Source organism: Urocitellus parryii, chromosome 2 (genome assembly GCF_045843805.1).
Source record: "Urocitellus parryii isolate mUroPar1 chromosome 2, mUroPar1.hap1, whole genome shotgun sequence".
Taxonomy (NCBI): domain Eukaryota; kingdom Metazoa; phylum Chordata; class Mammalia; order Rodentia; family Sciuridae; genus Urocitellus; species Urocitellus parryii.
In genome coordinates, this window is record NC_135532.1 from 72,187,168 (window position 1) to 72,331,346 (window position 144,179).

A 144,179-nucleotide genomic window follows, 5' to 3' on the forward strand; every position below is an offset into this window, starting at 1 on the left:
GCCATTTATTGTAGGACAAAGCGGTATTTATATATTCCACACAGCTTATCTAATTAACATAAACTAGATACAGCATTCAACCAATAAGGAATCTCCACACTTAATGGCTCGATGGCATTACTTCATAAACCACTCCCTCTGGCATTTTGCCAGGCGCCATCCAGACTTGTTTACAGACTCTAACATTTCTCTGGCAAAATATCAGGCGCCATCCTGACTTGTTTACAGACTCTAACAATACACATTCTTGATTTATGTTCTTTTCACCAATAACTTACTCTGTTGTCTTTTGCTCTAAAACTTTCTTATTGAAAAATTCTTATGGGGCTGGGGATGTGGCTCAAGCAGTAGCTCGCTCACCTGGCATGTGCAGGGTGCTGGGTTTGATTCTCAGCACCACATAAAAATAAAATAAAGATGTTGTGAGACCAAAAACTGAAAAATAAATATTAAAAAATTCTCTGTCTCTCTTTCTCTTAAAAAATTTTTTACAATTTATTTTCTTCTTAAAAATCACTTAATCTTTTCCTACAAGTGACCAATTTCCCCTTTGTTTGTTTTAAGATAAAGTGATTTTATTAGAATATATTTGAATCCTCAAAATCAATTTTTTGATATTCAACATAGCAGTGCTTTCCAATTGTCAGGTCCATGAACATGGTATATCACTCCATTTATCTACACCTTCCTGATTTCTTTCATAATTGTTTTATCGATTTTAGCATGTAGAACTTGAACATGATTTGTTAGATTTTTATCTAAATATTTCATAACATCTGGTGCTCTTATAAATGGTATTATTTTTAAAATTGAATTTCCAAATGTTCACTGGTAGTAGATTATAACACAATTAATTATAGTATAATGACCTTTAACATTGCATTCTTTCTGAAAACATACCATTATGGTGTACAATTATAATGCATCAATTTTAAAATGTGGAAAAATAAGAAAATAAACATTTATTACTTCTCTGGGCTTTTCATTGTGTTTTTAAAATGTAAACAATCATGTATGCAAAGAGAAGCTTCTTTATTCTGTCTTTTTAATATGGATGATTTTAGTTTTGCTTTTTTGCATCATTACATTAGCTAGAATCTTCAGTACAATGTAAAATGGGTGTTGTTTTAGCAAATATCTTTCTTGGTTCCATTATTGGGGAAAGATATTAGGTCTTTCACTTATTAATAATGTTGTTAACTCTTTTTTAAAAAAAATTTGATAGATTACCTTTATCAGGTTAAGAAAGTGTTCTTTTATTATTATTTTTCTGAGTCTCTTTCTCTCCCAGAGGTACTTAATCATTGAGCTTACATCCCCAGCCATTTTTTTTTTATTTTTTATTTTGATACAAGGTCTTGCTAAGTTGCTTAGGGCCTTGGTAAGTTCCTGAGGCCAGCCTTGAATTTGTGATCCCCTTGCTTCAGCCTCCCTAATAGCTGGGCTTATAGGTGTGTGCTACCACACCCAGTCTCCCACTTTGTTTTAACTGAGACATACTATTTGTATATCTTCATGGTGTACAGAATGTAATTTGACACATGTATTCAATGTGTAATGATTATATCAAGGTAATGGACAATCCCATTTCCTAAAATATTAGTTTATTCTATGTGCTGAAACTCTCATACTTTTCTAGTTATTTTGAAATGCATCATTGTTGCAAACAATAGTTAACTTTCTGTGCTGCAGAAAACCAGAACTAATTCTATCTAAAAGTGTTTTTGTAACCCTTACCTAATTTCTTTCTGTTACTCCTTCCCTTGCCTTTCTCTTTACTTACCATTATCCCAGTCTGTTCTTCCATGAAGTCAAAATTCTAGTTTTTACAAATAAGTGAGAATATGTTGTAGCTGTCTATGTCTGGCTTATTTCACTAAGCATAAATGGCCTCCAGTTATATCCATGTTTTTTCAAATAACAGGATTTCAATTTTTTTGACTGAGTAATATTCCATAATGTACATAGACCACATTTTCCTTATCTGTTCATCTGTTGATGGACACTTTGATTCCATGTATTGACTGTTGTGAATTGTGCAGCAGTAAATATGGGCATGAAGGTATCTCTTTGATATAATGACACAATTATTATACTTCCTTTGGCTATGTACCCAGGAGTGGGGTTGCTGTATTATTTGGTAACCCTCTCTTTTCCATAGCTGCACCTGTGATGTCTTTTATGTGGGGTAGTATTTATTTGTCCAAGAGTCCTAGAGTCCAAGTAGCATTTGGCTCCTTTGGTATCCCCAAGGACAGATTGGATGGTTCTCAGTCCCAAGGCAGTGATCAGGGAGGAGATGAGTGCTGGAATGACAACAACAACAAAGGATAACTTAAGAATAAAATTAAACCACGTAAACATAACCATGGACTTGAACTTAGGCTGCAGAGACAAAAGACTTCTTTGGTTCATTGAGAACTTTTCCCTGGTGTCTTTGGAGAGACTATGTATTTCATAGTGATATGATTCTGGTTGGGGATGGGAAGAGGCAGGATTCAGGTGTCTATGAAGAAAACAGCAGTAACCATTGGTTACCATTAAGCTTTCTGTAAAGAATACTACCTTTTTATCTTGTGTTATGTCTATATTATAATAGTTTGATTATTAGTTTTGCACTTTTCACAACATTGATAACCACAAGGGAATATCATCAGCTCCATTTTATATAGAGGAAAATTAAGATATGGAGGACATGCTCAAGACCACACAGCTAAAAAGTGGTTAGCTGGGATTTGAACCTGGATATTCTTGCTCCACACTTCTCACTCGAAATTACTGTCTTGTCCTGTTGCCCACCATGCATTTGTGAGTACTCAATAAAGAAACATTAGAGTTGAACCACAGTATACAGAAAATGAACCTAACAGTTACTGAATTTTTCACCCAACAGCCACAGAGTACACATTCTTCTCATCAGCCTATGGAATATTCTCCAGGATAGATCATGCATTAGGCCACAAATCAAGTCTGAATAATTTTTTAAAAGTTGAAATAATATCATGCATATTCTCAAACCACAATGGAATAAAAGTGGAAATCAACAAAAGAATGGAAAATTTACAATTACATGGAAATTAAACAACATATTCCTAAATGACCAATGAATAAAAAAAAAATTAAGGAGAAATAAAAAGAAAAACTTTTTGCCCAGAGCTGCAGAATGCAGATGGAACTGTCTCTAGGTCCCATGGGGGAAGCCTAGGTAGCAGTGAGTCTTGTGGTACTGGTATCCATGGATCTGGGGCCTCAGGACACAGAGATGGGGCCTGGCCCAGGTCCAGAGGGACAAGTATGGTCGGCACCATGGCTTGTGTTCTAGTAGTTACAGATCTTGAAACTGTGGCATTCTGAAGGGCCTGGCCTTCCTCCTGTGAGCCACATAAAATCCAGGCCTTCTAGCAGTATTCAAAGGTCTGCTTCTGGCCTCCACGCAGGCTGGAGCCTAGAAGTGGCTGTTATAGCAACTTGGGTTCTGATTGTTGGGGAGGACTAATTGAGTGTCTTTTGAAACAAAGCTATCACTCAAACCCCACCCCGTTCCCTAAAATGAATAAAAGCTGTGATGACTGTAGAGTTCTCTTATAGTTAAGACTGCCAGTCTGCTGCTCTGATGGTGTTGCTGTTACTTACCCAGTTTCTTTATCCCAGCAATGTGGAGTTCAGCCTGGCAGGGGAGCAGGGGTTGAAGTTCTAGTGTGGTTTATGCCTCTCTCCATACTGCCTTCTTCCCATCACTTCCTCGCTGATTTCCAGAGTTCTCTCTGTCACTATCCTTGAAATAACAATCTTTCCTTTGTTAACCTTGTTTTTTCTCTGTGGCAGAGGGGGCAGCATATCTATATTCAGCCATTTTGGATCCACTTTTCTCTGAGAGTATTTAGTCATAGATGGAATTTGAATTTTTCCAAATCCCTTTTCTGTATTTATTGAGATAATCACATATTTTCTTTTTTAGTTTGTTGAAATGGTGAATGACATTGATTGATTCCCCCCCCCCCCTTATGAACTCAGGGTCTAATGCATACTAGGCAAGTACTCTACAACTGAGCTACATCCTCAGATGAAAAATTAATTTATTTTAAAAATATTGAGCCATGCTTGCACATTTCAGAATAAACCCAACTTGGTCATGATGCAATATCATTTTTATATATTGCTAAGTTTAATTTGCTGATATTTTCTTGAGGATTTTCATATATATGACTTTGAGAGATATTGATTATAGTTCAATTTAATATTTAATATTTTTCTGGTTTGGTATCAGGGTAATTCTGACTTAGTAAATATTTGGAAAGTGCTTATATGGAACTAATATTATTTCTTAAATATTTGGTAAATTTTGACAGTGAAGCATCTGGCCTGGAGTTCTTTGGAGTTGTTGATAGGTCTTAACTATGAATTAAATTTATTTGATATATATAGAGTTATTGAGGTTTTCAGTTTCTTCTTGAAGGAATTATGGTAGCTTTTATCTCTCAAAAACCTTTTCCATTTTGTTATTGTATTTATAATTATACATAATATGTCTTTATAAAATGTAGTCACAATATATTCTTATAAGACTCATTATCTGTAGAATGTATAGTAAATGAGGATGTCCCTGTCTTATTCTTTTTTTTGGAGGGGTATTGGGGTTTGAATTCAGGAGCACAGGACCACTGAGACACACCCCCAGCCCTGTTTTGTATTTTATTTAGAGACAGGGTTTCACTGAGTTGCTTAGAGCCTCACTTTTGCTGATGCTGGATTTGAACTTGTGATCCTCCCATCTCAGCCTTCCAAGCCACTGGGATTATAAGCATGTGTGTCTGGCCCCTCTTTTATTCTTGACATTGGTATTTCTGTTGTCTATTTTTCTTGGTGTGTCTCACATGAAGTTCATTGGTTTTACTGATACTTTCAAAGTGTTTAGTTTCCCCCCTCACTCTCATCTCTATCTCTATCTCTTATCTCTGTCTCTTGTTTTTAAATTAATAAATTTCCACTTTTTTCAGAACTGGGGATTGAACACAGGGCCTTATGTATGCTAGGCTAATGTTTTACCAATGAGCTGTATTCCAATCCCTACTTTTGTATTCATTATTTCCTCATTTTCTTTACTTGAGTGTATTTTTTTTTCTACTGACTTTGGGAAAAATATTAGGTACTTGATTTAAGACTTTTCTTTTTTTCTACTATTAATATTTTTGCTATAAAATTTCCTCTAAGAAATTCTTTAGCTGCATTCCATAAAATTTGACTAGTTTTATTTTTAAGTCAATTCTATATATTTTTCTAATTTCCTTGGGAACTTCTCTGACACATTAATTATTTAAAAGTATTTTTGTTAAATCCCAATATTTGGAAATTTTCTTGCTTTTGACTTGTAGATTGTTTCAACTGTTTTCAACGAATATATTATGTTATGATCTTAATCCTTTAGAATTAGTTGCATTTTCTACATTTTTCCCCTGATTATGGTCTATTCAGGTGAATATTTTATATATACTAAAAACATGTATTTTGCTGTGATAGCTCACTTACTATTTTTTCAATCAATTACTGCAAAAGAAATGTTGAAGACTCCTACTATATGATGCCTTCTATCTGCTTCATGCAATTTAAAGTTCTCATATTAGATATGTATACCCTTGTCATTGTTATATCTTATTGATGAATTACATATTTCATCATTACAGCTTTGAGTTTTGTCATCTAATTTCTCTTGATTTTTATGTGGAAATTGAAATACACTATTGCTACATTTCCAGAATTCTTAGGAAAGGTTTCACGTGAATAAAACGGTAAAGGATACTGAACTCCCATGAACTGCCTTCACATGAACTAGAGAGAAAAAATATTCCTTTCACTGGGCATGCTTCTATGAATATGTATGTAGGTAAGCAGATAATTCATTTGTGGGAATTAGAAAAGGGTGCCTCTTTCTACAGGTGGAGAAACCCTTTGTCATGCACACAACTTGGTGTGATGGAACAGGCTAGATTTTTGCCTCTGCTCATTCTTAATTTATGTGCTATTTAACATAAGGAAACTGTACAATTCTACCTAAATACATCTGTCCATCCTGGAAATTACTCCCAGTCAAGGTATTTCATGTGTTAGAGTCGCCTTCCTTTCCCATGAGTAGAAATGATATGTATCTTTAAGGAGTCTGCATTACTCACTATAATCCTGTTCTCCTACCATAATGACTGTGAAGAAAATGTTGAAGCAAGCCTGTACCACACTGTGGTTAAGAGAAGGAAGATTGATTTAGTTTTTGATGCATTTTAAACTAAGTTATATTGGTGTTTTTAGCCACCTAATGGTAAAATCCAGTCTCAAAGGGATACATTGAAATAAAGCCATCAGAAATAGAAGATATGGTTAAGGAGTTGGTAGTGAATACTAGATCTATTAAAGAACAGAATCAAGATGAACTACTGTTGAATTTGTGTCCTAAAAAGAGAAAATTAAATTTTTGAAATATTCAAAATATAAAAACAAGAATATAACTGACCTGTCACAATGAAATAGTGAGAGTAGTGAAATAATTATATATAAATGGTAAACTCCATAATATTCAAGCTGATATCTCTTAAACTAATGAATATCCATGTAAAATTTGGAAATTTCTTTGTTTTTAATTCATTTTCTCTTTCTTCTGTTAATTTTAAATAAAGTAAAATTTAAAAATTAAATTTCACCATAATATCATATATATTATATTTCAGGTTTTAAAAAACCATATTCAACCATTCCTCCATCCATCTACCCATTCATATTTCTGTTCTGTCAATCCACCATTCTATGTGTCTGTTCTGTCCTCACATGGTACTGTGGAGATGTCTGGAATGCTACTCAGAGAGGGAATTCTAGCAGCTTACAGTGGTAGGATTTGTAGTGATATTTTCTCATATGTTTTGTACTTTTCTGGGTGAAATATTTTTATCATTTTCTTCAAGTATCCACTTTTAGACCAAAAAAAAAAGAGATGATTTTGTTGACTTCAAGCCTTTTATATAGGTAGAATTAAATCAGAGGCTCTGTCAGGGCTGGGATACAGATCAATGGTATAGTGCTTGACTAGGTTCAAGACTCTGGGTTCAATCGCCAGGACTGGAAAAAGAATGAAAGTTCTAATCATTTTGATTTCCCATCAATTTTTTTCTCATAATTTTAACACAATTGAAAAGATATTTTGATTAGAATTAATAATCCATTGAATAGGGTTCCGATCCAGTGTTTAAACGACATGATAAAATACATGAAAATAATCTGAGAAGAGTTGTGGGGGGGACAATAAAAGTACATGTTTGTTTGAAGCTGCATAGTAACTCAGCTCTTGAGAGTAACTATTCTCTAAGGCTTCAAGTGTTCCTCACTTCACACCTAATTTCTCAATGAACACATCCATATTTTGAATCATTGGATTTGGGAAATCAAATTATTACTAGTCTGCTGATTAAATTGCTCTCTCCATCTGCTAGTATGTTGTCATCATTATTTGAGCCCTAGCTCTTTGATAACAGAGATCTTAAATCACTTTCATTTAATTCAGGCAGTGATTGTATAAAATATTTTAGAAAAAAGGAATACTTGGACGAAACTTTTTCTATCTTAAAAGCAAGATAAAATATGGACTGCAATATAATCAAGTTGAAATTGAAAGTATATTTTTAGACATGTTGGTAACCAATAAGGTCTATAAGTAGCTGCACTTTTAGGGGATGATATTTTGTTAGAAATTGAATCCAGACAGATATTTTGCCAAACTGGTGAGTTTGTGATCTTTGTTTAATTAGCATGATTCGGTCTACTCCCAGAATAATTCCCCTGCTTTTAGTATACTTGTCAAGCTTATTTATTCACTGGGCTCTTTGTTACTTTAGAGTAGACTTTTATACCAAAAGTCACAGAACAACATTTGTGGTTATCATATAAAAATCAAAGTTTGATCTCCTCATCAGTTTTAGGATATACTAAGAACATGAATAGGACTAAAATGAAGAAGATGTGGTGAAGGTCTATTAGAACATTATTCTCATTGGCTTGCTGCATTATTGTAAAATGAAAAATAGCCTCATTATACAACCAGCTTTTCCACTTTATTATAACTATGAACTGAATTGATTATTTGAGTATCTTAAAAATTATGTATCCATTTAGGAATGTTCTTTGAATGTCTCCTATTTATGTGAAGTACCATGTAGATGCTGAAAATATGTGGTCTTTTGCCTCAAAGCATTTGCCATTAGCAGTGCTTAACACAAGCATGCATCCTATAAGCTTTCAGACTATTTTTTTTTGTAGGTAATGTCATTAGATTTATTTATTTATTTTTATTTATATATGACAGTGGAATGCATTACAATTCTTATTACACATATAGAGCACAATTTTTCACATCTCTGGTTGTATACAGATATACAAATATAGTCATACCAATTCGTGTCTTCATACCTGTACTTTGGATAATAATGATCATCACATTCCACCGTCATTTACAACCCCATGGACCCTCCCTTTCCCTCCAACCCCTCTGCCCTATCTAGAGTTCATCTATTCCTCCCATGTTCTCTCTCTCCTTATCTTTCAGACTATTCTGTATCTTCTTCCACAGACCTTATCCACTCTTCATCATGTACTTATTTTTAAAAATATATTGGGAAATTATACTGTTGGGCTCTAAACTCCCCCATGAGTGGGAAATATTTATTTTGTTAATGGCTATGTCCCCAGTGTCTAATGATTAACACATCACTAATACTCCATTCATTCTTGGCTGACTCATGTAGATAGTAGGAATCGTGGCTGGAGAGGTACTATGTAAAAGAAAGCTATTAAAGAGGTACCAATTATTGTGTGGTGTCTGTGCTAGTACGGAAAGGTGGTTCAGATTTAGATGTATTGAAATCAGCAGAAAGGGAGAAGGAGCAGGACAAAAAGGAATAACATGTTCTACATTTTCAGACCTTTGAGGAATGAATATTTATGAAGAGATCATTTACTCACTTCTATTCCAATCCAAGTTAGATGTCAGAAAGTTGGATGTGTGTGTGTGTGTGTGTGTGTCTGTGTGTGTGTCTGTGTGTGTGTAGGTAGGTAACCAGACACTGGAAAATCTGATTAAAATCTGATGGACAGGCAGAACCAAGGAATCTTAATATTTTAAATGAAATGTTGAGAAAGTTCAGGTAGAATTTTATAATTTTAGTTAAATGGCTTATATAAACTACATTTAGTTGTTTGTTTATCTTTTCAATATTAAAAACACCTTTATAAGGGCATACAACCATTTTAAGGGCAGAAACTGTATATTTTAGTCTTCTCAATCACTGTTACTAGCATAGTCCCTAGTTCATTGTAGGTATTAGGTATATATTTTTGAGTAGATGATTATTTGGATTTGTTAAATGAAACCATAGTCTGAAAGTTATGATGTGAGTCTTTGCTTTGGAACATAGGTAGATAAGATGCAGATAAATAAGCAAATAGACAAAAAGAGAAATGGAATACAGTAAGACAGATAAACAAAACAAATTTACACCCGTAATACACACACACACACACACACACACACACACACACCTATCCCTTTGTATATCTTGCATATATACAGGCATAGGTTCAGACATACCCACTCAAGTACACACTTTTACATACAAATGCATATACATATTCACAAACACTGACATAGACAGCCACACAAGCCCATATGTGCATGAGAGACAATAGACAAAATGCAAGCATCATATTATAGAAAACATAAGCAAAACGGACAGAATTATCAAGGAAGATAGTATCAGAAAGGCAGACAAATAACAGATGGAGGAGGATTTGAAAGGACAAATTAAAGAATAAAGAGTTTAGTCTCCATGAAGAGGAAGGGGTCCACCCTAAGTAGATTATCACATTGTAGGCAGATTTCCCAAACTCATATTGTGCATTGCCAAATACTTACTTACACATCACATGTTATCTACACCAGAATCTGAGTCTAAAGATGACTGTCTTATAAAATTTGCAAAATTTAAAAATGCTTACTTTTTTTTCTTTACAGAATTCAAATTCTTGTTTTAAAAGACAATGGGAAAATAGAGTAAAATAAAAAGAAAAAAAGAAATTCCATTACCACAACCCAAAATTCAATAATATTAACATTTTTAGTTTTTTATTTTAATTTGTTAATCTATAGAGCAGGTGTTTTATCCCTACTTGTTGGGGCAGCACTATCCTGAGATGGACAGATTAACTGGTTTTGCACACTGCTATTTCAGAATTTATCATTAGCCATAGTTCAAGGGATTCATCTGATTTGGCTAGCCATCTGTAACAATATTAGGAAGAATACTGAGAGTGAGTAAAGAAAATTTACCAGGAGTGACAAAACCAACATTCAAAATACATTATTGTTAGTTTCAACATTAATGTATGTAACTAATTTCATATGATTGTGTACATTATTTAAAGTTAATGTGCTTTCTCACTAGAAATAGTGAAAAAATTTTATCCCTGTTTGGGTTTTGTCTTTTTGTGTTGTGGTAGAAGGTAAACAGTGAAATGCTAGAGCAAATGCCTGGTCAGCTTTTCAGCTTCTGATATGCAGGGTAGGTCTGGTTGCAATAATATCTCTTGTTTTTCTTTTTCTGAGAATATCTCCTTTCAGTCCTAATATATATATATATATATATATATATATATATATATATATATATAATTTCCATTATATTTAATATATATTTCTAATTATAATTCTGAATTATAGTTAGTTTCTTTAATTTTTTTAGAAAATGTGTCCATCCTTCTCATCTCTGTCATTTCTGGTAGGAAATCTCATGTAATGTAAATTACTTTTGCACTGAAAGAAATTTGATAGCACAAATATTAGACTGCCAGCAAGTCTCTCACACTTTGTTCTTTTCATTTATTTTTTAAGTCGATTTTCTCTATATTGTTCCTATTTGCTCATTTCTGTTTTCTGTCTTCAAGGTCAGTGATTCTTTCAACTTCCATCTCCATTTTATTGTTGAGCCTGATTTAGAAGTTCTTTGTTTTTCCTCGGTCATCATATTTTTCTAAAGTTTCCATCTGTTCTCCTTTATAGTTTTATTACACTGCTAAAACTTTCAGTTTCTTTGCTGAATCTTTATATTTTTAAAGTGTTTATACATGCTCACAACTGCTTATTGGTGCATTTTATCATGGTGTTTATCTTCTCAGTGTTCTATTGATTCACTTTTTATTCAGTTTAAGAACATCCTAATTCTTTTTTTTAATTTGGAACCAGGGATTGAACCCAGGGTGCTCAACCACTGAGCCATATCCCCAACCCTTTTTTATGTTTTTATTTTGAGACAGGGTCTCACTAAGTTGTTTAGGGCCTTGCTAAATTATTGAAGCTGGCTTTGAACTTGCAATCCTCCTGCCTCAGCTTCCTGAGCCACTGGAATTATAGGTGTGTGCCACCAAGCCCTGCAGAACTTCCTAATTCTTAAATACATGGGCAGAGAGTTTTTTATTATGCTGGACAGGGTGGGAGTTCTGCCTCCCCATGAGTTCTCCACTCTTACCTTCATGACTGCGGAAGGTAGCAGTGCCTCACTACTTCTAGGAGGTGGTGAGTCCTGACTCTTCTGTTAAGCCTCTTCAGACACCACTCAGCCAATGGAGGGGATATCTCTGCCTTTGCTGGGGAGGATGGGGATGAGGCCACCATTTTACTTGTGATGTTTGGTTTGAGTAGAACAATTATTTTCTAAAAGTATTTTGCTAGGCTTATCATACTGATACTTTTTTTTTTTTTTTGAAGGATAGACTTTTTTCCTGGGGCTTTAAAAAAAAAATCTGCATCTGTTGGGTTGCCAGTTTCTTCAGCTCCAAGTATGGAAAATACATGGTGAAAAAGAAGATCCAGGAACTTGCCATCATGCCATTCTTTTGGATTCTGATATCCATCTGTTCTTCCTTTTCTCTTTGTTTCTCCGAGACTGCCTGTGTTTGTTTTAATATAACATTGCTTGTGTTTTGAGTTGTAAGTAGTGGAGCAACTACAAAATCTGCATTTTCCTAGATTTTGATATATTTTGAGCACATAGATTTTAAGAAAATCATTTGAGATGATTCATTGAAAATCAAACATTGAAAAGTAACTTAGGAATAGCCTCCCAGTCAATTCAAACTCTATGCACACTTTGGTAATCATTCAAACTTATTTTATTCAAAATTGTCCAAAACCAAAGCAAAATACAAAACAAAACCATTCTCAGCACTTAGTTAAGACCACAATAGTAATTGTCTGACCAGTTTCCTTAGCAGGAATTTTTAAACAGTCTCTCTTGAACTGAATCTGGCAAATAGAACAGATTTTCATTGGATTTTTCTGAAAGGTAGTGATATGACTTGAAGGAGTCTTTCTGGATACCTTTCAGTTCTTTATTTATATAGATAATACTGTAATTCTTAATGTGTCATAGTGTTAAGTAGGTAATCAGCCATTTTACCGAAGGCATTCTATGTAGAAAACATTTCCTTTCAAAGTAATAGTTTTTAAAAGCAGCTTGAATTTATTTTATTTCTTTATATATCTTTCAAAAAGTAAATAGTTTCAGTGCTGGAATGGAAATGCATAATCTCCTGAGACTTCTGGGATGAGTAGCCAAAGGGAGAATTGTTTGGCTGGATGGATTACAACATATTTTTTTAGCAAAATCATAAATATCCAAATGTAGATTCTGGCAATTTGGGATGTCATGTCAATATGAGGAATTCCCAGGAGGATTCTGGAACTCACATGGAATTATCAGGTTATAGCAGTAAACATAGTAGGCATAGTTTTTCAATAGTCATAACAAAGTATGATCTGTGTGACATATTTTGTATAATAAGTAATACAAGTCTAATATAAAACAGGTGACTAATATTGCTTAACTATTTAAGTATACCATATGTGATAAAACATAGCCAAATTTTAATTATTTCCATGAAAATATGGATTCCAACATTTAAAGACTATACGACCTCTGTTGTGAACTCTGACGCTACATGTGATATATATTGTGATGATGATTCTAGTTTATTTTATGTAATCAATTATGAAAAAGTAAATGAATATTCAAATAGTTTGGGAAGGAATAATTGTCTTTTTTTATGTGGAGAAACTGGTCATCCAAGAGAATATTTCCAAGAAATATGTTCTGCTATGTTAAGCTAAGCATTTACATTATTTAACCCATTTGTTTCTCAAGGCTCTGAGGTTCATGAGCCCAGTTTCCATCCCTTTGGTACACCTTAATCTGCTGCTGAATTCTATAGTTAAATTTTATACCCTTATCTGAAACTGTCCCTTGTAAAATGCAGCAACTTGTGAAGATCAGATGAGAAATATACCTTGAACAACTAGAAAGTTTAAAGCATTTGTCATGGTAGTTTGAACATTTTACTTTAGTATTGAAAAAAATTAAATTATTAAATGGATGAACTGAGACATGTGTAAATACATGAGTAAATACATAGTAGAATTAATACTCTGGTTCTCATCTGCTATAGTAATCTGATCTCTGGACATATCTCACTTGTGTGAGATACTTTAGCTTAAATCAGTATCCAATATAATGAGACCATTATTTATCATTGTCACAATCCTGTGTCTTATTCTCTAAATTCCAGGAGTAGGATTAAGATATGGCTATATTTCACATATTATGTAATGTTTAGAGTTATAAATTTGCTTTATGAAAATGTAAAAAAAGAGAGATATGGCTGTATTTAAAAAATAAAAACAATTGTCAACTGTTGTGAATTAAAGAGAATTTTCATTTCCCCATTGTTTATAGAGGTTGATCTTGAAGAAGACAATTAATCATCCTGTCCAACCTGAGGGGAGATTTCGGAGCATTATCAGAATCTGGATATTCTAGAAGCTTCGAAATACAAAGTCACTTGAAGGCTAAATTCATATAATTTCTAGTTTAAATTCAAAAAATTAATAAGTTTTTTGTCTCTGGGAAGTAATTAACAATAGTTTTATTTTGTTTTATTTCTGTTTATTTTTACCCTTTTCTTTAATCTTTGGATTCTCCTCAAACATGTAAAGATTTTTGCCTATGTAGGTGTCAAAAATATGAAATAAGTTAATGTGGATGTTCAGGTGGGAAGGATTTGTTAACTTGTGGGATTCTCTTCAGGGTGATTTGGTGGCAAGATACTTTTTCCACTGGAATGGCCCTCAAGTGTGTGTATTACTGTTTTCCTTTCAGTCAGATAAGAATCATTCAACTTTATGCTTAGAAGATCCAATATTTTCTTGTGAGGATTCTGATAACAGAGTGGGGAAGGAAATCATAGAGTCTAATATTAAATATGCAAACTTTTAATGCATTTTACTGCTTTGAGACCTGGCCCACATATCCTTCTCTACTTCATCGGTTGTCTTAGACTCCAGAGTAAAAGTCCCTATCATCTGTCACACGTAGAAAAGATATGCTGTGGAAAGAGGTTAAAAGCTCTGACTTTTCTGTAAGCTTATTTTCAACCAAGCTATTTTATTTTCTATCTTAGCACTGTGTTCTTGTAGACCTTGCATCTCAGTTTAACTGTAATCCAATCTAAAATTGCTTACTGCTCTCTAACAAGGGAAAAATTTCAAAGTAATTCCAAAATGACTTTGCCTCCATTTTAGTGAAGATTCAGAGGTACAAAGAATTAAGCATAGATAGCCCTACAAGCATGTTTAACTAAAAGTATAGGAAGCTTTCTGGTCCTCATTATCTGTGTAACCCTTTCCTGGTTTCTGTCTTTTTCCCCTCTGGACGCAACCACTCCTATTAAGTAAAGTTAAACATCATCTGTCAATACACTGCAGAATAACACGAAGAATCATTATTCAACTTTAAATTGAATAATGACTGTTTTGGCAATGAATGAATTGAACTGAATGTTATCATGAGACAGCACTTGGTATAATTATTTAATTAATGGAAATGAAGTATTGCAATATTAAAGAACTTGAGTACACATTGAAGGATACTGCGACTATGTGTGGCTCAAAGCCAGCTCAGGGCAATTCACATTTTAAAATAATGAAATGATGAATTTTTATCACTTTTTTTTTTCCTTTTTCATTTACTAAGCTTTGCATCTTGATTGAAGCAAAGACATCTGTCTTTTCCCGGATAGCAAGAACTTTGGTTGCTGTGGCAACATATTGACTAGGGAACTTAAAATAAAGATGGCTCATTTCCAAATCTTTTTTTTTTCTCCTTTTTCTTCACAAAAAAAGCACACATTGGCAAGAAAGCTCTACTGGAAGCTTTATAATCAATAAACCTGTTGTTTGTTGAAGGATTACATCTCTAAACTTGCATGTTAAGCAGGTAAGAAAATGTACATTTGACTTCATACACTTTTAAGCCATGAAACACTGCACTATCTCCTTTTTAACCAGATTCCTTCTTCCTTTCTTCCTACTTTCCTTACTTCCTTCCCTCCTTCCTATTTTTAAAAATTGTGATGGCAGGAACCTGGGTGGGTGTAGAAAGGGGGGGGGGAGGCGGTGAAAGAAACTCTTCAAAAGCCTTAGTTAAGAACACAGCCTGGTTGCTAGGGCTTGAAAAGATTGTTATTTGTAGCTAGCACAAAGTTATTCCAAAACGCACTCAGCCTTAGAAGCAAACAAGTTCTACATTTTTAAGAGAGGCAAGGAATGAATCTTCCAACGTATAAAAATAATCTTTTGACACTTTGCGATGCACAGAGGTCTGTGCATTCAATCTCATGAAATATCAAGGGGAGGAAAGGGTAGTTAATTTCATTAAATTGAGGCCATAAATCACAAATAACTCATATATTTACAAATGACTGAATTTTTACAGCATTTCTTTCTAAAGAACTTTTTTTTTTTTTTTTTTGGTGAGTTTTGTAGTTGGGTGGGGTTTATCAACAACAAACTGGCATGACAGAAAAACAAATGTGTGATTCTACTTTAGTTTTATTTACTGATCTTCTTCCAAATCTAGAGTCTTATAATATGTTTCTTTTCAATTTGCTGCATAAACTTATGTAAAGTAAATGGTATTTGAATAATAAGTTAGATATTTGAACTTTTAATATAATTTATTTAAATTAATTATAGAAATACACCAAATTTTGCTGTGGGATGGGCAGGGGTAATTTACATGGAATATCACAATAAATTCAGAAAGTAAAGGAAATAAAAATGATAGTACCTTTATTAACTTTTGGTTGAATTATTTGAGATAGATTTTAAAATTTAAATCTATTTAGAAAAATAAATAAGTTTTTTAGAGAACTTCTAACTTTAAGAACTAACCTTCTGTAGTAATGATCAAATATTATCACAGAGCAAACATAATTTTAATCTTTCTTCTTTTTGCCTCCTTGGTAAAGATAAAGACTACTATAATGCAATAAAGAACATATGATGCTTTCTTAGGTAGGTATTTTTAGCATAAGAAGAATAAAGATATATCCTCCCTTTATGCATAAAAGTTATAGAACACTGAACTGACAAATTTGATCTCAAAATGTTATAAATCTTTCTTCCAAAGAAGCCCCTTAGAGGTACCAATAATAACAAAAGAGATTTCCATGTGATGAAGCTAAGTGGATATATTTAGAAGATGATTGCATAAAATGCTTATCACAAGAATCTCCTGGTATTGATATTAATGAGACTATTTGTAATGATTTTTCAGAAGGTATAAGAAAACATTGGTTGCACCAGTAAAAAAAATGTGGGGATGAGGACAAGAAAATTTGACTGGTAATTTCTGCTTTTCCTTTCTTGTCTATAGTTGCCTATGATGGACTCCCTTCCTACTTATGTTCAATAACATAGTTCTACTAACTTGGTTCCCCTCTTGTGACCGTTAATCTTGGTTGTCAATTTGAATGCATTTACAGGCACTTAGAAGACTGGTTAAGCATACATCTGGGTGTGTTTGTGAGTATGTTTACAGAGATGATTGGCATGTGGTCAGTGAACTGTTGACAGAAAGAAAAAGTTGGGGGGCCCTGATGGAACAAAGAATAGAAAAATAGGTAAATGTTTATCTGCAAGCTCCATTCTTCTTTAAAGGGTATTTTTTTTTTTTTTTTTTTTTGGCTGCTGCCATCACCCTTGTACTCCGAGCTCTGGACTCTTTGGGTTTTCTATGTGGAGTTACACCAGTGACTCTCCAGGAAGCTCTCAGGCCTTCAACCTCAGATGGGGACTTTGTCATTGGCCTTTTTTTTTTTTTTTGAGGCTTCCAGCTTCTTAAACCGAGCAAGTATTTGTTTCCCCAGTTCTCTACTCTACAGGTGTCTGTAGTGTGACTATCCAGTCTCTTATCCTGTAAGCCAATCTAAAAAAAATACCCTCTTATAATTACAAACACATTCTCTATAACCCTGACTAATCCACTTCTCTAGGTCTGTGACACTTGGGATTTGGCTTTATTTCTTCACTCTGTGAACTTCTTAATTTTATAATTTTGATTTTTTTAATTCTTTATGTTGTTATATCAGTGATCAGGCTGCCAAAATAAATTTCCCAAAGGATACTAGGGAGATAAGTTTAAAGACTCATTCATTGAAATGTTTAAGAGCATATGTATCTACATTTACTAAGGACCAGAAGGTTATAGGTAATTAAGAAGTGCTAAACTAATTCTGTTAGGAAAAATTTGAATACTAGGTTTTGTGCAAAAAAAAATATGTCATTCATTAGATAAAAGATCAGTTGGTATTTTAACAATAGGCATGTTACCAGGGTAGTATACTAATCAAGAAGTAAAATAGTGCAAAGGAGCCACATGATTTATCCCACAGTTGATAGGACTTTCAGAAGCATGTTCATTGAAATATATTTTGATGACATAATGTCTTCTCCGTTCATAGAATTATCTAGGGGATTCAGGTAGCCAGATCAATATGTTGTAGATTGAGTGCTAAAGGGCAAAATCAAGGAAACATCCAATGAGATTTTCTTGTTTATTTTTCTTCGAACGTGCTAAGTACTTATAAGGCACTGAACCAGTGCTATGAAGGATTGAAAAATGAACAGAATAGTCTTGAAGGACATTAACAATAATATCTTTGGCATTCGCCATTTTACCAGCCAGTCTCAGAGCATGGTTGAAACATTCACTGGAAGGATACCACAATGCTCTGAGAACTCTCAATAATGTCCATTCCAAATACTTCTAACTTTAAATTTTTCTTAATTTTTTTTAATGATCTAAGAAGTTATGTGTAGAAACTGTTTCACACCCTTTTTAAGTGGAATACATACACATGGAATGGGCAAAAGGAAGAGATCCACCTGACAAGAAAACTGACAAAACCAGTTAATCTATAAGTACATTACATTACAGTAAAATCGCTGTTAAATCAAGTCACATCCTCAATTTTATTGCCTTATTGTATTTAGCCTTAATGGCATATCTTCTTAAAATGACACTAACTCCAAAAGAGTCATTTTAAAAATATTGCTATCAAACAGATATTTGCCCAATACATTGCAAATTTCTATGAGCAATGACTCTATTCTTTTCTCCCTCTGTCTCTTTCTCTTTCTCTTGGCTTTATATATTTCCAGAACTTAGCATGGTATCTAATATAAGGAGCTTGGCTGTTATTGAATGAAGGAATTGACAGCATAGGAAAAGAAATTAAAAATACCCTTACTTGGAGGGATTATTGTTTGTTCTTGACTGTAATAAATATGTGCATTTGAACCCCAATGTAAATAAGTACATGCACATCATACATAGGGAAATCACATAGAAATCAGAAAAAAACGCCATTCGTGAAGAACTGGGTTAATTCCTTTAACAAAATGAAAATACAATAAGAATAGAAATATCATGAGAGGGATGACTAAGAGGCTAAGTATCTATGGTAGTTTATGTGCAAAATTTTCTATATGCAATTTTGGTTCAAAAATCAATAAATATATACAAAAATATAAAAATGAAAAAGTGGAAGACTCATATATTAGCACCAGCACAAGCAGGAAGCACTTTTTATTAGGTTCTTGTGTTTTTTCAAAAATGTAGGTAAATTCAATCAAGTATAAAGAAAATTTATGCCCATCTCATCACATCATACTAAACTGACATTGCTTTTTGCTTATTCTATCTTAGAAATCTCTCCCAAATTAGTACATCTTTTTTTTTTTTAATGTAACACTGAATGTTCCTGTTTGTGAATATATTTTATTTACAAGTCCTGAATTGAATTTTGTTTATTTTCAGATATTGCTTTTATAACACTTTTTGCAACTATAAAGTTTCTTACATATACTATTTTGAAAGTTTATATTTGTACCTGTAGCCATATAAACTCCCCCCAAAAAGATTGATGCATGAAAAGTTAATCATCTTTGCTTTTAATGAATATTACCAAATTTACACAACAATTTATGAAAGATACAAGCAAGTCTTGGAAGACAGTCTCTGATACAGAAGGCCAGTGAAGAATGATTAGAAATTTAGGTGTGGAGTCAGGTGTGGAAAAGAGACATGCTCTCAAAACTCTGCAGGTAGAGATAGGAAGGATTTCAGTTGTTGTCTCAGTCTATTTCTATAGAAAATAGTTCAGCAAGAGTGTATGTGATGAATGCAGAGAATCACAACTTCAAAACAGCAAGTGTAATGCCATTCCAAGAGAACCTGATAAATTCCTTAAGGGATCACACAGTCTGAAATGGTCTCAGACTCTGAGGAGAGACAAATCTTCCCTATAGGCTGATTTTTAAATTTATTCTGACTCGGACCCCAGCTTCAAAGAAGATGAAACTTTTTTCTTTGCAGAAAACTTAAGACAATTAACCACCAGCCTCAGGTGCAACTTCAGTTTTCACAAAAATGCTTTTCTCTGCCCATGTTCACATCCTGGGGAACAAGCTTCCCTTTAGAGGATGATAGGGAGGCTGCTCATGAAGCCAGAGGTTTTTTTCACAGTTGTGCTGCTTGCAAGCAGAGCAGTTCACCAGTGCAGAGATGCCTGTCAGTAAAGAAGGAGAAGGCAGTAAGAAAACTAGAGAAAGCCCATAAGAATTTTCTTCTGTTTGATTACTGTACCTGCAAAAAGTAAGCTTTCAATGATTACCTAATATTATCAGATTTTCCAGAGTAATGCATTTCAGGAACAAATTAAATCAATCAGATTTGGTAAAAACTCAGCAGACTTTCTTAGTTTTTTTTTTTTTAAAGTTTATGTAAAGAAAAAAAGTACAAAATGTCATGGTAAGATTACTACAAGACAATAGTAATTAGCATAATAAATATGAATGTTATAAAGACAGTTCTATAAGTTCAACTGTTTTTGAAGTTATACCTAATTGAATCATACAAGAGAATGAAGTACTATAATTACTAGAAATAAATGTTTAATTTTATGTATTGTTACATACTTTGAAAAAATCTTTAATAAAGTCATTTAAAAATCTGTAGCTTTATATGTAAAGCTTATAAGAGATTCCTATTCACAGCAGGATGTTTAATAAATACATTCAAATCAGAAACTTTCTTGTAGGGTATTAAAAAGGTTTCCAATGAGAAAGAAATATAAAATGTAAACCATCATAGTAAGAGCTAATTCATGAAGTAAGATCCTATTCATGACCAGGGCACAGGAGCAAAAGTAACTAATTACTCTCAAATAGTAATTTATTTTCCAACAGTCCTGCTAAAACAAGAATTTTTGTTTTTAGCATGAATGTACCTAGAGGATATTGTGTTAGGTGAATTAAGACAGGCATAGAGAGACAAGTAACAAATGTTTTCATTTGTATGTGGAAGTTAAATAAGTTTTGGTGTTTGGTAGTTTAGCTATATTAAATGCATTTTCAACTTAGTTTATTTTCAATTTACAATGGGCTTATTGGAACATAACCCCTTGGAAGTTGAAGAACTTCTATATTTTATATTCATTTTGTTAGTGTTATTTAAGCTGCATTTACATAACTTTGGAGTAAAAATGAAACTCATGTTGGCCCAATGCAAATCAAACTATAAATTTAGCAAATTATATTATTCACTCTTCACCATAGTGGTATCTGTCAGGAAAAGAAAATGATACATGAATATCTTTTTTTAAACCCAACTTCTCCATACATTGTTATGGGGTGGATGCTCCCATTCTTGGAAGAGCCATCCTCTTCCAGCACAAGAGAAACTCAGGGCCAAGTCTGGAGAGAAGAAATTCAAGCCTCAAGCTGCAGCACTTACAGGCCGATTTGGCATCATTAATGCACTTGGGAATATCTGATCCCGAAAGTAATTCTGACATTCTTTCTCTACTAAGAATCTATTTAAGAAATTGTTTTGGAAAGCCCCTATTTCAAACTTCAAGGATGTATATAATTGAAGGACAATAGTTATACTTTGAAAACTTATTACAATGAAAGAATAATTATGTTTTCTTGGAAAAATAGCTATATTTGGCATCACATTCATTTCCATCAACTGATAATTTGTTTCCTGCCTCTTTATATATGGCATAGCTCTATGATTGGAATTCAAATCTTGATTTTGTGAATGTTATTTTTCATGAAATAAATAGATTATATTAAATAGTTTTTTTTGCTTAAATGTCATTCTAAAAATGTAATTACATAATTAAAGACCCATGATATTTTAAAGTTACTTTTATAGTTGAATATATTGTTTCTTTATTCTCTATCTGTATTTCTTTATTCTGTATCTCTAATCTATTAACTTTAAAGCCACTTAAATAGTTCTATGCATTTTTTTTTATCTCTTCCTTTATTATAGTATCTGGAAAATGATACCAACCAAATCAAAACCCTTTGCAATTTCAAGTATAAATTAAATGAGTGTATAATTATGAAATGAACTTATTCTTCAGTTTCAGACATTTTAATCTGAATGGAGGCTTCTAAACTTTTAAATGTGTCTATTGTTTTAGGAATCTTAATCTGATAAATTTTCCAAAATTAACTGTTTTCTTATTTAATATTTTGGTGTCTTAAGTTTCTGAATTAACACGCTAGTTTAAGTTTATTAATCCCATAGCATAAAGAACTGAATTTTAAAATTAATTTGCCATTGGGTTTATGCCAGTAGTTTTTTCATCCAGGTATTTGGTAACATCTGGAAACACTGTTTTTTGTCATTAAAATTCTGGGCAGTCAAGGACCTGAACAGACACTTCTCAGAAGAGGATATACAATCAATCTATAAATATAAGAAAAAATGCTCATCATCTCTAGCAATCAGAGAAATGCAAATAAAAACTACTCTAAGATATCATCTCACTCCAGTAAGAATGCCAGCCATGATGAAGACAAACAACAAGTGCTGGTGAGGATGAGGGGAAAAAGATACACTCATACATTGTGGGTAGGACTGAAAATTGGTGCAGCCAATTTGGAAAGCAGTATGGAGATTCCTTGGAAATCTGGGAATGGAACCACCATTTGACCCAGCTATTTCTCTTCTCGGACTATACCCAAAGGACCTAAAAAGAGCATACTATTGAGACACAGCCACATCAATGTTTATAGCAGCACAATTCACAATAGCTAGACTGTGCAGCCAACCTAGACTCCCTTCAATGGATGAATGGATAAAAAAAATGTGATATATATATATATATATATATATATATATATATATATTACTCAGCACTAAAAACAAATAAGATCATGGCATTTGCAGGGAAGTAGATGGCATTAGAGCAAATTATGCTAAGTGAAGTTAGCCAATCCCCCCCAAAAAACAAATCCCGAATGTCTTCTCTAATATAAGGGGGTGACTCAAAATGGGGAAGAGAGGAAGAGCATGGGAAGAATTTTACCTCTACATAGGGAAGAGGGGTGGGAGGGAAAGGAAAGGGAGGGAGAAAGAGAATTACATGGATGGTGGAAGGAGACCCTCATTGTTATACAAAATACATGTATGAAAATGTGAGAGAAAAAAAAAGAATAGCGTTACCCTAGATTAGGTAGAGAGAAGTGATGGGAGGGGAGGGGAGGGCTTGGGGAGATAGGAAGGATAGTAGAATGAAATAGACATTATTATTACTGTGTGTATATATGTGACTGCATGACCAATGTGATTCTGCAGCCTGTACACTCAGAAAAATGAGATATTATATCCATCTGATTCAAATGTTTGATATGTCAAGATCATTGTACTGTCTTGTGTAACTAATTAAAACAAAACAAAACAAAAAATATATTCCTGAAAAAAAATTCTGGGCAGTGACAGAGATGGCACTGATACGACAAAGAATTGGGGCACTGCTGACCTTCTACAATGCATGAAATGGAGCTCTACACCTGTGAATGATCTGATTCAAACGGTCAGTGCCACTGTTGAGAAACTTGCTTGATGTCACAGCTTCATAAGCAGCATGGTTTCTGGTATCTAGGTTTAATAACAAGATGAGGCAAATGTAATCTTTCTTATCATGAGTGACATGATGAGGAATGACATGAAGATCAAAAATCAAGATGGGGACAGAAGATCAGTAGGTTATCATAGCAAATGTGAAGAAGTTTGATTCCAATAAGTTGGAAGAAAACTTTTAGATGCTTTTTTTAGAACAAAATCTTGGCTGTCTCAGCACAACTGAAAGCTAAGCTCACTTAATCCCAATAGTTTGATTCATGTGGTATGTGAAATAGAAGAGAATGAGCAGTGTCTTCTAATACTAAGGAAAGTAAGGTTTTGATTTAGGCAAGGAGGGAATGTGAACATGTCAAAAAGGTCACGCATATAAATTAAAGCTGTTTAAAATCAATGTAAGTTTGGCGAAAGTTGTTGAAAGAGAGGCCCTCCAAAGAGAGAGAAAGAAGCAGGAGGAGGAGACAGAGTTTATTTGGGGATGGTCTTTTTGTGTGCTCAGAATTATGTGCCAAATAATAATTTCATATTCAATATGGCATTAAGATAGAGGAAATAAATTTACTTGGCTTATTTGCGTCATATGTGACAACTTCTAAAAATTAGCTAAATGTTCTAATGGATAAATTGAAATGTGAGTGGAGATTAGCAATAAGTGAGGGGCATTTTGGCCAGAAGTGGCCTAGCATAAAAGCAGTAATGAACATATCTTCTTGGTTAATTTTCTTGAAAAACATGGAAGATTCAATGCAAAAGCATCTTGTTTTTAAAGACGTTTCTTATACCACTTGTCTACATAAATTTCATACCACTGAGAGATACAGAACAGCTTGAGGTTGCTGGGAAGACTAAACTTTTTGGATATTTTTTAAAACTGATGACACCTTTATGGGCTGGAGGAAAATATCTATTGAGCAGAATTCTCTATAAATTATTGAAGAAAGTTTTAGACACTTATGTTTTGCTGGAGTCACTTGATCCTTTAATAATTGGGAAGAGGGGGGTGATGTGGTCCACTTTTAAGAACTGAATCAGAGATAAGGAAGAAAAAGTGGCAAGGATTATTTCACCAAGGGAAACAGATTTGAAGAAAAAGAGGGCTTAAATTCAAGAAGAACAGGATTTCTATATCACACAGTTGATGTACAAAACTGTACATTGAACAAATTAGATTCTGTATATTGAACAAATTATTCTGAATTAGTTTAGCAAATGTGGGGGAACAGCTCTGAAGTACGTCCTCATTCTGGCAGAATGTTGGAGTGGAATGGATCATCAAATGGTGTGGACTCAACTTTGAGGAAAGAGAAACAGAGTAGAATGATAGGGAGGTACCAACTGTGTGCTGAACATCATTCCACGTGTTGCCTCATGTATCCCACTAGTGAGACACATCGTATTTGGGGACATTTTGCTGATGACAGAACTGGGAACTAGTAAATGTCATTTTCCACACATCTAGCTCATGGAAAAACTGGGAGAGAATCTTAGCTTCTGGAGAAATGAAGCAAAGACTGATGATGTCTACAGCATTTGAAGATTTACTATTCAGCTTTAAAATGATTCATTTTTTTTTCCTGCATTTTAATCAGGACTTTTTCTATTCACAGGGACTACTTCTTGGACTATTTATTAACTGGAAAGCTCATTCCTCTTTTTCCCTCTGTGATTATGCCTTGGTACGTCTCCAGAGCTCGCCTGGCTTATGTTCTTCAGGTTTTCTCAGAGGCATCACACAAATGTGTCCAAGTTGTCAGGTGATGTATGGTTTCCATTATCACCTTTACAAACTATATCTCAGATAACATTCTCCAAAATTCCAGATGTTCTCAGGGATAAAATCGTGGCTGTTTCAACACAATTGAAAGTGAAACACACTTAATTTTCTGTTTAAATATTTATTCCAAAGTGACTTAATCACATAATAAGTTTTTCTGCAGTCATTGAATAGTCATTTGGCAAACAAACAGAAAAAGAATAAAAAAATCAGAAAATATGCATATCACAGAGTAAGACATGTTGGTCATAAAGTATTAAAAAGTGTGGTATAAGATTTATATAATCTTCAAAATGAACACAATATTTGTGTATAGGTAACTACTACTTAAGGCAACACAAGCTAAGGGTGAGTGGATGATCTTATTCCATTTAATTATATTCATTTCATAAGACTAAATGTTTGAAAAATATTAAACATAATAGTTGTTGCAGTAGTATACTTTCATAATTTTAATAGTTGTTGCAGCGGTATAAATGTGTAATTTTTACTGATTGGTTTATTCTTGGGCAAAGTTGATGTACAAAACTGTACATTGAACAAATTAGGTTCTGTATATTGAACAAATTTTAGTTTGTTCAGTTTATTATAATGAAAACAACATAGACTGGGTAGTTTATAAACATCAGAAATTTGTTTCTCATAGTTCTGGAGGCTGGCAGTTTGAAATCAAAGATGGGCAGAGTCAGTGTTTGGGGAGGGCCTACCTCATAAACAGAGGTCTTTTTTTATACCTCATGCCGGGGAAGAGGACTCAGAAGTGACTAGAGAGACAGGGCCTGTGGGCTCTGCCATCATTAACTAATCACTTTCAAAGTCTCTACCTATTAATACCAGCACTTTAAGGGTTGGCCTTAGAACTTGTGGATTTGTGGGGAGACAGACACAAATATTCAGCCAATTGCACTTTAGAATATTGTTTTTACCCTATAAAGGACCAGCCAGATAATGTAATGTGGGAGGAAGGCTGGGCTTCAGAGCCTGCAGGGAGAGACCGGGAATAGGATGGGAGCGCAGGTTCTGGTTAAAGGTGTTACCATGGACTCATTCCCTGTTGCCTGTGAACAGGGAATAAGTGTGACCAATTTCTCACTTTTTTTGAGCGAGATCATAGCTCAATTTTTTAATGAACAAATTTCTTACTTTTTAAGTTGTTCTGAAAATTTGTCTAGATTTCCATTCCCTTTGTGAAAAAAAATAAGCATTTCTGAGACATAAAATTGCTTATCATCCTTCTTCTTGACAAATGTTATACATTGTTTTAAGCTCACAATCTTTGCTTTTCCTGTTTAAATTTACTTTTTCCTGAAACCGGAACCAGTGTATGTTGGTAAGTGAAAATGTACTTATTTCATTCCTAGGTCAAAAATTACATTGGATAAATAGTGAATATAATAAACCATTCATGATAGAGACTTGGAATTCATTTAAAATATTGAAAATAATTATATATATGAGAATTTCACTGATTTATAAAAATGTTTTGGTTTATTGAATCAACTGTATTACAGTTAGTTAAAAGTATGCTAAAAGAAATTTTGAAAATGCAAAAAATATCGCCCACTTTAAAAATCAGTCTTGCAAAAAGAACAAGAAACACAACCATAAATGATACTTTTCTGTTGTAACTCATCAAAATCTATAAAGCCCTCCCACAATTTATGAAAATGGAAATCAGATGAGGATACAGCAAATGACTAAACAAAGAAAGTATGGTGCTAATTGCTTACAAAAAGGCTCAAACCAGTGGGCAACTAATTTCAAAGTATAGAAAATAAAGTGGTGAACAAATGGGACTCAGAAGCTAAGTTTGGGAGTGAGCTGAAATAGTTGCATTATTTGAAGTTTTTTTTTTTTTATTAGAAGTTAGACCTCCAGGGTCACACCTTTACCACTTATGCTCAGATTATTACCCCTCTTTCCATCCTGAGGAGACATGACATATGTTTTCTAGAAAAATTTTATTGAGAATACTACAAACTCAGTTTTATATTTTTTAAATGTCTTTTTGGTTGATGCTAGGCTCAATCTCTATAGTACAGGGTGATTACTTAAGATTTTATTTTGAAAAGTTTTTTTTTTCTTTCTGTTTACAGTTGTTTTTGTTTGCTTTTAAGGAAGGGTAAGTGGAATGCCCTGCGATGAAGCTAGCAAGTCCCCTTGCTTAAGAATTTGGAAAATGTAGCTGGGCGCCATGTTGTATGTCTATAATCCAGTGGCTTGGGAGGCTGAGGCAGGAGGATTTCAAGTTCAAAGCCCTAAGCAACTTAGTGAGACCCTGTCCCTTAAAAATCAAAAACAAAAACAAAAATTTCTTTCTCTCTCTCTCTATATATATTTATATATAAAAGGCTGGGGATATGACTCAGTTTTTAAGTGCCCCTGGTTTCAATTCATGGTACTCCCAACCACCCTCCCCCCTAACTGGAAGATGTAAAGAAATACAGTGTGTTTTAAAAAGGGCATTTCTTTGCTTGCATAACATGAAATAAAGTTAATTCTATTTTATTGAGTTGAGTAAACACACACATATATGTAAATATATATTACTGTGTGACATACTCTAAATGATTTTAAAATATTTACTCATGCAGTCATCTTAATAACCGTATAAGATGGTTATTCTATATGAAAAAAAAAAAAAAAACTGGCACAGGACTCATCACACAGGCACACTCCTAGAGACATAAGCAGATTTCTTGTCAGGCCCCTAACAGGCTGCTCTGCTCAGAGAGAGAAAGAGAAGCAGCAAGCGAGGGAGAGCAGCAGCAAGTCCCCCTTGAGCATTACCTTCTATAGGCCAGAATCATGGCCGTCCATTCGGGGCGGGTTTAGCCCTTGCAACTGGCATAGCAAACATCACCTGATTTGGGGGAAAGCAAGTTACTCTTTCTTAAGAACAGAGAAGAGCAACTTTTTATCTCTCAAGGAGAAAACAGAGACTGGCAGGTTTGTATCTCTTGGGAAAGGAAGATGGCAGTAGTTATGCCAATACTATGTATTTATATACATTTTACAGAAAAAGTATGAAAGCACAGAGAGATTCAATCACTTCCCCTAAGAAGTGGCCAAGGCAATACAAATTGGTGGTGGCAAAACGCTGCTGCCTTCCCCGAATTTCTTACATAATATATTGTGCATTATGGATCCATGACAGTGTTTCACTCCAAAGATTATGAGCAGTTTCTCCTTTAATCAAAGCTTTGTGTAGACAAGTCTCCTTTACTTCTTGGTTTGAACACAACTCAATTTAGGAAGGACATGACATTGTTAAAGACAAAAATATTCCATGATACTTGTTAAATCATGATAAGCAAGATGCATTCAGGGCCATTGTGGTAGGTTACAGGGGCCACTATAGCAAGGTGTGGCAGAGATGGGGAGAGATTGGTTCACTTTCAATAAAGTGTGAGCAAGTACGAATTTATTGCCATGGGGCAGAGTCAGGGTGTGGGGGTTGGTAGGCAGATAATTGCTAAAGGCATTACAAGAGGTAAGAGAGATTCTGTCTAAATCAACCTAATAGGATGCTTGCTGATACAGATCAGAGTAATCTTACATCTCCTGATCACTTAAGGTGGAGGGTGAAGGACTTTATCAGATATTGAGGATGGAGGAACACATATGATAGATGGTGTGACTTGCATATGGTTTGAGTGTGTCCTTTTAGGGTTCATGTGTTAGAAGCTTAATCCTCAGTGTGGCAATATTAACAGTTGGTAGACAAACAATTAAGTGGTGAAACCTACTGGGAAATAATTAGTCATGGAGGATACTCTCCTCTTGGAAGAAATTGATGTCGTTCTCATGGAACCTTGGTTAGTTTTTAGGAGAGGGTTGTTAAAAAACATTGAACTTGGTGTCTCAATCACTATTTGGCTTTCTGTCCTGAAGTGTGAGCTCTCCCTCTTAACACACATACCACTACTGTGATGCCATCCACCATGAAGTATGCCTCTGACACTAGTGCCCTGTCCTTTGATGTTTAGAACTATGAGCTAAATTAGCCCCTTTTCTTTCAAAGTACCCAACGTAGGAGACTTAGCAGCGTTCTTCACTAAAACTAGATTTTACAAAATTTTGTGCCTAGGATGGGCCCATGAGAAGTTTCAGAAGCCTAACTATAGTTTAGCCAAGCAAAGAACTTTATTAATATTTAATTAAAATGCTAGCCTGTATTTTTAAAATGATATCACAATTGCTCTGTATATTCTTTTCACATATTTTAAGTCCTATTCAGGCCAGTGACCTTTCCTGGACTTGTGCCAGGGTTGGACTCTTTGCTGAGGACCATGTGACCTCTGTTCTCCTATCTCTACCCCACAGAGCATGGCCGATAATGCCATCGGGGACCAGTACATTCTCTGTCCTCTTTCATCTCAGGGATCCCTGGCCAGACTCTCAGGAGCTCTCCTTTTCTGGGGCTTTGAGAATTTCCTATTTCTTTGTCTGGGAGTCCCTCTCTGAGAATCCCGTCCCCGCCTCTTCCTGCTTCTTGTCTTTGCTGTGTTTCCTTTTCATCTCTTTCCTCAGTCTCCTTCACACAGGGACTCAAAGTTTGCCCACTAGTTGGTCCTTTGCCAAATCCACTGTTCTCAGCAATACTCTTTAGTTCTCTGGGCTGCTTCGTTCAACTGCTTTTATAAATATATATTTTACCTCACTCCCTTGGGAGAGCCATTAATGGTGAGAATAGTCAAGTTTATTTTCGTAAAGGATTGATGTTTCACAACCTTCCTGGCTATTCAAGATTTATGGGAAAAGTTTTAACTCATACAAAGTAGATATTTTCTTGGCAGGAAGAAAATGAGTAAAATAACGAAAAGGTACCCTATCCCCCACAATCAACACAACATAAAGGATTACCTAACTAATCACAATGAAATTATACAGAAAGATAGAGAAAGAATTAAACTTCAAACCAATTCTGCACTTAAATTATAGAATAACCTTAAGGCAAATTAACTTTTATTCTCAAATGCCTATAGTCTAATAAGGAAAAGTTTTGTCACCTTTTAAAATTTTCTGTGTAGTTTCGCCTTTTATATTGTTTTAAAACCAAAATCCCTCTGGGTAAAAATTCGTGTACATTCTATTTATAGTAAGAATTTTTCCCCTTAATCAATTCTTGTAATACGCAAGGATCGGCAAGTCAGGTATAATTTTCTCTTGGTTATGGCATTCATATATACTCATGCAAAAATAGTAAAATGTTTTATTTTTCTTTCTTCACTTTACTGAAATTGGTGACTTACATCATACAGAGAGGCCCACATGAATATTTGTTTTTAAATTAGGACCATATTCTCAATTCGCTACACAATAAAGGGATTATACATTTAAAAGAACTGTAAGCAATCAGGAAGAAATTTTAATTAATCACAAATAGAACTGGCCCAATGGAAGTAATTTGACCCGACAGTTTGAGGTTTGATCAGCACAACACAGAGATTAAGAAGACTTTTGACCTGAACAGAGCCGGAGTTGGTTCAGTCTGGAACTTTAGAAAGGGAAAGCTAATGGGTTCAAATCACACAATATCTTTGTTTCCCATAATGCTACCATCCCATTAGCAACCAGGGAGAAACTTGCTTAGTTTCTGTAGAAACCATCCAGTAGCATATATAGCTCTGGTCCACAATGAGGCAACAGAGATTAGGCCACAACAAACTATAATCTTTCTCTCATGTTCTCTATGTGTAAAACACTGAGCCAGCTCCTTTGAAGCACTAATTGACTGTCGGTCTCAATTAGTGGCCTGATCGCTTTCTAGCTTACATTTATGTTTCCACAGTAACCGAGTCGGCATTTAGGGTAGAATGAGAGTACTTACGGGGAAGTACTTAAATATGTACACTATAAAAGAATAACTGAGATTTTGGGAAAACTATCTGGAAGGACAGGGCCCAGCAATTCATATTTCTGTTTCTCAAGAGTGACTTTGTGCTGAAAGCACTAAAATGGAATCTTTTATGTAGTTAACAGGAATATGTAAACATATACATTATACAGCAAGATTGTTATCAGTGATTTAAAAAAAAAACGTAATAGACTTAACAAATAGACAAGAAGACTCCTATGATGAGTCTAAGAATCCTGTTTTAATAAGAAGAATGCATACCAAAAATTCCACCATGAAATACAGTAAAATGCAGAGTAGATTGTGGGGAGAACTTAGCTTTGATGCCAGAGAAAACCCAGTGTGCTTGTTTGCCTAGCTGGTATGACTTTGGGGAAGCAGTATAAACTCAGTAAAACTTGGTTTTCTGATGTTACATGCGGATACTGGTATCATCTTTGTGATTCTACTGGGGAATTATAAAAGCTAAATCATGCAAAAGGTGATGAATCATTTCTGACCATAGTAGGTGCTCAGTTATTGTCAGTTTTATAATCATCATCATCATCATTGCAAGACCTGGAAAAGAGAAAACTGAAGTGTGGTATTAATGACCCACTCCTGACCTTGGCAACAAACAGAAGTAAACATTGCTTTGAGAAAATTAGGAATTTACTCTATGGGTCTCCAAAGGTAAGAACTAAATCCAATGCATTGAAGTTATAATGGGAAAACTTAATTCCACAAAAGCAAATACTTTTCAAATAATTTGTGGATTAGCTCTATCAGATTGTCAGAGATAGGAGAAAGCCTACATTGAAATAAAATGAACCAAAATGAACCTGAAGTATCCATTAGTTAAAAATATTTTATAACTACTGTATTTCCTACTAAAATGAAAAAAAAATCTATAGTAGCCAGGCTTTTGAAAAAGGTTTTAGTATAAACACTGAAAATTAAAAATGCAGCAGCTATAAAACCAATGATAGAAAATGTCACACATAGAAACCTATGAGAAATGAAATTAATATAGAATTACAATAGAGACTAAAACATTTTAAATAGACACTAGTATAATTATCATTCTAAAATCATATAGTATATACATCAAAGAATAGCATCAATTAAAAGTCATTTCAGCAATCAAAAAGATAAACAAATAGCAATTCAACCCAGATATTAAATAGTTGCCTGATTATCAAAATGAAAGAATTTTTACTGACAGCAAACCGTGATTCTTGTACCTTAGCCACTAATAATTTTCATAGCTTTATGTCATTAGAATTTTGGAAAATATAATTCTTTGGAAAATCTGTAAATGACTCAATTGTATGTTTTAGAATAGAAGAAAATGAACAGCCACTATGTTCATCCTATGGTCAATCAAAACCTTTTATGACAAACTTGTTGAATAAAAAATCACACAATCAGGATTCTGGAAGTAGCACATGCTACCTGCAATAACAAGATAGCAAGCATGAAGTTTAAGGGCTATGCTAAGGAAGGCTGAGCAGAATGCTGGAAGGAGCATCACAAATCTACAGAACAGCAGATGATTGTGTGGCCAACCCTTTTAGGTAAGCATAAGCCTGACATCAAACCTAGAAACTCAGAAACCTAGACCATTCTTCATGGTTTCTCTCTCACATCTTGCATGCACCTGGTTCCCAATCCCTGATCATTTTTATCTCCGTATTATCTGTCCAGTCATTTGCACTTTTTCAGACCCTCCAGCTACTGTCTTAGTTTGGGCCCATGTCTTTTGGTTTTTCCATTTCTCTGATGACAATGCTTTGTTAGTTTCAGCTTACAGCCAAGTTTTACATGGCCTCTGTTGCCATGTAAAGAATGAACCAGCAACTTCAAGTGAAGCACTGGATCTTAGTATGTAATCTGAATCTTTTTGTCTTTTTAAAAATTTTTTTTAAATTTATTTTTTATTCTAATTTGTTATATATGACAGCAGAATGCATTACAATTCATATTACACATTTAGCACAATTTTTCATATCTCTGGTTGTATATAAAGTATATGCACACCATTCGTGTCTTCATACATGTACTTAGGGTAATGATATCCATCTCATTCCACCATCTATTTTACCCCCATACCCCCTCCCATCCCCTCCCACTCCTTTGCCCTATCTAGAGTTTGTCTAATCCTTCCATGCTTCCCCTCCCAACCCCACTATTAATCAGCCTCTTTATATCAGAGAAAACAAATTAGATTTTATTTATTTTATTTTTAAAATTTTTAAAATAATTTTTTATTTATTCTAATTAGGTATATGTGACAGCAGAATGCATTTTGATCCATTGTACACAATTGCAGCACAACTTTTCATTTCTCTGATTGTATATGACGTAGCAGTGCACCATAATGCGGTGGTCATATATGTACCTAGTGTAATGATGTCCATCTCATTCCACCATCTTGTCTCTCCCCATACCCCCTCAACTCCCCTTTGCTCAATCAAAGTTCCTCCATTTTTTCTGGCCCCCACTCCCTGCATTATGGATCAGCATCCACTTATCAAAGAGAACATTTGGTATTTGTTTATTTGTGATTGGCTTACTTCGATTAGCATAATATTCTCCAACTCCATTCATTTACCTGCAAATGCCATAATTTTATTCTCTTTTAATGCTGTGTAATATTCCATTGTGTATATATACCACAGTTTCTTTATCCATTTTTCTATTAAAGGGCATCTAGGTTGTTTCCATAGTTTAGCTATTGTGAATTGAGGTGCTATAAACATTGATGTGGCTGTGTCACTATAGTATGCTGATTTTAAGTCCTTTAGGTATAGACAGAGGAGTGGGATAGCTGGGTCAAATGGGTTTCATTCCAAGAATTCTAAGGAATCTCCATAGTGTTTGGTTAGGCTCAGAACTGACCCCCGACCCCTCACCCCCACCCCATCCACCCACATGGCCCAGGCCTAGGACTGCCCTGCAGACCCTTGCAGGAGCCCAACTCCAGATCAGCCCCAGGACTGCCTCTTTTGGTCTTGCTAGACTGTTTTCCAAGCATATTTCTCCTACCCTACATGCCAAACTGCTACATGAAGTGGTCTGACCACTCTTTGGGGAACTTTTCTCTCTCTCCTGTGCCTCCTAAGATAAACTTCATCTCCCTCTTCATCATGACAAGCACCTTCTCTTAATACAAGTTATATATCACTCTTTTAGGCTTCACTGATTCAACTACTCCCCTGCTTAAACATGTTAAAAAAAAAAGGTAATTGGGGGATTAATAAAATGATTTGATTTTTTTTGTTGTTGTTGTTCAGGGATTGAACCCAGGTGTACTCGACCACTGAGCAACATTCTCAGCCTTTTTTTTATGTTTATTTAGAGGCAGGGTGTCATTGAGTTGCTCAGGACCTTGCTAAGTTGCTATATAGCTGACTCTAAACTCATGATCCTCCTGTCTCAAGACTCCCGAGCCACTGGGATTATAGGCCTGCGCCACCACTCCCTGCATGATTTGCTTATTTTTGTCTTTTCTGAAAATATGGGATTTAAAGTGGATTGGTCTATGCATACCTTTGGACTGCAGTTGGCCCTTCTCAGTATGGTAATGGTTGTTGTGGACTGTGTGCTTGGTCCAAACAGATCAGTTACTTGGTTTTAAAGGGCAGCAGCTAGCAGTCTGGAGTTCTCTGAGGATACCTGAAGACTTTCTAACGATCATGTGAGCCCAGTTAGTTTTAAGGCAAACAATTTCTAGATTCTCAAACTTCATACCTATTTATATTTGAAATTGAACTGCCTAACAACCAGCTATCACATTTATGAAGGTTGCTCATGGTGACATCCACTTTCCAAAAGCTCTTCACCAACTTTAAAGTGAAAGCCAAATCTCCCACCAGATAGATTTTTCTATTATAGCTTATTACTATGTAATTGCAGACATAATCACTTCACATGGTCATGTATATTGAATTTGTAAATTTATTAATTTCATGACTTTATATCACTATATATACATATTAATTTAACCCAGACTATTTTAAACTAATTCCATTATAGTTGACAGAATAGCTTGTGGATTCCATGGTTTTGTTGTATAAAAAATAAAATGATGCCATAATTTTAAATTGTAGAAATTAATTGTGCATACAAGAGAATAGTTTGCAAACTGGAAGACCCCAAATTAAAAAAAAAATGATAAGATGCTTGCTCATAGCAGTTACTGCATCATTTATAAAGCAAAGATGAGAAAGTATTTTGATTTTTTTTTAATCATTGGCTTTTAGATATTAGCATTCTTTTGGGGACAAGCAGCACTGTTTAAGCTGATTCGTCTAATAGCTGATTGACTTGGTTTTATTAAATCATGCTGACAAGAACACAAAGCTTCTGTTTGTGTTTGGTTTATGATTAGATAAAGCATTTTAGGGAAATCAGACAGACTTAAGTTTTGTTTATGTGGCTGTGGGTGCATGGCTTTGGGGTACCACTCAAATGCAACCTCCATTTTTATCATTTCTAACAGCTGAAACTGACAATATCACAGAAGCCAATGGTAAAATGGAATCAATTCAGTAATTTCTAAAATTCACTTATTAAATTAGTGTCATTATTTTCTATGACTTGGCATTGCTGTCAGTTTTGTATAGTGAGTGGTGGTTACCTGTCTGACCGATTTGCTTTATTTAGGGCTAAGCACAGCTTTTTCAGCATGTCAGCATTTAATGAGACACCTGGGGACAATTGTATACTAACTATGTCAATTGTCCATTTAATCATCAGAATACAAACACCTTCATGCTTTATGTGTTGACTATATATTTAATGTTGAGAAGAGAGAATGATGCCCAGATGTTTGTTTGGCTATATTAAAATAAATGCTGAATTTGAAACAAAAAAAATTGCACAATCAGAAGCAAGATGCTCTTATTCTGTTGGTAGGAAAAAAAGGTAAGATATCACTTTAGAGCTACAAAACAAAGCATGCCATTTTCTTAAAACAAATGCACGAGTGAAAATGTCCTAAAACTTACAGGTGATTCATTGGCAATATTAATAATTATGAGAGCATGAGGCAGAGTGTTAGGATATGTGAAATATGAGAATAAGTGGTAATGATCATGAATTCAAGTTATGATCCTGGGACTAATTCAACATTGAATTAATTATTAATGAATGAATTTGGAAAACCACATAAACTCACTGATTTCAATTTTTTCATTCATAAAACTATTGTACTGAACTAGATAACACCTTTAAATACCTTCTGATTAATTTTTTTTCTAATTTTTAAATTAAATTAAATTAATTTTAAATTAAAAAATAATTTAAAAAATAATTTAAAATCCACTAGGATCAACTGCTGCTAACTTATCAGAGAGAGAAGTTGTTACACAGAAACTTAATGTCAAACTTAAAAAATGTTCTCTTGTTTTTTTTTTTTCCTTGAAGATCTATCAGTGTTAAAATAATGTTTGTAGATCATATCTTGGAAAGCTATTTCTCTTTAGGGTTGAAAGCTTTAGGTTTCTAGACTCCAGATATTTTAGCTAGAAAATTGTTGAGGCAAAATCTATACACTCTTTTCTTGAGTTTTCGAATAATGGAGAAAAGACTCATTGTACAAGTTGCCAGTTATATTTCTTCTTCTGTGAAGTGTCTGTTCAGGTCCTTAGCCCATTTATTGATTGGGTTATTTGTTTTTTTGGTGTTAAGTTTTTTGAGTTCTTGATATATTCTGGAGATTAGTGCTCCACCTGAGGTGTGTATGATAAAGATTTTCTCCCATTCTCTAGGCTCTCTCTTTATGTTCTTGATTGTTTCCTTTGCCCACAAGAAGTTTTTTGGTTTGAATCCATCCCAGTTCTTGATTCTTAATTTTACTTCTTGCACTTTAGGAGTCTTGTTAAGGAAGTCAAGTCTTAAGCCAACATGATGAACATTTGGTCCTACTTTTTCTTCCATTAGGCACAGAGTTTGTGTTCTAGTGCCTAAGTCCTTAATCCACTTTGAGTTGATTTTTGTGCAGGGTGAGAGATAGAGGTTTAATTTCAACTTGTTTCATATGGATTTCCTGTTTTCCCAGTGCCATTTGTTGAATAGCCTATCTTTTCTCCAATGAATGTTTTTGGCGCCTTTGTCTAGTATGAGATAACTGTATTTATGTGGGTTTGTCTCTTTGTCTTTTATTTTGTAACTTTGGTTTACATGTCTGTTTTGGTGCAAATAACATGCCTTTTTTTTTTTTTTTTTTTACTATGTTTCTGTACTATAGTTTAAGTTCTGTATTGTGAGGCTTCCTGCTTTACTCTTCTTGCTAAGAATTGCTTTGGCTATTCTGGGTCTCTTATTTTCCAAATGAAATTCATGATTGTTGTTTCTATTTCTATGAAGAATGTCATTTGGGATTTTAATAGGAATTGCATTAAATCTGTATAATTCTGTCTACTAAGAGCATGGGAGATTTCTCCATCTTCTTCTAAGGTCTTCTTCAATTTCTTTCTTTAGCGTTTTGTAGTTTCCATTGTAGAAGTCTTTCATCTCTTTTGTAAGATTGATTCCCAAGTATTTTATTTATTTATTGGGGGGCTATTATGAATGGGATAATTTTCCTAATTTCTCTTTCAGTGGTTTCATCCCTGATGTATAGAACACATTTGATTTATGGGTGTTGATTTTATATGCTGCTCTTTTGCTGAATACATTTATTAGTTCTAGAAGTTTTCTGGTGGAGATTTTTGGATCTTCTAAATACAGAATCATGTCATTGGAAAATAGTGATAGTTTGAGTTCTTCTTTTTTTATTTGAATCCCTTTAATTTCTTTTGTCTGTCTGATTGCTCTGGCTAGAATTTCCAGGACTGTGCTGAATTGAAATGGTAAAAGAGAGCATCCCTGTCTCGTTACAGTTCCAGTTTTTAAACGGAATGCTTTCAGTTTTTCTCCATTTAGAATGATGTTGGCCTTGAGCTTATCATAGATACCTTTTACAATGTTGAAGTATATTCCTACTATCCCTAGTTTTTCTAGTGTTTTGAACATGAAAGGGTGCTGTATTTTGTCAAATCCCTTTTCAGCAATTATTGAGATAGTCATGTGATTCTTGTCTTTAAGTCTATTGATGCAGTGAATTATGTTTATTGATTTCCATATGTTGAACCAACTTTGCATCCTAGGAATGAACCCCACTTGATCATGGTACATTATCTTTTTAATATATTTTTATATGCAATTTGCTAGTATTTTAGTAAGAATTTTTGCCTCTATATTCATAAGGGATATTGGTCTGAAATTTTCTTTCATTGATAGGTCTTTGTCTGGTTTTGGTATCAGTGTGATACTAGTTTCATTGAATGAGTTTAGAAGATTTTCTTCATTTTCTATTTCATAGAATAATTTGAAGAGTATTGGTGTTAATTCTTCTTTGAAGGTCTTGTAGAACTCAGCTGAAAATCTGTCTGGTCCTTGGCTTTTCTCTCTTGGTAGGCTTTTGATGGCATTTCCAATTTCATTGCTTGAACTAATTTGTACAACAGGGTCTTTACAGAAAGTAATCAAATTAAAAATGAGGTCCCTAATTTAGTATGGCTGGTATGCTTATAATAAGAGGAACTATTGATAAAGAAAGATGATGTGGAAATCAATAGGGAGATTTCATGGAAAATTAAGAATGGAACCACCATTTGACCCAGCTATCTCTCTCCTTGGTCTATACTCAAAGGACTCAAAAACAGCATACTACAGGAACACAGCCACATCAATGTTTTTAGAAGCACAATTCATAATAGCTGTGGGACAAACCCAGATGCCCTTCAATAGATGAACAGATAAAGAAAATATGGTATATATACACAATGGGTTATTACTCAGCAATAAAAGAGAATAAAATCATGGCATTTGCAGCTAAATGGATGGAGTTAGAGAAAATAATGCTAAGTGAAGTTAGCCAGTCCTACAAAACCAAATGCTGAATGTTTTCTCTGATATAAGGAGGCTGATACATAGTGGGATAGGGAGAGGGAGCATGGGAGGAATAGACATCATACTCTAGATAGGGCAGAGGAGTTGGAGGGGAAGGGATGGGGCATGAGGTTAGAAATGATGGTGGAATATAATGATCATTATTATCCAAAGTATACATGTATGAAGACACGAATGGTGTGAATATACTTTGTATACAACCAGAGATATGAAAAAAATGTGCTCCATATGTGTAATAAGAATTGTAATGCATTCCATTGTCATATATAAATTAAAAATACATGAACAAACAAACAAAAAAAGAAAGATGATATGAAGATACATGAAGAAAGTGGGCATGTAGAAGCCAAGGAGAGAGGTCTGTAACCCATCTTCTCTTTTAAGAGCCCTCAAAAGAAAAAAAAACCAAAAAAACCTGCCAACACATTGTAAACTGCGGAACTGTGAGACAAGAAATTTCTGTTGATTAAAATACCCTGTTCATGTTGCTTTGTTACATTAGGAGACCTATCAACCCAAAGCACCATGAAGTAAACATCTTTGGCTTTGTGGATCACATGATCTTTGTCAAAATCATTCAATTGCATGGTTATAGCACAAAAACAACCACAAACAATGTGCAAACAAGTGGGTAGAGAGGAGTTCCAATAAAATTTATTTCCAAAAGCGTCCATGTGGGCCACAGTTTGTCATTGCTATTCTACAATTTTTCAATAATGGGGCCAAGGAACTAAACAGCCACTTCTCAGAAGAGGATATACAATCAATCAACAAATAAATGAAAAGATGTTCAACATCTCTAGCAATCAGAGAAATTCAAATCAAAACTACTCTAAGATTTCATCTCACTCCAGTCAGAATGGCTGCTATTAAGAATACAATGCAAGGATGTGGGGGAAAAGGCACACTAATACATTGCTGCTGGAACTGAAAAATGGTGCAGCCAATATGGAAAGCAGTGTGCAGTTTCCTTAGAAAACTTGAAATGAAACCACCATTTGACCAGCTATCCCACTCCTTGGTTTATACCTAAAGGACTTAAAATCAGCATACTATAGGGACACAGCCACATCAATGTTTATAGCAGCACAATTCACAATATCAAAATTATGGAACCAACCTAGATGCCCTTCAGTAGATGAATGGATAAAGAAAATATGGTATATATACATAACGGAATAGTATTCAGCAATAAAATAATAAAGTCATGGCATTTGCAGGTAAATTGATAGAGTTGGAGAATATAAAGCTACGTGAAGTAAGCCAATCCCAAAAAAACAAATGCCAAATACTGAATGTTTTCTCTGATATGTGGATGCTGATCCCTAATGGCAATTGGGGGAGAGCATGGGAGGAATGGAGGAACTTTATTTTGGGCAAAGGGGAGGTAGGAGAATGGAGCGGGAATGGGGGAAGGAAAGACAGTGGAATGATATGGACATCATTACCCTAAATACACATATAAAGACATGATTGGTGTGATACTTTGTGTACAACCAGAGACATGAAAAATTGTGCTTTAAATGTGTAATATGAATTGAAATGCACAGGGGAGGAGGTGGGGAGAGGTCCAGTGGGCTACTGAATATTCCCACCCTCCCAGCTGAAGCATCACAGAGGAGCATAATGCCACCCTGGACCTTCCTATACTCTCAGGTGAGGGTCCACTGAATGGAGGATCCTGAGCTGACAGCACAAAGAGACAGACCATTCCTGCCCAGCCTGTCCACTCTGCAGGGTCATGAGCAAGTGGATGATTGTTGTTTTAAGGCACGCAGTTTGAAATGTGTCTAGACAGCAGTAAGTACCTGATGCTAGTGCTGCCTTCCAGTTGCCTGGATTTTCCCTGTTGGCTCATCATAATCTTTCCTGGTCAGATTACACTTTTAAGATGTGTCTTAATCTTGAGGTGTTAATAGGCATTGAATCTTTTGCGTGTTTATATAAATTGGTGCAACAAACCATTATACAGAATTTAGTTCACAATTTCATTGACACCATGCACTTATATGGTCTTTCTCTCTCTCTCTCTTTCTTTTCAAACTAATATTTTATTAAATACAATATCATCTAGCTACTTTTATCTTTAGAAAACAAACTACCTTTTTTTTTTTTTTTGGTAAAAATAACCCCAAACTGCTGGCCCTTCTTAGGCAGACCTTGAACTTCTGTGGCTGGCTCTTGGCCTTGTCACCACCTCATATCCCTCAAAGTTAAGCTTGTTCTGCTGGAAGATCTCCTGGGGTTAGACACAGCCTTGGATGAGTAGGGCTGGCTGGATCCATCATGTCTGCTTGAAACAGCAAGATGTAGGGCAATAGATGCGAAGGCCTCCCTCCAGCAACGACACCTGTGTCAGAGTTGGTGGGGAGCAACTTCTTCACCTCTCACCTGAACTATCAGGACATCAGTTGGGCAGCATGCCCATCAGAACTAATCCTAGTGCCTCAGGAGGCTGAGACAGGAGAATTGCGAATTTAAAGCCAGCCTCAGCAACATTGAGGAGCTAAGCAACTCAGTGAGACCTTGTCTAAATAAAATACAAAATAGGGTTAGGAATGTGGCTCAGTGGTCAAGTACCCCTAGGTTCAATCCCTGGGACAAAAAATAATAATAATTGATTTAGAAAGGGTTGTTGATTAGACAATTTTTCACCAGAGAAAGGCTAGATGTAGAGTTTAAGTCAGCTATTTTATTCCTAACTCCAACCCAGAGTCACTGCACAGAGATTCTGAAATGTGGTTTCAGGAAAATGAAGTTATTGTATTTCTGGGGATGAGGCTGGTGGGACAGGGAGAAAGACCACATTAGAGAAGATGAAGCATCAGAAGGACATGGGTATGTGGCCATCAATGGAGAGAGAGATGATGTCCCAGGGGAACTACATAAAAAGTGAAGTGAGAGAGCTCCTAAGGCATAGTTTGTCAATTTCAAAACACTAAAATACAAATTTAATTAAAAACTCTGGTGAAATAATCCCCGCATTAGCTCTGAGGAAGAACAGCTTTTCTTTGTCCTCCTTCCCTCTTAATCTCTGCCTGGTTGGTTCTGGTCTCAGGACATAGATCTTAGGCCACATTTCAACTATATTAATAATTATGTCAATTTTGTGCAGTATTTCAGCAATGTAATTACTCTGTATAAGCAGTCAGTTGTAATAATTGCTTTTTTGGATTTTTGGGAATAAAGCCCATTTGTAAGCTGAGGATTCCCTACTGATATTTTAGGGTTGGTTTCTTGTTGTTACAACTCTGAAGACGTGGACCTCATCTTAAAAAAAAATGTTACATTTTAGAAAAAGCATCTTCTGTCCATCAGTTCCACAAACTAGGGATAGATAGAGGCATTTTTTTCATCATAAGCTCCTGCAACACTTATTTTAAAAGCTAATAAAAGATCAATTTTATAATGGATGACTTTGCAATTCATTAGTTTACTGATTGTGATCTCTAAATGGGGAACGACCTTACTCTACCTGTTCATAAGTATCGTAGATATAACTGCTATAACATAGTCCCAGTAAATGGAGGGAAGAGAGTTAATTAAAGCTCACTATATAATTTTTTAAAATAGTTTGTTTTAGTTGTGGTTGGATACAATACCTTTATTTTATTTTTATGTGGTGCTGAGGATCGAACCCAGTGCCCTGCATGTGCTAGGTGGGCACTCTACCACCGAGTCACAACTCCAGTCCCTCACTATATAATTTAAATGAAAATAAAATATAAGTGCCTCTTAGTAAACCTTTAATCCAAGGTGATAATAGGACAAAGACCAGCAACTTGGTAAGATAGCCATGTGGGTGTGTGTTTATTATTTTGTGTGTGTGTGTGCGCACAACTTTTTTTCTCCTAGATTCACTTGAGAATGATTAACAACATGACTTTTCTTTTTACATGCCTAGTTTAAATAATAATTATACAACTTTATTTATAAAATATTTGTAAAATGATTTTTGATGCATAAACGCACATATTTATGGGGTACCATATACTGCTTTTTGGGCAGGTACCAGGATTTAACTCAGGGTCCCTTGACCACTGAGCCACTTCCCCAGCCTTATTTTGTATTTTATTCAGAGACAGGGCTTCACTGAGTTGCTTAGCACCTCGATGTTGCTGAGGCTGGCTTTGAACTCGCCATCCTCCTGCCTCAGCCTCCCAAGCCACTGGTATTACAGGCTTGCACCACCACACCTAGCCTATACAATATTTTGATACATGCATACATTGTACAATATTTAAATCAGAGTAATCATATCTCCTCAAATATTTATCAGTTTTCTGTGTAAAGACATTAAAAATAATCTCATTAAGCTTTATCAAAGTAAACAGTACATTATCTATAGGCACCCTAGTGTGAATTAGCACACCAGAATTTATCTCTCCTACCTCACTCTAACTTAATCCCCATTGACAAACATTTACCCATACTTTCTCCTCTCTACCCTCCCCATCCTGTGGTAAGCACTATTTGATTCTCAGCCTCCATGAAATTAACATTTTTAGGTTTCCAATATGAATAAGATCTTGTGGTATTTGCCTATCTGTGCCTGGCTTATTTCACTTAACATAATGATCTCCTTGTTGTTGCAAAGGACAGAATTTCATTTTTTTATGACTAAACAGTATTCCATTTTGTAGATGTGCCAACTTGCAGAAGTGATTTTTGATCTGATTATTAATGTTTAAACACTTTGGGGGGAGTTCTCTTAAGCATATGTTGCACTATGTGCATTAATATTACTTTTTTCATGTTCTGATTGAGTTACCACTTTCATCAAAAAGTTCTGATTTGTATCTCGTCAGAGGTTATAATTCAGAAAGCCTTTTCATCAAAGGAAAAGGGGCAACTTCAATCACAACATGAACAGAAGTAACATTAATACTTATAGCACAGAAGTTTGGACATGCGCAGGACTTTGATGTTTATCCTGGCCCTTCATTCAGTGAGGTTTGGGTCCTTATAAGTAGATCAGGGCGGGGCACGTGGTTCAGTGTGGTTTATGTCTTTATAAGGAGATCAGGGCCCTTGGTTGAGAGTGCCTTGTGTTCTTATAAGGAGTGCAGCCCAATCTTTGATTCAATGTGACATGCTTCATTATATGATTCTCTCCCTCCTATTTAGCTAATGGTTGTAGTAAAACATTTCAATTCCCTTACCTCTCATTTTGAGTAAGCTCCACAAGTATGTCTTTGTGGTTCCCATGGGGGTTAACATGAGAAAGAGATGCCAGTCTGATGTGAATCTACAGCAACATGACTTCGGTGGTGTACAGATGGGGCAATTGTACCTCTCCCACCCCTCCTGACCCCTCCCCCTCAGCTACTAAAGTTACAGTGCTATAATTGGTATTTTTTTCTATACCATAGAATAAAATTGGGGTGTTTTGATAACATTAGTCTCTTACATTTTGTAGAAAATAAAAGTAGCACTTTTATGATTGTCATGAATTTGCTTTACCAGGGATCTTTCTGTCTTCATCAATATCTGAGTTTTTATCTAATCTCCTTCATCCTGAAGGACTCCCCTCACACAGGGTACATCTAGTGGGGACCAATTCCCTGGACTCTTGTTTATCATGTGCTGTGATTTGAATGTGTGTATCAGGAATTTGTTGACAATGTATCAGTACTGAACTGGTCAGGCCAGGAAGCTCCAATCCCAGGGATGTGAGGTGCACCTTAAAGAGAGCTTCTCCAGCATGTGCAAGGACCTGGTTCAAATCCCAGCAACACACACACACACACGCACGCATGCACACACACAAGTGCATTTATCAAGCTATGTGCAATAATGTGTGACTGTGTTTTAATTAGGTTTGTCCGTCTGTAACCAAAACAACCAACAAGAACAACTTGGAGGAGGAAAAGCTTCTCTGGGCTATCAGTTCCAGAGTCTCAGTTCCTAGATGGCTGACTCCATCCTCTGCCCAAGGTGAGGCAGTCCATCATGGGGCAAGGGCCCAGTGGAGGAAAGCTGCTCAGTTCAGGCAGCAAAGAAGCAGGAACCTTGAGTGTAGATATGATGAAAAAGCCACAAAGCCACAAAGTTATTGATACAAAATGCTCATGTATAACAAATGACCCCCAATATATTTATGCACATAGCAGAGATCCTCTGCATTGTGTGTGCCACCTCTTGACCCCACAAGCACCCCATTGAGGCTCCTGGCTGCTGTCTTGGTTCCCATAGACATGTCACCTATGAAACCTTTCCCTTTCAACTTAGCACCTGTGAAGATGGTATCAAATGGATGAACCACATGAACTAAGCCCAAATCCAGGTAACTGGAGAACATTTTCCTTGATGAAGTTTGAGTCTTACATAATTTTAGAAACAGAATATTTTTCCATTGGAAAACACACAAATGTTTTTCTTACAAATATTTTGGGCACTCTTCCACCTATCTAAATGATTAGGGGATGAGATGCTATATTTCGTTTAACACAGTTTAATATATATAATTCAAGTGGTAGAATTGCTTATGGGATGATAAATACATATGATCCTTACGTAATTTTCTTTAAATTCTTCCCAGGGAAACACCAACACACAGTTGAGTGAAAATGCCTTTCAATACTTGCTTAACTCTTTACAATTGCAAAACATTAATCTTGCACAATCTTAATTACATCCTGTCTAACTGAAGTTGTTCATATCTAACACAGGATGATTTGAAAAATATGAGAAAATGCCTAAAAGTAGTCATTGCTTAATTAATGATGCTGTCTTTTAATTTAAGTTTTGTCCAATGATTTACTTTAACAAATCATATTTATTTTTTATTTTAGTGTGAATGATCAGGTATATAAAATTCTTACTACTCTTTTGTATTGTCAAAATACTTTCTGATTTGTGTATTAGTATACTTATCCAATAGGAAATTTATAAATAGATAAAATAAAGCCAGATAATAAGGTAAAGCTGAATACTACTGCAATGAATGATAATTTATATAGTAAAATTATGAGCCTGAAGACATTCTTTTTGAATAAAAACCCATATATGCATGATTTTTCCAATGGTATATTCTAGACATTCTATTGTAGAAAATTTGGATATATGTGTGGTTAAAAGTTGATAATATTTTTTGTTTGGCATTTCATGAGTGGCAATTTGTGAAGTTGCTATGTGAGTTGAATATGATTTTGGTACAGAACTGATATTTTTCATCAAGACTTAGTTGATGTTATCGGATAATTAAACATTTCCATGTAAGATATGCATCAAGCTTTGTGGAGGTAATAAAAATAAGACAGAAACACTGAAATCAGCAAGAATTTAGGTTGAAGGGAAAGATAACAGGCTTCCAGGGATGTGAACCATTAGAACATACGTGTATTTTGTATAGTATTTTTCTTTCACCAACCTGATCTTCTTTTGTTTTTTGTTCCTGGATGTATGATCTTTAAGGTCAATAGACAAACTCATTCCAAATAGGGAAATTTATCAGGCTCCACTTTTCTGGAACAGGAAAGCCAATCATTCCAGATAAAAGGTCACCTTTTCAGAAAGCCCAAAGAAGTTGGGGACAGTAATGCTATTTTGGAAGCTACGGCAATTAGTGTCACAGAATGGTTTTAATTTCCAATAGATGTTGCATCAGCCCCTCCCTGAAGCCTGGTGACTGTTTGCACAAGTGCACAGCAACAAAACACAACAAAAAGCAGAGGGCTCTGTTCAAGGTCCACATCTTGCAAACTTCTATTTTAAGCAAGCTGGATTCATGACAGTCATTTGCTTGGAACAGTTCTGTAAATAGCAAATAAAACATTCAGTACACATTTGGGTTGCTTAATCTCACTGGCTGGATTCTGAACTAGGAAATTTCTAAAAGTAGTTTGACGTTCTCCATACTGCCCAGAATTATATATGTGTACAGCCAAATTCTAATCAATTAGTGTTTTCTTTACCTAGTCTTTTGTTTCTGGAGTAATCATGTTTTGTAAATAGTTTCCTACTATGTATTGTAAAAGAAAATAAGCATGAAAAGTGACATAAGAAAAACACAAGAAACTAATTAACTTTGCTTAGTGTTACGAAGCCCTATGTAATAAGGCAGAGTATTGGTTGTTGACCTTTGCTATTGCATTGCTGCCTGGTGACACAACAGCACATCACACTAACTTGGAAAATATCAAACTTCAGAATCTGAAGTATGGCTTATACTGATTATGTATTGCTTCATACTCTTAAATTTTAAAAATCCTTAAGTCTAACTTTCACATAATGGTGTGTTAGTCAACTTTTTGACACTGGGACAAAATACCTGAGAAAACTACTCAGAGGAGAAAAGATTTATTTATACTCAAGTTTTCCAAAGTTTTATTTCACATATATTAACATGCCTAGGGAAAAAAAAAACACCATTGCCTTGAATGGATCATAAGAATTTAAGAATAAACAAAACATATTATTTTATGTATATATTTCCATGTTTTTTTTTCCTGTGAATTCTCCATGTAATATTATGTCTTTCAGCATGGTGAGGTCTCACATACACAACCACTTGATCACTTCTTTCCTGTCATTCTTTCAAAGATCAAGGATGGAACATTCATAGAATTCAAGGCAATGACAATACAGGCCACTGTACCATTTACACGTAGGTTCCAATGCTAACAACTTCAGAGTTCTTTTCCTGCACTCTCTACCCTGGGTATTTCACACATTAGGAGATGTAAAGAACTTCAGAGATTCTGATGATCTCTATCTTTGTCTTTCTTATCTGTGTTCCTAAAAGACATCGCTGCGGAATCTCAAACCAGTACTTTATTCATGAGAAGGTTAGCTATTGCACAGGACATAGAATAAACCCAGCACATCTTCAGGGATGAGAATTTGATTTTGGTGATGACAAAAAGTTACAGGAAGGTTGAAGTGAATTCATCTTAAGAGAGACGTGGCTGCAAGTCTAAGCTTTTGGGTTTTAGACTAGTGGTGCCGGACAAATCTTAGAGATGAAAGATTGGCTACCCAGATTCCTTTTCCTTCTTCTTCTTTTAATTATTTCCTTTCTTCATCACTATCTTCACAACTTAGAGAAACAAGGAGGCAACTTTGACAGGATCAAACTAATAAGGTTCAGGTGGTACCATTGTGAGAGAATGGTACCCTACAATGTGCTCTGAAACTCTTGTTTAATATTTGTGTGTGTGTGGTGGTGATGGTGGTGGGGTGATAAAGAAGACAAAGTAAAAAGAATGAAAACTCTAACAGTAATTTATCTGATGTCTCCACATCATGTAGAAAGATGGATGGCTGTTTTGGCTAAAAACTCTCAATGAATATTGGGTAAATATAGCTTAAAATTTTAGCCAAAGGGTGTGAATTAACCAATATGAGGTGGATGGGATTAGTTAACAAGCTAACAAAGATAAACAAGAACTCATACTCATATCACATATAGGATTTGCTATCCTAATAACATCAGGAGTGGGAAAACAAAATCAAATTAGCAGAAATCCGAGAGTTTATCTTCCATGGAACCATTCAAATCTGGGAGTAAGACTTAAAAAAGAGACAGAGAGAAAACTATGGTCAGAAAAAAAAAAAAAAAAAACAAAACTTTTCAACTCTGTAAGTGAACCAAAAATGATTGCTGAAATTTTTGGAAGATTGGGAAAAAAAAACTCAGTGAGGTACAGAACCATCTTTACACACAGGGTTTGATGTTTTAGCCAAATGACAATCTGTGTGGTAGAAAAAGAAGACTAAAAGATCAATGGCCATATGCATTTGCCCTTTAAGTGAAGGAGAAACAGTCTCAAGGTCAAAAGCATGCTGTAGTTTACAAATACCATCAGAACATCCATTTAAAGAGGTTAGGAGAATCTCAAGTTCAGTTAAGCTTTTCTAATTTAAGGATAAAGTTTTTACAGATGAAAATTTGCTACTAAAGTTGCAATAGTCACATGATATCTAAAAAAATCATACGGAATAATTGGAAGATGTTGGGAAGAAGAGCAAGTTAGAGTTCATAATGCTTAAGAGGGACTTGGGCCACAGTCCTGGTAAATACAGGTAAAATTTAAAGTTGATAGTGCAAATTTCCACTTCAGTATCTATGGGAGGAGGCTCACTAGATGGACACATGTACATAAAGGGCAATTAATTCAAAGAGAAAACCTTTTTTTTTTTAAGGCTTTGTGAGGATTCTAAGTGTGTAATATCTATGGTAATCACTAGGAAATCACGGTTACTGAGCACTGGGATTTCCCATGTTTCTCTGAAACTCACCTTGGAAGCTTAAGTTAAACCCTTGCATAACTCGTTGTCTTAATATGCTGGTTACCTTCCATCTGTGAGCCAACAAGGTAACCACAGATGAGTAAAGCACTAGAGGAAATTGAAAGGAAGGGATTCAAGAGCTCAGAGAAGAGCTGACGTCATTCCCCTTCGTCCCAACTGTCATAATGCCAAATCCAGGTTAAGGGTGAAAAGGAGGGCAGAATAACACAAAAACTTGGTTTTAATTTACCTTGTCAGAAATACAAATAGCTTATTAATAAAGTAATCGTTGGGCAGAGGTGAGGAGAGAGCCATACCATTTAGGTGTTAGTAAGAAGAAATAAGGAAATATTTCCTAATAATTCATTACACAAGGATAAAAGTTTAATTAAGCAGAATTATTAGAAACTTTTACTGGATTTACATTTTTATTAAATATGACTAGGGTAACCTGTAGGAATATTTTGCATATATTGGCATAGAACTTTTTTGGTAGAATTTCAAAATTACTATATGTGGATTTTCATTAGCTAGAGACTTTTAGAGTTCCAAATTATTTAAAAACACAAGTAATAGTTAAAGGAATTATAGCCTTTTTTTTTTTTTTTTGGTACTTGGGATTGAACTCAGGGGCACTCAACCACTGAGCCACATTCCTTGCCTTATTTCGTATTTTAAGTTGCCTAGTGCCTAGATAAATTGCTGAGGCTGGCTTTGAACTCACCATCCTCCTGCCTCAGCCTTCCGAGCCGCTGGGGTTACAGGCATGCATCACTGTACCCAGCTTGAACTATTGACTTTTTAAACTGATACTTTGATGAAATGTAATTCTTAATTCCAGAAAAAAAAATTGTGAAATAAACAAAATGAACCTATCTAAGGAAAGATTTAAATAAGTGCATTGCATTGGAATCTAATGACTTTGGAGATGGTGTTGAACAAACCTGGGAAATAACTCTCATAAGTTCCATTTCACCTTATTCCACTCTCATTTCTTAATCTTCTTCATCACTATGAAAAATAAACATTCTATTTGCATAAATTAAATATACCCCAAATTTTCTCTTTGTCCACAAGCCCCCTTACTTCCCTTCATGTCTCCTATACTAATGTTATTCTTTTATTCAACACACACCATTATTCAGTGGTATCTGAAGACCAAGCATTGTTCCAGACACCAGATCATTTGCTGGAGAAACTTGTAAAGCTTAGTGATGAATTCTAATTAAATAAAACTTGTTTATTAAAATTGTTAAATGATTTCATAAATAAAATAAAATTGATATTTTACTGTTGGGGAGTTGGGAATGTAGCTCAGTAGTAGAGCACATTCATAGTAAGCCTGAGTGTGATGCCCAGCACTGCCATAAAAGATAGGTAAAAATGAAAAAAAAAATAGAGACAGAGAAATTTGGGAGCAATGCATATCATGAATGAATGGAACAATTTGAAGACTCTGCTGATTCTTTTTCATTTCTTGTCTCCCTTCTTAAAATTTCTGCAGCATTTAATTTATTTGCCAAGCCCCTCTGTGGTATGCTCTTTTATCTTGGTTTTCACGAAGACTCTTCAAGTTCTTCTGTTACACTTTTCACATTTTTTTTAACCTCCGATTCCCTGACTACTTAAATATGTGTATTTCCCAAATCTTCATTTCTCTCATAAGCCCATTCAATATTAAGGATTTAGTTAAGATTTCTACAATTGCCATCAACTGTATTTTATTAACATCTCAAATCAAATACCTAATTTTCCCAGCTAACCCAGCTCTATCTTTGTTAGTTTGGATGTGAGGTGTCCCCCACACAAAGCTCACATGCGAGACGATGCAAGAAGGTTTGGAGGAGAAATGATTGGACTATCGCCTTAATACAACAGTTAATTGATCCCTGATGAGATTAATTGAGTGATATCTGGAGGCAGGTGGGATGTGGCTGGAGGAAGTTGTTCATTGGAGGGCATGGCTATGGGGTATATATTTTGTATCTGGCGAGTGGAGTCTTTCTCTCTGCTTCTTGATCATCATGTGAGCAGCTTCCCTGTGCCACATCCCTCCAAGATGTTCTGCTGCATCTTGAGCTGTGAGGAATGGAGCCTGCTGTCAGTAGATTGAGACCTCTGAAATTGTGAGCCCCAGAATAAACTTTTCCTCCTCTACAGTTGTTCTGGTTGGGTCCTTTTAGTCATAGCCGTGGAAAAGCTGACTAAAACCATCTCCATCCTCTTGTTTATTGAACTTCAATTTGAGAGCCTTGTAAGTTTTTGCCTCTGCCTGGCTCTCCACCATGAGTTAATGATCTTTAGCACCCAAATCAATTAAATCTTCAAAAAGGTTCATATGCATTTCTTCTCATCTCCCAAATCCAACGTTACATAGAGTCATTTGGTCTATATTATTTTAATGATATTTTAGGATTTGTCTCCCAATGTCAATTTTTGCCAGCACCTGTCCCATTCTTTGAAATTCATCTTATTTGGAATATTAAAACATTTTTTGCCATTTGTCTAAGGTATTGTCACTATATTGTTCCCAAACTAATACAGGGCAGCCCATGTCTATAAAGTAAATTTCATTGTCCTTTACAGAGCATTTAAGGATCTCCATCGTCCTACCAAAGCTCATGGCAAATGTTAAAACATAGTATGTGTGCACATGTCTTCTCTATCCCCCAGACTAGACTAGATTGCTGGATCACACGTTTCATATTTAATTCATCATTGTTTTCTCTGAGTGACACAGTGCCTGCCCTGGTGTTGTTGACATAGTAGGTACTGGATATGTTTGTTAACTAAACAAATATGTTGGAAAGACTGAGCCAGGAAGTTTATTTTATCTTCCCTTTCTTCTTCCCTCTTCACTTCACTTAAAAACAAAAACAAAACAAAACAAAACAACAACAACAACAAAAAACCAAAAACAAAACTCCACCCTTTCTTGAAGATGTATTTAGTGATATAAGGCTTAATTAAATATATTTATTTGGGGGGGGGGATGAGGGGTACTGGACATTGAACTCCAGGGCACTGGACCACTGAGCCACATCTCCAGCCCTAGTTTGCTATTTTATTTAGAGACAGGGTTTCACTGAGTTGCTTAGCACCTTGCCATTGCTGAGGCTGGCTTTGAACTTGCAATCCTCCTGCCTCAGCCTCCCAAGCTGCTGGGATTCTAGGTGTGGGCCACAGGACCTTGCTTAAATAAAGATATTTCTTTTAGGAGATGGCTGAATAGGCATATTTTGTGAGATGAAAATGTTTTTTTAGCTTCCTAAATTGGAATTTGGAATGCATTTTTCAGGAAAGAAAAAAATGTCTATGTTGATTAGATGTAGTTGAAATAATGCAATTGATACTAAATTTCAAGGCACATACATGTTAGAAAGTGTTAATGACTATTCTGGAAACCAAACTGCCCTTAATATGGTTTTGATAAATAAATTTTTCCAAAACTTCAAAACTGGCTGTCAAAGAGCTTTTTAATTAATATATTTATAACTTGGATTCCCGTCATGAAGCTACGATAAATATAAGGGGGATTATTATCTTACAGTTGATCATGTTTACAAACAAAATTCACCAAAAGTTTTCTATAAATGCAAATTTTGCTGAAAATATTAAAGATTTTATGATTTCAAAACTATTTCTGTCAAGTCTTCCAGTATGCATTATGTATTCCAGTATGCATTAAATGCAATATCCTTACCTCAATTTCAATTTTCTAAGGTTCTTATAACTAGCTTAAATGTGATATTTTCAATTTCTAAGACTTAGCCCATATTTAGAAATAACTCTTTCCTTACAAAAATAGATTAAAAAGGTAATTGTACAAGTTTTATCTGGCTTTGTTTGAAATTGTGGCAAGAGTCAGAATTCATTCTCTTTAGGTACAAGACTGACACCTTTTATTTTAAATTTTGTTTTGTTTTGATTTCTTTAAGAATATGAGAAATGACTGGCATTATTTTTTGTGAATAATTTTCCAGATGTTGTACCACTAGTTATCGGTATAAATATGCTTGCAGAAAAGTTTAATTGGTTCTGTTAATTCAACTCAGGTTCCTGTTTACTTTCTTAATTGCTACCAGACATTGAATGGGTGGTTAATATATTAGAAACCTCCTGTTTTCCTGAACTTTGCCTTACCCACTGGCAATTTTGTTAGTGAAGAAAATCTGCTTTTAATTTATTTTCCCTACCTTAAACGCACTTGCGTAAGCTCTGGCAACATTTTTAAATTTTTCCTGAAGATACTACTTGGGAAACATTTTCCTCTTGCGTCTTTCTGTATGACAATATTATCTCATTCCAGTTGCCACAAATGTTTGACACATATTAATATCACTATCACTCATGTATTATATAATAGTTTTATCCCCACCACAATCAAGGTGCTTTTAAAAGCTTAAAAATTTAACATGGTTAGATACTGACCCTAAGCTGGTCTCCCTGGTAACAAAGATATATAAAATAAGGATCCTGTCATGGGCAGGGGGTCAATGATGTAACCTGACTGGTAACACATGAATGGGATATACCTTAGGAGAGATGGCCACAGGATGCCAGAAAGCATGAAGACATTTGATCATTAGTGTGGCTATCTAGAACATTCTATCTAATAACATTTTATAGTTAAGATTTTGTCCCATATATTGACATAAAAATAAATTAGAATTTTTAATATCTCTTTTCTAACACCACTACATATTTCTCTTTATTTCAATGATTCTTAATTCTGAAGTGGTACTGTTAAAGGAAGAGAGAATTTTCCTAACTCCCTTCATCTTTCCCACTATTGCCAGATAAACATTTTTCCAAGATATTTAAAAATAAAATATCAACAATGTCTTATTTTAATTACTCAATCTATTATATTTTAGTTTTGCCTTTTTTCATTCATAGAGGGAGGTCAAATCCTAATTACATACCTACTCTGTATGTGTACAAGTTTTTCCAATGAGTTCATTGCTCAGATTTTGGAGAAATTTGTTTCTTTGGGGGGAGGTTTACTGGGGATTGAACTCAGGGGCACTCAACCACTGAGTCACATCTCCAGCCTTATTTTGTATTTTATTTAGAGACATGGTGTCAGCAATTGCTTAGCACCTTGCGTTTGCTGAGACTAGCTTTCAACTCAAGATCCTCCTGCCTCAGTCTCCCGAGCTATTGGGATTGCAGGTGTACATATCATTTCTCCCAGCTAAAAGTTTTTTTCTCATTGGAAGGATTATAACAAATTATTAAGCAATGTATTATCATATTTGCTTTCTTTCTTTTTTTTCCTTTTTAAAGGACAGTCTCTTTAATAAATGGTGCTAGGATCACATTTGTTTTCTTAATGAGTTATTTAATTTTGTTCTCAGGTTCTCTATTTTTTATTTTCTATGATCAACATATTCACCTTTTGTTTATTGTAAGTGAATAATTTTGTGTCTCCCTGTCCCCATGCCTAATTCTTTACCCAGATCTCCTTTATTCAGAGCTCACGACAATATCACAGTTCCCAAGAAAGTTCTCCATTCCTATTGCTATAAGTCCCACTAACTGAACTCCCTGGTCATTCTAGCTGGGAAATTCACTTTATCTGCCTGGCACTTACTTGCAATTTTTCATGTGTAAAAATAGGGCTATAACTAGTGGACATCTGGAGTCTAGATCTAAAGATTAATCTTCAGATTGGGGGTATCATCTAAAAGGTATAATGGGAATTTCTAGCACACATCTCCCTACAGAAATAGCCGTTTGAACAACTATCCACTGGAAAACATTTTTCACAAGGGCTAAAAAAGTTCAGGTGAGGTTTTACAGCACTTGGATGAAGAAACAAGACACACTACAAAGGACAGTTTTCACCTTACTGCACATCATATCACAGCCACCCCAAGCAGCACATGGTGGAGAGAGATGCCCTGCCCTTGGGGTGGGGGAGGGAAGTGAGCACCAGAACTTAGCCTCAGACCCAGCCATGGGGTCTGTCCCAATGAAACCCAGAACTGAACAAGTCCTCACAGCTCCAAACTGTAGACCAGGGTACACACACTGATCCTTTAAACCCACCCTGGTGGCCAGGTAGGCCTTCCAGCACCAGTGTATAGGCCTACCTGTCGGACCTACTGAAAAACTGTTTTTTCTTTAAGTTCAAGAACAAGACAAGGATGGCTACCTTCACTATTGCTATTCAACATGATGCAGTACCATAAGTCTTAGCCAGAGCAATCAAATAAGAGAAAAACATAAAATGCACTCCAATATGAAAGGAAGTTGTTAAATCATCCCTGTTTGCAGACAACATGAGAGAGAGAGAGAGAATTTTTTTTTTAATATTTATTTTTTAGTACCCGGGCCTCACGCATGCCAGGAGAGTGAGTTACTGCTTGAGCCACATCCCCAGCCCAACAGACAACATGATCTTATATATAGAACAGCCTAAAAGATCTACTCCCCACATTGTTAGAACTAAATAAATGAGTTCAGTGAAGTTGCAGAGCACAAAATCAACAGACAGAAATCAGTAGTGGTGCTGGGGGTGTAGTTCAGTGGTAGAATGCTTGCTTAGCATTCATAAGGCCCTGGATTCAAATACCCCCTCCACCCCCCCACCCCAAATAGTCACTAGCAGTTCAATTCACTAATAATTAACTATTCCAAAAATATCAAGAAAACTGTCGATTTTGAATAGGTACAAAATAAATTCAATACTTAGGAATAAATTTAATCAAGGAGGTGAATGACTTTGTTATTGTCTAGATATGGAATGTCCCCCTGATGTGTTAAAGACTTGGTCCTGTTGCAGCCATGTTCAGAGGTGGGGCTTTAAGGAAATGATTTGATCCTGAGGGTTGTGACCTCATCAGTGAATTAATCCACTGAGGGATTCATAATTTGGTGACATTAGTGGGCTGTGGTCGAACCTCTACATAATGGGGCCTAGTTGGAGAAAGTAGGTACTGAGGGAGTTCCCTGAAAGAATATTTATTTTACCCAGCCCCTTTGTCCCTCCTGCCATCCCACCCCTCTCCACTTTCTGATTGCCAAGAGCTGAGAAGCCTTCTTTCATCATGCCTTTCCATCATGATGTTCTGCCTCATCCCAGGTCCAAAGCAATTGAGTCAGCCAACCGTGGACTCAGAACTCTGAACTGTGAGCCAAGAAAAATCTTTCCTCCTCCAAGTTGTTTTTTTTCATGTATTTTGTCACAGTGATGCAAAACTGATAGAACTTCTACATTGTAAAGGGGAAAACATGGATGAAAGAAATTAAAGAAGGCCCAAATTAAATGGAAGTGAATATCATGTTTATTGATTGGGAGAATTAATATTGTTAAAATGAAATGTTCATATTAATCAAAGCAATCTACAGATTCAATGTAATGTCTACCAAATACCCATGATATTCTTCACAGAACTTGAAAAAAAACAATTCTGATAATCTCATAGAGCCACAAAAAAAAACACAAAAAGCCAAAGTCATCTATAGCAAGAAGAGCAAAGCTGAAGATCACACTAATGATTTCAATGTCCACTATGAAGCTATGGAAATAAAAATAACATGGTATTGTCTTAAAAACAAACATGTCATTAAGAAATAGACAACACATCAAACAATACAACAGAATAGAGAACCCAGAAATAAATCCACATGTTTACAGTCAATTGATTTTTTTAAAAAGGTGCTAATAATTCACAATGAGTAAAAATGGTGTCTTCGATAAATAGTGCTATAAAAATTGAATATCCACATGCAGACTCTCATTATATTGTATGCAAAAATCAACTCAAGATGGAATGAAGTCTAAATATAAGACCTGGAACTTTAAAGTGATTAGAACTTTAAAATTATGTAGTGAAAAGCTGCATGGCATCAATGAGTTTTGAATATGATGCCCAAAGCAGAGACAATAAAAGCAAAAGTAGACAAATGGGTCACAAGCTAAAATCCTTCTGCACGGCCAAGGAAACAATCAATAGAATAAAGAGATGACCAGTGGCAAGAGAGAAAATTCTTTGCAGACCATACATCTGATAAGGGGTTAATATATAAGATAATTAGGGAACTCAGACACCTCGAAAAAGAAAAAAAAAAATAGGGCAAACAACCCAATTAAAAAATGAACAAAAGATCTGAATAGACATTTTCTCAAAAAGAGGACATATAAATGGCTGACAGTTGTTTGAGAATATACTCCACATCATTGCTTAGTCATCTGGTTAAGGATAGTGAGAACCACAATGAGATATCACCTCCATATTGGCTATGCTCACAAAGGCAAAGGGAGGAGTGTTGTGGAGGTTGTGCGGAAAGTAAACATTTGCACACTGATGTTGGAAATATAAATCAGCAGAATCACCATGGTAAATGGTATGGAGGTGTACCTCCCAAATTAAAAGTGGAACTATGATATGACTTAGAAATCTCACAACTGGGTATATACCCAAAGGAAATAAAAACAATATCTTGAAGGGATATGGCATTTCATATTCAATGCAGTATGATTCACAGTAGACAAAATAGGAAATAACCCAAGTATCAATGAAGAGATGAAGGATAAAATGTGGCCTATTTCCACAGTGAAATACTTTTAAATTTTAAAAGAAGGAAATCCTGTCCTTCATGATAATATGGATAAACCCAGAGGATATTATGTTAAGTGATATAAGCCAGACTCAGAAAGATGAGTACCATGAGATCTCACTTAGGCATGGAGTTGACAAAAGTTGATCTTATAGAAACTGAGAGGAAAATGGTGATTACTAGAAGCTGGTGTGTGACAATGTTGGTCAAGGGATACAAAGCTTCCGTTAGACAGGAGGAATAAGTTCAAGATATCTATTGAACACCAGGTTGACTATAATTAACTAGGATGTGTTGTATTCTTGAAAGTCACTAAGGCAATAGATTCTAAGTATCTTCACCATAAAAATATAAGTATGTGAGGTGATACATTTTATAACTAGCTCAATTAGCTATTCCACAATGTATACATATTTGAAAATACCATGCTATACCCCCAAAGTATACACAATTTTTGTCAGTTTAGAAAACAAATTAATTATGCTGGGTGTGGTGGTGTACTTCTGTAATCCCAGTGACTTGGGAGGTTCAGGCAGGAGGTTAGCAAGTTCAAGGCCAGCCTTAGCAACTTAGAGAGACTTTGTCTTAAAAAAAATAAAAAAAGAAATATAAAATATAAAATATAAAAATATAAAATATAAAAATAAAATAAAGAAAGAAAGAAAGAAAAGAAAAAAAGAAGAAAGATAAAGAAAAGGTCTGGGGGTATAGCTTAGTGGTAGTAATGTGCCACTGGGTTCAATCCCCTGTACAAAAAAAATAAATAAGAATAAAAAAATAAACTAATAAGGTTAATCTTTATTCCATATTACCTCTTATTTTCCACAAACACATTCTGTGAGGCTAATATAATTGATACTAACTGCCATTAGAAATGCTGTCATTTTCATTAATCCTAAAAGCTACATATTTTATCACCTCATTTAATCAGTGGTTTCTAAAATTACTATATTAATAATTTCTAATTAGTATTCTCCTAAATTATTTTTGTTTGATTTTTTTTCTTCATAAAAAATCGACCCATTCTTTCATATGTTTCTAGTTGATGAAAATGAATAGTTTAATATATCGTTTCTTAGGTATTCCTCCTTCTTTTCTTATTTTTAAATTCTCGGTAAAATCCTACCCATATTTCAGAAAATAATTTAATAGGCCTCCTGTTTTTATTCATTGTGTTAATTAGATTTTCAGAGCCCTGTATTTTTGTTATGATTTAATAAAAATATACAATCTTTCTCTTAAACACACACATATTATACAAGTCTTACAGAGGCATATTCAAGTTGTGCTTTTATTTTTGCAACAGTAACAATCTTTAATATAAAATAAATCACTTCCTCTGCCCTGCATATGTCAGTGCTTACCACTTGTGTCATTTTCTTCACACCCTTTCACTAGAGAAACAGATGTTATATGCCAACTGGAAGAAATAGTGCTAGCAGGCATTTGAGGACCACCTGGCTACCAGGTTTTGTGTTCCTGTGCTGGATTTTCACCCTTTGTGATTCACTTAGTCTTGCTTCATGTTCAGCTCTATAATAGCCAACATTCAAAACCAATTGACCTTATGCAGAGAAATGACAGAGTGAATGTGATGTGTTATGTCACAGGACAGCAAACCATGCTGGCCCTTTACCATTGATGATTTAGCCTGAAGGATGTGAAAGACCTTTTTTATGTCCAAAATTCCTTAAGGATTTATAGATGCAATTGTAAAATTTTCCGAAGGAATAAGACATCTCTGAAAATTCTTTGTGATTTTTTTTTTCTATTATATGCTACCTTCCTAAAGAATAGAAAGTAGGGCTGGGGCTGTAGCTCAGTGGTAGAGTGCTTGCCTTGCATCTGTGAGGCACTGGGTTTGATCCTCAGCACCACATAAAAAAAAAAAAGATAGTTTAAAAAAAGAAAAAGAATAGAAACTAGCAAGACAATTGATTTACCTATCATAACTAGTTATGCCTAGCATACACAGTATCTGTTTCACACACACCACCTCTCCAGTGATAGGCAGTTTGGCTATAATTTTCTCTTTCCTTTACTCTTACCTTCGTTTAAGCATTTCTCTTGACATCTCAGTTCCCAAAGCTCAAATCTTTATTTACATTTCTTTTCTTCTCATCTTTTCCCCATCAGTCACCAAAATTTTAAAAATTCCCTTCAAATTCTTTCATGTGTTAAAAAGAATTTGTAGTTGGGATTGAAACCATGGCTGCATACATGCCTCACACTTGTGATCTTCCTGCATCTGGCTCCCTAGTAGTTGGGATTTTCCACCATGGCCCCCAGTCCTTACATATATATATATATATATATATATATATATATATATATATATATATTTAGTTTTTTTTTTCCTGAGAATATACTTGTAGTTCTCTAACTAGTAGTTTCATGCCTGTACAGTTGTATACGACATATTGATGTCATGATACTTTTTCAAAGTTTATATCTGATATCATTTTATTATTTGAGATGTACACAAGCACAGATCAGACTCCAGGGTGTTTGAATTCTGACTCCATTATATGTAACTTTAGTTAAGATACTTAAGCACTTGGTGCTTCAGCTATCCCAACTGCAAAATAGGAATAGTAAGTGTCTCTTATATAAATTGTTAGGGTGAAATGGGTTGATATATAGACTTTTAAGAATATTGCCTAGCACATACAAATACTAGATAAATCTTATCTAGTATTATTTAAAAAACTATCAATAGGTTCCCATTGGTTCCAGGACATCTTAATGGAATAGTCTAAATTTTGGAGAATTTGTTCAGATATTGTGCTCCAATACATATTATTCAATGTTCAAATGAGAGCAGAGGGTATCTGAAAGTTAAGTAGTTATTTGAAAAACTGATAGAATGATATCTTGGTAATAAATACTTCTTTGGAATCTAGATAATACAATTTTGCATGTTGGGATATGAAGATTGCCAATTATGTGTACACAAGTATTTTCATCATTGATTTTTTTTTAAAAGAAGACAGCACTTATCAGAATTTCATTGAAATGCATTTCAAATGTTTACATCACAGTCTATTTCAAATGCTTACTTGTTTGCCTTTCCCAGTGGAACCTGAGAAGGCCTTGCTGTGCAGTCTTCTCATCAACAGCCTTACTGGGTAGCAATGGTGTACACCATGGGGCAAGTGTGTTGATAAAGCCGCTATCCAACATTTGAGGAAATAGTCATTTAAGTCCTACCTGCCTAATTAGCTTTTACTTACCTTGTATTTTAAGTGTCTTAATATATGCTTATTTTCAAGATGCAGTGAGATTGATATTGAAAGGTACTCAGTAGAGTTTTATTTTTTTCCTCTTCAGTTGGGATTGAAGTAAGATTTCAGAGCAGGGATAGCATAATGACTATAATTGAAGCTGTTGCATTGGTCCTTATGAAGTGTCTGTACATTTAACACTCCATATGGTAATTACGACTTCCTTAGAATGAGTCAGGGTTGTTTATGCTTTCATAAATCAAGCAGCTGCAGCAGAACAGACAGATTCCATATTAGCACTTCCTCCTAAGACTGTGAATGTGCTTAAAAGATTTTTTTGCAAATTTCCCTTAAATTCAAGTTGTTTGTTAAAAGTGATAGTTTTATGAGACTGCCACATGGAAAATGTCCCCTGCTCTCAAATTTTCCATTTGTGATATAAATCCACATTTAGTACCATTTTTAGAGGCATTAAAGCTGATATAATAACCCCCAGCTGAGTTTGATAAAAGGAGAGCTTAATTTGCAGGTAAGACATGGTTATATGAAATGACAGCTGAGAAAGTTATGAGTAAGTCCTGAAAAAAAAATACACACTAGCTGGTTGATAATTTATTTCCTGCATCCAACCTTCTGACTTTACCATGCAGAGAAAGTCTTACTATAATAAATGCTAGCTGTCCAGATACTTTCTTTAGCACAATAAATAGGCTGTTTTGAAATTACATGGAAAAATATAAAACTTCCTTGGTGTTTCAAATATCTTTCATTAGAAATATCTTTTTGCATTAAGTATTTTTTAAAAATTTGGAAAGATTTAAAAATAATTATATTTTTAACATTTGCAAAGGTAGCATATGTATATTACTAGATGATTAAATCTAGCTAATTAACAAATACATTCTTTCACATCAGTATCATTATTGTGGTGAAAGCACATAATACTCAGTCTCTTGACATTTTTCAAGAATATAATTTATCATCATTAATTACAGTCATCTTCTTATTATAACAAATCTCTTGAAATATATTCCTTCTATCTAACTGTAATTATGCATCCTTGAATCAACATCTTCCTATTCCTCCCTCTTCCCTAACCATTCCAGTTTCTGGCTACCAACACTCTACTTCACCTCTATGCAGTCGACTTTTTTGTTAGATGCCTTACCTGAGCAAGATCATATAGTATTTTTCTTTCTGTGTCCAACTTATTTAATTCAATATAATGTCCTCCAGGTTCATCCATGTTGTCACAAATATCAGTGCCATAACTTGGATATTGAAGCTCCCCCAAAGACCCATGTATTAAGGGTTTGGTCTCCAGAGTGTCACTATTGGGAGATGGTGGAATTTTTAGGAGGTGTGACCTAGTAAGGAGGTCCTTAGGTCATTGGATGTTTGTCCTCTACTAAGACAGTTGGACCTCAGCCCCTTTCTCTTCCTCTTTCTCCCTGGCTCATTAGATAAGTAATTTTAGTCCACCATAGATTCCCTAGACCAAGCTATGTTGTGTTGTCACAGGCCCAGAGTTAAAGAGTTATTCAGTCATGTACTGGAAGCTTTGAAACCATGAGTCAAAATAAACTTTGGTCTTTGTAAGTTAATTATCTCAGGTATCTTGCTATAGTTACAGAAAGTTGACTAACACAGTCAAGATGCCATTGTTTTATGATGAATAGTATTCCATTGTGTATATATACTATATTTTATTTATTTAATAGTCCATTGATGGAAACTTTAGGGTGCTTCCATATCTTGGTTGTTATGAATAGTGCTACAATGAACATGGAAGTACAGCTATCTCAACATACTTATTTCATTCCTTTTAAATATATACACACAAGTGGGATTGCGAACAATACAAAAGATCAGCAAAGTGAAGTGTTGACTTTTAAAAATAAACAAAAAATTTAAAAAACCGTGAGTCTGAGAAAAAGAAAGCTCAAATAAAATCAGATTTAAAAAGTAGACATAAGAACCAATACCACAGCCAAGTGTGGATATGCATACTTGTAATCCCAGTAGCTCAGAAGGCTGGGGTAGGGGGATGGCAAGTTCCAAGCCAGCTTCAGCAACTTAGGTAGGCCTTAAGCAATACAGCAAGACCTAAGCCAGATCTTGTCTCTAAATAAAATATAAAATGGACTGGGGATATGGCTCAGTGTTTAAGCACCCCTGGGTTCAAACTCCAAACACACACACACACACACACCACCACCACCACCACCACCACCACCAACAACAACAACAACAACAAAAAACAAACAATTCCACAGAAATATAAAAGACTACTATGAATAATTCCTGGACACTCTGCAAGAAGTGAACTGTGAAGAAACAGGAAATCAGATCAGTGAGTTAGAAGACTGATTCAGTAGGAAAAGAATCCCATCAAAGAAAAGCCCAGGATGATGGCTTTATACTAAAGTCTACCAAAACCCTGATGAAAAATTGATATCAATTTTCTGAAACTACTTAAAAATTGAAGACGTGAGGATTCTTCCAGAATCATTGTACAAGGAAAATGGTACCTTTCTACCCAAACTAGCCAAAACAGCAGTAAAGGAAAACTGCAAGCCAATATCCCTGATGAATATAGATTCGAGAATTCTCAACAAAATATTAGCAAACTGAATTCACACCACATTAAAAATATGATATTTTGAAGTGAATATATGTAATAATTAAGGCAAAAAGATGTAATTACACATATATGTATTATCTTTGCATGGAATTTAATCATGTCACCTTTGATGAATCACTTTATATTTCAGAATTCCATGTCAGCCATAAAGTGAAAGTCTCCAACTCCATCATAAAATCGCAGATTAGAAACTCTGGAAAGAGATATTGTTATAGTTAAAGCTTCGTCCCAGGGTTTCATAAACTGACTTCCAGACCACTCACGTATAATTGAATCAAGCCTTTATCAAAGCACACGGGTGGCGGCTGACCAGAACATAATGCAGTTCCCCTGATCATCCCTGAACAATTGCAAGGGCACTCCTTATAAGCCTGAAAACCGCAAAAGGGATGTTCGGGGGTCCAGCCAATGCAAGCAAGCCAGGTTACAGAAGCGGGACAGTGCAGTCAAGTGGAAGGAAGCCTAACCAATCACAGTTAGCCCAGTCACCCCAGTTACAGAAACAGAGCCCTCTTACCCTAGTTACAGAAACAATGTCCCATTAGGTAGTTCCGTGTTCTTAAAGGTTTCTATAGCAAAAGGAAAAGAACATCTTGCCCCAGTTATGACCCTTCTACTTGGCATGGTTGTTTTACAGGATGAAGTCATAAAACAAAATGGAGTCACATTTGCGTCTACTATCACCATATAATAGTATATATTAGAAAACAAAGATACTCTTTAAGAGAAAAAGGCAGTATGGTGGAAAAATTATAAAATTAAAAATATGCTTAAGGAAATAAGCAATTAAATTATTTTCAAAATGTCAACCAAGAAGGTTTTATTTATTCTTATTAGTTATGCATGACGGTAGAATGCATTTCAACACAACATACATAAATGGAGTATAACTTCTCATTCTTCTGGTTATTTATGATGTAGAATTACACCAGTTGTGTAATCATGTGTGTACATAAGGTCATAGTGTCTGATTCATTCTACTATCTTTCCCACCGCCATATCCTATTTTCTTTCTTTTATTTTATCTAGAAATAAATCTAAAACACAAACTGTATGATTTTCATTCATTTTATATGAAGAACTGAAAGGCATGGAGGTTAAGTGAATTCTCTGAGGTCATCTATTGACAAATGGTAAAGCTTGGACTTGGAAGCAGCTTTCCTGACTTCAAGGTGATTGTTCTTTCCACTACTTCATTCCGAGACCTGGGTCTACATTGTAGCATATGTGAGATGGGATAAATGACTTCTCTCATAAATTAGGAAAATAGTGATCAGAAAAATAAATGATCAAGGAAATGTGTGTAAAACATGAAGTTGAATTGTATGCATTATAACTTTTCTTCCCAGAGGAATATTTTCTAAGTTAGATAAACTGCTTTCATTTGATCAAGCCTTTTAAAATATTTTAAATTCTACTTTAAACTGACAAATAATAAATATTCATATTACATATTTATAGGCTACAATGGGTTGTTTTGATGAATGTTTAAACTGTGGAATGATTGAATCAAGCAATCCTCAACACCACACACACACACACACACACACACACACATCAAGCTAATTAGCACATTCAATTTTTTAATTTAAAAATATGTTAAAACATGCTGCAGTAGGTATGACATACTTTGACTGAATGAGTCATTATACTTAATGTATTTAGGATATATGTCCTCCTCTGTATCCTCACATACAACTTTGAAAACCAAATGTATGTGCTGCCATTCATACAGAGCACTGATTGCAACTACAAATGCAATGGTTATCTCAGTGACATTCAAAATTGATTGTACTAAGAAGGTAAGTGAAACAAATGCTTCCCAGAATGAAGAATTTTGGAGGGTGTGCTTCATGGAAAGAGGAAAAACTCACTAGTTATTCAAAGAGCATTATGATGCTTTTACCTCAAAAGTTCAGATCTTTCATGCTGTTGTAGCTTCTATTTCACAGTTATCAAGTAGAGTTAAGATTTAAATCCTGGGACAGAGGACTCAAAAAGTATATTGTCGGTTATAAGATGTCCTGCTACTACCCATGGAAGTTTTGTTCACAATACAAATTTATATGGAGGATTTGTACCTATTTGAAAACACAATAATAATGCTGCCCTAATAGCTTGAGTGGACCCCTGTATCTTTTTGCCTGACTGTTAGTTGGCTATTGAAAAAGTCTGCTTCCAATATTTATCAACAACTGAAAGTATGCATTACTCTGCATTTGGAATACTTATATGGACTTATTTATGTTTAAATATGTAAAAACTGGGCTCTGGCCATTTTCTATACAGCACTAGCCATGATGTTGGTATAACTAAAACAGATTTTTGCTCATTTCTTGATTTGTTTGGGTCAAAAAGTTTAGGTTGGGGTTTATGAACCCTCCCAAATCTTAGGTGTTGTCTGAATCATCTGTGTCCTCCAAGTATGGATCTATGAATGACTTCCCTCAAAATATTTCTGTTTGAGTTCTTTGTGAACTTTAATAGATATATTTACCCATAGATTTATTTATTTATATGTATGAATATGTAGTCATATTAGTGTGTTCTTGCTACAGTCATCAGAATCTTAAAGTGGCACAAATAAGAAATCATCTTAGAGACAATAACACAATCTCCAAAAATCACCTATGATGTAAAAATGAATTCTACCATTTTGCACTTTAGGTATAATTAACTAGCAATGAATGTACTAAAATATATTATAATTTATCTACAATTTTCTTCTTTGTGTGTTATCATAGAATAAGTTATTGCAATAGTAGATTTTTAAAATCTTTATGAAAACACCCTTGGCCCATAAATCCAGTAATCTCACTTAGAAAAAAGATGAGTGTATGCAACTTGCAAAAAAAAAATCCTTTTCTACCTCTTCTACTGCTAGAAAATAGGAATTACTCCAAATAATGCCCCCCTTACCCCTTAGTGTAAAGAAAATAAAAGAGTAGTTAGATTAGCTAAAGAGAGAAAAGAGAAAAGGGGTCTAATATTGCAGATATGCCAAAGGACTTCTATAATTGGAGATTAAATTTTAATTTGTTAGTGATAACTAATATTTATGAGCTCTATCTTTGTGTCTAGTCATTGGGATAATAGAACATACCTTATCTCATAGCTCCTTACAACAGTTACTTGATTTCACATTATCATTTTACATGTAAGGTGGTAAAGATCTCACAGTAAGTGGCACTAAGTTTGATTGGTGTTCTTATCCATTTTTTTATTCTGTAAATTCCTTGACCTCACCTGCTTTTTCTCTTTTCATACATAAACAACTAGTACTCTCTCTCTCTCTCTCTCTCTCTCTCTCTCTCTCTCTCTCTCTTTCTCTCTCTCTCTCTCTCTCTCTCTCTCTCTGTGTGTGTGTGTGTGTGTGTGTGTGTGTGTGTGTGTGTGTGCTGGTTTATCTATGTTAAAATTAAGAAAAATGCTTTAGTTATCTACTTGCATGGATTCTGGTTAAAGAAATAATTGCTTTGAGACGTTAAAAAAGGAAAACAGATTTTAAACTGGCATAGTTCAGAATCAGAAACCTAGAACCAGATGGAACCAAGATAGTGAAACTTCTCTGGAGTTCCTAGAAATCTTGTGGAGTGCCTGAGATTTTTCTACAAGACATGAATTGAATAAAAATATTCTGTATATTAAAAGACACTGTGACCTCAGTTGAAATACAAGACATAGTTGGAATTGCAAAACCTGGCCTCTATGAGCTTATGCTTATCTTTACTAATCTTTTAAACAATCTTTTCTGTTTTATTATCTGTCCATTTTATGTTAGAATTTTCCTGGTTTACAGTTTAAAACTCAACATCATTACTCTTTTGCAGATGTGGTATATTGTTTATCTCTGGTGTTCGAAAAGTGATCATATGTCTCAGTTTGCTCAATATAACCTTAGTTTATGCTTGTTGTCCTGGAAAAAATTCAGAGTCCTAGTTTGAACAGTAAATTACATCATCATTTTATGTTTTATCTACATGTCTCTTTTGTATCTTTTTAAAGAATTACTAATAGCAATTCATCAGTTTCACCTGCAAGTTTTCTATCACATTAATTCCATTCAATTAGATGAAAAATACCAATTTGTTACTCATATTGCAATTTCTCAGGAACATGAAGGTCATATATTTATAATTTGTTATAAAGATGAAATGAGAGAATTTAACCCTTATGTTTCCCTATAATGAAAACTATGCAGCCTGATGGATGAATAAGGTGCCTATGTTGCTTTTGATGATACCGCAGTTCAAATCTCAGCTTTGGTAATAATTAATTGTGGGAACTTCAAATCTAACTTTTGAACTCCTATTTTTTCATTCTTGATTCCTTTGTTGTTAATGTGTAAATACTGCAACCTCATTAGGTTAATAGGTTGTCATAAAGTAGGAACAGTCTTTACCAAGTGGTCATTTTATTGCTTTATTATCTACCTTCTTTCAAGAAAAGCCCTTAACTACCATTCAGATAATGAGTAAGTTACATTTGTACCAGCAGAGAATGAACATCCAGATTTAAACAAATCATTTTCATAAACCATTTTTAAGGTACAAAAGTATTTTCTTAATCTAAAAAATAAGTTCCATTGTTGAAATAAATAATCAGAAGGAAATTTTAGAAATATATATTCTTAAATGAAAACTTAGTTTTCCACGTTTGATATTTGTTTAAAAGCACGTTTTTTCTTTTTAAAGCTAATCTAAACTATTGGATTATACAATTGTGGAAATCTCCTTCTCTACTTTGCAAATTATTTCCTGAATTTTGAAAGATGATTCTCAATTTGGAAATGTTTGTCAATCATCTGATTCCCACATTTTAAGAGAAATTAATTTTTAAAACAAGATTTTTTAAAGAAATAATTTTTCCTCAATCAGGAGCAGCATTCACATAAGACAATATTGCGTTCTTTCACCAAACAATAGGACTGGGAGGGGTTGGGAATGTGGCTCTGTGAAAGACTCCTTGGTGCAAGGAGCTGGGTTTGATCATCAGCACCTCAAAAATAGAAAAAATAGAACTCAGTGAGGACAGACTGACTTCAACATTGTGTAGTAGCGGAGAGTGGGAAAGTTCTTATGAGCAGGGCATTCTGGATGGCATTGCTCAATAGGAACCCAGAAGACTTATATCCACTCAAAGGACCCTAAGTCTGTGAAGTCATGTGAAGTTCATGCCCCAGCAATAATAGAAGGCTCATCATCATCTCATCTTGCTTTTCATGCAACATACTACAATTTATAATATATTTAAAATTTATTAAGCCTGTAGAATATCATACAACCTATATAATTTTTATTTTTACAACATGCAACCATGACCGTTCATTTTCTGAATGTTCTTGGGGATAAAAAGAAAAAAAAAAACCTTCTAAATTTGGAATAAAAAAGCTTGACTTTATAACACCTCAGTTTTCCATCTATTAAAGGGGTTGTTCATATTATCTGATAGTCTTTGTTATCTGTGTATGTGCATGTAGGAATGTGTATGTTTGTGTGTGTGTGTGTTGTGTGTGTGTGTGTGTGTTGTGTGTGTGTGTGTGTGTGTGTGTGTGTGTGTGTGTGTGTGAGAGAGAGAGAGAGAGAGAGAGAGAGAGAGAGACAGAGAGAGACAGAGAGAGATATCCGGGTATAAAAAAAGGTTCTACAGCCTAGAATGTGTCCGAGCATCATCATAATCTCTCACTTTGACAGAAGCTAATAGCTTCCTGTCTATCTGCCTTTACTCTTTCTTAGTCAAAACCTTTGTATACAGCAACCAAGGTGTTTTTTTTTTAAAAACCTGAGTTATAGTACTTAGCTATGAAATGCCTTCCCATTGAAAATAAGATTTAAGATTCTTCCAAGGTGTCAGAGTCATGTCTAGTATTACTATGCCCATATTTTTAATCATTTTTAAAACTAAAGCAGTGTGCATTTTTATTTTTATTTTTCATTTTTAAAATTTTTTATTGGTTTTATTTTTTAAATACATGACCAGTGGAATGCATTACAATTCTTACTACACATATAGAACAATTTACATTTTTAATCTTACTATGATAAATTTTGCTCATATGCTTCAGCTACATTGGCTCCCCTACCCCCACTAAGGGAATCTTGGGTCACCTTTTATGTTCAAGTTCATTATTATTCTTTGCCTGTATCTCTCACTAAACCATGAGATTCCTGAGAGTAGAAAATGTATCTGACTTGCCCTATTATACTTCAAGCACCCATGACAGTGTCTGGTACTAGTAGATGCTAAATATTAATGTGTTAAAAAAAAACACTTGCCTTCTTGTGTAAGATATTAAATGACCTTTGGTTCATGCTGTAATAATACTTAAACTTAGACAAATCAATAAAATATTAATCACTTAAGTAAAAAATATTGTAAAAAGCATTAAAAGTGTATACCCCAAATTGTGAAAATAAATAGTAATAATATAGCAAAGATCTTATCAAAAAAGAAAATTCTTTAATTTTTTATTTAATTGAGTAATTTAATATTCCCCACACTATATGTAAAAGATCATGGTTGATTTTCATGTTTTGGTTGAAAACAATGGAGACATAGAGAGGTTAAGTGAAATTCTAAAGCTGAAATATCATTTTTATGATCTTTCAAATTTAACATGCATTTATATAATTCCTATTAATTGCAGGTACTTTTAAAAAGCAATTTATGAATATTAAGTTACTTAATATTATACTATGAATGGATAATAATTATCATTCCATTTAACTAATGAAGGCAGATGATAATATAAATGTGTTTGAGAAAGCTCATACTTAGATTTCACATGGCTTTTTAGTGAAGTTTGAGTGTTCTTATCATATTTAATTAGAAATAGTCTTCATGAGGATTTTTCTGAAGCATTATTTATGCTAGAGTTGATTGCTAGATTTTGTTCTGACTTGTACAACTTAAGTTTGGCCAATAATTTTTATGCATCTTTGGGTGGAAGTCACGTATTGGAAAGTAATTCTGGAACATTTCTACAATGGAAACCTTTAGATATTGAGTAACGGAAAATCTCCAAAGAAGCAGTGTAAGTGGTAAACCATGATCAAGACTAAAGATACGTTCTCAAAATGCAGATTCAGGTGATCATATTTGGCTTGAATACACAGTCCAAGTTACCTAAATCTTTTACTTGTTTATGCCCCATGAGAATATCAAGACAATGTGTCTTTGCCTATGTGTGTATATAAACACATACATATGTATATATGGAAGAGATAGGAAGAAGAATGTTGAAATGAGAAGGGGGAAGCAGAGTAATACTTTAAAATCTCCCTAGATACCAATAACTTTCCCAGTATATTGATCCAATGATCTTAGTAGGTAGAGTGAATTAAGAATGTTGTTATTGCTTAGGGTAGTGATTATCAGAAATCAGAAAACTAAAAACTTGAAGGGATGTGTGACAACTTCTTTTGACAGAGAATATTAATTTGTAAATAATTGTATCCAAGTTGGCAATATACCAAGCTAAAAAGACACTTTTCTAGTTATTGAAGACATGTTTCTTGCTAATAAATATAGGAAATATTTAAAGAAAAATGACTTATCTGGGCAGTGGACATTTTTAGTCTTATATTCTTCCTATTTTTTTTTTTTTTGTTCTTTGAAATACTGAATTCATAGTTGGAACTCCATTGACCCTTTTAAACAATGAGGTAAAACTCAAGTACAGATGGCATGAGGTAGAATAATAGAACAGAGAGAAGTCTGGGTGCCTGATGAACAAGGAGTCACCAAACCTGCCCTAGGCTATGTTCTGTTAGAGTTTTGCTATGTATAGATCAGTGCATGTAAGTATTTAAACTACTGTACTTTGGGAGTTTTTGTTATATGTAGTCTAACATAATCATTACTTATTTTTCCTTTTGACCCTTCAGAAGCTTCTCTTTGTATGCCTGAGCTCAAGGAAAACAAAAATCACATTTCAAGTGATAAAATTTTTTATTCACTGTGACTAAACCCATATCTTTGGTATATGATGCCTGCCATAAAGTTGATGGATTATTGACTATATCATCTGGATCCCTAATAGAAAAATTTGCAACAGGGTTGGCTTGAGATATTTTGTGTTTGAGCCATGCATACTAATGAAATGTTTTCTTTCTCTTTGTCTTAGGAATTCAGAGATAAGGGTTTATCAAATGGACTGACCAGTGATGGAGTGGGTGGCTCAGAGATATTTCAAACAGGCTACAAGAATCCCCCAATGAAGTCCTACCACAAATTCATTGTTGATCATGGATTCGACCTTCAGCATGCAGAGAGGAAATACAGAGTTCAAAGCAAGGTGAGGAGGCTCATGGCCAAAAAATTCCATCTGCAGAGAACGACTTATGGCCTACCCTAGCCCATATGGAAGTTCACTACTTTTACCATTTAGAGTTCCCAAGAGAGCCTGTCTGGAAGAAGAAATAAATCCCAATCCCCACTAACACCAGATCCTGCTTACTGCATGTGGGATATTACTCAGAATGCACAGCTGTGCTTGAAATTTTATATAAACATCTGAGGCCTTTCCTCAAGTATGAGTCTCACTCTTTTTTAGAGCACTTTCCTCTTAATTTTAAATTCCTTCCACATATATGTTCTGCAGACACTGGGCCAAATGTAAATCATGCTAAAGGGTGAAAAGAGATTGTATTTGGGCCTGGATCCAGAATGTCAACCAATTGAATCCTTCCCGCAACCCATACTTCCCAAAAGCAATATGCCTGATAGATATGTGAACAGAGGGCAAGGCCAAGTGAAGGCATATTTTTCATCATTATATGGCTTTTGCCCTGAATCCTAATGTGATATCAGCTCCTCAGGCAGTTACTAAATGAAACTGGCTCCAGATTTGTCTCACCTGCCAAACGTGTGGGAGAAGATCCCATCACTACTGACTTGGAGTTTAACTTCACAACAAAAACTCTCCACGCATTAGGACTGAGGCCAAATAACACTGCTTGCCTTTGACAATGACTCAGTCTTCATGGAAAAGGATGAGCGAGTAGGAGAACGCAGGGACTAATCCCATTTCATTGGTGGATGTGCAAGGAATAGATTAAGAGCATTAGCTTCCTGTAAAAAGCTAAGTTTAAGAGGTTACATTCATATTATTTCTACATCTTTATTGAGATGAAACCTATGTACTGTTCAGTCAAAAATCTCTCTCTCTTTTTTTTTTTTTTTTGCTTGCTGGGTATCTCTCTTTTATTAGTAACAGTTTGCTGATTTTCCTTACTCATTCTAAATTACGTGGTTCAAGTGAACTTAATCCTGTCTCTTTGAATTCAGATGGACAAATTTGTTCCATGCCCAGGTAATCGGAGTATTCCATCCCCCTAGCTACAGTGATTCAGAGAGGGCAATGAAACCTGATAGAAGCCAGTGTTCTTCAATTTTGGAATTTTGTTAGACCTCTGGAGAAAGACGTCATACTTTAAACTAGTTTCTAGAATTACCAGCAGCCATTTTTCTCACTGTTAAAATCTTCCAGAGAATAGAGCCAATACAGAAGGAAAAGATATTACCCCTGGTCTTTTTCAATTTAATGATATAATGGCCTCCTTCCTTCAGATGCCTGCCTTCTTTCTTTCCTTCCTTCCTTCCTTCCTTCCTTCCTTCCTTCCTTCCTTCCTTCCTTCCTTCCTTCCCTCCCTTCCTTCTCTCTCCTTTTTTTTCCCTTTTTTCCCCTTCTGCTGAAGCATATTTAGGTTACATTTTTTTTTGTTATTCCTGCCTAAGAGACAGTTTTCAGATATTTGCTGTATATCATGTTTTCTAGATGAGCTGCCTATTCTGCTTATATGCCTTGCATCTTCTACTCATATATGCTATTTTTTGAGGTTGATAGGTTACACCAGGCACACAATCCAGAGTCCAGTCGTGATAACCAAAATCACTGTGATGAACTATCATATATGCGGAACTGAGGTCTTATTTGTTGATTTAAGGAAATTGACCCTGAATCTATTATTCATCTTCATTTCTCTCATTCCTGTAGAAGTAAAGTTATTTTGAATGGCTACTCTGCCATTTGGGATCTTCTTTGGGGCAGTGATATTAATCTTATGTCAGTGTTATTCCTTCATTGATCTATTCCACATAGCCCAGAAAAGGCTGGTTTGTTTCCATGGGTAGGAGATTTTCCAGATATTTGGGGGCTTTCTATTGTTCCATTCAAGTCCTCTGTTGAAGAAAGTTCATTTTGACCCACTCGGTAAGAAGCTTGAGACCCATGTTGAGTAGAGCCTAAACATCCATATCGCTTTTTTTTTTTTTTTCAGGCCATTTATACTTAGAGTTGGCAGGGTATTTAACCATCACTTAATAGAATGTACGCTACTGAGATGTTCCATATCCATGGTGAAAGAGTGATCTTTAAATATGTACTTGCAGCTTTTCAGTGAATTGAAATCAAGAGCTCCAACTTGTAGAGGTATCAAGTCTCATTATTTGTGAGTCTCAAGCTGGCAAACAGAAGGGTTTCTGGCAAGCCCTGTTTTCTGAGTAAAATGATCTCCGGGCTAAGCATGAAGCCATCTGTAACAGCTTAAATTGCTTCCTTAGTCACCAGGACAAAGTAATGGCAAGAGTAAAATAGTTACTGTAAGCCCTTTAGACTTGCTTTTACCTCCAGCCTATTCTTCTTGCCAGGAGGGTTTGCTGCAGTCTGTTCTTCTTGTCCAGGCACTCTCCTCTGCCTTTGTTCTGGCACTCACTGTCCCTACATTTTTTTTTCTGAAGGTCCAGAGCCTTCCTTCATTTTATAGAAACACTTCCCCAGTAGATTGCACAAAATTTATAGTAGAAAAACAGCCTGGGCTGCATTATGTGCTCTGTGGTCAGCAATCTGGAAATGCACTTTGGGTTAGGCCAATGCCCTCTCACTCCAAAACCCTGACAGATTGGCCACAGTCTTCCCTTAAGTCTCCACAAAGCCTGGATTTGTGTTAGTGTATTGTCAGTTTCCAGTCTTTCTATCCCCAGTTACTTCTTGGGAGATTTTAAACTTCATCAGCTTAGAAAAATCACAGAGCAGCATACGACTTTTCCATCCTCCCACATATTTTTTCATATTTTATATATAAGATGTCAACACAGCCTCACATAGCCCCTCATCACTGCCTAACAGTGCCCTATGGGTTTGCTGTGCTTGTGGACATCTGCATTCCCTGTCTAGAATGGTCTTCCAACAATTTAGACTGTATTCTGCTATGTCCTATTACCACCCATATGGAGGAACAATAAAGCTGGAATCACACATGATTTGAAAATTAGTAGGATATGTTTGCCAAATAGTATCTTTTCCAAAAGAACAAAAATTTTAAAAATTCCAGGACAAGTTTTCTCATTCTCATGTAAGTTAGTAATATGAATTTTTTCATTTGTCCTAAACATTATAAGCTTTTCTTATTTCCTTTTTCTAACAAGATTCTGACCTTTAGAACCCTTCCTGTCTCTCTCTCTCTCTCTCTCTCTCTCAAATAATATAAAATAATTTATATATGTAAATAATTAAGGTTAATTGTATATAATCATAATTAATATATAATACATAATTATGTATAATTAAGAGTATACAGCACTATTCATTTTTTAGGTTTAACTCTGGGAAATTGTACTTGTTTAAGCTGCCAAATATCTGCTCATCCCTATTTTTTCAGTGGTTTATTATGATTAGTGACTGTGAATAATGTAAAAAGGAGAGGTATATAAAAATTTCAGGTAGACTTTTTTTTCAACTGATACCTACCTAAACCATCTTCTCTATTATCTGCTGATATTTATTGACAACTTACTTGAATCTGGTTGCTTCTAACACTTGTAGACTCTCATTGCTTTCTCACATTCCGGGGCTTACTTTACCAATTTCCTTAGGGCACAAGGGTCTAAATCTTGCTATTGTGTGTCTCTAATCTACTTTATTCCTCACAACCCTATTTGCATGCTTGTTGTTTATCTCTAACAAATTCAGAATCAGTACAGGTATAGTAAGAGTTCCATTTATAGTTTCATCTAGAATATTATCTTGCTGATTCTTTTGGACAGCTCATCTAGCGCCAAAGGCCTATAGTGCGGAAAATTTATACTACTGAAATAATAAGCTCAGGTTAGCATGAGCTAACCAATTCATTGTATGACTTCGATGTTTATACTTGATTGAAAAGATACATAATAGTGCTCAGCAGGTTTAAGTATATATATATATATATATATATATATACTTATTATTATATATATAATATATATACTTAATATATATTATACATATATGTACTTAAATAATGTAAAATATTTATGTAAAATATATTTATACATAAATATATATACTTTACATATGTGTATATATACATATATATATATATATACACATATATGTATGAAAATGAGAGACATGAATCTTTTCTGGAGAAAGAACCACTGTTAATTTGTGCCTATTAAGTACTCAGAGATTAACACAAATGGCTAAAGTAATCTTTATAAGAACCTGGTGAGTGGTACTACCATTTTGTTGATGAAGGAATACAGATTCAGAGAAGCTGATATACCTAGGCCACTGCCCTTCTGCACTCTGGATTGCTGTACCCTGTTGATTCATTGAGTCTGTGGTTTTAGAAATGAATTTCACCTACAAGAAAAAAAATGTTTTGGTCTTTGGTTTCCCTTTAAGAGGTGCTTTGATTCATTCATTTACTTCATTCATCCATCAAATGGATTTATCAGGTAACTCTTATATGGCAGATTACATTAGAACAAACATTCAGAAAAATAGTTCTTCAACTCTAAAGAACATAAAAATAGTATGTTAAAGATATAAACATGCAGGATCAGACTTCCTAAGAGAAGAAAGAGGGGATTAAACCTAGGGTGTCTGTTTATATTATCAACAAATTTCCGAGATGATAATTAATCACAATTACAGTGATGAAAACCATATTAAAAACCTTCAAATAAAGGATAAAATATTGTATTAACTAACATTGATATTCCACAATCCCCTTAATTTTATTACAACTTCTGTATGACTAAAACTGAACAATATTTAGTTATACACAAATTTCTACTAGTTCTTCTTCCTAGAGATTTTTTTAGGTGATGAACTTGGTGTGTCAACCAAACCCTCTAAAAACATAGGAGGAAGAAATAAAGGCCATGTTTACTACAATTTACTGAGAATTAGACTAACATCCAGCTGAAGAACTCTACAACTACTGTGTCTTCAAAAGCTATTCAGGAAGAAGAAAGTTCTTAGGAAAAAATATTTTGATCCAAAGTTTTATATTTGAATAAACTAGCTTTTAAGTAAAAGAACATATTTTATCTATATTTGAATATACAATGGAAAACAAGTTAACCATTATACTTCCTGAGAAAAATTATCTTTGTATGTAATATAAAATTTCATGCAGGAATTCCAAGATAAGGAAATACCTTATGGCAATAAACAACTATTTAAAGAAATCCTGGGAAGCTACCTAAATAGTACTACTAGATGGCATCCTTTGTAGATGAATCTATCTTAAGTCTTAAATCAAGCTCCCAATCAAGGAACAAAAGATGTATACATTGGCTTATGTTCAGAAACTATGTCAGAAGCCATGGATGGATTTCCACTATGGTGACTCAAGTCACTATCTCATCAGACCTAGAAGGTTTGTTTGTTTGTTTGTGTGAGTGAATGAGAAGTGGTTGATTTTATGAATAAAAACATTTTTTATTCATTCTACATATATTTAATTTCTACCATTATCGTGATTAATTAGCCCAAACCACAGATCCTTGAAGATCAGAAGTGTGTTTCTTTTTTTATTATAGTAATTTTTCCCATCTTATTTTTGAAGATCAAATGATTGTCTCAGTCTTTTCAAGCTACTGCAACAAAATGTCAAAGACTGGGTGGCTTAAACAATAGACATTTGTTTCTTATAGTTCTTTAGGCTGGGGAGTCCACCATTAAGATACCCACAAATTCAGTTCTTGGTAAGAGAACGCCTTCTAGCTTGCAGATGGACATATAATCACTATATTTTCAGGGGAGAGAGAAAGAGCCTAGGAGAGAGGGAGAGAGGGGACAGAGAGTTTGCTGGTCTCTCTTGCTCTTCCTATACTAATACTAATAGGATACTAATCTCATCACGGAGGCGCTACTCTTAGGATCCCATTTAAATCTAATTACCTTCTGAAGTCTAATAACTAATTTTGGGGATTGGGGCTTCAACATATAAATGTGGGAAGAGGCACAAACTGTGTCCTATAATAATGTTAATATCTGGTCTCTTAGTATAATCCCCTTGTCCCTACTGTAATCAATCAGTGAACCCAATCTTATGGCATCATGTCCCACTGGCATTTTTGGTTTGCAGAAGATAGCTACCACTGATCTTTAGAAGGAGGCTCTTGCTCTCCATACTAATATATAAATGTCTTCATGATGGGAATCTCTTCAAAATCCCCTTCAGTGGGTACAGTTGACGGTTGCTGAATATTTATTTCCAAGTACTTGATCAACTTTCAATCTTGAATCTCTTTGAAACTTTGGATTTCTTCATCTGTAGTATTCCAGGGAAGTTCCAGTGTCTTAACCACATGGACTAGAGGCCATTCTTGACACTAGACCTCAGTGAATCAACCAAATGACTTGCTACTCAAAATTTATACATTAACTTCAGAATCACATTGAATCTGTGGTTACTTCAAAGAGATCTAACCTTATGCTCCATTATATTTAACTTATTATCATCAGAACTCATTCATACTCTGTATTCCTCAGACATTTTATGCTACACATGAGAATTTTTTTTTTTTTAATTCTTTAGCATATACACTGCCTTTTCCCTGGCTAGTGTACATGACAAATCCTTTCTCCCTCTGGGATATTCTAAGAATTGACTGTATTTCATGAACTTGGAGGTAGTAAAAAGTGGTAGAATTTGAATATAAAGTGAGGATGAGAGATCTTCCTCTGGGCATAAATAATAAAAAATCCTAATTAAAAAAAAGTGAGTTTATTTAGAAATGAGGAGGTGGCTGCTTCTGGCAGGGGTGGGTTAGATTGGATCAGGAGAAAATGTTTCTCAGACTTGTCTATATCTGCTCAAATATTTCCATTCTAAGTCTCAGGGTCACATTCCTTTCAAACCAGTGCTTCTCCTCGGGATGGAGACTGACGAGTCAGGCATCTAACCAGCTATGTAAGGTTGCATACTACATAATTAGATTTGGTGCTTTACCTTTAGCCATTGTGGTAGGCAGAAAAATGCCCTCCTCCCCCATGCTAAGAACTTGTGAATTTGTTACATTATATGGCAAAAGGGACTTTGCAGATATGATTAAGTATCTTGAGATGTAGAGATTATACTGGATTACTAAAATAGGCCTATTGCAATCACAAGAATCCTTATAAGTGAAAGAAGGAGGTGTGAAAATCAAGGTCAGAGCAAGAAGGAGATTCGGTATGTTCCACAGTTGGCTTTTGAGGTGGAAAAAGTAGCCAAGAACCAAGGAATGCGGTCCATCTCTGGAAGCTGGAAACGATAAGGGAAAATAATCTCCCCCCCCCCACCCCCACCCCGATCCACCAGAAGGAAGATAGTCCTGCTGATGCACTTTGATTTTAGCACAACAAGATTTTCAGGATCTCATCTATAAAGATAAAAATATTTGTGTTGTTTTAAGCAACTACATTTGTGGTAATTTGTTATAGCAGCAATGTTACAGTCAATATATAAGCTTGATGCTTTCCATAGTGTTTTGAGTTGAGAGATGACGTCTCTGAGCTTTTTGTTTTATTCCATTTTGTCATCTATGCAGTGCAATTAGGAATGACTGTTCTCCCTCCCCCACAATCTTTGTCATCACTGTGTCACCATGATGATGCCCATTAGCCACTTGATCACTGAAGCCTTGCCCTCCTTTATTCTTCTGTCCTACATAACTATTGTGATATTTTGAGTAATCAGGATATCTGTGTACCAGGAATTTCCCATGACCCATTTCTGCAGGACAAGCTGGTTTTCCTTGAGTTGAATGAGTAAACCGCTTATCCCCTTAATCCCATTTTGAAAATTTTTCTTTCTTAAACATCATCCTGGTATGAAATACTATGTCATTATGAGGTGTGGCAAGTATGTAATTTACTCCAGATGTTTAAAAATGGCTGCATTAAAAGGAAAAGCATTAATATGGTAGAAGTAGCAGAAAATTATCACCGAGCTATGGATCAATGGAATTTATGGAAATAAAGAGCTAGTAGAGATCAGTGAAATCCAAAAATGTCAAGGGTGGGCCACCAGTCAGCTGGAGGTCTGGACTAATGCAGAATGTGAGATGCAACATGTTGACCTTTCTTATTCCCACCCCCTGGTCTGTAGCTGATTTCCTATTGGTCAACTTCATCAACCCCCAAATTTATATTCAGTAGTTTCAGTAAGCATAGGAAAGGACAATAAAGAAAGAGAAAGGATAAGAGGCATGCAAATAATAGCAATCACAAATATAAACATTATTTAAAATTCTTTTAATGATTTAGTAAATAAAAGCAAACATGGATAAATATGGAGACACTGAGAGGCTGTGGCCTAAAGGGTTATGGGAGTGTAAGGGGAAATATAACAAGATCTATTTATGCTTTTAAAAAGAGTATTTAATATTATTAAAAATCTTAAAAATATTCATCAATGTCATTTAAAATTAAGAAAATGTGAAGTTTAAGGAAAAAAATCTGAAAAACACCAAATAGCATACAGAAAAATATATTAAATTATAAATAATTCTCTCACCCAGAAAAAAATTATTATTGACATTTTGATGTATTCCTTTATTCTCTTTTCCTTTACTCTCATATATGTTTATATATAAACATATATGAGAGTAAGTACTGATTTATGAATTTTTAAAGTTAATATAAATGTAATATAAAGTTTCAGATTTGAAATATTGCTAGAAATATATTTTAATGGTTATTTATTGTTCTATACACATATAAATCTTTTATATCTACCATTTATACATGAATATATTTTATGTATCATATATACATATATCAACATACACATTAAAAATTTCAATATCATAAATGCTTTAGTAAATCCCCTGAACATAAATATTTCTGAATAGTTCACTTTTTCCTTAGGTGAAATCACAAATTTTATTTTTAACTTCCAAGTCTCCAGTTTCTTATTGTCATTACCAGAAGTTTGTAATAACACTATTATATTCTTCCATTGTACCGCCTAACCTACTTCCCCAAACTGCCTTTTTATTTGGCCCCCTTTCCCTCTGTCCTCTAATCTCAGGGTCAGTGCCTTCTCTGGATCTCATCTCACTGTTCTCTTCTCCTTTTTGTAGCTCTTATTGGGATTCACCATTCATTGTGGGCTAGTATCATGGCCAATAGTATCCTTGCTTATCCTAACTGTCCTATCTTTCATATCTTCTCTTGGAAAATTGATCTCTTTAGAATTTTTTTTTTATCATTCTCTCTTTTACAAATGGAAATGAAACTACTTCTGGATTAAGTGCCAAAAAAAAGTCAGTCACATAGACAAATCAAACTTCCCCACCCCCATTTCCTCCCAACCCTATCCACCCCCCACCAACCTTGCTTCTTTTACAGTTACAAGAGACAAAACTGTTTAATATGTAAGAACTAATTCAAATGGAAAATTTTCCCAGTAAATAGTTATTTTTTCACTTTCTTGAAACCATTAACCATCTTAAATTTATTTCTTGCCATCAATATTGAACTTAGAAATTGCACCATCTAAATAAAATGCTGAAGTATATAATACCTAAAATTATTCATAGTAGAGGTGACATTTTAGTCATTAAAAGAAATCAAAGGCAGTGGCAATTCTGCTACATTCTAGACCATGAGTTTCAGCCTCATTCAAAGCATAGTTTTCCAGCAATTTTTATTATTCTCTTCAATATAATCAATATGAGAAAATAATGTAATTTCTAGGGCCTGGACATTGAATTACCTATTCATGTGACCTGTGGATTTTGTGGTACCAGAAAGCTGACTTACATTAAGAGTGGACTAGCCACTCTTAGGACCCAGGAGGGAATTTGTGTCCATGGGTTTGTACCACTCAGGGAGGAAAGTCCTGTTCTCAATGCCTGGAGACCTTGCCTGGCAAGTGGTGCAGTGACCTCTGGTGGAGCAGAGGTCCAAAGAACCATTAGGCTCTGTAAGGGACAGCTGGGCCAGAACTACTGAGAACTGTTATTTGCAATTCCTTAAGATACACATCCTGCAATTAAATTTATAAATTCCAGTGAGATTGTATCTTAATATTTAACCTTATTTCAGATTTACATCACACCCCTAATTTTATGTTTTTCTGATATGACAAATAGCCTTTAAAAAAGAAATGTATTGATTTTGTATGTTTGTTATTATTAATTTTTAGTTCTTAAAATTGGTTCACTACAATTATATATAACAGTGAGATTTATTGTTACCTATTTGTATATGCACACAATAAAACAGTATAATTTGGTCAATTCTATTGTAATTTCTGTTTTTTGAAACTTAGCAAATATTAATCAATTTTATTTTCCTTTTCATGTCCACTTGCAAAGAGGAAATAGAAATTAGTTGTATGATAGGTACATATTGTTATGGGTTTAGATTAGCAATATGAATATGCATGTGTAAAATGCCAAATAACTAACAAACTTTCCATTTTAAATTACTGTTGAAGCATTTACTAGATGGGGTAAAATCAGCTGGTTATTCTTTTAGTTCCTTATCTGTAAAATTAGAATAATAACAATTAGTTCTCCATAGGAGATAATGCTGTAAAATTCTTAGTTCAGTTCCTGGCACATAATAATCCTCAATACTATTATTATTATTATTATTATTATTATTATTAGCCTATCTATTATACTTTCACAAGCACATTGTGATTAGAGTTGTGAATATCAATGTTGATTACTATCTCCCAGATTATAAAATCTTTCTTCAATTGCTTGGTTACTTTATTATTTTATTGATCACAAACAACAATAATAACTAATAAAATTGTTTTTCAGCTTATAGAATATTTCCATATTTCATCTAATTTATACTCCAACTAAATGAGCTGATATAAAAAGTTCTATTTTCCTTTAACAAGTGAATATAGGTGACTTAAGTTCATTCATGTATTTATTCCCATATTTTTAAATTTCCATCATTAATGTCTTATGGATTACTTCATGACCTTACTAGACATTAAAACAAAGGTGTGGCAACAGTAATATTTGAACTCTGTTCTTCTGACTCCAAATACCATACATTCCATTGCCTGTTGAAATAACCCTTGGAGCCCCCCAAAACTTGCCAACCATCTATATCATGGCCATCTGGAATAGTCTTTTCTCTTTACCAAGTTTTGGCTAGTTTTTTCATAAGCTATCTCAGACAAATGAGAATCTCTGAACATGATTTCATAATTTCCCTAGGTTCTGTTTTTATACAGTGCTTCAATGCTTCCTCTACTACAAAAATTGCAATTGGATTCAGTTGTATCCCTTCAGTCTATTGAATATGTAGCATTTTGGATAGTGAGGCCAAGCAAGCAGGTGGGATAGAAAAGGCTGGACTATAAAAAGAGTGTTGCTATTTTAGATGTGAAGACAGTGATGGAAAAGGCCCTGCAAAAATCTGAGAAGGAAAATACCAGGTAGATGACGCAGAAAGCACAGACAGTCCCATAATGTTTGAAGGATGATGAGAACAGCGTGTCAGGAGCAGAGTGGGTAAGTTCTAGATCCTTGAAGGGAGCAGTAGGTTTTGGGGGTCTTGGGGCCAAAGGGGAGGATCTTGCCTTTCATCCTGAGATGGGTTGCTTTGACAGTTTTAGACAGAAGGGTGATATGGTATGCCTTAAATTTTTAAAGGTGAGAGTGATTGTAGAGAGTGGGGCCACTCCATCAACTTTTCACACGCCTTTAGCTTATTTGTGAAGATCTTATTTCTAATCATTTTAGAAGACATTTAAAACAAAAATAGTTGGTGAAACACTCTAAGCTAGCCTTTGTCTATTTAGAAGAACTATTGGATAAGCTCTCTTGCATTCTCACAGATCCCCGAGATCTGTAAAGCAAGACACACTACTAAGATAATGAATTCCTGACTTTTAAAATATTTTATCACTTACTACTGTTTACCTAATCTCCTAAGACCATGATTAGCAGATATACGTACATATTCAAGTGTGCAATGTCTGTCTTTGAAATACTATGTATGATGGAGATATATAAACATTTTAGTTTAGTAAATATTTATTTAGTACCATAAATATATAATTATCTTTTACTAGACAATGAGGCAGTTAGAAAAATCCTCTTGTACTTCAAAGAGTCAATTTTAAGCACTCAGAGAATAGAAATAACATCTACCTAATTTTTTATATTCTCTATCAATAGAAAAAATCTTTCATTAATTTGTCAATAAAATCAGTTAATGACAACAGTAATGACTCAATTGGCATTGGGTGTCGTTCTAGTTCACCATGACTTTCATTTTTCATGAACTACTTCCAAGCTAAAGGGACACTCTGCCCCATACCAACTGCCAAGTCATATTTGGGCAGAATATGACTTTGGCTCTTCTTTGTAATTGATTGGTCCAGGAATGGGTATCTGAGGGTCAACAATAGTCTTTCTCTAACTTTTAAAATGAAGCCTGCGTCTCTATATATGACATGGAAGAGTTTGATCCATCTGCCCTGTAGATAGAAGAAAAAAGGTGAATCTATTTAGAGAGAAAAGAATTGAAGCGATGTCATTTAAGAGATGCAGTGGGGTAGTGAGTAGTTTGAGCAATTTACTATTTCCTGTTTCTAGAAATTTCAGAAGCTTATTGCAAGAGAACTTTTATAAACATATATTGTGTTACTACTTTCTATCTAAGCTAAATCGGGTTGATTTCAATTACTTATCTTAGTTTATAAAACTTCACCTTCTTCTGATAACTCTTTGAATATTACTAGAATCAACAATATTTGTTTATTAAACAGACATAGTACACAGATCAAACTTTATTAAAGCCAAATAGATTTGATTTAACACTTCTTTGTTAAATTTCAGATGTCTGGAGGGTCAACTAATCATAATAATAGTACCGATTATTTACAAAGACATTTATTTTTTCCAACATTCAGTGTCCTTGTCTTTCTATCGATTGTCTTTTTAATGTAAATATTCTGAGCTTATGAAAATCACTTAAGATATCATTTATTCTTATGCAATAGTTATCCTATTTAAACATTAATAAATTACTGTATAAAAGGAAAATATCAAAATGTTACCTTACTGTATTACAAGTGAATTTAAAGCATAAAATGGATCAATAGTACTAAACATACTTTAACTGGTTGATGAAATCTCCATTTTAGTGAGTTTTTATATCAGCACTTCAAAATGTTTGTAATACTAAGTTACAAACAAATAAATAGTCTACTCCTCAGAACCAGGGGTCTGGAATTATGGACTCTCCATTGAGAGTCATGCTGCATGCATTCTGTTCTGTAGTTATGGGGTTGTAAGCAGTTTCTGTGTAGTTTTTTGTCTAGACTTATAAAAAATTTCAATAAAGTCAGGGAGACATTCAATTGCTTTCCGTCTCATAGAAAAAGTTGTAGAACCTAAGTTATGCTACATAAAGCAGTTTCTGAATTTGTGGCCTTTCTTTTAGTGCTTCATCTGAATCAAAGAAAGGAAACCAGAGACTATTACTATTAATGATACAGTGAGGGAATTGTCTAGAATATTTGTGTTTAGCAAGGGTTTTAGTTGTTTTATGATAAGAAACATCATTATGAAGCATGGACAGAATCTGGTATTTATTTATTAATTTTATGAAAGTATTTTCATAATAAGAAAAATTTTAATTGCAATAGTGTTGAAAACATGTTCAGTCTGTCAGTCAACTCAAGAGCTCTATCCTTTATTTTTTTTGTTATTCTATCTTTTTCCACAAGATATGTTAAGCTAGCATCATCTTGGAGTTAAGATCAAACTTTTGCAATTGAAACACTTAAAGTAAATTACAGGCAATAAAGTTGTTTCCATGTCTTAGAAAAGTTCTCATTTACTTGTTGTACTTATTGCTTTCATTTTGCTGTAATAGTTACTTGATTTATAAAATGGTTAATGCTTAATAGTTGTCAGGATAGGTTGATATGGTATTTTTAAAATACCTGGGTAGATGAAGATCAGAATTTAGAAGAGTTGTCTTTGATTCCTCTTTGATTTCCAATCTCATAGTATTTGGAGTGAGAACATAATAGAGTTTACAGAAGAACTTCTTAAGCAGGCCTTTGTCTAAGCTATGACAAAATAAGGATCACTTTCAAAGATGGAAAGATCTGAAACAAGAAGGCTGTAAAAGTTTATCAAGAATTTTCAGGTTAAGAAGAGAAATGAGAATAGAATCAGAAAATAAAATTTTTACATCAAGAAAATAAAAGCATCACAATGCAATGTAAATGTAATAAAATTGTTTTTGTTTCAAAATTCTGGATCAAGGTAAGAATGTTTAGATAGATGGAAGTAAGAATTGACTATCTTAATCCTGATGAGTTCCTCAAGAAACATCTAAGGACAATAAAGAGAATAAATCATAGTAATCATGTCCCTAGAATAGCTAAATTTGACTTTTGTTGTAATCACAAAGATGTATAGGCCAATTATAATTGGTCTGAGAATTTAACCACTGTTGAATACTTTCTTCTCTTCTGGTGTTAAGGGTGCTAAAAAATGTCATGGCAAACCCTGACAATCAGCTCTGTACCTTACATAAATGACTTCTCCTCTCATTTGTACTCTAAAAACTATGGGGAAATGTACATAAGTACATGCATAGTTGTACATATACACAGATGTAGATATATTAGGCAATGAAAATTGACTAACTTATTTTTAAAATACTTGTCTAATGTATGTTAGGCACTATATTGGGTATTTTATAAAATTCAAAGAAATCTACCATGTTCAATGACATAGACATGAAAAGGATGAACTAGACATTTAGAGAGAAGGCAATCAGTGAGAAAGATTCAAGAAGCTAACATCAATTTCCAAATGAGAATAGTGGAATTTTATGAAAAGCAGATTTTCCTACAGTCACTTCAATGATATGGCTTTGACAGTTCTGTTGTCTATTTCTGAGTTTGTCACCCTCAGATTATATCTTCAAAGTCAGTTAAGTTTGTCTTATTAGCTGATTCAATCTGTTTCTCACCATTTACTAAAGTACTTGAAAACATTAGGTATTCAATAGTTTCTGACCAAATAACCACTAACTTTATATTATATATATAAAGCTAATACCAATGGTAATGTTAGAAATATTAACATTTTAAAACGACGACATTAGGTTATAAGATACAAAGATGGTTTTTCTTTACAAAATTTTGACATTTTTTTCTGTGACTCAGAAAATGATAATTAGAAAAAGCTTTTTCACATGATGCAGACTATTGAAAATTTAAATTCAAAAATATAACACTACCCAGGTGTGGTAGTACATGCCTATAATCCCATTTACTTGGCAGGCTGGAGACAAGTGAAATATCAAGCCAGCCTTGATAATTTTGAGGCCAGCCTGAACAACTTAGTAAGACTCTGTCCCAAAATAAAAAGTAAAAAGGGCTGGGGCTGTAGCTCAATGATAAAACATTCCTGGATTTAATCTCCAGAATTGAAATACAAACAAACAAACACAATACAATAATAAATAAATAATTAAAATATAATGCTAAAATCATTACCAAGGTCAAAATTACTTTTTCATCAGAGTTCATGTTATGAAAGAGCAATCAGTTTTTAATATCATCACCACCCATAGGAATTGACATTTCTATAACATGAAGTAACTAATTTACATGATAGTATTTCTATATAATACTCTTCAAATATGAGGAATATGACAGAAAGACTACAATAGAATCCAAGAATTACTGTATATAATTTTCAAGAATATTTTGAATGTAGATCCAGTATAAAGTCAGGTAAAATTTTCTTACGCTTACAGTTATTGACACCACTAAAAAACAAAAGTTAAGTCAAAACTATAAAAACAAAAAGTGAAGTTGGAAACATTAATTTGGTATGACTAACTGATGATGATGGAGTGCTTTGTATAAATTACTGCGCACAGCTGAATGTAATGCTGACTGCTCCTATGTGGATATTTTGAATTTGACATACTTAGTATGGAACTGGTAATGAGTTATAAATTCTCATACAACTTTTCTCTCTTCAAATTTCTTTTGAATTTGTGAAACGTATTAGAATGCTCTAATGTCCTTCAGATGTTTCTTATCTAATACATGCAATTTTTGTGTTGGATCCTTGTCTGCTCTTTTACTGTCATTAAGACTTGCTCAGTTATACACCAGAAAAGCACATGTTTGGATTAAAATCCCATGGAAATTAGTTTAAGGAAACAGAAAGTTATGGAAAAGGAAGTTTCAAAGAAACGGCCAAAAAGTAGATACCAGAATTGCAAGAGAAATTATATTCCAGAGGCACAATTCTTTCAAGGGGGATTGAGCAATGATGCCAAACCCTGCTGAGAAGTCACATAAGAGAAGGGTGGTCATGCTTAGGTACTATTGCAAACTCACAGAAGTTCCAGTCAGATCTTTTGACCTAATCAATATTCATCATAGTTGCTATCTTGGGGTTTGTTTGCTCTTCTACCTTTTTCTCAAAAGAGGGGCATCTTTAATCTTACTTCTCAAGATTATAATTCTTGGCAACCCATTTCCGCATAGGATGGGAAACTAACCTGACTCTCTTTTGGACACACTCTTTCCTCTTCACGGTGCTGACCCTCCTTGACCTCAGGTGTTGATCATTCAGTCTATTTAACTTCATTGTAAGTATTATGATATGGGTATGGGCAATGGGTTGTTCTGGAACGTGTGTTGTGGCATGTTTGAGACAAGAAGCTTTTATTCTTCCAAACTGAGCCTCCTTTAGCAAATTTGCCTTTGCCATATTTGCTATGATGAAAGTCTCTCTGTTTTCCTCATTTTTAAATCCACATTAGCTAAGTATTCCTTTTATACTGCTGCCTTAGATTCTCCAAACTCCTGTATGTGTGGTGGTAATATTCATCATTGGTGGATTCTAAGATATGGGGAATGGCAAAACCCCCTCCAACTACACACATCCACAATTTAGAATCACAAACACATTCTACATATATTATCTCACTTTACCCTCATTATAGTCCTAACTATGGATATTTGCACCTAACCTTTAATGTGGGAAATGAGATAGGCATTTATTAGGTATGGACTATATCTCAGACCTTTACAAGGGAAATACTGTTTAAAGAAAATGTGAACAAAAATCCATATTCACACATTCACCAAAGCAATTGGAAGTTCATTGGTAAAGATATGCACAGATATTTACTATAGCTTATCATATGTGCAAGATATGGGGGAACCTTTGGCTCAAATCCTTTACTGTTTTTATATGGGTGCTTTTTAAAAATATTTTTTTAGTTGTAAAGGGACATAATACATTTATTTATTTATCTTTATGTGGTGTTGAGGATTGAACCCAGTGCCTCATGAGTGTTCTACCACTGAGCCACAACCTCAGCCCAATATGGGTTCTTTTGATAGTAGCAAACTGTGTGAATAAAATGGCTCTAAGAAGAATCTAATCAAGTGTATACCTTGTAATTTTTAAATTAACCTAATGAGTAATAATTGAGTGCTTACTTTATGGTGAGAATGTGGCTATGATTTTTTCTAATTTAAAAGCATGCATATGTTAAATTATATTACCAAGCTAATTTTTGATTTATTCAAGAAGTTCAATAACCATAAAATTTGCATTATGAAAAATTGACACTGTTAATATCATCATACAAGGAGTAACCTATTAATAACTAATACTTAATTGTAAAACGATGTGAAGACTTTTTTCATAAACCTTTAATATTTACTTAATGAGAGATACTTTTTTCCTTCAAAGAGGAAGAAATATGAACCATTTGTAAATATATTATTGATTCTGGACAGCAAATAAAAACAAAAATTCCAATAATAAGCTTATTTCATAAAAGTTAAATATGTATGGTAACTAAAATAGGCAAAGTAAGGGATGCTAAACATATGGCTCAGATAATACTAGCTAATACAGATTAGAAAAATGTTTTAACAGATACGTAACATAAATTGTTTAAGAACGTGACTCAGAAGAGACCTTCCATCCTTCACAGGTTGGTTTAAACACCATCTCCTTCTACAAGCCTTTTCTGGACCCATCTGGACGTAATTATTTTCTTTCCAGTGATTTATCGTATCTCTGGTATGATAATGAGTACTTTCATCATGCACATCTCCCACACTGGACTGTATAATTTTTTTAAAGCACGCTCCATATTACCCAGAACTATGGGCCTTACATAACAGAAACATTTAAGTACTCGTTACAATTGAAAAAGAATGCAAGGGATTTATTTGGTACATACTATTGTAAATATGAGTAGAAATTTTTTTTTTTTTGCATAAAATTATCTTTGGGTTGACAAGCACACTTTTAGAGTTATTTAGCAAAGCCTTTCTTAGATTTTTAAAATGAGCAATGAAATGTCCCATCAGAATTCTTTTTACATTTTTATCATTATGGTTTTAGTATTTTAGAGAAATAAGTAATAAATGATATAAATATAAAATATCATAGGTGATATAAATTTATAAATATAAGTCAAAATAAAACTGGCTATAATTAGAAAATTTTTATAAAAGCACACTTATTGATTACATGACTTTCCTTGCAGACAATATATATACCAGAATTACTTCCTAGGAGACTTCATAAGGTGGTATTTGTCAGCTTAATAATGTTATAAGGGTCCAGTGAATGAATATCAGCTCAGAAGTATCTGACACAAGTGAAGTATATATTTTTTACCATGCTATATCATAAAGTAAGGGCTTGAGATTGAGATATAATTCCAAAATTCTAGTAAATTAATTTGTAGTGATAACTTGTAGCCATTTAAACATGATTGAATGGGCCCTTCCAACCTCATTTTCTCTCAAATAGAAACAGTTTCTCTCAAATAGATCCTTTTAGGATCCCTATACTCTATTGGTTAATATTAAGCATAGAAAATGAGAAAATATGCATGGTCAAATTAATCTTTACTTCCTTTTATGTAGATGTTCTGGCTTATCATGAGCTCTTGCATGACAATAAAGAATTTGAGATGAACTTGGTTCAAAAGTATGCAAAAGAAAATATGTTGAGGTGTGAAAGAAACCAAAAACATATGTTGGAGAAAAGATATCCTTTAAACAAATGTTGCTGGGAAAACTGGATATACATATGTAGAAGAATGAAGTTAGATCTCTATCTCTTACCCTGCACAAAAAGTAAAACTCAAAAATGTATCAAATGCCTAAGAACTATGCCAGAAATTTTGCAACTGCTAAAATGTAGGGTCAACACTCCAAAATATATGTGCATACAATGACTTCCTTCTTTAGAACTTTAGTCCCTAGGACTCCTAAAACTCAAGAAATAATACCAAGAATGAAATGGCATCAAATTAAAAAGCTTCTGCACAGCAAAGGAAACAAAGTGTGAAAAGAGCTATAGAATGGGGTATAGAGCTATAGAATGGGATAAAATCATTGCTAGCTACTCTTTTGACGGATTAATATCCAGAATATACAAGTAACTGAAAAAAAAACCCTAGCACCAAAAATCCCCCCAAGTAACCAGATTAATTGACAAATGAGCAAATAAATTAAGCAGACAATTTTCAAAAGAAGAAATACAAAGTGCCAACAAATACATGAAAAACTGTTCAATATTTTTATCAATTAGGGAAATGCGAACCAAGACTACACTGAGATTTCATATATATCTCAACATAGCTAGAAAGGCAGTCATGAAGAATAAAAATAATTGGAAAGCTGATGGGATTAATATATAAAAAAAAGGAACATCTTTACACTGTTGGTAGGATTGTAAATTAGTGCAATCACTATGAAAATCAGTATGGAGTTTCCTCAAAAGTCTGAGAATGGAACCACTATTTGAGAAAGCCTTACCTCTCCTTGGTATTTATCCTAAATAATTAAAATAAGCATTCTATGGCCATATAACAGCACAATTCATAATAGGCAAATCACAGAACCAACCTTGTTGTTAGCCAATGATGAGTAAAGAAAAATATGGTAGGTATACACAATGGAGTTTTATTCAGCCATAAAGAAGAATGAAATTATGTCATTTGTAGGAAAATGGATATAACTTGAGAGTATTATGTTAAGTGAAATACACCAAACTCAAGAGTCAAATGGTGTATGTTTTATCTTATATGTGGAAGTTAGATAGAGAAGGGGAGAAATTGTGGGAAAGATATCAAGAAAATGGAAAGGGACCAATAGAATAGAAGAAGGGGACCAGAGGGAGGGAGAAAGGGAGGGCAAGGGAAGTACTTTAATTGACCAAATTGTATTGTTCTATTGTGCACATGTATGAATATGTACAACAAATCCCCCTATTGTGCATAACACACCAACTTAAAAAAGAAAAATTAAAACTTTAAGGTTTGAATGGAGAAAAAATAAATTAAATAAATTAATTTTTATTTTACAAATGATTACCATTTTCTATATTCAAGCATGGAATTATTTCTGTTTTTTTAATTTAGTAATGCGTCACACTATTTGCTGTATAAAATATACTTTAATGTTTTAAAAATTAACTTTCTGTGGTCTTATAGTTGGCACTTTTATGTATTAAAGTGGAAATAGGATAAGTTTACATTAAAAATTTTTGGTTATGGGCTGGGGATGTGGCTCAAGCGGTAGCACGCTTGCCTGGCATGCGTGGGGCACTGTTTTTTGATCCTTAGCATCACATAAAAATAAAATAAAGATGTTGTGTTCATCAAAAACTAAAAAAAAAATATTTAAAAATTCTCTCTCTTTAAAAAAAAATTATGGTTGTACTGGGCATGTACTTCAGTGGTAGAGCATTTGCCTAGCATGCACCAGGTTCTGGGTTCAATCCTCAGAACCGCAAAAAAGTAAATGAATAAAATAGTTTATGGTTGGTGCTCCTAAAAATCTTACAATAAGTTGGTGAATTTTTTATCGTTGATAACTGTGGTATCTATTTATGTCAATATCCATATTAACTAATTTTATTTTTATTAATAAATGAAATAAATATCATAACATGAAGGAACAATTACAATACATACAGATTGTATGTGTTTTAAAAAGTTTGTTTACTTGTTTCTTTCTCTCTGTTTTATATTGAAGGTGTATAGCATGGGCTCTGGAGCTGCTGGCTTCGTTTCATATCCAGATCTCTTCGTGGCAACCTTGACTAACAACCCTGTGTTCCTATCTCCTCCTATGTAGAACGGAGAAATTAGAGCATTTATCTCACTATGTTATCAAGGCTCAGTGAGGGCTATGATGGGATGAGGTAACACATAAAACCCAATAGTCCAATACTTACTATAATAAATAATAAATGTTAAAAATGTTATTACCATTTTAAACATTTTTCATTTCATTTTGTCCTCAGAGAATCATGTGAAACAGGTATTGTTATTCCACTTTACAGATCATAAAAATGAAGAATCAGAGAAATTGAGTTGATGTCTCATATCTGTTTAATTCCAGTTCTGTTTGGTTACAGAACCCTTTCTTATGGTTTGGATATGAGGTATCCCCCCAAAGCTCCTATATTATAAAGAAGGAAAGTTGCGATATGAAATGACTGGATTGTGAGCACTGTAGCCTGATCAGTCCATTCCAGTTTAAATGGACTGGCAGGTGGAGTATGGCTGGAGGTGTGCAGCTTCCCCATGGCTCCCTTCCCCTGCCATCTCTCTGCTTTCTGATTACCATTAACGGAACAGTGCTCTCTTCCATGTCCTTCTACCATCATGTTCTGCCATACCTTGGGCCCACAGTAATAGACTTGGTCAACCATGAACTAAACCTCTGGAACCATGAGCCAAAATAATTTTTTTCCCCTCTAAGTTGTTATTTTTAGATATTTTGGTCACATTGACACAAAACTGGACTAACACACTTAACTTCTACTCAACTATATTACATACATGCCTATAATACTCATGGTTCTCTAGAAGGAACAGAATCAACAGGACACAGACACACACACACACAGACACACAGACACACAAAACACACACACACACACACACACACACACACACACACACACGTGGATAGCCAATAGGAACCAGTAGCTGTTCAGTCCAAGGAGCTGGAGCTTCAGAACAAGAGGGGCCAAAGATATAGTCCTTGTCCAAGGTGGAAGGAGGCCTGGAAACTTTCTGGAGAATCACTGATGCAGTTCTGCTTTAGAGAAGAGAAGGAGCTGGATTCCTCAGATGATTGCAGTAGATAGAAGTCCTGCTGAATAAGAAAGGAGCTTTTGTCTGTGTTAGCTTGCTCCTTGCTCCAGCCCATAGGACTGTGCTGCCCACATTCAGGGCAGTTTCCCCACTAAACTTGCTGTTCCACATGTCAGTCATTTCTGGAAACTCCCTCATTGATACACCCAGAAGGTCTCTTAATCCTCGGCATCTCTTCATCCAACCAAGTTGACAATCCAGATTGTCTTTCACAGAGTTTTATTCAGCTCCCTCTTTTATACCAGCTTCAGTGATACTTTTTAACTTCAAGGACACAGAATTCTTTTTATTTTAAGGAAATTTTCTTGTTTTCCTCTGGCTGACATTCCTTACCAATGTTTAGAGACATTAAGCCAAGATTAAGTCTCAAGCAATTATAAAATGACTTTATGAATCAAATCCTCTTTTTACTACATAATACTCTTATTTCTTATTTGTAAGAAAAACTATTGGAAGCAGAAAAAACGGTTCTGCTGAAATATTCTCCTTAAACAGATAGTTTAGCAGAGTTTATCTATTTTTTCCCTCAATGTAGAAAAAAATATTGTGCATTGCCACAAAAGCATTCTTACAATCATTCCAACTTCATTATTGGTTTGGATTTTATGGTATCAATCATGTTATTCAATCTAATCTCTGAGAATTTAGAGACTTCAGTCATCTCAGTTTCAATTTTCAGCTTTTGTTTTTTGTTTTAAACTAATTCTCAAGGTATCATTTTTTAGAACACAGCAAGTGGAGGCCATCAGATAATTACACATTGCCCTGTGGTGACACCATATTTTGTTATACTCTTGTTTGCTTTCCCTGTAGCTGATTGTCTTCTCTACTGAGATTTCTGCTCTTTAAACATGTGTCACTAGATAAATCCATTATTTAGCCAAAATGTTTAATTTGGAATGTTTAAAATACTTATGAATATATTAGAGGCCCTTATCATTTATTTTTATCATTAATCAAAGCTAACCCTTAGAGTATGTAAGAAATTGTATTGTATTCTATACCACTGCTATTTATCTTATAACAAACCACTTTACAAAAGTAATGAGTTGTTGCAATTAAATGTGGGGAAGTATTAATAAGAAAAGGTAATATTCATTAAACATTACATGGTGAGCATTTGGTATTGATTCAAGATATTTCCACAACAGCCCTAATCATTTTATAGTTAAAGAAGCAAAGTTTCAAGCTTCGCCTAAGATCTCACAGCTAGGAAGTAACTGGGCAGGGGATTAGGTTCAGTCTTGAATGAGATTCCTTTACTAATGAACTAAACCAGTGATTCTCAAATTTGGAAAACTTTGTTCCTTAAACAGAGAGTGATATCATGATTCCTGGAAAATGAAAAAAAAAAAAAAAACAACTTCCTGACTTTAGAGTGTTATTTGGGACACTGACATCTATGTATATATCACTGGAAATCTTTGGCAGTGTGGAAATTAAGAAACAGGTCTGTATAATGAATGTGCATAAAATTCCCATCCTTCAACCATTAGAAAAGGAAGGAAAAAAAAAACTTATGAAGGGCAGGAAGGGATGTGAAATTAAGGTTAAAGAATGGTTATCTCTCTCACCCTCCCACCATCACACTGCCTTCCTTTGTCCATCCATTTTCAGTCAGATATAGTAGTATATTTACATAATCATTTGGATTGCTATAATTCTAGAATGTACTTCCGTGCAGAATTTCTCCTGTATAAACAATTTTCCCTGGTGAAGATTGATGCACGACTTGTTTTCTTGCAGAAAAGACCTGTGGTTGCAAATTTGTCAGGGTAGATTGGCAGCTCAGAAAATGAATGAAACATGTTCTGTCTTCTTAGGCAACAAATCGATCCCAGGCTTCACTAAAGATATGCCCATACAAGAACTGCCACATGTATCTAAACAATGTCCTAACTCAAATCTCTAAGTCTGGAAGTGAGTCTTCTTGTCTTCTTTAGGGTAAGCAGAGACCCATCAGGTATTCCTGAGAATTGACAAGATTCAGAAGTGGATATTGTCATAGATAGATAGATAGATAGATAGATAGATAGATAGATAGATAGATAGAAAGAAAGAAAGAAAGAAAGAAAGAAAGAAAGAAAGAAAGAAATAGATATATAGATAAGTATGTATGTCATTGACCTCATCACCAGTGTTTAAGTTAAAAGTTCAGGACTGTATCATGATTTTGTGTATCAAAATTTTGTCTCATCTTCATCTAGATTCCTCACATTTAAGTTTAGTAGCACTTATAGCAAAGCCCATCCTTCAAACATTAAAAAAGGAGAAGGAATAAAAGACATGAAAGGTGGGGAGAGAGGCAAAGATATAATTGTGTCGTAACATTCTTTTAACAATTGATTAAATGGTTATGCTATTTCATAGGTACATGTAGATTATGTAGATAGAACCACAAATACAAGAGGCAGTACCTTGAAGACAAAGGGAAGATTATGTTTCCCCAAATTGGATGTGCTTCAACTGTGCACAGAGGTTCTGGCTGCAGCCTTCAGTCCCTTAACTCAGTCTGAGGCCCTCGTCATATTCTGCTGTCACTGTTGTCTTCTGTCAGTCAGGCTGCTGATGTCACGTTCTCATCAGCTTCATTTTACAATATGGGACATGCATAAGAGAAGATCTGGGCATTGTGAAGAGGGTTATGAGTGGAGAATATTTGGAAAAGCAAATTTTGAGACTAAGACTTGGCAATATCCAGGACATAACTAAATATACATAAGTGTTTGGATTTTATTATTATATTTATTTACACTTTTTTTTTTCCTACCATGACAACTTCCAGATAATATCTTCTGACTGAGAGTTGGTGACTTCCACAGAAGTGACATTATTCATTAATGACTCAATGTTCAAAAAGGTAGGGAAATTTGCAAAAAGTGATTTTTGCTGGAGGATGTCGTAAATGTGATGCTAAATCAGATAGTGTGAAAAGAGACCCTCACTGGTTCACAGTGATGCATATTTGGTCTTTTCATGCATTCATTGATTTGTGAAGTAGAAAAAAAATCCATACTGGACATGTTTGAAATTGCTCTGTTTGAATTGAGAATTGTGTTGTGACATTCTGTTTACAATCGATTTATCTGAATATGCTATTTAACATATACATGCAAAAATTATATAAAATACCATCTTCATATATAAATGTATGTGCAAGGAAGAAAAATTCTTCAGAGGATTAAAACACTCTTTGGAATTCTGCCAAAGTCGAAGAGGTTGCTGTCTTATGCAAATTAAGAGACATAAAGCAGAGTATTTTCTGAGCAGATTCATTTGGTTTGTGTAATCAAATATTAGAGCAGATTATCTATGTGGGTAAGACTTGTGACTTGAAATTAAACTATAACTTTCAACTTTTCATCCATGAATGATGTTGAAATAAGGTAGGGAAAATTAGATGAAGTAAATATTCTATTGCATCTATATACTGTAAGCATGTGAGTGGGTCTTTGCGTTTTCTAGAAATGTGTATTTAAAACCAAATACTAAAATTGTTATCACTTTGGTTCACATTTACATGTTGTGTTCCTAATTCCACTCCTTAATCTCCCCCACCCTGCACTAAATACCTGGAGAAAAACAGAGAAAAGCAATATTTTTCTTCATTTATTCTAGCCCAGATATTCCACCAGGAAACATTGCATGTATTATCTGAATAAATCCTCACAAGACTATGATAGCAAAGCAATCTAACTCTTCCAAGGGAGGAAATTGAGGCACAAGAACAAACATGTTTACTGACATCACTGACAATTTAAGACTTGGAAATAAGAATCGGCTCTACATGACTCAAACAACAGTGATCTTTCTTACTGATACAATCTTATTTTAAAAATATCTAGTCAAAATTTATTCCTTTGATTTAAAAATCAGAAGACTCAACCGCATATTATTAGAGCATTAAAATTTCTTAATATGATATTCAATATCCTCCCTAATACAGTTCTATGTTTTCTTATTAAGTCCCATGACTCTTCTTCACTTGTCTTAATAATCAATTAATATGGACTTCTTTTGTAAACAGAGCCCTTCTTTCCTCTTTTTATTTCATTCTTTGATGATTTATGCTGTTCACTCCCACTTAGATTATTTTCTCACTATATATAGCATGTCCAATATATTATTCAAGTGCTAGGATTACCACCACCTCTTCCATAAAGCCTCTCCCGGTCTTGGTTAGCCAAGCCAACCATAGCTTGAACCTCTGATTTGGAATTTACACAATCTGATTCGTGCTCTAGTTAATTGTATTTCTATCTTAACTCCTTTGTCAAATTCTTGGTGGAAAGAAACATGTCTTATTTCTCATGGTCGATGGCATAATTTTTGGTCCATAGCAGAAATTCAATAATTATCTTTGAATGATTTAATTAAAATGATAAGTGACTGAAGAGAAACATATTTTATGCTTTAATTGACAAGGTTCTTTTATTGTTGATTCTCATGGAAATTTTTAGAACAGTTAAAATGAAATTTGTCCACAATAGAATCTCCAAGTGTTATTTCTAAGACTGGTCTGGAATAGTAATATATAAAACCCCCTTGTAAACCCCTGGAAAGCATTCCAAAATGTCAAAGATCCTGGACTTAAAAACAATGATGGTGACATTAATATGGAAAACACATGCAGTAATTAAGAATGTAAATGCATTTGCACATGTAATATGTTAGCTTCTTTTTTTTATTATTGGATTGGTATACTTACTTACCAAAGAATAGAACCCATTTGTGACACAGAATGTTAGTATGATTTGTCAGTAACACATGTATTGCTACAAGTTATAAGGGCAAAAAAAAAAGTTATAAATTAAGGCACCCGTGGGTCATTCAACTCAGCTGGCAATACACCTGAATAAAAAAGGAGCACTGGACTTAATCTCCAGGCCTGTCATTTATTTCTTTCACACAAAAAGTATGGGACACAGGTGGTCAGAAGTCAAAGATCATACTCTGCCTGAATGCTTCATAAGGCATGATACAAATGTATGGGAACTGCTGGGTAAAATCAAAAAGTCACCAGAATGGGGTGCCTATTTAGTGATCCAGGTCAAAGGCCACTCTGCTTTTGGTGTTTTACAAATGTTTGACAGATTAAATAGCCACCTCCTAGGGATAGCAAATAGGCCATGGAGCTGAAAGTATTCATAAGCATTAAAGCTTCATTCAGAATTCTCCTTATGAAGAATGTGGTCATATAAGATCAGTAATATGGTTAAAATGATTTGTCCCTTGGCCAAAAAATATCACTCTATACAATATCCCTGAGTGTAATCATAGATGCTTCAAGGTTAAGATTAGGAAAAAAAAAAAGGAAAAGAAAAAAGAAATAAAAAAAAGAAAAGTAACAAATATATCCAGACTCTTCATTCGTTGAAATAAAGAAGTACCTTTTGAAGCTTTATTCCTTTAAATTTATATATATATATATATATATATATATATATATATATATATATATATATACTCATTTCATCATTAATCTATGGAAATTATTTTTCTGATATCCAGCAGTTTTTAGAGTTCAATATGTTATAAATTTGATGTTTATAATGATATATTTTGACCAATAATCTCGGAATGTTCTAAGACAATAAAGTAGGTAATTTAAAGAAAAAATATTTTATACATGCTGTAAAATGCCCTAAAATTAAGGTGGTATCATTATTTGACACAGAAGCTCTTTATCCTTGTTAGAACTCTTTGTAAAAAATATGCACAAAAATTAGTTTATGTTGTAATGTGCCTCTCCCTTTTTTAATATTCTTTTACAATTTGAAATGATATTAATTTAGCTTCCTTGGCAGCTTTATCTTAGTGAATGGTGTAAATTACATGAGTCAGAATCATCTGGAGGACTTGTTAAAACACAGACTGTTGGGCTCCACCCCAGAGCTTCTGATTCCTATGACCTGGGTGAGGATTGAAAAGTGGCATTTCTGACAGGCGTCTACAGAATGCTGCTGCCCCGTCTGGAGTGCACACTTTGAGAACCAACTAACTGAAACATTGCAGCATCCATAAAACAGATTGCAAAAAGAAAGAAATCACTCGATAATATGGATATGCTCAAATAGACTAATAGTTTTTGTATTACAGATTTAGTTGTAATGCTTTCTTTTACTTACACTTTTATTGGTTATTTTATCACAATGTAGATACAGAGTATGTCTTTTTCTCTAGCTATGTTTCATCGTCAACATCATTTTCGTTAATATTGACTCTTGGAAGATCTAAAAAATAATTTTGAAAGAATTTTTATGAATGAATTTACCTGAAACATGCTAAATTTGCCATCAGCATTGTTGCTTTTGGTCTACCAGGTGGGATTTGACAGAAAAACTCAAGTCATTCATTTGCAGAATTAAACCACATTTGTCTGAACTCTTACAGATTTACTGTTATTTTTCGTATTTCACCATGTGTAACTTCTTTTTCATCAAAAGTGCTTACTACCTCTGCCTCTAATGTCTTCCTTCTTTTTATATTTGTTATCATCCCCCCTCAGCCCCTCAGAAGTCCATGCCTTTGCCATATAGATTTTACATCTTTTACAGTAATCCCAGTTTACTGTGGTTTTAACATATACTATGCTATGGAAAGGATGTGGAGAAACTGTACCCAAATCACTCACCTTTCATATTCACTTTAGCACAAGTGAAAGAAGGTAGGGATGTAGGGACACAGAATGTGAAATAATTACAATACCCTTAGCATATAACAAAATTATATAATGGATATTGTTTTTGGTTTGATAGTGCACACTTTATGATTCTTTTTCTCTCTAATTATGTAGCTTCCTTTCAGACTATTTCTCTGTTGACTTGTTGATTTTTTTTTTTTGTCAATGAGATGGAGGAAAGTAAATGGCAGTCTCAGTACTCACTCATAATTTTCTGATTTACAGTAATTCTCAATATACCACATTGTAAATGAAAACTAATTTATTTCATGTAAAAGATACTGGTTTTCTAGTTCTCCTATATTTTATCTATGCATTCACATACATGCCCAAACACTAAAACAAACCCCAGGGCTGGGATTGTGGGCCAGTAGTAGAGCACCTAGCATGTGTGAGGCACTGGGTCCAATCCTCAGCACCATATAGAAATAAATAAATTAAATAAAGGTATTGTGTCCATTTATAACTAAAAAATATATTTAAGAAAAACCTATAGTGTTTTCAAAACTATGAAAAGAAATAGGAAAGAATTAGCAGCAAGGAAATAAAGGAAGACAGTCAATGTGAAAGCACATGCTGAAACATTTGTGCTTAATGTTGCTGTTTAATAACCCTTGGAAGTCTAGATGTGAAATCTAATTTTAGATTTTCAAATACATATATATATATATATATATATATATATATATATATATATATGATTATCTCTAATTGTCTCTCTATAAATAATTAGAAGGAATTCAAAGAAATACTTATATGGTAATATATCAATTGAGGATAAAGACAATGTGAAAATTATGTAAGACAATGTTCTACTCAAAAGTTGTAAAAAAGGGCTGGGGATGTGGCTCAAGCGGTAGCGTGCTTGCCTGGCATGCTTGCGGCCCGGGTTCGATCCTCAGCGCCACATACAAACAAAGATGTTGTGTCCACCGAAAATTAAAAAATAAATATTTTTTTTTTAAAAGTTGTAAAAAAACCCAAAAAGAAACATCAGAATCATTATTTTTCTTTCTCTTCTAAAAATGTTATAAGTATAATAACTATGAAAATAAAGATGATAAAAATGCCATTTTCTGAAAGTGTCATCAAATATTAATTTTGGAGATGGTGCACCCTGTAGGGTGTGCTCAGTTCCCTCATTCTCCTTTTGCTCCACCCATAAATCTCTTCCCAACCCTCATCTAGCTTACCAAACATCCTGGATAACATCCTGGTTTGCAGCAGGTGTAATATCTACTGACATTTCTTTACAGGTGACAGATAATTTTCTTACAATCTTTTTATTTCATTTTCACTAGTTCCCTAATTGTTAATTTATTTAGCAGTTTCTTCTGCAAATCATTTATATTTCAAACTTACCTGGTATATTGGAAAAGTTTTTTTTCCCCCAATTCAGAACATGAATGAGCAGCAGGGAAATGGTGGTTATACACAGAGATATTTGTGTGTATGTTTGTATGTGTGTGTCTGTGTTTCCATGAGTGTTTGGATGTGGAGGGATGAGTATCTTGAGAAGAATCAGGGAAGGGCTGCTTGTGAGGATCTCACAACTTACTCAGTCTCATGGTGAGTGCCATCTTAAAACATCATCCTAACTCATCAATACTCTGTATTGATGCTTGTGTGTACTTACTCTTAATGCTAATATCCTTCATTGTTCCTATTCTAGTTTATTGCCTTGGCGCTTGCTGAGTCTCTTCATCCATGAGCCTATAAAACCTGATTCATTTTCTCCTGAAAAATAATCAAAGTCAGTATTATAGGTTCTGCATGTAGGCAGCAAATTTTGACTAGCTGAATAATTATCCCATTTCAGTCTCACAGTTGTGTTCTCTAAAGGTGTATATGCAATTGTATATCTAAGTTTCTCAAAGAAATAGACAAAGGGAATAATGTTAACAAATTAAATATTTGGCAATATTCACACCATGAAATTCCTCATTTGATTTTCTCTTCTTTTCCAGACATCTAAGCAAACACATGCCTTTTTAAAAACTTGAAAATTAATGCTCAAACTGATTTCAAAAAGTATAGTAAAGGTACCTAGGTTAAATATTTCTAAGATAAAAATAAATCTAAAAGAATTCTAAAACAATCATTTTTATTCAACATCTGACTTGATACAATAGTTTTAAATAAGGAACCTTCTTATGAATGAGCAAAAGAGATTTGCAATTTGATACCCTTTCATAAACCAGCCCTCCAACCATGTAGGAAGCATATTCACTATGGTTGTCCCTCTGTACTATTCTGAAAAATAGCTAACTGGGTTTTGAATATCTGATTCTCTGGTCTCCCTTTTTCTTTCTTTCTTTCTTTCTTTCTTTCTTTCTTTCTTTCTTTCTTTCTTTCTTTCTTTCTTTCTCTCTCTCTCTCTCTCTCTCTCTCTCTTTCTTTCTTTCTTTCTTTCTTTCTTTCTTTCTTTCATGTTGAGAAAGAATGTTTTGAATAGTCAAGGAAAATGGGGATGGTGGGGGAGGGATTACAGTGACCCAAACCAGACACAGGTGTGGTCAAAGCTTTTGAGTTAGTGGAGGTGAAGTTCAAGTACATGTGTTAGGAGCTGAGGGATGATGAACTATGCCTGGGCAGGATGAAACCAAAGGAAACTGGTCCTGATATGCAAATCAGTCTGCAGCTCTGGGTTTAGGGGCAGAAGACTAATCACACCATCTAGTAGCTGGTTCCCTCTGAAGTGTCCCTCAGGATAGCTGGTGCTCATAGTTTTATCCAGACTTTATTTGGTTCTCAGTTTTAACAATAATGACAGCAACATAATCCTTGCACACATTATGTAATCAGAGAATTGAAATGTTTTTCCATAGATGGTTATAAAACCTAGCACAATTTCATCACTTTATTTGACATAGCTGTTACACATAGGGCACATATGTGACTCTTCAAGGAATAGAGGACAAATGAGTCTTCATATACTTTCCCTTTCAAGAAAAGCATCTGGTTGTTTCAGTGCACATCTTGTATATTGAAATATACAATGTATCTTAGACTTTGCTTAAAATGAGAAACTTTGATTTAACCCAGTCTAAATGTGCCTAAATCCTGATGAATTGTTATTTACTGGATACATTTTGTTTGTTTTGTTTTATTTTTAAGATCCACAAATATTTATTAACTATTTTTATTGGTGTGTTATGATTATACATATTAGTGGGATTTGTTATGATGAATGCACTTTAAAAAAGCCAGTTTTCTTCTGTTGCTTATTAGGAAAGCAGGTTTACTTTAGCAAGTTTACTAAAGCTAGTTTACTTTAGCAAGAAAGGAGTTTATAGTATCTTTAATTTTTTATCTATCAAGTAAAGCCAAAGACACTTTCTACTTGTAAAATATGAGAATAACCAGGAGTTAGACATGCTGAATGAGGAAAGGAGTATGTACTGGAGAGGAAGTCAGGCATTCAACACAGATGCAGGTACAGCTTTAAGGCAGAGATGAATTTGCCATTAGTAGAATAGTCCTCATCAGCAAATTCCTAGTTTTGGCAGCAAGGAAATTTTTCTAGGTAGGTGAAACACTTAACCCTGCTGTAACCCTTCTATTCTATTTTCCTCATGGGCCATGGTTCCACAGCCTTGAGTTCCTGTGAGACCTGGACCCACATTGGTGGCTGCAGTTTTCCTTCTATCCATACCGATTCTGGTACAAAAATCACCCATTACCTGAAGTCACAAAGGGAACTCTTTCTTACAACCAAAAGACCATGACTACAGCAATGTTTATTCATTTTATAAGTGGTTGCTATAAAAAAGGTGTCAGTATACAACTTAAGTGAATATTTTTGCCTTTATTGGTGTAATGTACTAAAGGTCAGTCTGTAAAAAACAAATCCAAATCTCATTCAAATTCTAGTTATGAATATATCTTAAAATATATTTATATTTTATATATATATTTATATTTTATATTTATATTAACTACTAAATTTCAAATTAACTACTAAATACAAAATTGACCCATACGTGTGAATGTTCTAGATATCTCTATTAACTTTTCAGAATTTGATCTGAAATTATTATAAAAGGCTGAATTGTTTACATTGAACTTAATGAGGTGAATATCATAAGTGAGCAACTAACAAGACCACAAAGAAATGAAAAGATCATTAAAGTTGAAAAAAGGGGAGGTTAAACTGGGTGGTTGTTCCACAGAGTGTGTAAACCCAGTATTGAGCTACTTGAGCCTAAGCAGTATGGCTAAGCATTTCTAACTAAAAGGCACTATTTTCCTCTTAGTTTCCAAGCACAGAGATTATTAATGACAAGTCCATTTAAGTCTCTTAGCACTGAACGGGTTCAAGAGTATGCATTCTCCAGGTCAGAAGGGGAGAGAGATCCTCTTTAACCCCTTTTGGATGCTCTTAATGTGATTAGATTTAAATTCATAGTTTGATTCCTTTTACTGAATCAAAACCTCTTGCAGAGTAGTTAAGAACATGGGATTTGGTATCTGCTTTAGTGGGCCCTTCACCTCTGCCAGCTAGTGATATTTTTATTTTGAAACCATATCTCCATTTCCATGTTAAAAAAATTGCAGCTGAGGAAGAAGCCTACTTCATAGAGTTAAATACAGATCAGGAGAGGAAAATAGATGCAAAGTATCTGATACACATTAAGCACTTACTGAAAAACTACTAATACTATGAATGAAAGATATCATGTGCACATATTCAATCTATCTATCTATCTATCTATCTATCTATCTATCTATCTATCTATATCTATCTATCTATCTCCCATCTACTTTCCACCTCATAACAAGAGGCTTTCAATGTTGACAAAACCATCTAACAGAAGAAAACTTATATGTCTTCCTGGCAATTATTAGGTGCTCAGGAATTTTTTAACAGCTTCCTGAATTTGATGCTACCTGTTATGAAGTTTGCCCTGAAAATGTTCTATGTGTTCATTAATGTATAGGCCATACACAGACAGGAACGCACACTTGTGGTGTCGGGTAAATTCCTTTCTGTGTAGTCTTCTCCATGGAGCAAATAATGTTTATTGAGCACTATCACCCAGATTTGTAAGGTATTGAATAAATTGCTTTGCTGTGCCTGTACTTCTCATTGTAGTTTGTGGAAGGGCTGATATGACAGGAGATACATGATTAGGAAAATAAAATCGGAAAATACAGAAGCAGCCACATTATAATGTACTTAAAACTTGGAAGTTAGCAAGAAGTGGGCAGATGACTCTGCTTGGAGGAAATAATCATTAACTGCAGTTCCACATAGGCCTCATGCAATAGTATCTAGATGGATGGTTTTAGGTATTGAATTGGACAAAAACAGAGAAAAGCAGCAAAATTCCAAGAGAAACTTTGTGGTCGTTGTGAACTTTGCTATTTTTTAGCCTTTTCCCAAGATTTGTATGTGATTAGCAACCCCAGATGAAGGGATTTGCCTCAGAGCCGTACTATAAATCATCATTAGACTTGGTTGTGATAGTTACTATTTATTAATGCCTCTGTTCCCTACTTAAATGTCTTTCTTTGCTTACTTTCTCATCTTTCTTTGCATTCCACTGATCATCAATCACAAAAGCAGCTTGGCCATTTCTCTCTGTCTTGCCTCAGTGAACCACTTTTCCTGACCGTTAACCCCTCACTGGAATGCACACAGCCTGTGCGCCTCTCTGGGCTCCTATTCACCTCTCTCAATGAGCCTCCCTTCTTGGCACGGAGCTGCAAGGCAATATTTTCCATCTGTTGAATGAAGAGCATGACACAGGCAGTTTGATATGGTTTCAGAGACCACAGCAAACCAGTGATGCACAACTCACTTTTCTTCCACAAGCCTGTGGGAGCCCAAAGGGATAAGAGGCCTTTCTGCTAGGCTGAACACAGAGCTTGGCATTCAGAAACAAATCATCCTGCCTCCAACACTCAATATGTTTCACATTCAAGCCAGAAATATTGTGGGTTTGAATAATCTAAAGATACATCTCATCGGAAGTTATCCTGAAACGTGTGCGCAAACTTTTCTTTCACAGCCCAGCTGTTTTCTCTGCATGGAATGTTCTCTGGGTGGGGGATCAGCCAGTGTTTATTATGCAGTGGCAAGGAAGTGTTGCTGGTTCCAAAGGAACTGAAGAGGGCTTTCAAAGAAAGGGAGAATGGTTCATCATGAGTTCAAACAAGTTTTGGAGTCTCTGATAACATTGCATCCTCAGACTTAGGAATATTTTTCCTTATAAAGCCCTTTGAAAAATTGTTTAAAGGCTACTAGTTCTCAATGTCAGAATGTTTGTGGAAAAAATAGCTGAAATAACGTTGCAACTGGTACAAGAGCAATTTTCACAAGCATTTTGTAATACTATGGGATTTAAATAAATTTTAATACTTGTGATTTTCTAATTTATACACTTGACAAGAGGACCTATTAGGGAGATAACAGGATCATTAGCTTTAACAATCAAAATAAGAGATAAACAATTTTGGTAAGAGAAAATGTTCTTTAATAATCCTTGTCCAAAACATGTCTGTTGCTGTCGATACATCAAGAACTAAATTATATTTTCTTGTGTGGTTCTCAATACTCTTCATGAATTGACCCAAACTCACTCCTGTTAAAGAGTACCACTCACCTGTGTCAAAATATCCAATTATTCTAGCATTGTTAAAAATTATTATTCTGTCCAAAATTACATTTTCATCAATTTTATACATTAAAATTAACTATTGCCAAAGATGATTTTATTAAAGTTTTTAAAATCTTCACTCTTTAATTCTTTCTATTCCTCCTCTTCAAAACAATCACAGTATTTTGTGGCCTGAATAGTATTTATGTCTATTTTTGACAATTTACTTTGCAGCTATAGCAATAGCTGCTTTTTTTTTTTATAAACAAATGCTGCTTTCAGCATCCATGCTGGATGTACTATCTTGTTACCTTAATCTATCTCTTCAACAAATTTTTGAAGCTGCTATTATTATCTACGTTTACCAATAGGGAAACAGAAGTCAAGCAACATGAAGAACTTGCTCAAAGTGGCTCAATGCTAAGTGGCAAAACAAATTTGAATTCAAACATGCCCTACTACAAAACCCAATTTCCTTTCTCTATTCTCTTTTTGTGAATGTTTTCATAGACATGCACTAACTGCAGGGGCTGATCTCAATCTTTATAGACCCCAACTCATCTGCGCTATATATAGACTCTGTACTGGTGTTGCCAGCCAGTTTTACAGGACTACATTCAATCTGTCAAATCTTGGCCTAGTTTATTGAAATTGGAATAAAATTATTACTGCTTCTGTTTAGATAATTGTCTCAGATCCTACAACTGTCATATATGAAGTACTATAATACTAATATATATAGACAAAACTCAGGCATATTGGGTTTCTTGTTGTTGTGTAGGTCTGTATTATAATTGACAGGATTTTAATACCAAAGACAGCTTAATTTGATAATACCTATCTTTCACAGTTTATCTTACTGATATTTTTAAATATTAATTTTGGTGGCTAAAAGGAATCTGAATTCTTACTTATTAAATGCCTTTTATTTTTGAACTTCTTGGTTAGTCACTTTTGCTTAGGATTATTTTTTCAGACTTAGAGTATTTTTTTATCTTATAAAATTATTTTATCAAATGTAGGTGAAATTTATTGGCAGTAAGCATTGAGCATAGTTTTGTAAACAAATGAGTCTGACATTATTGAGAATCTAATTGCATTTATAGAAATTACTGGGAGAAAGCTTAAAAAGAACATATATAAAAATATACCTACAGGCAAAGAAATACTATGAAATATTCTCTATTCAAAATCTATATCAGAATGTTCTGCCTCTTAGGCAAGAAACAATTATGTTAACTTAAATATGTAATACATTTATTTCTATTGTTAAAGTCTGACTTATAAATGTGCTTTTGCTAACTTCAATTAACTTAGGTGTGCATACGTTCATGTGTATTTGCATGTGTTTACATGTTTAATATTAAAGGTATTTACAATTGTGCAAAGGTACACAATATTTCAGTTTCTTTCCATTTTAAAATGTCATAAAATTTACTTACATTATAAGCTGAGTATCCTTACAAGTGAAGATTTATGGCACTGTCATTTAGAAATAAAATTGTATATATAGCATGCAGTCTTATGCCATCAAAAACCTACCGGTTATTTTGTACATTCAGGTAATTATTGAAAAAGAAAAAAAATATTTCCCCTGGTTCTTGTCTTTTTTTGCTTTCTATCCATCTTTATTGCTAGAGAAACTTTCTTAAAATACAACCATTAATAACAAAATAAACAATAATATAATGCATTCTTGTTTAGAGTCCTTCATGAACTCCATATCTTGGGTAACAAAGTTCTAATTTGTTGGTTTAACAATCTAGATTGTTTTGGACATGATTCCTATTCAGTTTTAGAGTTCTAATGTTGTAGGGACAAATGAGGCAAGACACCGAAGATAGCAGGAAACAGTTTTATTTGGCTGCAGCCAGCTTCAGAGGGCACAGCTTTTGCTATAATCAATCAATCCCCTGGTCCCCGAGTTTAGGTTTTTTCAGAATTTTATACCCAGCATGTAAGGGGAGGAGCTCAGAAGTTTACAGTCTCCAGAAGTTCACATAAAAGCAGTTTTTTTCTTTCACTGTTCTGGGCAAGTTAACCCTTCAAGGACAACACCTGAGAAGGGGAGAGCTTCTTCTTCCCTTTCTTTCCCCCTCCTGCCAGCTGTTACCATGGAACTCAACTGGTAACTTCTCTTATCTTAAAACTGTAGACATCTCTTTGAAGCCCCAGCTCAAAGCCAGAGGCCTGTTTACATATTTCTACAAACTACTGTACTAGATACAGGTTTGTGAAAAACTAATAAGGGGGTGTCCAGCACCTGGAGTGCTGATTTGGCCAGTAGCCACGTAAAACAGGGTGACACAAAAATCGGAAATTTATCTACATTAAACTCTTTTTAGAGACTCTTTTGCTGACAGTCCTAAAATCAGCCATGGTGATGATTTCTGGAGAAGACCAGTTAAGACTTTTCTATGGAGAAAGGGGGTGCCACTATACTAATATCACTCCAAATATTTCACGAATTCTTCATGTTCTTTGGAGGTAATTTGGATATATTCAATGAAGGAAGTGATTTTTAAAAGAAGTAATCATATTTAATTAAACATGAAATACATTTGTTTCTCTTGTTAAAGTTTGACTTATAAATGTGCTATTGATAATTTCAAGTCGTGTTTGTGTATGTGTATGTGTGTGTATATGCTGGCACGCGCGCGAGTGTCCACACACCAGGTAGGCAAGCATACCCAGATTTTCCTCTTTTGCACACTGCACCTTTTGCACACACCACCATGGTCTTCTTGGAAAATTCTGGTTTGTGCTGTTCTGCCTTAGTTCCTGTTGAGCAAGTTGCTACAGAAGCAGGTAAGGCATGTGTGAAAACCGGGGAGGGGTTGCTGCTCTCCAAGGGCTGTTTAGGTGACATTTTGATAGAATTCACTTTTATAATTTCATTTTATGTTAAAAGTATTTCACCAAGATTATTTTTGTTAATATTTCACCCACATAACTTTGTTATACTTTTATATACTAAGTTATATTCTTAAAAGCATGCAAATAATTTCACATTTAGCATTGTGAAACTACTATTATTTCATGTTTAAAACTCTGCAGGTAATAAATGGAGTCCAAGTGTTGTATCCTAAATTTTTGAAGATAAAGCACATGTCATAGGAACAAAATCTCACAAACATATTCTTTTAATTATTGAGTAGGGTTTCCATTTATGACTTTTTTTGCTGATAATTATTTAGTATTGTTGATATAGGGGAAGTAAATATTTTAAAAATACAGTAATGTATTTCTTTCCTAAGGTCATCATGGGATTTCATAGCTCCTAGCTCCTAAAAACTTCCTCAGTATTTACAAAGAGCCTTGAAAGGGAACAGAAGGAAAAGCTGATTCTTATTACTCTTTTGAAGTTGAGACTGAAAAGATAAGAGCAGGAAATTACTTACATCTGATCCAGTTTCCTATTATCATTAATGAAGTTATCTTTATCTCCATGAACTAATAGTTTATTATTATGATTTAATATAGAAAGTTGATGTTGTTTTAAAGACATCTTTATTTTATTTTGAGGCTAGTAAAAAGTAGATAAGCCATTCATAATTTTTTAAAAAAATAAACATATTAATCTGTGAAGTTTTTAAATGTTCCTCAGATTTCTTATATTCCTTATGTATCGATCCTGAGTTTCATATTTACATGAAGTTACTTTTTCAAGGCTTTGAATTAAATTATGGTCATAAAATAAGCTAATTTTTGTTGTTTTTAATTACAAATGAATCTAGTTTATACGTTTTTGTTCGGCGGGTTTCTGTTAAATGCATCAAACTACAAAAAAACTCAAAAATCTACTTTGATGGAATTTATTAAAAAATCAGAATTTTTAACCATTAATTTACAAAAACGCTTTTATGGAAAACAAAAAAATAGGAGCTCCTGTATGAGGAGGGTGACTCCCCTTTTACTCTATTATTCAAGATAATAGAGTACATGCAGAATTCCCATAGATTCTTTCTGTATTTTATTTTGTCTTCTAGAGCCACCAGTCATAATTACTATATAGACAATTTAACTGTCTTGGTGATACACATCTTTATTTTAATCCGGAAGGCTCAATCTTATTAATTGAATTGGACAAAAATAACTGAGTACACAGATGACAATATATTAATTATTAATTTTAATGCTTGTTATCCTTTTTCCAATAATCCAACCCAAAAAATCATCAATGGAAAGCACTTTCAAATCATCTTGTCATATATTGCATGCTTTTTAGCCTTCTTTTAAAAACATATGTTTGCATATTAAGTCTCTCTGAAAATCAGTTATGGAGAATCAGGTCCTTCGTTCCAAATTTTATGTTTAATCTGACATTTTATCCCTCACTTAAGATACATGAAGTATCTACAACAAAATGACATGGAAAGCCCACAGTCTCTTGATCAACTCCTGCCTTGTTGGACATTTTAAACAGGAAACTTCTTCTATGGTAGGTAGAATACACTCACAAATACCATTTTTACACTGAAACTAGGATTTTGTATTTAAAGTATTTCAAGGACTGTCTATTGGGTACAGATACACAATTTTCTCTTTTGTTTTAACTGCATTATAATTTGTTAATTAGTTATAGAAAAAATATAATACTTTAGTGTAAATTTTTCTTGGAATTGTAGAAATTAAGCATAACAAATATTTAACATTTTACACCTATAACAATATACTCACTTATTACAATTAATAATACAAATAGATAAATCTTTCAGCTTTCAAAAAGTTTGACTTTATTTTCTAGCCAGAAGAGTTAGTTTTCAATATTAGGTTGACAAGTAACATTGCAATGATAGAATATAAAGCTCAGAGAAAAGCAGATTTTAGAAGTAAGTCAACCATGTATTCAATGCTTTGCTAGCTACTTTGAGAAACTTGAAAAGTTTCAATCTCATTTAGCAGTTAAGTTTTATGCAGAGCAAATAAGCAGAGAATAATATCTGATAGTGTATTATAGGGTACCAAATTTTGTGTTTTAGGTTGTCAGTTATAAAATAATTTAGCTGAAAGGAGATGATAAAAGCTGATACTTAGGAAAATTAGGTATTTAGGATTTCTCAGTAAATGAGTACTGGAGTTAGCATCAAGTTTTATTGAGTTCCTTCATTTTCAGTCTTGCCACTCTAACAAACTGCTTTGATTTTATTTTTTTTAAGAATATGTATCCAAGTAGTAGTGGAATATATGAATTAGCATGAAGAATTAAACAGATGATTCTCAAAAGAAGAAACACAAATGGCCAACAAATATATGAAAATATGGTCAATATTTCTAGCAATTAGAGAAATACAGATCAAAACTACATTGAGATTTCATCCCATTTTAGTCAGAATAGAAATTATCAAGAACAGAAATAATTATAAAAGTGTTGGGGAGGATGTGGGGGAAAAGGTACACTCATACATTTTGTTGAGACAGCACATGAGCATAACCACTTTGGAAAGCTGTCTAAAATATAGGGGAAGGGAGAGAGAGAAAGGGAAAGTGTTTGTGTGTGTGTGTGGGGGGGGGATTCCATAAAGATAGAAGAAAGATCAGTGGACTAGAGGAAGGGGATTGAGTGAGAGGGAGCTGGGATGGGATAAGGGAAGAACAGTGGAATAACTCTGACCTAAGCACATTAAAGTATATCCACAAGACATTAACCAAAAAAAAAAAAATCTAAAAGTAAATAGAAGAAAGATCAGTAGAGGTGTTATGGTTTGGATATGAGGTGTCCCCCAAAAGCTCACATGTGAGACAATTCAAGAAGTTTCAGAGGAGAAATAATTGAATTGTGAGAATCTTAATCCCTGGTGGGATTAATTGAGTAGTAACTAGAGGCAGGTGGGGATGGCTGGAGGAAGAAGTTAATTGGGGGTGTGGCTATGGGGTATATATTTTGTATCTGGATCTGGAGTCTCTCTGCTTCAGGATCACTGTGGTGTGAGTTGCTTCCCTTTGCCACATTCTTCCGCCATGATAGTCAGCCTCACCTTGAGCCCAAGAGATGGAGCTGGACTTCTCTGGACTAAGACCTCTGAACTGTGAGTCTTCAAATAAACTTTTTCTCCCCTACTGTTGTGCTGGTTAGATCCTTTAGTCACAGCAGGAAAAAAAGCTGACTAAAACAAGAGGGAAGGGAACAGGGGGTCGGAGGGGAGGGAAAGAGGAAATACTGGTGACTGAATTAGAACAAGTTATATTCAATGCTTTTATAATTATATCAGAATGAATCCTAATATTATGTATAACTAAAAGGAGCCAATATAAAGGAAAAATAGAATATATATTTAAGCGACAATATGCATATTGTGTGGACAGTTTCTGGACAACTTCATAGAAGAAGGAGCATTCATACAAACTTGCAAAGGATGGGAGCCATATGCTTATTACCCTATTTAACATCCTGTGTAAGGCCAGGAACATGCCTATAATCTCAACATCTGGGGAGGCTGAGGCAGGAGAATCACAAGATCCTGTCTCAAAATAAAATAGTCTGGAGATGTAGCTCAGTGGTAAAGCACCCCTGGGTTAAATCCCCTGTATGTCCCCTAGAACAAAAACTCAAAACAAAATTTCCTATGTAAGATTAGTTCTTGCTTATTTACATATTATCCTTGGGAGTCATCTAAGAGAGCAAATGGACTATGACTTTTTCCATATTTTGATGTTATTAATTTTAGAGATGCAAAATAATCTTTGCTATTTCTAAATCCAACTGTATTTAATTCTTTTTTATTTGTGCATATATACATATACACACTTTGCAAACTTTCATAATCTCTCTTTCATGTGATTCATGTAATGATGATTACAGGCCTCTTTTTATAATGTTTATGCATATATTTTTCCTAAGGCATAAATAGCATATGACAAAATGATTAGAACATAGGCTATTGTTATTTAGCATTTAGCATATATATTACATGTAAGGTTAAAAAATTCTAGTAAATCTAAAAAGCTATAACAACATCCCCTCAAGAGCTGCAACAACAGAAATTCTTTCATGAGCAAAAATCAGGCTTTGCTGGCCGATGCCACCATTTGCAGAAACACTTTGAGGTGCTTCTTTGAATGTGTGGTGGAGCAGACACATGAAATATGATCTAACCATGAGGCCAGAGCAAAGTCCAGTGAAATGTTCAGATGCATTTCTTTCTGTCCTGGGTCAGGTACTAAGCAGAACCAGAAAAGTAGCATGTTACATAAGAGAATCCAAGCCAGATACAAGTAAGACTTTTTGCTATAGGCAAAGAAAATACTTTTGTTTGGTATTTAAGACAGTGATGATTATTGAAAAGGAATTATGCTGTATTCTATTTCTGACTCTGAAAAGCACTAGTTGTCTGATTTGATGTCTCTGTGCATCCGTTTCATTATTTGTTGAGTAGCTACAACAACACTTGCTTTAAGAATAAAGGGCGGTAAAATAAAAACAGGTATAAAGACAGCTATTTTTTGCTCACTTTATTTCTATTGAATGTATGACCAAAATCAGCAATATGTTATTTATAGGTATAATATCACTTAATCCATTGAATTTAATTCTTTTATAGTATAATACTTTATATTTCTGCCAAAGGAAAAGTCTGAGAGCATAAAACCTATCATTTCTGTGTTACAAGTATTTTAGTTTAACAGCTTTAAAGTATAAGTTCAACTTCCCACTCAGGATGTGTAAGAGCCTTCTCAGATGAGATCTTTGCCACATTTGTAATTTTTTTCTACTACACCTTCATGTACACTCTAAGTTCTACCCACACTGAACTATTTGTAGCTCCCAACCTAGCACCCTTATTTCTTCATTTACATTTCTGAATCTTTCCTATTTATTCATTTATTTATTTTTTTATTTTTATTTTTTGGTACTGGGGTTTAAACTACTCTTAACCACTGAGCCACTTCCCAAGCCATTTTTATACTTTATTTAGAGACAGGGTCTGGCTAAGTTGCTTAGGGCCTTGCTAAATTGCTGAGGCTGGCTTTGAACCTTTGATCCTCCTACTTCAAATTCCTGAGCTGCTGGGATTATAGGTGTGTACCAACAGAGATCAAGAACCATGTTGTTGCCATCTTTTTTTTTTTTTTCAGCAACCTGGACAGCGCCTGGATGCAGAAGGCTTTGAGACCTTGTTGGCTGAATAAACTCATAACTTACCTAATGATGTTTAGAGCTCATAAAGTAGTGTCACAGCGTTCACCTCATGGAATTCTCATAGAAACATTGAGGATGATGAGGGTAGGAATTATATTCTGCACAAAACTAACGGTCACAGGAGAGTACTCACTGGTCTCAAAGCTGGTGAGTGACATAGCCAGGATTCTTTTGCCTTCTTTCCAATCCAGAGTTTTTAAAATTTAAACCTTATTTGTGTTAACAGAAGATTGCAAAAGCATAGTTGTCTTGAATGCTCAAGAATCCTTGGGACAGTCTGCTTATATCATATTCTAATCTGATAGCAACATAGATAATCTTGGCTAAGAAAATGTATTTCTGCCAGTGATGAACTATTCCTGGTTTTTGAACCAATATGAACAAATTAAAATATGGGTCAATATAATAATTAGTGGATCACTTTTACTTTTTCACAACTAAGCTTGTTATTGTGTGAAAAAATAAATTGCCATTCACAATGGTAAGAAGAAACTAGGTGTGGGAGATGACATATCAGGTAAAAAGCAAAATATACTTTTTCTCTTGAATCGATATTTTTACATAATATTCATGATGTTGATTTTGGGGGAATTTGAGTGCAAAAAAATACTTCTTAACCTTAATGTGTTCTTAATAAGCATCTAGTATGATATATCTCCCCTGGCTGTGGGGCCACGATGGTTAATGTTTTGTGCCAATTGACTGGGCCACAGCGTGGCAAGATAATCTTCTGAACATTGTTCTGGAAGTATCCATTAGGGTGTTTTTGAATGAGATGAGCAATTGAGTCAGCAGAGTAGATTGCCATCCCTAAGGTGGGTGAACCATATTCAATCAGTGGAAGGCCTGAACGTGACAAAATGTCTGACCCTTCCATTAGGAAGGGGGACAACTCCTGCTTCATTGTATGTTTTTCTAGCCTTTTCCTGTCTTTAGAGTTTTCCCTGAAACATGGTTCTTCTTGGTTCTCAAGCCTCCTGGCTTTTAGATCAAAACTTGAACCATTGACTCTACTTGTTCTCAGGTCTTTGGACTTGGACTAGAAATACCCCATCCACTCTTCTTGGTCTCCAGCTTGCCAACTTCATACCTTGGTATTTCTTAGTAATTATTGTATGAAATATTTTTTATGTTAAATTTTATATTAAATATTTCTCTCCATTCCCTCATATCTATCTGTTCATCCATGTATCCTACTGGTTCTATTTCCATCCATCCATCCATCCATCCATTTATCCATCCATCTATCCTAGAGTTTCTATTTTCATCCATCCATCCACCCATATATACATACATCCTACTGGTCCTATTTCTCTGCAGAAACCTAAGTAATACACATTACCTGTATTTCCTGAGGAGAGAGCATAAACACAAGGGTTGGAAACATATCTACATTCATTTAAGTAAAATGAAATCATGGCCACAGTAATAACTGCATTGTTTATTCAATAAATGCTCAATGTTTGAAATTTAGTTCAATTAACTCCATAAATATTCGGGAACTTGTTTCTTTCGGCTAATGTATTCATTTGCTCTTTCTGCAGACAAGTGTTTGCATAATGCTATGCACTGGTGACCCTGTTAAGTACTAAGAAGTAAAGTCAGAATCCATTATCTATCAAATGAAATTAATACCTGAGTCAACTCATTATTATAACATAGAAAGTCACCTTCAAATGGGGTGTATAGAGATGGACAGTTGCAAGTGGCATAAACCTTCCAAAGGTTTATTTTCCACATTTAAAACAAGAGAACATGACTTTTCAAGGGGGATTTGTTAAAATATGGGACAATTTTATCATCTCTCAGAGACAAAAAACAAGAATAAAAAAAGAGTTTGCAATTGTTAATATTGATTGGAGAAAATTGATGGAGAACATGGAAAGGTTTGAGATCAATTACATAGATGAACACATTGATTTTAAACAATAAAATGGGTAATTCATACTGTCCAATAGGACTATAGACATTTGTTAAGTTTGGGTAGAAATTAAAAGTCAATCAAGTATTGATTATCTAATTTTTTTTCCAAAACTATTTTCTTTGAAGAGGATAGAGGAAAAGACTTGATAGGAGGACAGACAGAAATTTTAAGATTTGAAATGATTTTAGAGGATAGGAAAGAAATTTGATTAGGGAAAATCAAAGATTTTTGAGAAGCATTCAATCACCAGATGAGTTGACAATCATAACTTTATCAGGCCAATGTATATTTGGGAGAATTTGTCAAGAAGCATTCTGGAGATGAGGCATGATTATATTAAAATTCTAAGATTTATAGGCTACATTCATGTATATTTTTAGATTCTTTTTTTGTAATTATATTTTATTTTTATTGGCATATAACTATACATACTTATGGAGTACAGTGTATAATTTTAAGCTCCTGATACTCAATAATTTTTGTTATTTATGGTTTTTTTTTCTTTGCAGTGCTGGGGATTGTACCAAAGGCCTTGTGCATGCAAGGTAAACACTCTACCAACTGAGCTATATTCCCAGCTTATGTTTTTTTTTGTTGTTAATATACAGTTGAAATCTGCCATTACCTTATTTGTTTATGTGTTCACTTTCAGACATGGGTTTTCCAGAAAGAAAAGGAGAAGATGAGGATATACAGGAGTGGAGCAGGTATGAATGTTTTGGGGGATTTGAAGAGTACAGAAGTGAATGAAAACAGAGGAGACTGGAAAGCCCACAACTTGGCTTCCATTATAACTGCCAAAGCCATCAGTTACTACTTCCCCTAACAGCTATATCTCCTCTGTTCTTTATATGATGGCTGCTCAGGAAAATTAAAGAATTTATTGGGGGTTTGGGGAGATACATTATCTCCAGATTGAGATAAGCTTTCAATTGAATTTAGTTTTGGAATCTGAATTTGTTAGAAGTTGAAGCTTGTGCAAGTTAAGTGAAGGTGGTGGTTGCATGAAAACATTAGGGTACTAAAGGTTGTTGGAGTATGTTAGATACTGGGAAATAGTTCAGCAGCCTGGGAGGCCACCAGAATTTGAAGACAAGTTTGTAAATCATTCACAAAGAAGTGATCTCTGTCGTTCTTTCAGTCATTGATGAATTCATATTATTTTCTTTTGGAACGGGAGGAATGCTAAAAATAAAAATGAAGCTTAACACAGTGATTGAGAATGCAGACCTTACCATCTGAAAGATTTGTTGCCAAATTACCACTCCAATAATTTCTATGTATGTCACCATAAGCAAGATACTCAAGATATCTTGGCCTCAGTGTGAGTACTGGGAACATGGAGAGAATAATTGTACTTATTTCAGAGAGTTTCAATTGAGGATTAATTGGGAACATAAGTAAATGCTGAGCTGATACCTTACATTTACATCTGTTCAACCAATGTTAGTTAATATTAATATAGTAATTATTACTTAACATAATAGTGTGTCTCCATTAGAATACTTTGTAAAAATAAAAAAAAATTAACATCCCTTTGAAAAATTGCTTGAATCAAGAGAATGCTCCTGAAGAATGTTACTCTATTTAATGTATAGGAAATTAAATTTAAGTAAAAAGTATTAATCCAACATCAGGATAGAAGAATTGTCCATTTTCAAAGCTGGTTTTCATGAGGGTAAAATGATAATCTTTAACCCAAGGTTTTTAGAGTGGGAGCTTTGCAAAGGGAATGTCTGATGGTTAAGTATACTTCAAAGATATTGCTGTGAACATACTAAAACGCTTCCTGTCTTCAGTAGTTTTTGTTGAATGACCTGGCATTGTACAGTGTCATTGCTTGGAGCTTACAATGCAGGAAGCTATAGATCATTCTTAATGAATAAATCATGTGTGTTCCTGCTATCAATTCTGTTAACACTTTTGCTGCAGAAGCCATTGGCTGGTGCTGTGACAAACTATCAATAATTTGGACTACTACTAAGTCAGCTGTTTAGGACCTTGATATAGCAGTAACATCTGTTCCTGTATATGTATTTGTTTTTCTTAATTTTAGAGCACTGGAGCAGATTTTGTTAAAAATTATTCATTTTTATCATTGTTCTTTTATGTGGCAATAAAATATCCAAAAACAGTATAATGGTTTTGAACAGTTAAAATAATCCTGAATTTTGAGGCATTTAATTATTCTCTAATTATTTATTAAAATTAAACTGGATTAACATTGAAAACTACATTGCTTTTAATAATGCCATTCTGGACTGTTTCTACAGTATTAGTAGAAAAGGGACAATGAGGTGGAAACAATAAATCTGAAAAGAAAATATTGTAGTGCTTTATCTTTTCAGAAAAGATAAGTTACTCTGTTCTAGAAGGTGATTGGTTATTACTAAGGAATGGACAAATCATCCACATGAAAAGTAGTTTATAATTATTTCCCATGAATTTGCATTAATCTCACACAAATAAGTCTTATAGAATCATACAGTAATAATTGCCCTTTAAACCCAGAGATATGAAATAGGAGCTAAACACAAAATGAGTTCTTATGTTAAAATCATTTTGAGCGCTTATTCTTATTTTCTTCAAAGCTGAGTGTTTGCCCAGTGTTTTAGTTCTGAAATGCATCATTTTCTTCATTTATCAGTATCTATACATTTTTGGAAATGTTGGCTTTATTACAAATTTATTCATACAAAAATTAAATAAACATAACTGAAGAAAGAATTATACTTTTAATGAGCATTCTTAGCCAAAATAATGATGTGGTCTTTACCCTCCAGAAGCTTCTATTAAACTGTGTAGAACAATTAAGTGAATCCATTTTTACAATGCAGTGTGATAATAGGTGAAATGAAGGCAGTTAATGGATACTAGGCAGAGAGCAGAGCAGGGGCAGTTAAGTCATGTAGAATGGTGATAAAGGTGTGATTAGAATGGAGAGTTCAGCTAGGAGAGTATTAAATTAGAGTGCTAGGTAGGGTCCTGATCACAAAAGGCCTTGTGGGCTCAATTAAAGGGTTCTCATTCTGACTAGAAAAGTAAAAGAGACCTTAGAGAATTTAAATTAGAATACATGAACAGATAGGTACTCTTTAGATAGTTTACTCCCACCTTGGAATAAATGGTAAACATTAGAGTGATGAGATTGGAGACTAGTTTGGAAATTGCTGCTGCAGGTAAACAAGTATGGATTTCTGTAATAATGTGATAGTTTATAATGACACCAGATTTGTAAAGAGGGTGATGTGTTTGAGAGAGTTTTAAAGTTTTATCAAACTAATAAATGTTTGATAATGTGAATTGGAGTGACGAAGGGGGAAAGAGAAACTGGACACAGTGGCTCATGCTTGTATATATCCCAGACACTCTGGAGGAGGAGGCAAGAGGATCACAAGTTTGAGGCTAGCCTCAGCAATTTATTGAGGCTTTAAGAAACATAGTGAGACCCTGTCTCAGAATAATAAATAAATAAATAAATAAATAAATAAAAAGGACTGGTGTATAGCCCAATGGTAAAGTACTTCTGAGTTCAATCTCTAAGATCAAAACAAAACAAACAAAAAAACAAAAGATAGGGCAAGAGTTATGAGCAAATTCTTATTGCATCATCCTTCTTTAAGAATAAAAGAAACATTATTGATAAGAATTACTGAAATTTGCTAAATTTGCTACACAATAGGCATACACAGAAATATAGATAACATTCACTATTTAGTTGTGTACATATTTATTTATATGACCTTTTGCAAAAATTTATGAATGGTTAAGAATCCTATTATTAATTTCCTGTGGGTGCTATAAAAATCCCATTGATATAATAGAAATTGGTGAATAAATGTAACAGAAAGTTATCAATAATTAAATTAAAATAATGGAAATTAAATTAAAATAATGGAAATTCATTCTCTTATAGTTCTGGTGTCTGAATTCTGAATTCAGCATCACTGGGCTGAGTCAAGGTGGGCAGCCAGGCTTTGCTCTTTCTCCAGGAACCAGGGCGATCATCTATTCTTTGCTTCTTCCAGCTTCAGGTGGCCGTTGGCATTTACAGGTTTGTGATTAATACTTTACTCCCAATACCTTTTCACTCTGCCTTCACCTTACCTATTTTTCATGTGTGAAAACTACCTGCCTCTCACATAGAAGAACACTTGGAATTGCATTTAGGGTCCCCTTAATACAGAATCATCACCCAATCTCACGGTCTTTAAAGGTTTCAGGGATTAGAACTGAGTTTTTTTTTTTTGTGTGTGTGTGTGTGGGGGGGGTGAGGGGTGAGAGTATTTGCAGGGTACTAAAATGTTTGTTGTTATAGGAAAAAAAGCAAAATATCAAGAATAGCTCTATTCCTCTACTCCAAATATCAAGTATTAGGTGATGAATTTTGAGACCTTGAATTTTGTAGAATAGGATTCCACAGTCATCTAACGTCATTGTTTGCAAGATCAGAAACCAATAGATCATGAATCCATGTGGAGTATGCAAGCTTATTTACTTTCAGAGTAAATTTTTAAGGTGAATTTATTGAAGAAGATAGCATTAACTTTTAACAAAATGTTAGTTGCTATGCTTGCTTCATTTGATATCTAGTGATAACACTAAATTCTTCATAATTTTGTACAACTGAACTTTAATATTTGTTTTAGGACTTAACACTGGAACTTTTCAGATAAATGATAATATTTACTTTATTTCAGAGAGATTTATATTATTCTGCTATTTTTTCCTATCATAACAATAATCTTCCTTATTAAAAGGTGAAAGCAGAATTGTAAAAATACAATACAGTCATTCATTAAAAAATTCAGGTCATTTGACCTTTTTATTTAATAGTAACATATACATTATAAAATTTATCTTGCAATTTTGACACATTTTAAACCATTAGATAAACTCTTTTTAAAGGAAATTTTGATATTTAATGGCATTAGGTTAATATTAGAGAAATCATTTCATATATATGTAAATATATATGTTTATGTGTAAGTATATATGTGTATATGTGTAAGTATATATGTGTATGTATGTGTGTATATGTGTAAGAATATACGTATATGTGTAAGTATATGTATATACATATGTATGTATATATGTAAATATATATATATATGTGTAAGTATATAAATGTAAATATATATGTGTATATATTTATGTGTGTATGTGTGTTTATACATATATATCCTTGAAACTCCTGGTATCATTTTATGCACAAATATACATTCCTGGAAAAAATTAATCATCTGAATCTATATTTTTGGGAAGTGATAATACTTCTATATGAAACATACTAACTTTTTATCACTGTGGAGAAAGGCAGCTCTAATCCACAAATTCATAAAATTCAATCAAATGAGATTGGTAATCAGTGGTTGTTTGGTGCCACAAGACAATTAACTTCCCATGTCAAGTTCTCCAAAACCGCAAGCATTTTAATAATGAAAACCAAGTGAAATGATTTGAGTATTGATATACAAATAGAATCTTCAATGTTTAGACTAATCTCCGAGGCAGTAACCTAATAACAAGCTACAATTCCTATGATTCTAAGAAAGCATTGTAAAAACAACTATTTGAGGTGGGTTTTTTTTTTTCAGCGTGTCAAAATTAAAAACTTGAGCCAGAAATTTCAATAACCTAGATTGATTTGGGGTCTTAGTGATGAAATAAAAATCAAGTATTTTTTCATGACTTGGGGTTTCATTACAAAGATTGCTGCATCCAATTACTGACAGATGTTATTCAATCACACGTCATTTTATAAATTCATACCTTCTGTTCCAAAATAAAAATCAGTACTTTTTCATAGGACAGGAAATTAAAGAGAACCTACTTTGCATTTAGGTCTTCTTCTGTCAGAGTCTCATGTTAACAAATGAACATGAATTTTCATCAAGTGAAGCTTATATTCAACAAGTTAATGCAAGAGAGAAGCCATAATTTAAAGATTCCTTACTACTGAAAAATCTTGGAGATGATGAATGATACCAAATTTATTTCATTTTTCTTTCTAAATCACAATGCAAAAACAATAAATTACAATAGGCAGTTATGCATATAAACATGCATACATCTTCTGATGAGAAATTAATAATCCACCCACCTGGAACATAATTCTCTGTGAGAGAAAATAGTCATATGGTACCTAGGAAAGTAGAAAGTAGGAAGTAGAAAGTACAATTCTCTGGAAGAGTTACAATAATGCTTTATTAGCATCATAGGAATTCTATGCTTGTTATAGACTGCCATCATGGAGATTAGACTAAATGTTGGGGGTGCTGTTTATATAGAGAGACTTGCATTATTTCACTTGATTTTGTAGTTTAAAATATTCACAGTTTTGGAGAACTTGACCTGGGAAGTTAATTGCCTTTGTGGCATCAAATGATCACTGGTTACTGACCACTTTTAGGTGCTAGTGCCCAGAATACATAGTTTCATGCTGAGAGTAGAAATATGAATGGTGGATTCATATAGATCAATGTGTTTCTAAGTGATTTTACTGGAGGTCTTGGTGATTTCCCAAGTTTCTCTTGGTGTCAAGGGATAGGTTAGAAGCCTTCTACCCATTTTTTTGAGCGAATTCTTTGAGTGTAATCATGAGTTTAGGATTAGCAAATCTCAAGATGTTAAGGAAAGCCACCCCATAGATTCTGAGATGTGTGAATGAGTGGTACCCAAGGGAGTCTTCAAAGCTCTATAAAGAGACATTGCCCCATAATGAAATGTGTTCTTATTGGCATAAGGTATACTCTGATATTTGGGACCCTTAATTTTAGGGAAAGAACTAGTGCAGTAGGAAAGGTCATGGTGTTTTGAAATAAAAATTCCTCAATTCATGGTTGTCGTTAAGGAAATATTTTTTTTCCTCAGGGACTTCTGTGACATTCGCTGTACCCAGAAGTTTGGTATTGCTAATGAAAGTTTAGATGGGGACTCATCTGTCTCTTACCTTGGCAGTTAAGACTTGGGCAATATCTCCCGCTAGGGCCTGAAGCCCTATTGGCCATCTCAAGTCAGATCCTTGATTCTATGGCTAGACCACTGACCAAGTCAGACTGATACCTCAGCCCCTCAAAGACACTGGAGACCTAAACAGAAAACTAAATAAAAGCCTGAACTGCTTTTTTATGTAGTATATTGAGGTTTATTAGAACATTGTTGTAAATGAATCAAGCTTAAAAACATTTTTTCTATTACATATCGTATGCTTTGATTTTTCCCCCATACACAGTGTTATATATCACTTTAGTAGCTCTGTCTAGCTTAGCACAAAATCATGTTCTTAAGATGAAATTAAACTATTTCTTTGTTAATTTATTTTTGTGATAAGTAATTCTTTCTAATTAATTTGAGAAGACATTAACTGTTCTCTTTACACCCTTTGTAAAAGAAATTTTCCCTAGCAAACCCTTAGCCCTACAGGTAGAATAAGTTCTTGTTAATGACTTAACAAAAACTTAAACCCTAATGTGCAAACTAGACAAACACATCAAAGAACAGACTTTTTTGAATAAGGGGTTGTTATATCTGAATATTTGTGTCTCTTCAAAATCATATATTGTGACTTTATCCCCAGTGTGATAATATTAGGAGATGGGACTTTGGGGGAGGTAATAAAGTTAGAAGGGTGAAGCCATGAAAGGGATAGCACCCTTAAAAATAAGCATCAGAGAACTACCTTGCCCCTTATAATGTGAGGAGAATGCTAGAAGCTACCTTCTATAAACCAGGAAATGGGCCCTTATCTGATGTCAAATCTGCTGGTCCCTAGATCATGGAATTTCCAACCTTCAGAACTGTAAGAAAAATATTCCTATTGTTTATAAGCCAGTCAGCTTTATGACATATTGTTATTGCAATCAGAATGGAATATGACAAGAATCATGTGAATGTGGTGCATGGAAAGCAATCACATATGAAAGGACTTATTTGTAAAAGGTTCTTTTAGAACAGTTGTTTTGATACTTGGTGCTTAGTAAATTTATCTGAAGCGTTTTTAAAAATTCAGTGAATGTGAAAACCCATTCTAAAATTAGAGGGTCAGAATCTGAAACTGAGACTAAAGTATTTGTTTTCTTAAGTACTACTACAGCAATTTCGATGCACAACTGAAGTTGGGAACCTCCTGTGTCCACATATGGAATCCAGAAGATAATGTCATTTTCATCAAAACCAGGGGAGTAAAAATTGAAAACATGATTGCATTTATGTGCTACAAATGAATTTTTATTAGCTGCAGAAAAATAAAAATGTGTTAGCATTAATGGAGCAGTTTAAGTAGCATTAATAAGCACTATCAATTATGGGGTGTTGAATTGATGTCAACAATATATTCAAAGTCCCTCAGAGGTCAGAGTAGGCCATGCAGGAGATTCAGAAAATAACAAAGGATAATCTGGATTTGTCCAGATTAAAAAAAAAAAAATTCTTAGCTTTTCTGGTTATGTGCTTCATAGTTTCTATAGTCTATAATAAGATATTAGTTAACAATACCATTATTATGTAGGATTTGTAAATATCATTTATAGCTTCTGCATATTTACATTAGTTTGAAGTGATATTTTATCCATATTTGATTGGTTTAACCTCCTTATAAATTGTGAGAACACTAGCAGGTCATTATTAGAGACAATCATATAACTAGGATTATATTTTATTCATGTACAGATACCCAGATATGGAAAACTGGAGAAGAATGTTTCTTGGGAAACGTTTCTGAGCAGTGCCTGTTGCAGTTAGATGCGCAGCATTATATACCGATAAAGCAACCATAGTGTTCCCAAAAAGCAATTATATTTCTACCCACCTGCTCCTCTCCTTCAGAAATCCCAGGCATTTTGAACGATTGTTTCTTCTCTTCGACAGTTCTGATGGGACTACTAATTATCATAGCCTGTATGTGTGGTGTTGAAAAGTGTAGGTACATATGTTTGTTGTCATGTCATTTATTTTTATAATATTACTGAAAAAGTAAGGAATGACAAGGGGATGATGACAGTGTTGTTGGTGACAGTGATGATGAGAATGATTGCAAAATGGATAGAAAAAGAGGGGAAAGAAAATAAAATTGATGATAGAGAAAGAAAAGAAAAGAGGGACTTAACCTCAGAAAATTTTTATTGATTGGGTATTATGAGCTAGGTTCAAAGTTGAATATTATATGTACCCTTGGAAGAAGATACTGCATTACTTTCATCAACATATGCAAAACTGTTTATACAGTCTGTTATCATCACAAAATTAAAAAAAGGGATAAATATCTTAAACTCAAATCTGCCCAATCCTCAAGGATAAGTTTACTAGAATTATGTTTTACAAAAAATAGTAATCAGAAGTAGAAAACCCAGTTTGAAAAATAAATCATATTCCAATAAGTTCAGGATGTTGTGTGCATAAAGTAATTCTAACTATTTGCAAATATATTCTCTTTACTTGTCGTTCAATGAACAAGTAAACTGATGGCCATACTTAATAATGCTCATTTAAATGAATTTTCATAAGAGTAAATAAATGCCTTCGTTTTTGAAATTTCTTCCCTGAATAAAAGATGCTATTTTTTTGTTATAATTAAATTTTAACTGTTAATACTAAAAACAAGGCTAAGATTTCATTATGTTGAATTAAAAGTCATTATAATAGGAAATTAAAAATAAGTACATGTGTCTGGGCAAGCAGGCACAACCAGAGTGATTAAAATCAGCATTTTGTTCCCTACTCTGCATGGGCTTTCCCCTGGTTCCTCATTGGCTGAGTACTATGGGGTGCACAATCTTCCCAAATGTCACCTAGGTTTTACTGTCTTCTATTGGGGTATTTAAATAAATATACCTTTAGTTATTCCCACTTCCCTTTGTTCTTTTGTGGTAGAAAAGTCTTCTTTGGGTGAATGCATTTTGACACATGCACAGATCTTACTTCTTTACCTAAGTTATTGTTTCTTACAGAAATTTCCGTCTCTGTTGCTCCACCTCCTATTTGTGAAAGGGCTGTTCAGGTGCATGGAATTTGAATCTTCCACATCCATAGGCTATGTGCTATTGTGTGAGTTAACTGCTTGTAACTTTCCATTCTGCTCTATTTTCCCCTTGGCTGCCTTTCTTACATCCCAATTTTATATTTAAAGCTAAATACTGTATTTTGTAAATGGACCACTGGACTTTCTATTTTTCATACTATGTAGAATAGATCCAATTGGTCGAAAACAATGGAACCAAGATTCATCTTTTCGTTTTTTTTTTTTTTTAATTTGATTAATTTCATTCACTGTTGTAATTCACATTCATGGCTATACATTCATGGAATGAGTTTTAGACTTTTTTGGGAAAAAGGATAAGTATATTATTAATATTATAGCCTACTTAGTGTTGACCTTGATTGAAAAATAGAAATGAATATTTAAATTTTAAAAATGCTATATAGTAATTATAAAGTAATTATAAAGTTTCATATTTTATAAATAAATGTGTCTGTGAAGAACAGACACCCCCCCAACACACACACCCAAAGTGGTATATGTAAACTTTCAAATCCAAAGAATCCAAAGAGATATTTCTAGGGTGTAGTTTTCAACTGTACTGGACTTTTATTCACCTTGAGGAACCAGTCTATAAGTCTGAACTATTGAATACTAACAATTTTTTAGAGATATCAAGATTTAGAATTTTTCTCCAAGGAGCTGTATATATTTATTAGGTATACATTTACCTATATGTTAGAAAAAAGAGATCTGAGATCCCCCTAAGATATCTCTTTTTCAAAAGAATTACTTTAAGACAAGACAGGCTTTTTTTTTCCTCCTTAAATAATTCTAATACTGTATCATTAAAAAATAAATGGAGCCAGATATGGTGGCCCACATCTGTAAATGCCTGCTACTCAGGAAGTAGCTGAAGTAGGAGGATTGCAAATTCAAAGCTAGTGTGGGCAATTTAGGGGGACCCTGTCTCAAACTGGAAAGCAAAGCAAAACAGAAGAGGGTTGGGGTTGTAGTTTTACTGGTGGAGTACTTGTCTAGCATGTCTAAGGCCCTAGGTTTGATCTCCTCTACTGCATACACACAAAGCATATCGACCTTATGTTTAAAACATTTTAGTTTTTGACAACCAATAAAAAGCTTTCAGTTATTTCATCCTTCCCTGAGCCCACAGAGAGACATTTTGGATGTGTTGCCGAGAAATGATGAAAGTGTTGTCAAGTTTCGTATCCTGGATTTTATTTCCTTCAGGATGAAAAATAGAAGTACAGAAATTGGCAGAAAGAAAAGCAATTCTCCTTTTGTCTCAGAGGCAAATGTTTCAGTGATGTGCAAAATAAAATTCACTACAAATTCCAAATGATATGCTGTTCTAAATGTGGGAGGTAAGAATATCTGGAAAAGAAATTGTCTGTGGAGGATGGGTGTGTCTGATGAGAGGGAATTTGCTCCAGAAAACTAAAGAACAGATGGAGTTTGATTTGGAACATGATTTAGGTTAGAATATTGGATCCAGGAAAAACCTAGTATTCCTCTATTTTTTTTCCCCTGATTCACCCTTCATCTTTGTTTGCTATGGACTTTTCTTTGTTCCTGCATGTCACTTTTGACATGTTCCTTGACAAACTTTTTTAAAAAAACAATTATGTATTTAATTATTTTATTACATCACTTCTTTTTAAATACAAGTTTAACTGAAGTGCATTCTTTTTCCCATATACAGGAGCTATTGGACTTCCAAAGGTCCAGACATTAGTACTGTCCTATCTCAGACAACTTATCTTGCTCTAGACTTCACAAAAGTTGGAAGAATTTAGAGTCAGTTTGATAACTGGGTCTGTTAAGAATAGTGTACCCAAAGAGGTATATATAAACGCTCAAATCCAAATATGTAACCTCAAATCCAAAGAGACACATCTGGAATTAAGTTTTTAAATGAACTTTTTTTCTACCTTGAAGTTACTAACTTACAAGTCTGAAGTACTAAACTATCCATATACAGAGATATTAGGACCCAGAATTTATCTTTATTCATAAATATAACTTACAAGTCATCCATAATAACTAGTAATTCTGACTGACCAGATTCCATCAGCAAGATACTATTGATGTATTTTGAAAGATATATACGTGTGTAATAGGGGTCTGTGTTGATATATAATTGGAGTAAATAGTTAGTGAAGTTATAAAAACTTTATAGCTTATACCAAGAAAATAATCATATGTACCAGCCAATGGGTGGTTTAAATGAGAATGTCATAGAAATTCCTATTCTTGAATCTTTTAAAGCTTTGATGGTGGAATTAATTATGGATGCCCCCTCCCCAGAGCTTACTATTTTGAAAGGTAGTATAAATCTCAGGAACCATCAGTGGTCCTTTACATTAAAATTATTCTGATTTCATGAAAAGATTTCAAGAATAGGCAACATGAGGATTAGACCAGTTTTTAAAATATTTGTTTCAGAGATATTATGTTCCTGTCCAGTGTGACCAATTTATATATATAGCCAATATATATCATAATCTAAATTTTTCTAGTAAAGAAAAATGCATAACTGGATAAAATACAGGAAACCATGCTTTTTATGATATTAAACATTCATCTACAAAGAAAAGAACCATGAGGGATAAGAAACAAATGAGGTGAGCATTGTCATTGCCTGAATTAAGAGAGGTTTCAGGCCACAGAACAAGAAGGTGAAACTTGGGTAGAGCTTGGCCAACTTCCTGAGTTGTGGTGATAAGCTAGTAGTCCAGAGAGAGCAAGATATTTAGAGTTCCCAAGACTAAGTATTGGAGATTAGAGTGCTCACTCTTCAGGTTTTTAGAAGAATTCCTCATGGGTTCATCAGGGTGTGTACTGATAGTTCAAGCCTGTGAAAAACTAGTGGGGCTTAGGAATGAACCACTCTAGAGAATTACAATGAAGAATACTCTGTGCTCACCCCTGGTTTGGAATAGGTCCTTTTTCTATCAGTCATACTGGAAGCCTTGATAACTTAATGAACATTTGGTAGTGCATTGAGTAGAATTTTGTCTTAGTAGTGGGGAATAATTAGCCCTAGACTAAGTAATACTCCAGATTTACCTAAGAAATCGTAAATGCATGACTCAAAAGTATCAAATTATTTTCCAATAATATAAATGTGTTCCAGATCAAAGTTTGAGAATATAAAATTACAAAAATAGCCAATACCCAACAAGGTAGAATTTAGTGTCTGGCATCCAATTAAAAATTATCAGGCAAGGTAAAAAAAGGCAGAAAAATACAACTCATAAAAAAAAAGAAAATCAACTGAAACTGATCCAGATGTTAGAAATTGGCAAACAAGGACATTAAAACAGTTATTACAACTGCATTCCATATGTTCAGAAAGCTAAAGGAAAAATTAAATACATTAAGTACTAAAAGAACAGATATAAAAAATAGTCAAATTTCTAGAGGGGAAAACTCAATAATGTCTGAAGTGAATGGAACACTGGATGTTATAAATAGCAGACTCCATTGTGGAAGAAATAATTAGTGAACTTGAAGATGTAACAACAGAAATTATTAAAAAAGAAATAGGTAAAATGCATACACATACAAGTATTATAAATATTTTTGAAATAAACATGGCATCAGTGAGCTCTGGAATGACTTTAAACAACCTAACAATTATAACTGGAGGCATGAAGATTGACAACAAGATGCAGAAGTGGGGAGTGCCAGGAAAAAATATTAAAACAATATGAAATTTTCCAAATTCCACACATTATGATTTAGGTATCAGGTGTCCCCCAAAACTCATGTGTGTAATATAAGAAGGTTGAGAGGTAAAATGATTGGATATGAGAAACCTTAATCTAACCAGTGGATTAATTCTCTGATAGGGATTAACTGAGGCAGGTAGGGTATGGCTGGAGGAGGTGGGGCCCTAGGGTCATGCTTTTAGTGTTTATATTTTAGGTGGTGGGTGGAGTCTCTCTCTGCTTCCTGATGTTATGTTCCATGCTACTTTGTCTGTTTCACTCTTCCGCCATATTGTTCTGTCTTAATTCAAGTCTGAGGAATGCAGCTGGCATCTATGGACTGAGACCTTTGAAACCATGAGCTCCAAAATAAACTTTTCCTCCTCTAATTGTTCTTGTTGGATCCTTTCGTCACAGCAGTAAACCGCTGCCTAAAATACCACAGTTGCAAAAATCCCAGTTAACCTCAATCACAAACAAAATAGCACGCTTGTGTATCACACACAGAGACACAAATGTACTAAGGTATATCATCATTAAGTTGGTCCAACCCAGAAGAAAAGTACCACAATATCCAAGAGAACAAAAGTGAGAGCAGATTTCTTGCTGGAAAAAAATGCAAACAGTAAAACATTTTAGCAACATCTTTAAATAATTAAAAAGAAACAAGTCTCTATTTAGAATTATACAGCCAGCAAAAATATTTTTAACAATAAAACCAAAAAAGTTGAAAGCATTTGTCAACAGAAGGCTTCAGTAACAAGGAGTACTAAAGAAATTTCTTAGTAAGATGAGAAAAATTCTTTTTATTTATGTTCATTTAAAAATAATTATTAAACATAATAGCATAATAGAATATTGTGGGGATTACAAAAATATAGAAGTAAAATGTATGACAAAAATAGCTTTAAAGGCTAGGAGGGAAGAGGAGGAAGTATATTCCTTTGTTATTTATAGCACATATGAAATGAAATAGTGCATGAAGTCAGATTTGTAAAATTAAAAACATGTTAAAAAAACTCTAAAAGAATCAATAAGGTACAATGACAAAGAGTTATAGCAAAAGAAATAAGTGTAACAAAGTAAGATGGAATCATGAAAAATATTAAGCTAAAGATGATAAGGAGAAAGGCAGAAAATGTCTGAAGAGGAAGGAAGAAAAGGAAGAAGAGATGGAACAAAGAGAAACCTCAAAGAACAATTTTAGATTTACATATAACCATATAAACATCACATTAAATGTAAATGAAATAACAGTGGCAGATATACCAGGTCAGATAAAAAATTAAGTCTCTTATATGTGCCTACAAGAAATCTGCTTTAAATTAAGACATACATGTGTCAATAATGAAAGAATAGAAAATAACATGCTACGATAATCCAAGAAAAGCTGGAGAAGTAATATTAATATCTGATAAAGTACATTTCAAAGAATTTATCTGAAATAAAATATATTCTAAAATATACAAAAATCAATTAAAAATGTTCAATACAGTCAGATATTTTAAGATGCTTATTTAAGTAAAAGAAAAGTAGATGGTAAATCAGTTATCATGTATCTGATCTGAGCCAGTATTATTAAGCATATTGATATTCAATATCAATACAATACTCCACCCAAGAACAAAAGAATATATATTATTTTCAAATCTTCTTGGAGAGTAATCTACATTTGAGGTCTCAGAAAAGATTTCAACACATTTAAAAGGCTTTATGTCAGATAAAGTTGGAAGTTCTCAACAGAATATCTCTGGAAAATTCCTGATATTTGGAAGTTATATAACACACTTTTATACAATCGATGTATCATATATATTTTAAGCTGATTCAGCTCATTATATAAATTTAAATTAGCACATAAAAATTTGTGGGATATTGCTTTTGTAGGAAAGGAGAATTTGTATCACTAAAGCCTGTATTATAAAAAAGTCTCAAATTAATGACCACAGCTTCCACCTGAAGAGTCTAGAAAACAAGAGTGAATGATAAATAATTTAAGAGGGAGGGAAATAATATAAATCAAAGTATAAATCCATAAACATAGAAAATAAAAATAGAGAAAAATAAAACCAAACCCAATAGTTCTATATCTACTAAATATTTTAATTTAGATGTAAAATATTCCAGTTAAGAAAACTCCATAATTGAATGGCTTTGTTGGTGAATTCAAAACAAAAAAATCAGGAAGATATAATGCCATTTATACATAAACATTTCCAGAAAGTTATGGAGGAAGAAATACTTCCAAACTCATTCCATGAGGCCAATAATGCTCTTCTACAAAACCAAAGACATCAAAAGAATAGAGACTGAAATATCCCTTTGAACATAGATAAAACAATTTCCTAAAATTTGGCAAATCAAATCTGTAAAGATATAAAATATATAGTACTTAATGGACTAAGTAGCATTTATTCCAGGAATGCACAAATGGTTTAACATTTTTTAAAAATCTAACAATATCATTCATATCAATGAACTAAAAAAAAACACCATAAGAATATTTCAACTAATGGGTGAAAAATAGAATATCAACCACTTATTCCTGATTCAAAAGCCTCCACAACATAAGAATGTAAGAGAATAATTCTAAACTTGATGAATAGCATTTTTAAAAAACCTATAGCAAACTCATACTTACTGATGAAAGTCTAAATGTTTTTCCTCCTAAGATCAGAAACATCTGTTCTTCTTTCACCACTTTTGTTCAATATTTTATTGACCACTGCATATGTAATACAAAGAAACATCAGATATTTATGAGAAAAAAGACATAAAATTATCTATAATTTATTTAAACTAATATGAACTAATAGACTTAATTTTATTTTATTTTTTGGTACCAGGGGTTGAACTCAGGGATGATTAACCAAACCACAAACCACTGAGCCACACCCCAGCCCTCTTTTTTTTTTAATTTTTATTTATTTTTTTATTATTAGTTGTTCAAAACATTACATAGCTCTTGACATATCATATTTCATACATTTGATTCAAGTGGGTTAGGGTTTTTCTTTTTTTGAGACAGGCTTTCATAAAGTTGCTTAAGGCCTTATTAAGTTGCTGAGGCTGATCTTGAACATGGGATCCTTCTATCTCAGCCTCTTGAGTCACTGGGATTATAGGCATACACCACCACACCCAGTGTAGACTATTTTTTAGTAAGTTTTCCAGATAAAAAAGCAGTATCAAAATTAAATATGTATTCATATAACAACAACAGCCAATTTAGGAAATTAAATTTGAAACTACTATTCTGATGCTGGTCTTGGTGGTGCAGGCCTGTAATCCCAGCAGTTTAGACATAAGGATCGAAAATTGAAAGTCGGCCTCAGCAACAGTGAGGCGTTAAACAACTCAGTGAGACCCTGTCTCTACATAAAATACAAAAAAAGACTGGAGGTGTGGCTCAGTGGTTGAGTGCCCATGAGTTCAATCTTTAGTATCCACCCCCAGAAGAAAATACTGTTCTTAAAAATATAAAATATGGTATATTTTGGGATAAAAATGGCAAAAAGTGTGTATGACCTATACCATGAGTACTATAAAATATTGAAAAGAGAAATGAAAGAAAACAAATTGAGCAAGTTACTGCATTCATGGTTTGGAACATTCAATATTGTTAAAAATGTATCTTTTCCCCAATGGTTTTGTAGATTTAGTATAATGCCATTCATAATTCTTGCAGGCTGTTATTTGTTGTAATTGACAAGCCTTTTCTGAAATTAATATGGATATTAAATATGTGGGGATAAGTAGTTGCCATAACATCTTTAAAAATGAAGAAAGTCACAGAACTAATATTTCTGACTTCAAAATTTATATGGTATAAATTATAAGGTATAAATAAATTTTTATTTGTTTATAAAAATATATAATTACAAGGCTATAATAAATATAATAAATTATTATTTATCTATAAACATAGTCAAACATATCAATACAATGGAATAATGAGTCTAGAACTAGAATACATGTCATTACAAACATGACATAATTTCAAAAAATTTAAGTTTTTTAAATAGAAAAAGTTTTTTTTTAAAATGATACTAAATAATTGGATATGCAGATGCAAAAGTTAAATCCTTATCTCACAATACATAAGAGGTATGTCAAAATGGATCATAGTAGTGAATTTATCGTCTAAAAACTATAAAACCTTTAGAAGGAAACAAGAAATTTTTGTGAGTTCTGTTTAGTGAAAGAGCTTAGATAGGTCAACAAAAATATGTCTATCAAAGAAAATGATAAATTTGAATTCATCAAAATCACGAACTTAAGAATGACAAATGGAACATGAAAGATAAATCAGACTGGTTGAATTTTTTGCAAATCACAGTGATAAAATTCATGTATTCAGGATATGAAAGGAATTCATAAAATTCAATAGCATGACAACAGCCCACATTAAAACATGGGCAAAATATTTGAATAGAAATTCCACCAAAGAAGACATAACATATAGGCAAAAATGGATGAAAAGATACTCAACAGTATTAGTCATTTGGGAAAAGCAATTAAAATACAATATAATACTGCTATGGACATAATAGATGCATTAGGGCTGGGGTTGTGGCTCAGAGGTAGAGCGCTCGCCTAGCATGTGTGAGGCACTGGGTTTGATCCTCAGCACCACATAAAGTAAAATAAAGACATTGTGTCCACCTATAATTAAAAAATAAATAATTAAAAAAAATAATAGATGCATTAGATGGTCATTTCTTCTACCTACATTCTGGATTTTCTGAGAATAACTTTCAAACAAAGATACTTTCCTCCCTTGTTTAGTGTATCCCTGCACTCTGCACTGAGGTATTGTAGGCTTACCAGTTTTTCATAGTTTGGCAGTGTATGAGGAGGTCCCAAAATATAGCTTCTTATACTATTCATATCTCCATAAGACTTTGGTCTCCATCTTCAGCATTTTTAAAGGAATTTTAAGCATCTCCATGGAAATTAGGGAGTTCCTGTATACAGTCCAGTTTTTAGCCAATCAAGTCATTGACAATTAGCTGTTTAACACATTGAATTCAGAAACATTGAAGATATTGCCTTGACCAAAGGAGATCTTAGGTAAATGCTTATTGGTAATAAATAAAAGATTACTGCAGATTTTATCAAAATTGGAATTAAAAACATTTTACTAGTCTAGAGATTCAGAACTAATATCTTTCCATGTTAAATTCATGTCTTTGTAACTTAATTTGTATTTGCTTGTGTACGAAATTAATATTTTAAGTTGAATGTTCACATAAACCAAATAAGTCAAAGTTACCTCCAGTTATCTACTCCTGTAAAAGTTACCAGGTGAACTTCCACTTTGGGTTTTTTTGTGAGTTTTGGTGGCAGACCTGTAATAATGAGCATAGCATTAATGTGACACATAGTTTCACTTCATTAATCCTCTCATTGGGAAAGAAATGAGAGCTAGTGTGGGATGCTTCCTATGCACAAAGCCAAATGCAATAAGCAGAAGGCTGGGTGTTCAGATGTGGCTGCTCTGTTCATTTCATCGCTTCTAGCTTCTGTCCTAATTGGATACAGTTCTGGAATATTGTGCAATATTTCAGGAAGTCCATTGTGGGGGATGCTGTTTGCCTAGTAAACATCATCTACTGCTTTGCATTTTGTTCCTAGGATGTTTTTTTTTTTTTAATTCAGTGTACTGGAGAATTGCTAAGCATAGTCACAATTAAGATAAATACATTTTATTCTCCCTCTCTTTCTTTCTGTATGTGAGTGGTAAGGGTAAGTATTTTTTTTTATTTTATTCATGAAGGAAAAATTATATCATTAAATAAATTCTAACATTGTTCATATGTTATTAAGTGGCTGACATCTAGAAATGGTATTAATTTATCTGGAGACAAGAGCATGATCAATGGCAGAAGTGGACAAAATCTGGAGTTTGATGTCACAGATAATGTGCTTTCACAATAGTGTGTCACTACTCTTCCTCCTAACAATGGATTCTTTATAAATGGTTAATGCTCATCACAATGGAGAGTAATTTCAACAAGTTTTTCGATTTCAAGTTCTGCCTTTAACTCCAGTAGAAATAAGAACTGATATTATTTCATAGGAAGAAACACTATATGTAAAGTTTATTGAGCCCTTACAATTAATCTTTGTCAATGTAGATATATAATAAAAATAATTATCCTTATCAATTTCTGCTCATTGTGGCCAAAGCCACATAGTAAAAGAGCCTATAATGTTTTGGGCAGAGTTCAGGAATAATGAACCTACCTAATTTATGGTGATACAAATTACCTCAGTAAATCTGGAGTCATGACTTTCCAACAAAGCAAAAACTAGGGTCATCATTATTCAAATTTCTAAATATTGCATATTTCATATAATTTATTTTTCTCCTAAACTAGGCTGTTACTTTATTAATTTTTTTTCAATGTTTTCAAAGCATGTCTCACATGTGAAAAAGAACTGGTAAGAATAATATCATTAAATATTATTCTAAAATTGTATTTTACTACTCTTCACATTTTAAGTATATAATAAGTAATAATTTTATTCATTTTAGATTTTTTTAGCATTTTGGGATATTTCTATTCATGAATATGAAACTCAGTAATGTCTTCTAGTATATTTTTCTATCAGTTTCTTGGGACTCAAGTTTTTAAATTTAAGATCTTCTTTAGAAGAATTTGCAGTCTTCAACTTCATCAAGATAAGCATTTGATGAAGAGGGGTGCTCTTCCAAAGACCAGCTGAAATGAGGTGGGAAGTTTAAGAACTATTTGAAAAACATGAAAAGGCAGCTAGTGTAGACAGCTTCTCAAAGATACTGGTCAAAACTTGGGTAATGGGATGCTATCTTCAAAGGTGGCCTGGCTTTTATTTGCTTGTTTATCTATCTATTTTTTTGAAGTGAAAGACCAACTTGACAATGCATAAGGCAGAAAGAATCATCCATTGAGCTAGACTGAATTAAAAAATTAAGAAAGAAAAGTTACTGAGGAAGCAAATTACTAAGAAAGTAGAGAGATTTTTACTTACAGTCATCATTGTTATTATAATCATTATTAGGATAGAAAGGCCTATTTTTTAAAAATTACTTTTATTTAGGAAAAAAAACAATTATGTTGTTAAATAAATTCTAAAATCTTCTCCTTTTTATAAAAAAGCTCAAAATCTAAAAAATGGTATCAATTTATATGAAATCAGGAGTATAATAAATGGCAGAAATAACCTGATATGGATTTGGATGCCACAGCTACTGCAGATTAGGGGCTTTGATTTTTCAAATAAAAAATGATAGCTATTTATAATGATATAAATATTTACTGCCTGCTGCTAATTATCCTTTAATACTCTATGAAGTAGAAATTATTAACTCCGTTTTAGAGATGATGATATGGAAGCTATTGATAAACTTGTCAAGATCACACTATGCCAACAAAATGTGTCCAAATTGGTCTGAGTTTGAGTCCAAAACATTCAGTCAGAGCATGATGTTTCTCTATAGAGAAAACCATTTCTTCAAGACAATGCAAAAGTAAAGAGGGAGAGATGCACAGAGTTTTCTGAGTGGAGGAGGAGCACAATTGTGTAAACTTAGGTTGGGATGGTTTTAATTTTCTCAGTAGGAGGTGAGGTTATGTGCTAAGAGGGAGGGAGGAGGGCTGGGATTAGGGATTTGAGCACAGCAGAAACATTTGGAACAGCTGCAGGGAGGAATGCAATAGGGAGTCAACAAGTGATAAATAAAAGAATGGCTGAGATGCAATGAGGGTCCAGCTGAGGTCAGTTCAATCGGTCACTATCGTTTAGTGACTTGATTCAGTTTATGAATATAGGGGATTATTGAAATGTGGGGATTGGTAAAGTGAAACACACAGAACAGAGACCAGGGAGACTTAGGAAAGTTGTAAATACATTGTAGACCTGATTCATCTTGGGGGTTTTGGCAGAATTGAGAGGAGGGGTGTGGCTCACAGTTCAGAAGAACAAAGGAATAAGCTACTAGAAAGCATGATGAAGAGGAAGACAAAAGTAAGGAAGACAAGGGAGAGATGGAAAGGCAGGAGAGTCCGCTGACCAATGATAATATAAAACTTTAAAATGACTGTTAACACTGGTTGTCTTGAATGAGAACATTATGACTGTTAACACTGGTTGTCTTGAATGAGAACATTAACTGTGTTCCCATTTTGAATTTTCATCATAACATCATGAATTTGGTATTATAATCTCCACTTTATACATAAGGAAGTTAAAAGTTAGATAAAATTGAGGACCTTGAAGAAGATTTTAATTCTCCTGGTAATGGAGGAGAAGAGATTCAGGGACAGGTCTATTTCCAATGAGCAGGAGGACTTTGATGCAGCCTGAGACACATTTTGTTGCATGTTTATAGGGTTTTACGTGGTTGAGTAACTCCAAGTCCTTGATATCCATTAGTAAAAACAGATACTTTTTTGTAATTCTTAAGACATCCAAGTGTATTACTTTACACATTTCATGTCATATGAAAGCATTCTGGGGAAGTACACACCTGTTAATTGTTACTAACACCCTCAGACATATTTTACTGGTTAGATTATAGTGCTCTAGAAGAGTTTTAGTTCTTGCAGCTGGATGAAGCTGCACGTTTTGAATGCCTGAAATTTGACCTAAATGGTGTTGACATTACAGTGACTGTGAATGATGGAAAAGGAAACAAAAAAATCTTTGGGTTTTTTTTTTTTGCCCCTCTACAGAGACTTCTCAAATTAATAACAACAGCAGACTTAAAAAATATCTCTTGAACTGCAGACTGCAGCCAGCAGTACAGCTGCATAGTTATGAAAGGCTCATGGGGATTCCCGCCTTTCAGTCAAAATCCTTCCACTCATAAAAATCCCCTTGTTGTTTTGTTAAAGTATCTTCTGGACTTGTTTGTTATTTTGTTTTAAATTTAATCTTTTATTTAGTTTACAAGTATAAGCATTGGTGGAAAAAACCTCCAATGTCTGATGTGGAAAACTTCAGGAATCTACATTTATTTTGCTATACTTTAACAAAACAGGAAGAGGAAATATAATCAAATTCAATGAATGTGTATTTACAAATCCAGTAGTAAATAAAGTACTAAGTTTGTAGGAAGATTCTGTAGGGATTGAAGCATGATCTATGTTCTCAGAAATGAGATAGTATAGAGAGACTAATAAGCATTTAGAGAAATGATTACAATGTGAATCATGATTTTTCCTTATTTTGAAAGAGTTTTGAAAGTGTTGGTAATATAAATGAGAGGAGATACTACCCAGGGCCAGTGGACCTTAAAAGTGATTATTATTGAGCTTTTTAATAGGTAGATGTAAGAATAAAACCCAACTCACAAGCAGCAAGGCAGGTAATAGGTAGATGTAAGAATAAAACCCAACTCACAGGCAGCAAGGCAGGTAAATGAAGGAAGTCCTGTGAATTAATAGCAACTTCTCTGAGCAGAAACCCAAGCTGTATCCAGGGAAGCATGATGTGGGGAAGGGGGCTGCGGCAAACCCTAGTATTGTCACTTGAGACCACTTTTGAGATTCCTGTCAGGTACAGGTAAGGACTAGGAGGAGAATTCTGTAGTTAGTATTGAGCAGCAGCAGATTTATCAGCCCTGGAGTCACTTAATCATGTATATTCTTTTATTTTTAAACTGTTTTCTATATGAGATACAAAAAAAGGACATATGCATCCTATTTTTACAACCTAGTGTGTTTGGAAATAATATCTATGAAACCATCACTACCAACAATGTAATGAGTTTATCTATCAGTGTCACAAGTTTTACACCCCCCCCCTTTTCATTTTCGTTTTCCTTCTGTGGAAAGAGCACTTAAAGATAAGATTTATCCTTTCAGCAAAATTTTAAATGTATAATAGCATATCATAGATCATAGGCTCTATATTGTACAGTAGATCTCCAGAACTTATTCACATTTCATATCTGAAACTTTGTACCTTTTAAGCAACACTTTCCCATTTCTAATTTTTTTCAGCTCCTGGCATTTTTCTTTATGTGTCTAAGAGTTTGACTCTTTTAGATTCTCTATAAGGTGAGATCATGCAGTGTTTGTCTTAAGTGCCTAGAATAATTTTCTCTAGATCTATCCACATTAAATTATGGACCCAATTTAATGACAGAGTCTCTGAATGAAGGAGAGTGAGGAATGATGCTCTAGATATCCTTTGCTGCTTCTCTAATTAGTCAGCTTTTTTTCATCACTGTTATTAAAAGACCTGACAAGAACAATTAGTGGAGGAAAAGTTATTTGGGCTTATGGTTTCAGAGTTTTCAGTCCATAAAAAGCTGGGTCCATTGCTCTGGATGCTAGGTGAGGAACCACATCATAGTGGAAGACTGTGGTAGAGGAAGACAGCTCAGAACATGGCACCAGGAAGCAGAGCACAGAGATAACTTCACTCTCCATGGACAAAATATATACCTTGAAGGCATGCTCTCCATTGAACCATCACTTCCAACCAACCTTACCTGCCTAGAGTTACCACTCAGTTAATCCCTACCAGGGTATTAATGCACTGATTAGGTTAAGTCTCTGGTAACTCAATCATTTCTCCTCTGTCCTTTCTTACATTGCCTCACACATAAGCTTTTGGGGAAACTTCATATCTGAACCATAACACCAGAAGTAACGTTTCTTTATATTGGAAACATTTGAAATTTTCTCTACTAGCTATTTTGAAATATTCCATTATTTGTTGCCCACCATATTTATTCTACTCTGCCATAGAACTTTAGCAGTTGTCTCTTCTCTTTTACTGCATCCTTGTATCCATTAACTGCCACAGTCTGGCAGGGCACAATCAGGAGCCACTTGTCAAAAGAAACTAACTTTATTTTTAGAACCACACAGGCCAAACAAAACAGCTCCTCAGGAAAAACCCTCAGAGCCCAACTGCCACCACCGGCTTCCCACAAGCCTCTCCCAAAACCACACGCCTCTCCACCTCCCACAATCCTCCTGCTCTTGAGGCTGATTGGCTGGGTCGCGTGGGCAGAGCCAAAAAAGTCCCCCAATGAGCAGCTCCCTAGTCTGAAAGGGCAGGGAAACAGCCCAATGAGCATCACCGCAGAGGAGCCAATGAGCTAGAAGTTGCTCAGGCCACTGTGAGCCAATCATCAGCTGGCAGTCTGAAAGTTTGCTGGGGCCCCTTCGGCTTTGGCTCTCAACAATTAACCATCCTCTCTTCATCCCTCCTTTCTGCACACTCACCTAGCTGTGGTAACCATTATTATGTTCTCTACTCCTTAGAGGTCAACTTTTTTAGCTTTCACAAATAAGTAGAAACATGAAGTATTTATTTTAGAAATGCATTTTGCTTTTCTTTAATGTGGGAATGTGATTTCTCAGAATAGCACCATATATTTCCCAGACTTCATCACATATATATGAAGCCATGGGACTAAATTCTAGCTTAAAGGATGTGAGATAAAAGTATGTGTTTAACTTCCTGAAATCTCTTAAATGATAAGAAACTTACCTGATTTCATTTATTTTATGTTTTTCTATTCTGCTTGCAGAAATGTTGACATAATATCTTTTACCCTTAAGAACAATATTAGGATGGTGATGCAACAAAGCAGGAATAGTCTGAAATAGAATCTGTATCAGTCTTTCATTCTTTATGCCTGGTTTGCTAAATAAGAAAGAAGTAAACTTTTACCTTAATTAAGCTATTCCTATTTGAGATTCTTTTATAGTTTCTGAAGCCATATACTAAGGAACATACTTTATTAATATGGTAAAAAAAGGAAGACCATATGATCATCTCAGTAGATGAGGGAAAACATTTTAAAATGTTCCACATCAATTCACTAAAAAAATTATCAAATTAGGAATATAAAAATTTTGTATTCTACTGAAGTACATATAGTATCAATAGTTAATATTATATTAAGAAGAAATGGGGTTGGCATTCTCATTTTAAGAAAGTGATAGATTAAAGAAATCAAAGGTTCTTTGGGATGTTTTTCTTATTAAAAGCTGGTCTTGCTCCTTCATTATCTTGAATCTACTTAGAAGAATATGTCAGAGTGATGCTTTTCCAGTTCCTATGCACAGGCTTTTAAAGAAAATAGTAGCTTCTGCTATGCAGATTTTACAAGATTCCCTCTGGGAGCCCTGGTCACTAAGTTAACAAGTTGAACTATAACAACAGTTTGCTGGGGAAGCCATGTATAGACACTCACATTGATAGTCTCAGATCAGCTCAACTGCTTATTCAGTGTGGCAAGGACTCAAATATGTGGGTGATACCATTTTGAATGTTCCAGACTAGGCCATTTAATAGCTGAACAGAAATGAATATTTATAATAAAAATATAAGGAACAAAGAATCACAAAAATTCTTTTTAAACTCCTAAGAAAAGTGGTTTTACTTCCCAATTACCTTAAAAAAGAACGTATATAAATATATATTTATATATGAATATTGCATAAATATATATTAATATATACGTAAAATATATGTTTATATATATTTATCACATTTTAAAGTCATAGAAACATGGAACAGATAGTATATACAGTTCCCATATATCTCCTTCCCTGAATGTTTTAGTTGGATAATTTTATTACAGTTAACAAATTCATGATTAATTTAACTTTATATTTTTACATTAAAAGTTTACAGCTGAATGGAATTGGTCAACATATGATATCATTATTCACAAGTAAAGTATCACATTGAAGAGTTTCACTGTCTTAAAATATCCATCATTTGTCTATTCATTTTCCCTTCATTGTGCAACCCCTTGACATTTCTCATAGCATTGTGCAACCCCTTGAAATTTCTCATATCTTTACTGCCTTTAAAGTTCTACCATTTTCAGAATGACATAACATGGGGATAATGTAATATATGGCATCTTTGGATTGGCTTCTTTTACTTAGCATCATGCATTTAAGTTTCCTCCATGTCTTTTCATGGATTGATTTCTTTTAATCTTGGTTAATATTCCATTTTAATGTATATACCACAATTTGTTTATCCATTGAACATTCAGCTTCATTTCCAGATTTTGGTAATTCCAAGAAAAGCTTCTAACATTTTGTGGAAATTTTTGTGTGGA

At 34.0% G+C, this 144,179-nt stretch overlaps 1 long non-coding RNA gene across 1 annotated transcript; it reads left to right on the forward strand.

Moving 5' to 3' along the window:
* Positions 1–15,272: 15,272 nt before the first annotated feature.
* Positions 15,273–93,052, forward strand: LOC144250335 (uncharacterized). The gene is made up of 4 exons (XR_013342454.1): positions 15,273–15,356; positions 24,971–25,117; positions 71,730–71,900; positions 92,905–93,052. It is a non-coding gene; the product is annotated as an uncharacterized LOC144250335 (long non-coding RNA).
* The last annotated feature ends 51,127 nt before the right edge of the window (positions 93,053–144,179 follow it).